Source organism: Symphalangus syndactylus, chromosome 17 (genome assembly GCF_028878055.3).
Source record: "Symphalangus syndactylus isolate Jambi chromosome 17, NHGRI_mSymSyn1-v2.1_pri, whole genome shotgun sequence".
Lineage (NCBI taxonomy): Eukaryota > Metazoa > Chordata > Mammalia > Primates > Hylobatidae > Symphalangus > Symphalangus syndactylus.
In genome coordinates this window covers 95,693,511-95,837,689 of record NC_072439.2, presented here as the reverse complement: position 1 = coordinate 95,837,689, position 144,179 = coordinate 95,693,511, and the positions used below count along the sequence as shown (strand labels likewise).

Below are 144,179 nucleotides of genomic sequence, written 5' to 3'. Positions count from 1 at the left end.
AGTTTATAATTATAAAGGTATTTTATCCAGACACTCGCTAATTTATTCAATAAACTTTGCCGAACAGCTACAACAAGACGGGTTTGGGGTTTACAAAATATATTCTCTCCTTAGAAATAATTTGAAGTATTCTAGTAATCTGATGTTTAAAAGAGCTAAGTATAGTAAAACATGGCAAGTGCTGTCCAATAGCCACGCTTAAAATAGGGGATGATTAGAGAAAAAAACAAGTAACTGTGATTGTGAAGTTCAGGGCTGTGTAGGTTAAGGGAGGCTTCACTGAGGTGGTGGCATTGAGCTTATGTAGGAATGAATGAGGTAGAGAAGGTCCTTCTAGACAGGGAACAACATAAACAAAGGCTCTGAGGTATGGGGTGAAGGGATTGCGGTGGCTGCTATTCCAGGGTCTAACAAGAACAAACAGAGTGACGGTATATTTCCAGGTGGCCTCATAACATGACTAGTAAGTACAGACCAGAGAGGTCTTTGCTGCCCATTTCATTTCTTTGGGGCTGATTGCCTGGGTCATTTTAGGTTTCAGTCCTGTGGTTGGAGCCATCTGTCCAGAAGTCATTGCTGTGCTTACACTGCCAACCACCTAAGACTTTCGTTTGTTTGTTTGTTTTTATTCTTCATGTGCTCTGGTGGGTGAGGTTGATTGCCAGCACCAATGTCCTACTTCCTACAATTTTAACATCACATCGAGTTAAGGAGGGGAAGTCGATTTCCAGGTAGGTCATTTGTTTTTATCAACCAGTTGAGAAGGCGAGCTGGCCCCTATAGGGACGGAGAATTGACATGTCCGCAGGTTTAAGAGATGGCGAGAGCCCTCCTCCAGCACCATCTGAGATCTGTCACTGCCTGCTCCCCTCTGGCTGCCTAAGCATGTCCACAGCAGTGGTGGACACAGGCTTGGGGCATGTGGTGCTCAGCCAATGGGCAGACAACAGCAGTGGAGATGCCACTGAGGGCCCAGAGAACAGACACTTTGGTCCATCTGGGAGAGGCCACTCTCTTCCTGAACCAGCCAGGAGGGTGGAAGCTGTACCTCTTGAAAGCCATCATGATGTGCAGTCTCTGCCTGGTCACAGTGGGTGAGACCAAAAGTGAGGGTGAGTGGCACTCATAGGAGTACATGCAGAAACAAAGTCACTTCCTGGAATGGCTGTCCGAACAGGCAGAGGGTGCAAACACAGCCCTGCACCTTAGGGAACCTTTAGTTGGATGTGAGGACTGTGCTCTCCCATGCTTCTCCAGGCTGCAGAGGTGTCATGCTGCCTTCTTGAGATGCTGTAATGGTGAGGGAAAGGGACCCTGCACCCGGGGGTGTGGGAGGACAGCCTTAGGGTGGATGCTTAGTTCTGAGCTCCCAAACTAAAAGCCACGGACTTTGTCTTGCTTGTATTGGACAGCGCCCTTGGGTGCTGAGTTAATATTTTACCCAGCTTGCAAATAAGGGTTATCTGTTTGTCTCTGGCAAGGGCACAGGGGCAAATGGCTTTCTGCACTGCTGCTCTTGGTATGAGTGCTCATTCTCTTTGGGCAAAGGAAAGCAAAGAGATGGAGCCTTATCACTGCTCCTTTTTAGTTCATTGATGTAGGTGGTCAACTTTCTGAAAAATGACCCCAGGAGACTGTGACCATGGGTGGATCTCTACTCTGAACTTAGGAAGCAGCTTGATGCAGTAGAAATAACCTGAAGTTTGCAGTCAGCTAGGAGTGCATTCAAATTTCTCCACTTCCTAGTTGTGGTACTTAGGGAAGTACCTTCGCCTCTTAAAGCCTCAGTTTCCCCATCAGTACAGCAGGCATGAACTGCTCTCCTTGCTGGGTCATGAGGTGTGAAGGGGAGAGCACAGTGATGGCTCCTGTGCTTGCTGGTTAGCTCTGAGTCAGGATGTGACACAGCCCTCAGTGGTCTAGAGATCGAGAATCGAAAAGCTTTCGGTTCATGAAAAACCATCTCAACGTCAGAGCTGGGGGCAAGCAGAGAAACCCAGGGTCAACCCCTTCATCGGCCAGAAGAGGAAACTACACCCCGCCCTGCAGGGCCCCTGTGGCCACCACACCTGTCCTCAAACCTGCACAAACACCACAGAATAGGGACTCCCAGCGCCCCCAGGCTTTCCGGACCTGTCCTTAGCATCCTCCTCCCCACCACCTGACCTGGCGCTTACTCTCCCGGCTCCATTTCGCCTTTCCTTTTGGACTTGGCCCTTGCTAGTTCCCAGCTCTGGCCTCAAGTCCACTCAGCAGTGACTCTGATCACATGCCCGGTGCCTTGCTGCTGGCTACCTCTGATGCACACACCTCGCATTGCAGTGGGGCCAGGAGCTTAGTCCTTCAGAAGAAGGCTTTTTTCTCTCCCTTCTTCTCCTGGGTGATGTGTTGGTTTCTCTCTTTCCTCCCTCTCTCTCCTTTTTATTGCTTGTGTAGTTATGGGGAGCAGTCTTTAAAGATTGTTAGTGAGCACACCATACCCCTGCTTCATCAAGCAGTAGGTATCTGCCAGAAGAAAAAGGATGTCCTCGATGTGAAAAAATAAGAAAAGGGCTCTCAGCCCCTCCTTCAATGGGCAGAGGGAAGACTCAGGCCAGCTCCTGATAGCAATGACTGAGTCCAGCTCCTCTAGACACTATGGGGTGTCTTGAAGAATTCATCTCCCTATCCCAGCCTTAGTTTCCTTTTTTGTAAAATGGGGCAATCATGATTCCAATCTAGGCAACTTCATTGAGTTGCTGTTGGGACCACAGCAGACACTGGATATGAAAAGAATACATGGTAAAGCTACAAACCCCTGTGCACTCTTCAAGGGTTGCTCGTGACTGTTTTCAGCTCCCTTCTGGGCTGAGGCCTGTCTATTTTCAACTGGATGGGTCTGAGTTGTGTGAAGTAGCTTCCTGTGAAGGCCCCTCAGTTTCCAGGACTGCAGAAGAGCAGCAACTAGTTGCCTCTGATTCCCTCTCCCCAGCCCCTTCTCTCTGGACCGTGCCTTGTGGGTGGTGGGTGGTGGGGAGGCTCAAGGGATCCTCCAGCATCACTTTGCTGGAAGTGTGACTCTCCTGATGACAAACACACCAGAACCGAGAGCCCCAACTCCAGAATTCTCAGTTACAGGTGGCAGGGAGAGGTGGAGTCCAGGGGGAGGTGTGGGGCTTGCGTGGGTGACATTGCATTCCTGGATAGGCAGGGAGAAAAGTCATAAAGGACAGCCATCCCTACTGTTCAGGTGGAAGGTGGCCACCAGTGGCATCTGTATAAGGCATTTACATTCACCTGGAAGGCGCCAGGAGACCTGTCCAGACGTTCTTGAGGGAGCGCAGCTCCAGTTTGGATGTATTTACTAGTCTATTCATTTGTTCACAGATTTGTTTGACTATTTCTTCAGTCACAGCGTATTTATCAAGCACTTACTATGCATCGGAGCCATGCTGAGGGTCCCGCATACATCTTGTCTTGCATTAGAATAGGTTAGGTAATGCTGTGGTAACAAACAAGCTCAGAATCTCCGTGGCTGGAGGCAACAGGCATTTGTCTCGCACTGATGTTACATCCTCTGGACAGCTCTTCAGGAGAGGGATGTGCTGACGGCTGCCAATCTGAAGGGCGCTGTACCATCCGACGATGCCACCTTCTCAACACGGGAGCTGTTGTCTTTCCTGGCTGTTGCTGCGGCCAGGGAAGAGAGCACAGGAACTGTGCACCAACTCTGAAACGCTTCTGACTGGAGGTGACACTCGTGACTTCTGCTCACATGTCATTGGCCAGAGGATGTCATGTGGACATACCTAACTTCAAGCGGGACGGAGAAGTGTAATTCTTCCTCGGGACGGGAAAGGAAATATGGGAATGATGTGAACCCCACTAATCTCTATCACATTGTCATCCGTACAACAAACTTGCCACGTGGTTATTATCCTGATTCGATACACGAAGAAAGTGAGGATAAGCAACTCCTCCACCCTCACACAGCTGGCAAGAGGGAGAGGTGGGATTTAACCTTGGGAAAGTCTGACTGCCAAGCTTTTGCTATTTCCTTGGTATCATCCTTGCCATGTTCACAAAATGACCGTATCATAAGGCAGAACAACTGCAGCCTATCCGTCAAAGAAGGTCGATAACGTGTTGTGTAGTTTTAGAGGAGGAGAGATCACCTCCAGTTAGAGAAATCCAGGAAGACTTCACTGAGGAGGTAGCTCTTGCCTCTGGATCTTGAAGAATTGGACTGATTTGGACATTCAGAGATGCCAGTTCTTTTGATCTGTCAGTTATTCCTTCTGTGTGCAAGGTGGGTGGCTTCTGATGTCTGGAAAACCATTTGTAAAGTCCATTTAGTTCACGCTTTTAGTTTAGTCACACTCTTCCCTCACAAGAGAAGTCCTAGCGTGATGGTGGGAGGGAGGGGAAGTAGTTATGAACTGGGTTTCACCAAAGGAGCTTTCCTGGAAGAGGCCCTGGGGAGAAATCTGATGCAGTGGGTCGAATAAGAATGGAGTTTTACTGCAGATTTATTGCAGCCTTCCTTCCTTTCTCCCTCCCTTCTTCCCCTCTTTCTTCTCCTTTCCCTTCCATTCCTGCCTCCCTCTCTCCGTCATTTCCTTAGTGCCTGCTGTCTGCCTGGGGCAATGCTGAGTGCTGGGGTGGGGGAGGAGGCAGACCCAGCTTTTGGCTCCCTGGGACTCTCACACAGTTTAATGATGGGAGGGATAAGGTTGCAGGGCCCCAGAACCCCAGTGTTTGCCTAGAAACTCAAGAAGAAACCTCCAGTGAGAGGCAGAGTGACCCCACTGAGGGGTGTGGGTCACTGGAGTAAAAAAAAAAAAAAAAATAAGCCAGCCACACAGAGAACAGAGTCCCCACTGCCCTGCGGTCACTGAGCACTGCTCCCTAGCTTGGGTCGGGCAGCTGGTCCCTCTGGGCTCACTCAGGCCGACTGCACCTGGCCTTGCTCACAGCTGTGCTCCACTGAGCTGGCCCACACCAGCCAGCAACCAGTTCTTCTCAATGCAGCTAGAGCAGACCGTGGCTGCCTCCCTGATTCTCCTCCACCTCTTCTCCCCAACCCAGGGAGAACTTGCAGTCTGGGGACAGAATCTGTACATCAGGGATGGTTTTGACAAAGGAAGGAGGGAGAGGAGCTGGAAGACATCCTTGCACCCATGCTGGGGCTTGGCTGTACACGTTTCCCTTCCAGGATTCACAGGCTGCCAGCAAAGGGCTTAAGGTTTCAGCTCTGCGGAAACTATTATCAAGTGCCTTTTTGGGGTCCAGGGATGAATGCACCCCCATTTAACCGTGTCTGCATATCTTCTACCTTTAGATCTCTGTTCCTATTCACAGGACTAGAGTATTTCAGTGCTAGAAGTAATCTCACAGGGTATTTAGGCCAGTGGTTGCTAAACCTGATTGTCCTCCAGGAAGCTTTTAAAAATACACATTCCTAGGCTCTGAGCCCAGAAGTTCTGACTCCGTAGGTCTGGCCCTTGTCCCTTCCAGTTATTGATTCTGCAGGTCCCACGCTCAGAGGGGGTAGTCCCCGGGGCCAAGGAAGCCGGGGGAGTGCGTCAGTTGCTTTTGCTTGGCGGCCACCTTTCCTCTTGTGAATTTATTGTTCTCATTAAGGAGATGGGTCCCAAAACGTGCTGAGAGGACCAACACTCGTTTATTGTGCTCTGTGAGTATTCGTGGGCTCCCTGAATGCAGGTCTGGGTTGCCGTGCTGGCTTTGTTCCATTTCATCAAGGAGAAGGAGCCCTTCCCAGGGGCTGATGAGCATTGTTTTCCAGCCACGGTTGCCCTCCCAAGGCTTCCCTGGAGCCAGCGGAGCTGATCAGCCAGAAAGGTGCTCACCAGAGCTCAAGTGTGCCCTGGCTGCCTGATGGAGAGGAGGGGCTGCAGGGGAACGCTGCTGACCTACACACACACACACACACACACACACAGGCACACCAGGCCTGGCTGAAGAGCACGCTGTCTCCTGGAGGAACTGAGAACCTGGGCATTTCTCTGGGAAAGCACCTTTCATTTCCAAATTCCAAGAAGTGCTTCCAAAAAAGATAATAGTTTTGCTGTGTGTCCAAGACTTTGCTTGTGAAGGACCTCATGTGCTCCTCGCAGCTGCCCTGGCGGGTGGAGAGGACAGGGCTTATCCTTCTTGTGCTCTAACTGAGCACACTGAGCTTGGAAAGGGCATCTGATTCTGAGTATTCAGCACTAAAGGGCTATGCTGTGTGAAATGTACCCTCAAATTCTTCAGAAAATAATTCTGTATGTGTGTGGAGTGGGACAGTGCATGCAGACACACACAGTGGATAAAGCAAATGGGGTAAAATAGGAGCAACAGTGAATCATCTGGGTAAAAAATATACAGGTGTTCTTTGTACTATTTTTATTTTTGTAATTTTTTGAAATTTAAAATGTATTTCCAAATAAAACACTGTTAAGGGGGTGTGGTTTATTCAAGAACATGGAGCAGGTTCCTTGTCTGTGGAAGGCCCACTTGTCATTTCTTACCATCTCTAGATTGATATATTTCTTTCTTTTTTTTTTTTTTTTGAGATGGAGTTTTCCTCTTGTTGCTCAGGCTGGAGTGCAGTGGCGTGATCTCGGTTCACTGCAACCTCCACCTCCTGGGCTCAAGTGATTCTTCTGCCTCAGCCTCCTGAGTAGCTGGGATTACAGGTGCATGCCACCACGCCTGGCTAATTTTCATATTTTTAGTAGGGACAGGGTTTCACCATGTTGGCCAGGCTGGCCTCGAACTCCTGACCTCAAGTGATCCGCCCGCCTGGGCCTCCCAAAGTGCTGAGATTACAGGCGTGAGCCACCGCACTCGGCCGATTGATACGTTTCTTAGTCTCAGTTTAAATGCCAGTTCCTTTGCTCCACCTTCCCTGGCCTCTTACACTAGATCATGTGCCCCAGTTGCATGTATTTTCCTTCCACTTATCCCTACAGGTGGGACTGAATTATTTAAAATTTAATGTCAATTTATCCTGCTGGACTATAAGCTCTATGAGGGCAGGACCTCTACCGTCTTGCTCCTGGCTGTATCCCAAGGGCATAGCACAGTGACTGGAATATAGTAGGTGCTCAATGAACATCCTCGGAAGGAGTGAATGAATGGAGTGAATGCGTGCCAGCGCACGGGCCACAGATGCTCGCAGGGGGACACACACATGCACACGTGCTCGTGCTCTATTTTCTTAGTGAGATTGCTCTGCCACAGGCAGGCTGGGGATGCCAAAATTTGGAGGACAGCTGGCAGGGTGGCATCATGCCTCTGGAAATGACATTCTGGGAACAAATGACATCCTTTGGGAAGCTAGAATGATGCCCCTTCCCAGCCAGTGCTCCCCTCCCCTCCCCACCTCAGGCCCAGAGGCTCTTCCGGGGGAGAAATGATGCTCTTGCAGCAGGTGGCGAAGGGATCCCAGGGCCAGTGGGCTGTCAGTGGGGGCAGGGATGCTAAGTGGAAACTGCTGCCTTTCCGGAAACAAAAGGGCCCTTTAGAGTCACTTGATATTCTGTCTTCCTGCCTGGGTCTCTGCCAAGCCTCCCTCTTCCTACTGTGGCACAGCAGGAACAACAGTGACCTGACCTGTGCCTGCTCCTCCTGGGGCACTGCTGGGGAGTGCTGGGGAGCCAGGGCAAGCACCGAGCAGGAACAGAGGTGCCTGGGCAGGCTACACATGCCAGGGTGTGCCCATTAACTGAAGTTCCGATTTTAATTTTTGAATAAGTGATACATCCACATATTCACAATTCAAAAAGTGTAAACATACATGCTTTGAAAAGTCTTCCTCCCAACCTGCCCTCCATCCATCCAGTTTCCCCGGCCAACGTTCTCAGTTTCTTAAGAATCCTACAGATAGTCGGTGCATGTACCGCCAAATATGTGTCTTTCCTGCAGTGGTAGAATTCCATACTCCCTGTTTGTATCTTGCCTTTTTCACTTTATGATATGTCTTGGAGCTCTTTCTGTGGGTCCATAAAAGAGTGTCCTTGGCTTTTTTTTTTTTTTGAGACGGAGTCTCGCTCTGTCGCCCAGGCTGGAGTGCAGTGGCGCAATCTCGGCTCACTGCAAGCTCCGCCTCCCGGGTTCACGCCATTCTCCTGCCTCAGCCTCTCCAAGTAGCTGGGACTACAGGCGCCCGCCACCTCGCCCGGCTAATTTTTTTTTGTATTTTTAGTAGAGACGGGGTTTCACCGTGGTCTCGATCTCCTGACCTCGTGATCCGCCCGCCTCGGCCTCCCAAAGTGCTGGGATTACAAGCGTGAGCCACCGCGCCCGGCCTGTCCTTGGCTTTTTGGTGTTTGGCTACATAGTATTCCATGGTGTCAATGTTTCATACGTCTAAGGAGCATTTTACGGGAACCTTTTGTTCCTGCAGGAAGTGAAGAGTATCGAGGAGTGATAGTTAGAGATGCCAAAAACCCGAGGCCTGCACTATCCAGTACCGTAACCCCTGTCTCCATATGGTGGCTGAGCACTTAAAATGTGGCTAACCAGGCCGGGTGCGGTGGCTCATGCCTGTATTCCCAGTGCTTTGGGAGGTAAAGGGGGGTGGATCACCTGAGGCCAGGAGTTAAAGATCAGCCTGGGCAACATGGTGAAACCCTGTCTCTACTAAAAATGTAAAAATTAGCTGGGTGTGGTGGCATGCACCTGTAGTCCCAGCTACTCGGGAGGCTGAGGCAGGAATTGCTTGAACCCAGGAGACGGAGGTTGCAGTGAGCCAACATCACACCACTGCACTCCAGCCTGGGGGACAGAGCAAAACTCCGTCTCAAAAAAAAAAAAAAAAAAAAAAAATGGCTAACTGAATAGAGTCATGCCCTAAAGGCAAAATAGGCAGTGGGTTTTGAAGATTTAGTTCAAAAATATAAAATATCTTATTAATTAATAATTGTTGTATTATTACAAGTTGGAATGACAATATTTGGAATATATTGGTTAAATAAAATATCTCATTGAAATGAATTTCACATGTTCCTGTTTCATGTTTTTAAAATGTCGCCAGTAGGAAATGTGAAATGCTCATGTGGCTTGCATCTGTGGCCAGCATGTTTCTTTTCTGAGACGGAGTCTCACTCTGTCACCCAGGCTGGAGTGCAGTGGCTGCGATTTCGGCTCACTGCAACATTTGCCTCCCCGGTTCAAGCAATTTTCCTGCCTCAGCCTCCCGAGTAGCTGAGATTAGAGGTGCACACCACCACGCCTGGCTAATTTTTGTATTTTTAGTAGAGATGGGGTTTCACGATCTTGGCCAGGCTGGTCTTGAACTCCTGACCTTGTGATCCACCTGCCTCAGCCTCCCAAAGTGCTGAGATTACAGGCATGAGCCACCGTGCCTGGCCTGTGGCCAGCATATTTCTATTGGACCATGTTTCCTTAGAGACTTGGAGCCCAGGGATGGAGCTGATGGTGGGAGGGGTTAAACAGAGCAGGAAGGGAGAAGACAGAAAACCAGGAAGGAGGCGGCAGCGGGGGCCTGGCCATGCTCAGCAGGCTGGCTGTTGGGAGGACTAGGTCCCCGCCTGCCTCACACTGCCACGCAGGGGGATCCCAGGACCAGCCCCCTTCCTTCTCAGCCTCGTTTCCTCCAGTGTGCAAGACAATCAATAGGATTAGAGGCTGTGGCCTTCAGAGCTTCTGCCCTGTCCACGCTCTGTGCCTACAATCTGGTGCACAGAGTCGATGCTCGCCGGGTGAATGAAGGAAAGTAGAAAATGAAATGGAAAATTCGAGGTTGTCTTTCCGGGAAAGCGTTAGACTCCATCTAAGTACCAGGACTTAGAGGTTCCTAAAGATCGTAGGCTGCCTCTCACTACGAAGCCAAGACTCCGAATGCAGGAATGACTTGCCCAAGGTCACTTTGGGTGTGGGTGGCAGAACCAGGGCCACCTATAGCTTTTTTCACTCCCGTGATCAAAGAACCACCCAGAAAAAAAAGCTGTTACAGATTAGCATCCACTCTTGGCAATGCCCACTCCAAGGGCCACATCAGCCCTCCTCCCCTCCCACCCCCTCTAAGGGCACATTATGACATTTCCGTGCAGCCCGTCCTGCTCCCGTGGGGCAGAAAGCCTGAGGAAGGGTGGGCCCAACAGCAACCCAGCAACCCAGGGGCTCAGCGTTTTCCAAGGCCCTTGCTCCACCCGAGAGTCCTAGGCAGAGGCCCGAACATCTCCCTCCGCCTCCGGGTTCAAGGGCCCCTCTTCCACCCCAGGACAACGACGGGCCGGCGGGCTGGACTCAGTGGTGGGCAGTCTCTAAATCACTCATGCAGAGGTGGGAGAGGCCGCAGCGGTGGAGGGGATTTTCATAGATGACACTGAAAGAATGGCAATGGTGAGGGAAAGGGGCCGGTGCCCACAGTGTCCGGTCAGTCCTGTGAGGGGCTGCGGGAGCCGGGCCTGGCCGCCTGTTTCTCTCTGGGCAGCAGCACACACAGTTTTTAATAATTAAGTAACTTTAATTGTCCTGGGAAAGCCGAGCTCGCCTTGGGGCACACTGCACAAACTCATAATTAATGTTACCAAGAGAGATTAGCAAAGGAGAACTGAGAAATGATTCACTTTTTAAAAAGCACCTCACTGTTAAGCCTTATTATCATAAGTTTGGAACCTCATTTATCTGCTTTGAGGAAGAAGAAGAAAAAAAAGACCCAAGACCCAGAAACAAACGCATGTGAAATTAAAACTCCATGCCTTTTAATGCAGTTTAAAAACATCAGACAGGAAAATGTTGCTATTTATAGATTCCACCCTGGTGACTGAGGAAAGATTTCAGACAGAGGAATATAATTAATGAATAATAATAATACATTAATAAAAACTCAAGCTTTTTACTGCTATCTTGTTGCTTAGAAGTTATTTCATTTTAGGATTCTATAGAGTAACTTTTCCTCTTTAGTTCTTATGAGGCATATACCAAACTCTGTGTAATTTTCAATGATTATTCATAAGCAGTGACACTAGGAAAGTGTCTTGCATGCAGATGTTCAGTAAACATCTGATTAATTAATAAGCACATCAGTAAGAGGGAAGAACCCCAGAAAGAAAAGAGTGTCCCAGCATAAATATGTGTGGTCAATATGAAGGCAAGCCCAGTCCGTCCTGGGAGATGTTTGCGATGGTGACAAAGGGAGGGTGGACAGAAAAACGGGTAGTAAGGGCCTTGCGCAGTGACTGTAATCCCAGCACTTTGGGAGGCCGAGGTGGGCAGATCACCTGAGGTCAGGCATTCAAGACCAGCCTGGCCAACATGCTGAATGAAACCCTGCCTCTACAAAAAAAAAAAAGAAAAAATAGCCCGGCATGGTGGTGTGTGCTGGTAATTCCTGCTACTCAGGAGGCTGAGGCAGGAGAATCGCTTGAATCTGGGAGGTGGAGGTTGCAGTGAGTCAAGATCGTGCCATTGCACTCCAGCCTGGGTGACAGAGGAAGACTCTGTCTCAAAAAAAGAAAGAAAAGAAAAATGGGGAATTAAAATATGGTGGTGGTGATATGGCTGGGAGGGGAGGTGGGAGGGAGAAGCCTTGAAACTGAGGAGAGGGTGTCGGAGTAACAGAGTGAAACAAAGCAAAGAACTCGGGTGAGTGCGATCCTCGTGTATCATTAATAGTCCATAAATAGTATTACCTGATTGATTACCCTAAATTGGTGAGTGTGTTTCCTTAGGACGTCCTAGCATCCCCACAGCACTGCCCTGTTCTTTCTTCCATTCAGACAGACGACAAATCTTTATATCCTACATCATGAGAGTCCCAATCTTTCCAAGTACCATAGTAGATTTTCTTCCATTTAGTCAACTCACATTGAGTGGATGCTGCTACGAGTAGTTCCAGATGCCAGTTGACATGGACATGGATGGAAACAGCTGGAATGCAGGCAGGACACTTTGGCTCTAAACCGAGGTACATAATTCCCTTCTTCTCTCTGAGCCTGTTTCCTGGTCCGTGAGATGGAAACGTGTGCATAGATGTGAATTCCTTGGGAGGTGAGAAATGATATTAGGAGTTCCTGAAGCAACTTTTCTAGGTGACTCGAGGGTTGGTGGATGGACTCAGTCCTGCCCAGGGGCACTGTTCTCACCACAGGTGGACCAGATACAGCTCAGATGGCCCCTCCTCCCTGGGGTTGGAGTAGGAGCTGGGGAGAAGTTTGTCCCCTGCGGCCGTCTGGAGGGCGGGCGAGCAATCAGGCCCTCCCCTGAGATCTTTGCTGTTCCCTGGGTGTGAGTTAATACCCAAGGAGAGGCTGGTGGGTCAATAATGAGGTGGTGGCTGATTGAGCTCAAGGTGTGATTCCTCTCAGGGGTCTTCACGTGTGAACGGACAACTCACAAAGAATGAAAGCTTTAAGACACAGAGGCATGAAGCATTTTCTTTCTGGGGCTGTCGTTTGTGACCTCAGGCAAGCTTCGAAGCTGGGCCTCTGTTGTCTGACACTAGGGGAAGGAGGAGTAGGGGGTACCAAGGGGCCTCTCCCAGAGCTTTGCCTGCACAGAGGTCCCTGAGCACCTGGACACTCAGGCATGGAGATGCACTGGGGTGGAGGAGGGGTACAGGGAAACAGGGCTGGCCAGGCTCAGTGGCCACGAGTTAGAGGCACTCATGGAAGCTCAACTCAGGGCATGGGTTGGAAAATGCACTCTGATAATAACTCGAGTGGCTAGTGCCAGCCCTTGCACCCCTTCGGAACACTGGGTGTTATGGAGTGCGTGTGTGTGTCCCTCCTTCACACGGTAGTGCACCACACGTACTGTCTCCATCAGTTGCTTTCTTGCTCTTGAAAACCATTTAAGAGCATTTTGGGAGGCTGAGGCAGGTGGATCACCTGAGGTCAGCAGTTCGAGACCAGCCTGGCCAACATGGCGAAACCCTACCTCTACTAAAAATACAAAAATTAGCTGGGCATGGTGGTGCATGCCTGCAATCCCAGCTACTCGGGAGGCGAGAATCGCTTGAACCCAGGAGGCGGAGGTTGCAGTGAGCCGAGATCACGCCATTGCACTCCAGCCTGGGTGACAAGAGCAAAACTCCATCTCAAAAAAAAAAAAAAAGAAAAGAAACAACAACAACAACAGCAACAAAAACATATCCTGGAGATAGCTCCATATCAGAATGTAAAGCGGTAACAATCTTTTTTAGATGGATGGTTACCATTTCATTTGACCACAATTTTCTAAAGTACTTGCTGCTGCTGGACATTGGGTAGTTTTTACTACGTTGCCGTTCACAGTCAAGCCTTTAACATGACCTGCATTACCTATTAATGTAATTTGGTGCGGTGAAAATTGCTGGGGACAAAAAACTGAGATGAAATTCTATCCTAAGTCTGTTTGAATTAGGTTTGACTCCAGGCAAGTGTCACTGCCTTTGTGGGCCTCAGTTTTAGCACCTGTCATATACGGACATAAGACTCCATCTAGTACCGGGTGTCCCTCCCAGGATGTCTGTCTCTGACCCCTTGAGTCTCCCCGAACCCCAGAAGCAGCGGAGCAGCCCACAGAGGGTCAGCCCCAGCTGGGGCTTTGGGTGAGGTCAGCGGAGCTCGGTGGCTGGGTAAGCCTCTCCGTGGCAGATCTCGGTGATGCAATGTTGCACTCAGGCAAGTTTGGCCTTGCCCTCCCCTGGATCCAGCGTGACTCAGGGCCTGTAGCGTGGCTTCCCCCCCAAGCAAATGAGCTGCAAGACACCTTTCTTGGCAATGGGCTTAACGAGGGCTCCTGGAATGTCTGATTACTCATCTGTTTTGCAACGGCAGCAAACTCCCAGTGAGAAGAGGCAGCTAGCGTGGCTTCCTTCCCGAATTAATGACTTAAGCATTATGAATGACTAATCAGTTCAGCCCCGAGCAGAACTGGGTGGTTAAGTTGGGGTTTGGGGTGGCAGCGAGGCAGATGCTGCTGGTGTGGGGTGTGCTTTCACCTCTGCCTGAACGCTTCTGGGCCTTGATGCTCTCCTTTTGGGGGTCAGAATTGGGGCCGGATGTCCCACCCAGACACTGACCTCCCCCTTCTCCTAGGGCCTGTCTACCTGCCACTCCTCACTGTCAGCTGATGGCAAGCTTCCCTTCCAGCCTTAGCTTGGGTCATGCAGAAGTAAATCTAAATGCTTATAGGGAAATCCCAGAGTGAAACCAGGGTGAGAGGGCCAAATGCATTTTGTATGCTATACCCTGCTGTGTACCTAACAGGGATTTTTGAAATTAGTCTTATTTTATTTTGTTTTAATTAATTTACTTATTTTGAGACAGAGTTTCACTCTGTCTCCCAGGCTGGAGTGAAGTGACACAATCTCGGCTCACTGCAACCTCCGCCTCCCAGGTTGAAGCGATTCTCCTGCCTCAGCCTCCCGAGTAGCTGGGACTGCAGGCGTGGGCCACCACGCCCAGCTAATTTTTGTATTTTTATTTATTTATTTATTTATTTATTTATTTATTTATTTATTTGAGACGGAGTCTTGCTCTTTCGCCCAGGCTGGAGTGCAGTGGCGCAATCTCGGCTCACTGCAAGCTCCGCGTCCCGGGTTCACGCCATTCTCCTGCCTCAGCCTCTCCGAGTAGCTGGGACTACAGGCGCCCGCCACCACGCCCGGCTAATTTTTTGTATTTTTTTTTTTTAGTAGAGACGGGGTTTCACCGTGGTCTCGATCTCCTGACCTTGTGATCCGCCCGCCTCGGCCTCCCAAAGTGCTGGGATTACAAGCGTGAGCCACCGCGCCCGGCCAATTTTTGTATTTTTAATAGAGACGGGGTTTCACCATGTTAGCCAGGCTGGTCTCAATCTCCTGACCTCAGGCAATCTGCCCACCTCAGCCTCTCAAAGTGCTGGGATTACAGGCATGAGCCACCCTGCCTGGCTGAAATTAGTCTTTTACTGGGAGAAAGGCATAAAGGTGGTGGGTAGCTTTCTTTTTTTGCCACACGTTTGGGATAAGAACTACAGATCAAGAACTTTAAGGAATTTTGCATCTCTTCCCTGGCTGGCTTCTTCGCTCCTCTTATCTCAGACAGCTTATTGCAGACTCTAGGATTAGTGGGGAGCAGCAGGGAATGTGTCCCCTTTAAGGCAAAGTCTCTGGTTTCACTTCCCAAACATCCGTCTGGCTCTTGGGGATGTCCTCTCTGACCGGCTCTGAGCATATAAAGTTAATTTGTGTGGGGATTCCTGGAGAAAGGCCAACTAGAGTGAATTATTGGTGATTCTGTCTTAAGAGATGATTTCCACAAAGGCCAACTCTATCCCCTCTCTTAGGTTGGGAAGCTGATGACCTTGTAGGCAACAAGGCCCCTCCGATGAGATGAACTTTGCTACCATTGTTCCAAAGAAAGTTTTCCTGCCTCCCTCCGTTTCTTTTCTCCAGGTTCCCCTGTCGCGTCTGCCCCAGCCCGGCCCTCTGCTTTCCAGCAATTAGGCGACAGTTCTTTGTGGTGGCTTGAGGGCATGTCCAGATGGTCACTGTGCAGCAGAAGTCTCACCTGGGCCTCACGCCGCTGGCCTCCCCTGGTCCCTGTCCCAGAGGGCCTGATACAAGCTCCTTTGTTCTGAGCACAGGGTCCCGCCAGGCGTTCCCTCCCTTTGGTCCAGGCTCAGGTGGAGAGCTCCCCCACATCCCAAGCTCCTCAGAGAAGAGGGTCCTTTCCTGTTCTCAGAGAAGGGTCTTTCCTCCTCAGAGAAGAGGTTCCTTTCCCCATGGCTCCGTTTGGAAACTGCTCTCCTGACGGACACGCAGGATGTGCTGCCTCAGCCTGTGCCATCTGGGCTTGGCCCACAGGAAGTTCTCTGAGCATCCAGGCTGTCCTGGACCACCTGCCTTCACCATCACGTGCTGGGCCTTGCCTCTGGGGTTGGTATTGAGATGCTTTCATGGCTCCACCACGGTCAATCCACTCACACTCACCGTGGTCTCTCTGAATTTCCTGAGCTTCCCATCGTGTCTCCTGTCCAGGGCTTTGTGGGCTTACATGCCCTCTCGAGGTTGAAGGGAATCTCCATTTAATACAGGGCTCTGGCCAACATAAACCTTCAGTTGTTGAATGGATGGATGGGTGCATGGCTGTGATCTTGGGCATGCCCACATTGTCTTAAGAACTTTAAAATTGCCTCTTGCTACATGTGCCTGGACCAGCCCCTCCATCCTCAATCGCTTTCTGGGCACAGGTTCGCCTTCTTTGGAACAATGGGAGCAAAGTTCATCTCATCAGAGGGCCCTTACTGCTCACAAGTTCATCAGCTTCCCAACCTGAGAGACGAGAATAGAGTCGGCCTTTGTGGAAATCATCTTTTAAGACAGAAACTTTAATGATTCAGGACAAGTTGCCCTAGTTGGCTTTTCTCCAGGAATTCTTTCATAAATTTACTTTTAATGCTCAGAGCAGATGAGAGAGGACCTCCCCAAGAGTGAGGCAGACCTTTGGGAAGCAGGCCTTCCCAAATATGAGGGAAAATGTAGTTTTTCTCTTCCAAATTCAGAGTCTCTTAGCATCTGGATAAGCCTAAGTCCTAGTATAAAATGCTCCAAAGAGAGAAACCCTGTGTTTCTCTCCTCTGCCGAGTGCCTCTCTGGGCCTTGGGCTTTTGCCCCTTTCCCCATTTACTATCCTCCAATCCACGGCCTAGGGGAGCACAGGCTCTGCTCTCAGTGCAGAAATCATGCCTTTTTAAGTAGAGCACCAACATGTCTATCTCTGGAGACTAGAGACAAAGCTAATGCACTGTCCACTTTAAGATCAACAATCTATTGACAAAAGAGGATTTTTTCTTTTCTGTTCTTTACCCTATCACCTTCCTTTGGGTGCTTTTCACACTAAGTGCCTGAAATCACAGGGCATGGGCAGTATTTTTCTCTTTAGAAATCCTTTTCAGGCAACTATGTCAAGAATGTTTTCCTACTTTGGGCTGGATGGGAGGGGGGCAGAAGAAAGAGGATTAATCCCCCAACATGGGTATTTCTCTGAAAACAGACATGCAAATGTTGGGCTTGTCAGACTCTAAAATGTTTTCTTTATTCTTGAGAATTATGGCATCCTGCCTGCTGAGCCTGGGAGGCCTGACAAACTGAGCACAGGAGCCACAGTAGCAAAGCAGCAGAGTGTGGGAAAGGGAGGCAGAGGCACGCGCTGGGTAATCGGGACAGTGAGGGACAACTGCCTTCCACATCAAGCCACTCCTCCCTGGCACCGTTAGGTTGTAGCTTCCCTTCCAGGAACTGGAGATGGGGAACAGCGAACTGTCAGATACCAGTTCACAGACATCCTCATGATCACTCTGTAGGTTGGGGACCAGCTGGTATCACTTGGATCCTTGGGCCAGCTGGCTGAAGCTTATTCCTTCCAACTTGAATATAACAATAGAGCCTTCGAGAGACTGTCTTGCATGGGATAGCCACCTGAGACTTCTGGCGAGGACTCTGTAGGGTTCTTCTCCACCAAGAGACTGGGATGGGTGAGGGGGTTGGATTTAGCAAGTGCTTCCCAAGGGCTGCTAAATAATTGCAAAGTTCCTCCCTAGGTCTTGCTATGGGGGCCTCCTAAGACCTGCTATCCCTAGGCGATGAGTTCACAGCTTTGTGGGAGAGAGACACAAGAAAACATGCAGATAGCAACCTGGGCTAAATGCAAAAAGAGAAGCGCAAACATTCTCCTCACCCTCCTCCACCCCCAAATATGGTCAAAACATTTATACCAGGTGAGAACATAGTATAAATATGCAGAGAAGAGCCATTTAATTTTTTTTTTTTTTTTTTTTTTTTTTTTTTAGTTTTGCGTTTCTTATCGTTAACCCGAAAGGATGGAAACAGAACAGGAGGTGACCTGCTCTGCATGACTGAGGGTGCTTGCATTGGGCACAGGGTTTCACTGTGGGTGCAAGAAGAACCATGGAAGGGCTGTTCTCTGCCCCATCCCTGGACTATTGTTGTGAAGATCAAGTCGAATAGGGGTTATGCTTAATTTTGTGTGTTATAAATCAATAAATAACTAAAACATAGTATTATTTTCTTGAGAATTGCAGGCTTGAGAGCTTAAAAGACGTTTTCAATTTACTGCATACCTGTGTTCCCGGGGCTATCTAAGGACTTCCCACATGTTAGACCCAACTAAAATCCAAGCTTGATGAGAGCGGGGAGTTAGCCTTGTGCCAGGAGTTAGCCTTGTGCCAGTCACATAGTGAGACTTCAACAATTGTTTTTAATGGTAGAAAAAGTGATTTCTAATCCTGACTTCCCCCTAGGGCATTAGCCTTGCTGTACAGGTGGGAGTATGGAGGCTCAGAATGGTTGACTGACCTGCTCTAGGTCTCACCACTAGCTAGTTGGTGAGTTGGGGTAAGAGCTCAGCCTCTCCGTCTGTGAAGTTCAGGCTCTTCCCATGATGCCCAAGCTGACCTGGAGCTTTGCTGGGCTTAGTTGTCCTTGACAGAGCAGGCTGCTGTGCCAGGAGCATGTGGGATCCTAGGGACAGTTTCAGGGACAAGCAGGTTCTCCCTTCCTGGCTCCAAGGACACTGTAAAAAGTCAGCCCTGATTAACCGTGTAAATCATGAGCTCTTCTTTTCAAAGAAAGGCAGGACAGCATCTGTGGCAGGCAGAATAACGGTAACTCAAAGGCATCCACATCCTAATCCCTACAGACAATGAATATGTTACGTTATGTTATTGGCAAAAAGGAATTAAGGTTGCAGGAAGAATTCAGTTGGCTAATCAGCTGACCTGGAGATGGGGAAACTATCCTGGATTATGAAGGTGGCCCAATGTAATCACAAGGGTCCTTATAATAAAAGAGGGAGGCAGAAGAGGCAGAGTGATGTAATGTGAGAAAGACTCAAGTGGCCATTGCTGGCTTTGAAGGTAGAGAAAGGGGCCGCAAACCAAGAAATGCAGGCAGCTTCTAGAAGCTGGAGAAGGCAAGAAAACAGATTCTCTCCTGGATCCTCCAGAAAGGAAATACAGCCTGGCCAATACCTTGATTTTAGCGCAGTGAGACCTGTATTGGACTTCTGACCCCAGTACTGTAGAATAATATATTAATATTGTTTTAAGCCACTGATTTTCTGGTAATTTCTTAGAGCAGCAATCAGAAACTAATACAGATTTTGGCAAGCAGCAGGCCTCAAGCAGGTTTAGCCTGTGCCCTGGACTCCAGGGAGAGACATGGTAGAAGCAGACACAATACTCCAAAGCTTTCTGGAAAGCTCCTCTTCAGGTTGCCTCTTACTCCAGCCAGAATACAGAACACCGGGGGTCACAGACTTTGAGCAGCTTCACAGATGTGCAGTGGCAGCACCTTAACCTGGGCCCACACCGCATACCTCTCACTTCCTGTCCTGGACCTTTCTGCCACTGTGATATTGACACTTACCACTCTGCATCCTAGAACTGTGCAGGGTTATCCCCCACGGAGCTATCCTTGACCAACAGAGGGCAGGAACCTATGGCTAAATGATTCCCTCTTTCCACTGTCGGGTGGGCAGTTCTCAGATGTGTTCCACATGTTCTTTAGAAGTTCCCAAGGAATTGAGCACTAGTTTCTCCTGTGGAAGCTGCATCAGGAATGCATCTTTTTATTGGCTCTCCCCTCTTCCTGGTTTCACTCCTAAACTGTAACTCACTCCTGCTCCTTGGGGTCACCACCTGAATCAACACCACCTGTATGTGAACCTTTGCCTCCAGCCCTACTTTAGGAGGAAGCTGTGCTTGAATACAACAGCTGCTCATCTAGTATTTGCCTGAAACTATATCCCCCGTCCATTCTCACATTGCTGTCGGGAGCTCACAAGGGGTTCTGGTGGCAGTGAGCCCTGGGGCTTGTGAAGAGCTGAGTGTCCCTGAACGAGCTTCTGTCTGGAGACCTTGGCTGGGGGCTCAGAGGAGACTTGCTGGTCTAGTTGGATAAGATCCCAAGGGGTAGTTTTGAGGCTCATGGGAACATCAAGAGTCCTGGTTGCTTAGTCACCCAAGTCCCCCGGCTCTGATGTGCTTCTCTCAGAGCATACCCATACTTCTCTCAGAGCAGTGTGCCTATCATTCAGAACAGATGCTTTCTGATGAACTTAATTGCATCATTAGCAGCCAGGCTATAAAATGGGTGATTTGAGAGCTGCTGGGAAGCAGGGAGCCTCCTGGCCCCATGGCTGGGCAGCTGTTCCCAGGACTGGCTGAACATGCCTTTGCAGTGGGCTCTTACCCTGCCCCCTCCCTGGGTTGGCCTCCGAATCCTGAGGCTTTCTCACCAGCCGTGCCCAGAACAGATGGAAACAGATCTCTTGGGCATCTCCAGCTGATGTGGATTTCACAGCGGGCGGAAGAGAGTGAGGGGAGCAGACAGCCCAGCCCTTCCCACAGCCACTTGGGAGGCCACACTGGTTGTCCAGCTGTCCACCCTCACTCCTTGTGAAAGGGGTAGGACTGGGGGATCTCTTGCAGGTGGCAGGGAAAAGGACTAGAAATACAAAATGTTCCAATTCCTTACAGTTTTTAAACCTGAGCTCCAAGGAGCTTGGGGTGGGGGGGGTGGGCACGGGACGAGGTAGCAGGGACCCTTAGCATTAGTGCTTTGGCCGGAGCAGAGCTTCTTCCCAGCTTCATTGTACAGCAATGCTGCTGTGTAAAAGGCTGGACTTGTCACTATCCCCAGGCACCTCCTCTCCTTCCCCCCACTTCCTGCCCACCGGCCTCTGCTCTTTGCTCTCATCCCAGTCTCCTTTCTGCACAGGCGCATCCACCCGATCCCTCTAGGCCTGGCTCAGATGCTCCACTTTCTCCAGGAAGCTGTCCTCTCCTGCTTCCTCCCCTACTAATTTTAGCAGTGACCCATCCCTTTTCTCTGAAGTTTCCAAGGGCTCCATCTGCATTGCTCAAATGGAACAGATCACTTTATGTCTGGAGTTATAATTACTTCTGTACTTGGTCATTTCTCACACTGTGTTGGTTCCTCCTTGGAGCAGAGACTGACTCTTTCTTGGTCCCGTAGTTTCCAGGGGAAGTACTTGGTAAAATGTGTTTTTTGGTTTTTAAAAAATCTTTAATGAGTGCATGTGAAAAATGATGTCAAAAGCTGCTGCTTTCGAAGATCCTAGTTTAGTTCAGGCTGTTGTAACCAAATATCCTAGCTTAAACAGCAAACATTTATTTCTGAAGGTTCTGGAGGCAAGAAAGTCCCAGATCAAGTTGCTAATTTGGTGTTCGAGGAGGGGTCTCTCCCTGGTTTGCAGAAAGCCGCCTTCTCACTGTATCCTCACATAGCAGAGAGACGGAGGGTCTGGTCTCTTCCTCTTCTTATAAGAACACTCATCCTATCACGGGAACTCTAGCCTCATGAACTCATTTAAACCTAGCTACCTCCCAAAAGCCCTGCCTGCAAATGCCATCACACTGGGGATTAGGCTTCAACATATGAGGGGGACAGAAACATTCAGTCCATAGGAGACGCCATCTTATGATCATAACAACCTCTGAATTAAAGGTTGGGGATTTGGTTCAAAACAACCCTCTTTTGAGCACCTGCTGTGTGACTGGCATTCAGCTGGGAGTTGGAGGGAGGGAGGTATTCAGTGATAGGTAAAGCCAGTCTCTGTCCCCTGGGAGCTCACAGTCTAGCAAAGCTGCTGTGCACAAGCCTTGTCATCAGTGCTAGGGTGGGGGCTACTCAGGGGCTTGCATGCCAGCGTGCACTGGAGGGGGAGGGGCATCCCTGTGGGGCATGAGCAGCTACCTCAGGGTAGGCTCTGCCACCAACTCTGGGCGGGCGCTAATAGACTTTGAAAATACAGTCCCGGGTGGTCTCCAAGTGACAGTTAAGAGGCCTCTTCCTCCTTTTAGTTGGTTTGTCTATTCTCTTATTTAGATTTTTCAAGGCTTTGTCAAGTCCCCAAACACTTTAAGTTTTATACATTTTTTTAGATGATGAGGATGAGTTTAGAGCTATGCTGTTTAACACAGTGGCAACCAGACACATGCAGCCATTTAAATTTGTTTAAATTAATTAGAGTGTAATAAAATGAATTCAATTCTTCAGCGGCAGTAACCATAGCCATATTCCAAGTGCCCTGTAGCCACCTAGCAACCCTAGGGCTGGTAATACTTGCCCTTTTGTCCCTCAAGCCACTGTGAGAACAAATGAATGGGTTTTAAGCCGGTCAGAAGAAAAAGCGGCCAAGAGGCCAAGGTAATAATGATCTTTTTGTACCTAGGGAAAGCCTGTCCTTACCCAGGATGGGTCACACTAACTGGTGCCTCTTCCTCACGTAGAGGTTGCAAAGGAAGCCCAGGTTTTTGGGAGCCAGCTTCCTGAGTCCAGCCCGATGCTATAAAACACAGCACCTATCCAGTGAGTGAGAGAGAACACCAAGATAAGCTTTGCCTTAGTTATAAACATATATTGTGATAGTAAATTTATATTGTACTTTTCCTCTAGATAAGTGGAATTCCCCTTTCCCATTTACTAGTATCTTTATCCTTCTGATATTCCAAGAGTGAGTGACGGGGGCCTCTTTGCTGTGACAGCCAATGCAACGTACAGGGTGTTCTGCACATGTGCCACGTGCATGTAATACCCCTGCTGTACCATGTGGAGAATGTCACTCATCTCAGGGTATTGGAGTGCCACACTGACAGTCACTATACACACCAGCCCCCATGCTGAGGGCCAGGTGGCAGACCCAGGAGGAAGACCTCAGTGTGTGACATCATCCATTCCTTCCCTCAAACTTTATTGGTCTGTACACCCTGTCACTGTCCTAGTAGTAGGCACAGAGAGATGACAGAACTGTGTTCTTGCCCTCCAGGAGTAACATTTGTTACCTAGGACTCAGGAAAGGGACTGGTTTGCTGAAATAAAACTCTCAGGTTTATGAGAAAGTGATTCACTGAGGCACCCCGTGAGAACAAGCTTCCTTCTCCCTGCTGTATCATTAAAGTCAGATGTTGGCTTAATAAATATTCACTGAGCACCTCTTGTGTGGGGGCCAGGCTTGCTGCTGGCCCTGGGAGGGATGCCGGGATAATCAGTGAGGGCCGTGGGCCAGGGAGGTCCCAGTCCAATGTGGACGTGTGGCTTGCATTCATTTGCAAAGCAGACTGCGCTCAACCCTCTGAGTTGAGCCCCACACACAAGTGCCACAGGGAAAGGATGCAGACTCGCCAAAGAACCATCAGGGTCAGAGCTGAAAAAGCGCCTTTAGAGGTTTCCTCTCTCCAGTGGGTTGGTCCAACCTTCTCTGAGTGGCCTTGGTTGCCGGTATTTCACAGGCATGGGTGGGGAGGCCACTTCTGCTCACCTGGTACTCTATGTTCCTCTGTTTCCTGGGTAGAGTCAGAAGAGGAAACCATTTCTCATGGTCTCAGTGAATGCCAGCCCTGGAAAAGGCTCCAGAGCGGGTTTAGTCCAATTTCCCTCATTTAGGGAAACCGAGGCCTTTGGAAGGAAGGTGGCCCCCTTTAGAGCCCCATGCAGCCAAGCATTGACTCAGCCTGCCATGAAGACCCCAGGCTTTGCATTCATGTTCTTAAGGTATCCGAAGAAGAACAGAGAGGGAGGGGTGCCCTGCTGCCTACACCACGTTCACAGAGATAATCTGTCAAGGGAAGGAAGAAAAAAACTCAACGGCGAACAAGCCATCTATTCTTGTCTGCGCCATTTTCCCATGTCAGGGGCAGACTGTGCTGAAAAATTTAGGTTTCTCCTTTCATGTTTCCTTTCACTGCACTCTGGACAAAATGCCTTTCTTCTCCCGCTTTTCTTTGGCAGGATCCTGACCAAGGCTGTAGAAAAAGAATCTTTTAAGAACATATATATCTATCTATCGATATACATTCAGCCCCTGACAGTGACACGGAACTGTAGTGCCTCTTAATTACCCAGGAAGTGACAGGGTCAAGAGGTGTCTGAAAGCTGCCTTGTGGTTCTGGGGCATTGATTTCTCACCATTGTCGCCGCTTCACAGGCTGGAGTGGGAGCCACGGTCGGCTTGTTTTTGTCCACTGTTTGGATTTCTTCCTTTCTTCCTCCCTCACGCTCTCTCTCTCTTTTTAATTTGAAAAGAAACTTCTGGCGTTTTGGCTATTGATTGGAAATTCATAAAAGCCAGACACATTTTGGGTTGGCTGATCAGTCTTAATTGCTGCTTGGGTACTGGGGGAAGAGGCCCAGTTCTTGCAGAGACACTCTCCCGCATGCCCCCGTTCTCTGGCTTCTTTTCTGCTTTCTTCCTATAATCTGTGAATTTCTGAGGGGAAAGTAACAATCTAAAAATTGTTTTAGTGCCCATGAGTAGTTGCTGGCTGCATTTATGATGCATAAATAAGTTGTGCCCTTTGTTATTCAGAGTTTTGAGACAGATACTAGTTTTTTTTTGCTTTTTCTTTTTGTTTTTTTCAGACGGAGTTTTACTCTTGTTGCCCAGGCTGGAGTGCAATGGCACGATCTTGGCTTACTACAACCTCCACCTCTCAGGTTCAAGTGATTCTCCTGCCTCAGCCTCCTGAGTAGTTGGGATTTCAAGTGCCGGCCACCATGTCTGGCTAATTTTTGTATTTTTGATAGAGACGGGGTTTCACCATGTTGCCAGGCTGGTCTCGAACTCCTGACTTCTGGTGATCCACCCGCCTCGGCCTCCCAAAGTGCTGGGATTACAGGTGTGAGCCACTGTGCCCGGGCCAATAATGTTATCTTTTAAAGGAGTAAGCTAAGGTTTTGAACCATGGTCATCAAAAAATTATAATACATAAACAGAACTGTAGGTATTTCTGGAAACCTTGGATCAAAGAAATTTTAGAAATTTCTGGAAAATGTTGTTGAGTTGTATTTTGGGATAGAGAAGTCAGAGCCAGGGTGTCAGATAAATTAGTCGTGCACAGAGGTTTCGTGGGCATTTTGTTCTTCCATAAAAACTGTGGAAAGTAGTTATATCAGCAGAGCAGAGAAAGGGTTAATTCTCGGTCTGGTCCTAGAGGAGTTTTTCAAGTTGTTGCTACGTCCTAGTGGATGTTTAGAAGTTTTGCTAAGGGAAGTCAGAGCCAACACTACAAAAGTCTTCAACTCTTCTTTTCCCAAATCAGAGCAGAGCTAACTGTGGAAATACAATTCTAGAATGTTCCAGAGGCCCTTGGAAGGAGTCAGGGGCATAGCAGTTTTCTCTTCATTGTATAAATGAGACCTTAGAAAGTGAAGGTCTTACATGTAAGGATGTAAAACAAAGAAAGAATCTATAATGCAGAAATCTTACCTCTCTCCAGAGAAGTCTTAGATTTTCTTCCTAAACTTCCCTGCTTTTCATCAAAGTTTGAAACATATCTGTAATGGATAAGCCAGCTCTTTGACTTTAAGTTTTAAGGTGTCAAGGACCGATCAAGGAGTTGAGAGTCAAAACCCAGAGATTTAATCTCCCTCTACCTCTGACCTTGGGCAAGCCACGTTCCCTCTCCAGACCTTGCTTTCCTCTTCTGAAACATGAGAAGTTGGACTGGTTGACCTTCCACTCAGCTGGGAACCAAAACACAGAAACAAGAAATATATTGATGTCCACTTTTGAATGCTAGTAAAAACTCATCAGGCTTCACCTTGGGAACAATATTAAAATGTATTTAGCTCTTCGTTTTCCATAAACACAGACTGCACACGATTTAGGATCCAGCCTGAATTAAATATCCCCAGGTGCCTGTCTCCCGCATCAGACATAGATTAGGGATGGATAGAAAAGAAACAAAAACTGTTGAATAAACATTGAACAAGTAAATATATTAACACAATGCTGAAACTCCAAGTATGAGTATGTCTTATACACTAGCTCTAGAAAATGTTGCCTGCCTGTTATCTATCTATTCACTCAACAATTCATATACATTTCATACATATGTGGCTAAGTCTATCCATCCATCCATCCCTCCATCCCTCCACTCTTTCATCCATCCCTCCATCCCTCCATTCCTCCAACCATTTACCCATCCCTCCCTCCATCCATCTACCCATCAACTCAACAACTTCCCAGCCTGTTTATGTACAAGGGAGGGAGACAGGGATGGTGCCACAACAAACAGGCTTAGAAAAGTGGCATAGGGCTCAGAGGAGGGGAGAGTGCACTTCTCACAGGAGACATGGTGAAGGCTTCATGGAGGAGCTGGCCTTTGAGCTGAGTTCTGAAGGGTGGATACTGTGTGAAGGTTAAGGGGATATGGGGAAGACAGCAGGAGCAATGCACAGAGACAAGAAAGTACTGTTTCCAGTTCCCCAGTACTGTTGCCTGGGGAACACCAGAGAGTCAAACAAGAAGGTCAGATTGGGTGTGGTGGCTCATGCCTGTAATTCTGGCACTTTGGGAGGCTGAGGCAGGAGGATCCTTTGAGCCAGGAGTTCGAGACCAGCCTGGGCAAAATAATACAACCCTGTCTCTACAAAAAAATAAAAATAAAAAATTAGCCTGGTGTGGTGGCATGCTCCTGTAGTCCTAGCTACTCATGAGGTCTGAGGTGGGAGGGTCACGTGAGCCCAGGAGGTCCAGGCTACAGTGAGCTATGATGGCACCACTGCACTCCAGCCTGGGCAGCAGAGTGAGACCCTGCCTCAAGTAAGAAGACTGAAGGCACATGAACTCTGAGGAGCAAGGCAATTAAGGAGAGTAGCTCGAAATATTTTGGAGGGCCTTGGAAGCAGCCATTTTTCCAGCAGAAAATGTGAAGGAGAATGAAGTTACGGGGGTGGGAGGGGTGGGGAGCAGCTGGAGAATGACTGGCACATGTTGTTACGGGAAAGTGTGTGTGAATAAAATACGGAAAAGCTAAAGGAAACTCTGTGTATTATGTGAAGTTTTATAAGTGCCTCACACTTGGTCTCCAAGAGTTCCACAAGTAATTCTTTATACAACTTTGAAAAGTCAAGGAGATTTTATGTTCATAAGAGACTAATTAAAAGGTGGGAGGTAGAAGGGTGTGAAAGGAATTTTACTGTTTTTGTGTGAGACAACAGCCTTTCGACCTTGCTGCACCTGGCCCTCTGTGCTATTTTTCTAGAATTGCAGAGATGGAAACGTGAGTAGGTGGAGTCCACTGCAGTGCCCTGGACCAGCTGGCTTTCCACCTGGGAAAGCACCAAACTGACCGAAGAGCACAGATCCAGGCTGGGATCCTGGCTTTGCTCCTCATTCCGTGCAGGACTTGGAAGAGCTGCACCCCCTCTTTAGAATGGCCTGAAAATGCTTATAGTAACGATTAATTACAATAAAATACAAAAAGAGAAACTAGCCATAAACTTGAAATCCCTCAAACTGGCTGATATTTCCACAGGTTCTCATTTTATCTCTAAAATAGACTGCTGAGAATTATTTCTCTTATTTTGCAAATTTAAAAAAAGTGAGGCTCAGAGAGTGAGTAAGTGAAAGTCAACACACAGGGTAACCTTTGACAAGTTACTAACCAATTTTTGTGCTTGAGTGACTAGCAGAACTCTTAGAATCAGGGGTTCCTGACTGCCCTGGGCTATTAAATCATTAGCATATAGCTCTCTAAGGGTATTTAGGTAGAAGAGGGATGGAAGGTTGTGGATGAGGGGAGAAGGAGTGGAGGAAAACAGGAGAAACTGAAGGTGACAGGGGTCGGAGTAACTTTGCAAGTTTCTCAAAAATGGCTTCCTCAACAATAGAGGAGGGGATGGAAGAATGATGAGTGGGCTGTGGGCAGGACCAGGCCAGGCTGACCTCAGTGCCCTCTGCCGGCTCAGCCCATACTCTGTCCTGTGGCTGGAGACCTGGTAACCACAGTGGCCAGCAAAGCAAATAATGCTTTGTTGATTTTGCTAAAAGAAAGTAAGAGGAACACAGCTTACTCCCTGAACCCATGTGCTGAGGCGATTGTTTTGCAGCCCCCAAGCTGGTCTGTGATCCTCTGCTTCTAAGCTATCTTGAGTATCCAAGTAACGGGAGATCCAGGCTTTTTAGGTGTGATGCCTTTTTCTTTTACACCCATAATTTATAGACAGTGAAATGCTCCGATCGTAAGGATTCCATTTTGATCAAGGCATATTAGGGTCCAGAACATTTCTGTTCCCCCAGAAAGTCCTTCCTTCCCAGTCAATGCCCACCACCACCCAGCAACCATGATCTGGTTTCTATCACCATTGGTTAGTTTCAGCTATTCCAGATCTCATATAAAGGCAAACGGGATGCGCTTCTCATGTTTGCCTTCTTTCACACAGCTTGGTATTTCTGAGATTCATCTGAGTTGCTGCATGTCTCAGTGGATCATTCATTCCTGTTGCTAAGTAGTATCCCATTGTGCAAATATAGCACAAATATATCTGTTCTCTTGTGATGGTCACCTAGGTTGTTTTCAGTTTGGAGCTATGAGTAAAGCTGCTACAAGCATTCTTGCAGGAGACGTTTTGTGGACATGTGCTTTCATTTCTCTTAGGTACATGCCTATGACTCAGTAGGTTGCTAGGTCGTGGAGTAGATATAGCTGTGCTGGAGTGGACCAGGACAAGTGAGCGAGAGCCACTTGTGGTCATCTCTTCCCAGTGCTGCTTTCAGTGTTGTCATATAGGCAGCATGAAATCGGCCATGGTAGAAGATTTGTACCAGTGAAATCAGAAAATGCTACAAATCAGGCTTTGTAGCATTTGTTTTTCTTCTAGAGAGCCCATTAGTTTTTTATTGTATTTTATTATTTAGTCAGGGTTTCCCTCTGTCACCTGGGCTGGAGTACAGTGGCACAATCACAGCTCACTGCAGCCTCAACTTCCCTGTGGAGAGGTCATTGTTAAAAATTTACCAGTATCCCACTGGGTCAGTATATATTCACCTTTTAAAGAAACTCTCAGTTTTCTAAAGTGGCCGTATCATTTAACATTCTTATTAGTGAGGTATGAGAGTTCCAGTTGCTCCACATTCTCTCCAGCACCTGGCGCTGTCAGTTTTTAATTCTAGCCATTCTAGCAGGTGTGTAGGGGTATCTCGTAGTTTTAATTTGCATTCTCTGGTGACTGATGATGTTGAGTGCTTTCACATGTGCTTATTGTGGTTATTTGTGTATCTTCTGTTGTAAAGTGTCTTTTCAGTCTTTGGCGCTTGAAAAAACTAGATTGTCTTCTATTGTTGAGTGACAGAAGTGCTTTATATGTTCTATATGTATGTCCTTTGTCAGATATATGTTTTGTGAATATTTTCTCCTGGTTTGTGGTTTATCTGTTTGTTTTCTTGATAGTGTATTTTTTGCAAGAAGACATTTTACATTTTGATAACATAAAATTCTCAATTTTTAATTTATGGTTTATATTTTCTGTGTCCTTTCTAAGTTATCATATTGTGTTTCCTCTACCTGCAGTGGCCTTCCCCATTACCTTCATCTGGAGAACTAGTCATTCTCCAAGGGTGCCATAGTTTCAATGTGTTCCCCAGAAAGCACGTGTTGGAAACTAAATCCCAAAGCCAACAGTGTTGGGAAGTGGGGCCTAATGAGAGGTAATTAGGCCATGAAGGTGGAGTGAATGGATTAATGCTATTATCACTGTAGTAGGTTTGGTGTAAATGGTGAAGTTCAGCCCCCTTTTATCCTCTCTCTCTCTCTCTCTCCTCCTCCTCTCTTTGCCCTTCTGCCATGGGATGATGCAGCAAGAGGGCCCTCGGCAGATGTCAGCTCCTGGATCTTGGATTTCCCAGCCCCTAGAACTATGAGCCAATAAATTCCTACTTATTAAATTATCCAAAGCAGGCAGGGTGTAGTGGCTCACTCTTGTAATCCCAGCACTTTGGGAGGCCGAGGTGGGTGCATCACCTGAGGTCAGGAGTTCCAGACAAGCCTGGCCAACATGGTGAAACCCCTCTCTACTAAAAATACAAATATTAGCTAGGTGTGGTGGTGTGTGCCTGTAATCCCAGCTACTTGGGAGGCTGAGGCAGGAGAATCGCTTGAACCCAGGAGGTGGATACTGCAGTGAGCCAAGATCGCACCATTGCACTCCACTCCAGCCTGAGCAACAGAATGAGACTCTATCTCGAAAAAAAAAAAAAATTATCCAAAGCAGGGCATGGTGTTGCATGCCTGTGGTTCTAGGCTCAGGAGTTTGAGGCTGTGGTGAGCTATGATTGTGCTTGTGAATGGCCACTCCACTCCAGCCTGGGCAACGCAGTTAGAATCTGTCATTAAAAATAAGTAAATTTTTTTTCTGAAAGATTTTATGTATAAATAAATAAAATAGATAGATAGATGCCCAGTCTGTGGTATTCTGTTATAAGAGCACAAAATGAACTAAGATAGAGACTGAACATAAATGTCACCTGTTTAGAGAACCCTTCCTCAAGGTGCATTCTCACCTGTATACTGCCACTTAGTTTATACATCTCTTAGCAGGCTGCGATCTAATTGTCTCCTTATGAATCTTTCCAATCTGAGTGATTGGGAGCCCCAAGCGGGGCATGAGGGTCTTCTGGATTGTTTTCTCCTTTTTACCTCCTCTGGGTCCTTCTTTTTTCCTAGTCTCCTCTCTCATCTGCATCAGCACCCATGTTAAGTGTCTGCAATAGTAGGTTCACAGTGAATGCTAATCGACTGAGTTACCTTGAATGTGGCCAGCTGGTCATGAATCTCCAGGGCTAACATCTTTATCTTTTGATTATGTTGTAATGATTGGAGAACAGATTGATTATGGAGTCAGAGGGTGGAGGTAGTTTACTTCACAGACCAAAAGTGAGTTTGAAAAGTTCTACCAGGTTCTACCAAAGTCAGAGCCATTGAGGATCAAGTGAGATTCTCTTAATACTTGGAGAAGGTAAAGGTCGGGCAGGTCTGCGTGTGTGCATGTGCTATAAGCGGGTGAGAGGAAAGGGTGTGTATGCGGAATGTAATCTGAATTACATCTAAACTTTGAGACCTGCTTGACAAAGCACTGGCTGGTGGTTAGGCAAACATGGGGTCAAGTACATTTACAGCTCTGTGACCTTAGGCAAGTGATTTCACCTCTTTAAATCTCAGTACTTTTAGCTATAAGCCAGGGCAATAATACCACTCATCTCATTAGGCTGTTGTGAGAATGAAAGGCAATGTATGTAAGGCAGTTCCGGAAACATCACAGTGTTTCCAGAGTCCTTCCTGTGTCCTGGGGTCTGGGCAGCTTCTTTGTGGGATGATTTGCCGGTTCCTTGGTTTGTGGGATTTGGGGTGAAGGGTCCCTGTTTCAGTGTAGTCTCTGCCCTGGACAGTTAGATGCAGTAACGGAGCTGGAGGTCCAGAGGAGTCACACAGAGGCCCAGGGGAAGCAAGATACAGGAATGGTGCCATCTCACAGGAACAGATCTCCATCCCAGAATCGGAAGGTCTATTTTTTTTTTTAAGCAGTTTTCAAATTGTTTTTGTTTCTGTCAAATGGTTGCCAGAATGGGCTTTAATCAAGATTTCCATTGCCCATCAGTAAACGGAGAGTTGTGGGAAGGAGTCCTGCCAGAGACTGGCAAACGCCCTCATCACAGACTCAGACGTGAATGGCTGATCTCTGACTACAGGGGATGCTCAGTCACACCAGGCTCTGGGCTGCAGTCGAGGCATAAGCACTGCCTTGACTCCCGCCGGGCCTGCCATGTCTAATGGTGGGAGAGGAGATGATGGGGAATGTCCCCCCTTCCCCATCTCTTTGGCGGTTCCTATCTGAATCTAGAAGGGCAAAGCCACCCCTAGCAAGCTACTTCTCCTAGTCGTTTTCCTCGTTGTAAACTGGGGGTGCCAACATCCCCCTCACTTCAGGGGCCTTTCAAGAATGTACAGAGTGGCCGGGCGCGGTGACTCACGCCTGTAATCCCAGCACTTTGGGAGGTTTAGGTAGGCGAACCACCTGACAGGGTCAGGAGTTCTAGCCCAGCTTGGCCAACATGGCGAAACCCCGTCTCTACTAAAAATACAAAAATTAGCTGGGTGTGGTGGTGGGAGCCTGGCACGAGAATCGCTTGAACCCGGGAGGCAGAGGTTGCAGTGATCTTGCCACTGCACTCCAGCCTGGGCGACAGAGAGGCTCTGTCTCAAAAAAAGCAACAACAAAGAATGTACAGAGTGGGAGTCAGGAGCTTTGGAAAGTGTATTGGCCGGTTGTTGCATAGGTGCATTGTGTGAGCGTGCCAGGAAGGGCTCCCTATAGCATGTGTGTGAGCGTCCATTCATTTGTTCGTTCCTTCGTTCATTCATTCCTTCATTCATTCATGCATTCGACATTTATTCAGCACCTGGGTGAGACACACACTGAGATTCAATAAACTGCTGATCAAAGTTGTGTCCAGGCGTCCAAGGGTTAAGCCGCCGGCGCGGGCCCCTCTGCGTCCTCCTCCGCCCCCGCCGGGCGTGGAGAAGGCGGGAAGGCTGCGCGGCGGGTGCCAAAGTCGGAACCTGCTCGTCGGCAGCTCCCGGCGCTGCCTTGACTCGCGGCCAGGCCTGGCGCGGCCGCCGGCTGTGGAATGTGTGAGCGCCATGTGTCACCGCCCCAGACTGTGGGAAAACGCTGCTCCGCTCACCTCCCAGCAGCTGCCCCGCGCCCGCCCGGGCGGGAGCCGGGAAACAGGAGCCGCCTGCCGCGGAGGCTGCCCGGGGGCACTTCCGAGCGCGCGCCGCCTGCCCGGCCGCCCCCGCGCCCGCCGCGTCTCCCCGCCCACACCCCGCTGCCACCCGGCCCCGGGCGCCACCCGCGGAGCAGGCGGCGGGAGGGACAGCCCGGCACGGCCCCTTTCCTGCCCTTCACACCCCTGGAGCGCCGCCTCCCTCCCGAAACCGGCCGGGGCGAGTGGCTGCAAGGAGCTGCGGTTTGGCCCGCAGGAGAGGGGGGCTTCCCTACTGGGGTTGTCTGACGCGAACGCCTTCCTGGCCTCAGCCAGGCGCCCTGAGGTCAGGCCCAGTGGTGAGAGAGCTCTGAACAGGAGGCCCCACGCTGCCTGCTCCCCTAAATCAGAAACAGTCTCCCCCGGGGCGAGGCAAGGAGGGATCTGCACCACCCCACGCGCTCCCGCCTGCACGACAGCCTAGAGCCTGAGTGAGCGGGAATCACATGTGCTCACACATCACCCAGGCAAGGTCTTTGAAGCCCAGCCATGCGGGCAGACGTACAAGGTCACCCTGCTGGGTGGCTGCAGAGCTCCTGTTGGAATCCACGCTCAGAGGACCTTCTGCCGAGCCCGAGCCCCCCCCAAAGGCATGGCGCCCTTTCTCTGCAGCAGCGTGCCCCTCGTTGAGTTCCTGCCTCATAGAGAAGTTGGGAATGGGGCAGACAGGGGTGGGAGCAAATCGTGGGTCCTGGGACCCCGAAAGCTTTGCCTAAACTCAGCCTCATGCTGCGAGAGGTCCCTGTCCGTCACCTCAGCCTTATTTTCTTGGGGTGCCCCACCTGAGAGGTCTGGTTAGTGAAGCCCCCATTGTATCCAGCCCTCTACCAGCACCTGTCATCTGTGCGCCTTGTTCCGGTTTGCCACCTCCTCTGTGGAAGTCTTCCCAGATTTGCCCAGTCATTGCTTCCCGGTTCTCCGGCAGCCTTTGACTCTGGCTCCTGTTTATGGCGTTTGTGGCCCCCTGTAACTCATGGCCTACCTGTCCTCTCCTCCCTCTCGGAGTTTCCTGAGGGCAGAGACTGTGTGGCCCTCCTTTTTGATTTCTACACAAATAATAATTTGAGGACTCTGCTTATGACAGCTGCTCTGTTTGTTGGCTGAATATTATGCAATTTACCACTGGCTAGGAATCTCACCAGATGTGTGACCTTGGGCAAGTTACTTAATCTAAGCTTCGGTTTTCTCATCTGTAAAATGGAGATCAACTGATATTGCATCTAAAGCGACTTGTGTAGTGGCTGGCACAAAGCAGATGCTGTGTGTGTGTATGAATGATTGCTAAAATACCATAGACTGGCGGCTTAAACAATCGTCATTTATTTTCTCCTGGCTCTGAAGGCTGGGAAATCCAAGATCAAGATGACGGCGGATTAGGTTACTAGTGAGGGTGCTCTTCCTGGCTTGCAGAAGGCTGTCTGCTCACTGTGTTGTCATGTGACCACAGAGAGAGAGCAAGTCTGTTCTTATGAAGACACCAATCCTATCAGATTAGGGCCCCACCCTTATGATCTCAGTTAACCTTAATTACTTCTATAAAGGCCATGTCTCCAAATACAGTCACACAGGGAGCTAGGGCTTCAACCTATGGCTTTTGGGGGACACAGTTCAGTCCATAGCAGTGAGGAACGGATGTGACTCAGTCTAGAGAGACTCAAGGAGAGAATGCTTAGATAGGAGCGTGGAGGGCGTGCTTGGTGAAGGGAACAGCATGGCACAGCTTCAGAGGCAGGGGCGAGCCAGCAGCAAGGGGCTGGGTATGGCCGGTACAAAAAGCATGTGCTGGGTGGGGAATAGGTAAGAGAAGCTTGCGGGTATGGCCAGAGTATGGAGGACTCTGAATGCTGGGTGGGTTTGAAGGGTTTTGGATGCTGAGTTTTTACTTGATGTGCCTGGAAGTAGTTGCTGAAGGTGGTTTGGGAGTGGAGGAACACACCGTTTAAAAAAATTTTAATTTATTTTAATTTTTAATTTTTGGGGGTATGTAGTAGGTGGTACATATTTATGGGGTACATGAGGTATTTTGATACAGGCATGCAATGCATGATAATCACATCAGGGTAAATGGAGTATGCATCACATCAAGCATTTAGCCTTTGTGTTACAAACAATCCAATTATACTCTTTTAGTTATTTTTAAATGTATGATTAAATTATTTTTACGAGGCCGGGCTCGGTGGCTCAGGCGTGTAATCCCAGCACTTTAGGAGGCCAAGGTGGGCAAATAACCTGAGGTTGGGGGTTCGAGACCGGCTTGACCAACATGGAGAAACCCTGTCTCTACTAAAAATACAAAATTAGCCGGGCGTGTTGGTGCATGCCTGTAATCCCAGCCACTCCAGAGGCTGAGGCAGGAGAATTTCTTGAACCCGGGAGGCGGAGGCTGCAGTGAGCCGAGATCACGCCATTGAACTCCAGCCTGGGCAACAAGAGCAAAACTCCATCTCAAAAAAATATATATATATATATATATGTATATATATATATATACTATAGTCATCCTGTTATGCTCACATATACTAGGTATTATTCATTCTTCCTATTTTTTGTACCCATGAACCATCCCCACTCTTCTATCAACCCCCTCATTACCCTTCCCATCCTTTAATAACCATCCTTCTATTTGCTATCTCCATGAGTTCAATTATTTTAAATTTTAGCTCCCACAAATACGTGAGAACATGAAGTTTGTCTTTCTGTGCCTGGCTTATTTCACTTAACATAATGTCCTCCAGTTCCATTCACGTTGTTGGAAATGACAGGATCTCATTCTTTTTCATGGCTGAATAGTATTCGGTTGCATATGTGTCCCATATTTTGTTTATCCATATAGCCATGATGGACTCTTAGGTTGCTTCCAAAGCTTGGCTATTGTAACCAGTGCTGCAATAAACATGGGCATGCAGATGTCTCTTTGATAGACTCATTTCCTTTCTTTTGGGTATATACCTAAGAGTGAGATTGCTGAATCATATAATGGCTCTATTTTTAGCTTTTTGAGGAACCTCCAAACTGTTCTCCACAGTGGTTGTACTAATTTACATTCCCACAGTGTACTAAGGTCCCCTTTTCTCCACATCCTCTCCAGCATTTGTTATTGCCTGACTTTTGGAAAAAAGCCAATTTAACTGGGGTGAGATGATATCTCATTGCAGTCTTGATTTGCTCCTTTGCTGTGCAGAAGCTTTTTAACTTGATGTGATTCCATTTGTCCATTTTTGCTATGGTTGCCTAGCTTGTGACGTATGACTCAAGAAATCTTTGCCCAGTCCAGTGTTCTGGAGAGCTTCCCCAATGTTTCCTTTTGGTAGTTTCATAGTTTGAGGCCTTAGATTTAAGTCTTTAATCCATTTTGGCTTGATATTTGTATATGATAAGAGACAAGGGTCTAGTTTAACTCTTTTGCATATAGATATCCAGTTTTCCCAGCACCATTTATTGAAGAGAATGTCCTTTCTCTAATGTATGTTCTTAGCACCTTTGTCAAAAATGAGTTCACTGTGTATGTATGGATTTGTTTCTGGGTTCTCTGTTCTGTTCCATTGGTCTATGTGTGTCTGTTTTTAGGCCAGTACCATGCTGTTTTGGTTAATATAGCTCCGTAATATAATTTAAAGTCAGGTAATATTACTTCTCCAGTTTAGTTCTTTTTGCTTAGGATACCTTTGGCTATTCTGGGTCTTTTGTGCTTCCATATAAATTTTAGAGTTTTTCTTTCTATTTCTGTGAAGAATGTCATTGGTATGCTGATAGGGATTGCCTTAAGTCTGTAGATTGCTTTGGATAGTATGGACATTTTAACAATATAGATTCTTCCCATCAATGAACACAGAATATCTTTCCATTTTTTGTGTGTCTTCTTCAATTTCTTGCATCAATGTTTTACAGTTTTCATTATAGAGATCTTTAACTACTTTAGTTAATTCCTAGGTATTTTATTTTATTTGTAGCTGTTGTAAATGGGATTACTTTCTTGATTTTTTTTTCAGATTGTTCCCTGTTGGCATATAGAAATGTTACTGATTTTTGTATGTTGATTTTGTATCCTACAACTTTACTGAATTTGTTGATCAGTTCTAAAAGTTTTTTGAGGGAGTCTTCAGTTTTTCCAAATATAAGACCATATCATCTGCAAACAAGGATGGTTTGACACCATCCCTTCCAATTTGGAAACTCTATATCTCTTCCTCCTGTCTGATTGATCTAGCTAACACTTCCAGGACTATGTTGAATAACAGTAGTGAAAGTGGGCATCCTTGTCATCTTTCCAATCTTAGAGGGAAGGGTCTCAGTTTCTCACCATTCAGTGTGATACTAGCTATGGGTCTGTTTTGTAGGGTTTTTATTATGTTGAAGTATGTTCCTTCTACACCCAGTTTTTTTTTTTTTGAGGGTTTTTATCATGAAGAAATGTTGAATTTTATCAAATGATTTTTTAGCACCAATTAAAATGATTGTATGGCTTTTGTCCTTCATTCTGGTGATACATGATGTATCACATTAATGGATTTGTGTATATTGAACCATCCTTGCATCCCAGGGATAAATCCCACTTGGTCATCATGAATGATATTTTTAATTTGTTGTTGAATTTGCTTTTCTAGTATTTTGTTAAGGATTTTTACACCATTATTCATCAGAAATATTGGTCTGCAGTTTTCTTTTTTCAATGTATTGTTGTCTAGCTTTTGGTATCAGGATTATACTGGCCTCATAGAATGAGTTTGGAAGTATTCCCCCCTCCTCTATTTTTTGGAATAGTTGGAGCAGGAATGATATTAGTTCTTTAAATGTTTGGTAGAATTCAGCTGTAAATCCATCAGATCCTGGGCTTTTCTTTGCTGGGAGACTTTTTATACAGCTTCGATCTCGTTGTTTGTTGTTGGTCTCTTCAGGTTGTTTCATGATTCAGTCTTGATGGGTTGTATGTGTCTAGGAATTTATCCCTTTCTTCTAGATTTTCCAATTTATTGGCATATAGTTGCTCATAGTAGCCACTAATGATCCTTTCAATTTCTGAGGTATCAGTTGTAAGTAAATCCTTTACAATGACATGGTAATAGTAAGGCTTTGAAAATGCTTCTCACGGGTTCAAGATATAGGAAATTCAACTCTAGTTTTCACATGAGGGTACTGAGGTTGGGAAAATCAAGTGACCAGCCCAAAGTCACACAGCAGGTTGGTGGGGACCGGGATCAGATAGAGCACTTTCTGTCTCCACAGTGGACCCCCCCAACCCTACCTTCTATTGCCCACCTTGGCCCTTGAGTACTAGGTGGGGAAAGGAGCTCACGGAAGGTCCACTTGTTGGAGCTGTGGCCAGTGGATTGCAGGGCATGAGAACAGAAGCAAAAGCCACCTGGAGCCTACAGCAACATCCAGATGAGAACCCTGACCCCTCTGGGACAGGATCAGTCCACATGAAACTGTTAGGGAACAGTGGGTAGTGGATATGAATGGAGTCCTGAGGAATGGGGGATTTAGAATAAATGGGCAGGAAGAAATAAGAATATTTTATGTCTGTTTGGGTATTTTGGTTACCATTATTATGGCTGTTTAAGATGGTCCCTGAACCATACATTTAAGTTAATGTTTTAAATAGTAATGCGTCAAATTTGACCAAAATCTGAAGTACTAAAACAATATGACAGCACAGACAGAATGGCTGGAAGGTATTAAGTGTCTAGGAGCACTGGTTTTGTTGATAAGGCAAACTCTATGGGGCTGACTTATTAGTTAACTAGACATTGTCTAGATGAAGAAACTGCGGCTTGGAAAGAATAAAAATTGCCTGAAGCCACACAGATGGTAAGTGGCAGAGCTGGTTGACTGCAGCTCCATCTGGCTTCAATATCTGTACACTTCTCACCCCTGACGCTGACACTGGGTCCGTGTGACACTTGGATATCAGGTATCCGTGTGGTGACTATATTTTCCAAGCCCCAAATAGGGACACATGGTCTGACAAGTGTGAAGGTACTTATGGGGCAAGAGACTAGAAGGTTTTAAATTAGGCCCGTCCCAGCAAATCCAGGACATCTGGTCATCATAGATATCTAGGGGCTGCCCACACCCCTGGCACGAGGCAGACTTTTGCCATTTAATACTCTTTCCCATCTGGAATGCCCGAGGTCTATTTTTTGGTTTAAGCACATGCCACAGACAAGTGAGGGACATTTAAAAAGATCAAACAGCTGGAGAGAGATTGCAAGGGACATTCTTTTTAGGGAAGCCATAGCAGGGGAGAGGGCAGGAGAATTCAAGGAAGTGGCAGAGGGTCAGAAGAATAACTCACGGGTTCTAAATCCCAGGAGGTGTAGGGTATTGTGAGTTGAGGTCAGGTTAAGGCTGGGGACTTTTCATCAGTATCAGGCCCGTAGCTACCCACTTCTCCTCTCCCTTCCTCTTTCCCCATCTCTTCTCGTCTCCCTTCCTCTTTCCCCATCTCTTCTTGTTCTTCTCTCATTGTGAACTGTAACTACTCCCTCCTGACTCTGGCTTAGAGCAGAAGGAGCTGCAGCTGGCCTGAGGCACCTCAAGGAGGGGGGCGGCTGGTTTCTGTGCAGTGGAGACAACTTACTGAAGAACTATGTGACTGCGCTGAACCCGCTTCTGTCAAATGGGTCCACCAATAACAGGTTACTGTAGAATTATGGAGGATAGGTTGTAAAACTGTCCTATAAACGGTAAAGAATTGGACACATGTGGTGCTCAGTTTTGTATTCAGTGGGAGTTGGGGTCAATGTTATGTTGATATTGTTAGAATAACTGCCAGTCTTAGGAGCATTTATCAGGAGAGGCCTAACAGCAGTAATGTGAGGTTGTGTGTTTGCTTCATTTGAAATGGTTCAGTTGCTACTTCACAAATACAGGGAGAAGAAAGGAGAAGTGAGGTGCAAGGTGGGTACGTGTGGGTGTTTCAGTGTGTGTGTGTTTGTGTGTGTGGAGAGAGAGAGAGAGAAAGGGAGGTACAGTCTGGCATTTGTTAGAAATCGCACAATCATAGAATATTAGGGATGGGCCTTAAAGAATCTATCCTCTTCACTCTATGGATAGGGACACTAAAGTTCAGAGAGAAAAAAGCTAATTTTCCAAGGTCAATCACTAGTCAGTCGGGGGCCACACGGGGCATGGTCTCCAGGTCTTCTGGTCCAAGTCCAAGGCTTCCACTGTCAGCCTATGCTCAGCCCTATCATACAAACCACGATATGCAAGGAGTAGTGGGGGTTCAGAGGGACAGATGTGACCTTTCGTGTCAGGGTGTCCCAGATTATTTGGGAAGGCCACACCTACAACCATGACCCAATCAAAGATGAGCCTGAAACAGTACTGACTGGGATGTGAGATCCAGGGATACACCTCAGGGACCTGTGAGAACATAGGTGCAGGAACAGCCATCCAGGCCTGGGTGGTTAGGGAAGACTTGAGGAAATAACTGAAGGAGTGGACATGGACAGTTAGAATAATAAAAAGCAAGCAATTAAGTCACATTTCCTTCAAATGATGCTTTTTGCTCCAATTCTTGCCTAGAGGTGGTGGTTTGGGATTTTACCAGCATCTCTCTTTGGAATTCAAATGTACCACCAGCACTTCGCTTTTCCTGAAAAGCCTAAGTTACAAATTGATAGCTTCTAAAACCTCTCTGCAAAGGGTTAAATGTCTGTGTTGGAAAAGGGAAGCTCATCAGTTAATATCTACTTCTTAATCAGCCCAAGGTGCTGGAAAAAAAGGCCATTCACCAAGTGGTTAGCAAAGCTACTTTGTCATTCTGGCATTTTGACCTACTGTGTTTTTAAGCCATTATTCTTCCACACGTTTCAAAACCATTATTCTTCCACACCGTAGTTTCTGTTGGAGAGAACCAATTACATCTTTCCCTACCATATGCAATGGGATATCCTCGACATTACTTATGGGGTTTTCCTTCTTATCTGGGAACTTGATTGGAAACCTCTGGAGGAGCAGGGGACCCTCATGCAAGTATTTGTGCATCTTTTTTGTGATTGTCATCTTTAGTTTATTAGAATAAGTCCCCCTGCCTTCTTTGGATTTAATTTTATTTAAGAACATGATCTGGGGCTGCATATTCATTCATGTGAATATTAACTAATCCAGATGAACTTTACTGGAATGTAAATACTGTGGCTGGAAGGCAAGATCAAAACCATTCCCCAAACAGAAATGTTAATCTTTCTATGGCCAAGGGGAAACGCGGCAGTTTAACATGCAAGCAATTTCATGCATTTTTACATTAAGTCATTAAGTAGAATCTTTTGTCTGTTTTGTGTGGTTGAGATTATTTATAAGTAACAGGTAAAGGCCAAAGGTCCCCAGCATTGCTTGACCTGTTTGAATATCAGTCCATACCAAAGATGTTTGGAGAAATCACTGTTCTGACCACAGTGTCAACTAACACCAAAGGTTAGTTTGGTTTCTCAGGTTTCATCCACCTTAAACATGCCACCAGAGGTTGAGTGAAACTACATGCTTGCTTCCATTTATATACATGGTCATTCGCCACTTAAGGATGGGGATCCATTCTGGGAAACGCGTTGTTAGGTGATTTCATCACTGTGTGAACACACCATAGAGGGCACTTACACACACCTGGATGGTATGGCCTACTACACACCTAGGCTATATTGTACAGCCTATTGCTACCAAGCCACAAACTTGTACAGCATGTCATCCACTGAATGCTGTAGACACTTATAACTCAATGGTAAGTATTTGTGTATCTTAACATATGTAAACATAGAAAAGGTACACTAAAAATATGGTGTTATAATCTTATGAGACTGCCATCATATATGAACTTCATCGTTGACTGAAACGTTGTTATGCACCACATGACACTGTGTGTGGGGGGGTGTGTATGAGTACCTGTATGTGCATATATAAAACCCAAAACTTCAGTGAAGTGTGTACGTGAGGTTTGTGTGTGTGCATGACGTGGTAGTGGGGAGATGGGTCTCGTAGGGTCATGCAAACTAGCAAAGCAGAAGCTTAAGTTTAATGAACATTTAAAATATTATAGACATTTACTTACAAAACAAACTCTAGATTTCTTCTGTATGTCAAGAAATCAGTAGATCCTTCTATATAGGAAAACTAAATCTTTTTTTTGATTGATAAGAGTGTTTGGGCTTTCCCTGGGCGCTTATGTCATTGGATCACATTTAGATGGAGTGCCTTGGAAAGTTTGACATCTCTCATAGATGCCAACATGAGAGACTAATCGTACATAAAATAGCCTAGAGCCACTGGGGATTCAAATGGCTCCAGCCTGACCTCTTATCCTGACTTTCATACTTCTACCACCACCAGCTCAGATCAGTCTCTTAGGCTAGGTCTAACACAAGCCAGTTCCGAAGAACGGGTATTATCCCTGGGTTAAATAAATATTTTATGTGATTTCTTTCACTTGGCCAATCAATTATTGGATCAGATTGACCTAGAACCTTCTGGTTCTTATAGTACTATTCCGTCTCTGTCCCTTAGGAAAGGATCAGCGACAACACACACACACACACACACACGCACACATACACACACACTTTCTTAACAGCATTTTGAAGCTTTGATGAGACACCTTAACTTATTTAAGCAAAATACACAATTAAATAGAGTGAAAGCTCACATCTGTTTTGAGATTGACTCTGGTAGCACTAGTCTTATTGGATTTTATAAAAAGGCATTCCAGTTGTGGTAACTACATTTATAAAAGCACAACTGGGGTGGATGAAACTGGAGTCATTCCCTAGGTTAGATCAATATTCAACCCTGGCTACACATTCACCTGGGGAGCTTTTGAAAAATACTGAGGCCTGGGCCACACTTCAAGCCAGTTAAAGCAGAATCTCTGGCTGTGAGGCCTGAGCATCTGTATTTTTAAAAGCTCCTCCAGGAGATTTTAATGTTGAGAACCACAGAGTTAGACGAATGGAACCAGGGAGTCAGGAAAGGGGTGATTAATACTATGCCATGCCAGTGACGGACCAAAGAGCCTAAGCTTTTTTTTTTTTTTTTCTTAGATGGAGGTTCGTTCTTGTCACCCAGGCTGGAGTGCAATGGCGCGATCTTGGCTCACTGCAATCCCTGCCTCCCTGGCTCAAGCGATTCTCCCACCTCAGCCTCTTGAATAGCTGGGATTACAGGCACCCACCATCATGCCCAGCTAATTTTTGTATTTTTAGTAGAAACGGGGTTTCACCATGTTGGCCAGGCTGGTCTCAAACTCCTGACCTCAGGTGATCCACCTGCCTTGGCTTCCCAAAGTGCTGGGATTACAGGCGTGAGCCATCACGCCCGGCCTGAGCCTAAGCTTTTCATTTACAATAAGTCTCTGGATGTCAGAGCTGGATATATACCTTAAATATATGTCTCATTTTGGAGAAGGGAAACTGAGGCTCAGAGGCTTAGTAATGCTATGTAGTATTACCCTGGCCAGAAAGTGTCTTCCACTGTATGCCTGTCACCTAAAGAGCAACCTTGGGAATTAAAAGAACAAACTCCTGTCTATGAATCTGTCTATTTATTTAGTAATATTTAAACACTGGAAATGGTTTATGGTGGTGGAATCAGCACAGCTTTGTAGCTCTCAGATGTAAAGGCTGTGTCCCTTATTAGATACTGCTTATTCTTTCTGAGCCTGTCTTCTCATCTGGCAAATAAGAATTAAGAATAACTACTCTCCAAGCGTTGTCACAAATGAGATGACAGCAGGTAAAGCATGTAGTATGTGCTCAGAAAACTAAACGGAAGTACAATGATTAACTGCGTTAAAAAAATCTTGGGATTTATGTAGAAATAGCTGCAGAGGGGATAAAAAGAGCTTCTTGGAGCTTCTTTGCATGAAATATCATAACGCTGCAGAAGTTGTTTTTGTTTTCCATTGATTGAAAACACAAATAAACCCCAACTGAAGCACATCTTATGAAGGAATGAATGGATTTCCAATCTGTTTTCTTGTTTACTGTGGAAAATATGCGATCCAAGGAAAACACAGGTGGTTAAACTGCTCAGTGCCTCTATTTTTATCATAAGCAGAGGGCTCTAAGCATTCAAACCCAAATATTTTACTTAATAGAAAATGAAGACTTAACTTCTCAAGGTTAACTGGCTCCAGGTTTCCTGTGTCCAAATTTAGATTTTCTCTTTCAGCCATCAGTTGAAATTCCAAAACAATAATAAAAAGCTCACAATTAGCATTTTTACAGAAGCATTTTCTTTTCATTTAGGAACTTTTTCTTTTTTGGCATACCTTTTGTTTTGCAGAAATAAAATCTTCGTAGGGAGAGGAAAGCCACCTCCCCGGGTTGGATGCTTGCGAGATGCAGATGGGAGCCCACTCCGCAGGGCCCTGGAGAAGGTGGCGCCCCTCCCCCCTGCCCCCTCCCCCTCCCCCTCCCCCTGCCCCCTCCCCTCTTCTCTCCCCGCTGCCCCCCCCCCCCCCCGCCACCCGAGCTTGTGCGGACGTGTCTCGGGCGTGACCTTTGAGCAGCTGCGCCACCGGCTCAGCCTCGCGGTGGGGGAAACCCGAGTTCCCAACAAAACAGTTCCATCTTTGGCTAGGCCTTTGGTATTTCAAGGCGCTGCCAGTGGGGAGAGATGCCGCGTGCCTGAGAGGCTCTGGGAGGTCGCCGCAGCTTTCGCTTCCCGGGTTTTACATTTCCGAAGGGGCTGAACGTCTGCAGAGGAACCCGAGCTGGGGCTGGGGCTGGGGCTGAGGCCGGGGCGGGAATCTAACCAATGCACCTCTGGGGAGCCTAGAGAGAGCGTGGCTCATCCTCCTCCCCCGGTGGGTCCTTCAGCGCTCTTTCCTTCTGGTTTTCTTTTCTGCAGATGTTACGTGGTCAACAGACACTGAGGCTCTTTAAGCCCTTAAATCTCTAAGGGCTGAATCTCCTTCCTGATATTCGCCCCTCCTCCTAACCGGTAACAGTTTTCACAGGATTAAGTTACCTCTACCTGCCTGAAGGACTGGAGTGCAAAGTTGAACTTGACTCAGATAAATGAATTGAGCCTTCCCTGGGGAAAAAAGTTTAGACATCACTAATAGTAGTTAACTTTCGAGTGCTTCCTCTGTGCTAAGCGCGGTTCTAACCACTTAAATTAATAACTCATTTAATCATCACAACAATTCTATGACGTAGGAATTCTTCTTTCTGCTTTACAGGCACCAAAGAAGGCCCAGAGAGGTTTAAGAACTTCCTCAGAACCACACAGCTTCCAAATGGTTGGGCTGGGTTTACATTCAGGCGGTCTTGCTCCAGAGCCAGTGCTCCCAACCATTGCAAGCCACGAACCTCAACAAAGTGGAGAAGGAAACGCTGGGAAATTTGGAAGTCAGACATGGCAAGTGAGGACTTTCTTTTTTCTTTTTTCTTTTCTTTTTTTTTTTTTTTTTTTGAGAAGGAGTTTTGCTTTTATTGCCCAAGCTGGAGTCGGCTCACTGCAACCTTTGCCTCCCAGGTTTAAGCGACTGTCCTGCCTCAGCCTCCCAAGTAGCTGGGACTATGGGATTACAGGCATGCACCACCACGCCTGGCTAATTTTTTGTGTGTTTTTAGTAGAGACGGGGTTTCTCCATGTTGGACAGGCTGGTCTCGAACTCCCGACCTCAGGTGATCCGCCCACCTCGGCCTCCCAAAGTGCTAGGATACAGGCGTGAGCCATCACGCCTGGCCAGGACCTTCTTAAATGCTCTGTTTTGGTCAGAAAGTGCTGGGACCCCGGGGTGGCACACCCAGCACTCACCAGGAACTAAGTACCTGCTGTCCGTTTTGGGCACGTGCTGGCAGCTTGTTAACTCTCATGCCGCCATTCTCAAGAGGGGCTCCCCGGCAACCTGATCTATTGCCTGTTGGAAAGGGACAGGGCAGGCACTGGGACAGGAGAGGCTGACGGCAGGCAGGTGGCTCCCAGGGTCGGTCTGAAGAGAGAGGAGAGAGGTGTGAGAAAGAGAGGGACCCACAGCATGAGGGTCGAGGCAAGGGCCAGGTCTTGCTTTCGATGCCCCAGGAAGTATGCCAGGCACTTGGGGGAACTCCTGCCCTGAAATGGTGAAGTCTGTATCCAGCAGGCCAATTTGTTGATGAACAAGTTTGGCTAGACTGTCAAGGAGTCAGAATTTGCCCCTGTCTAGTTTGTTTCTTCGTATGGAGGTGTGGGCACAGAACAAGTCCTTAGGGGATGCTTCTGGGGAGAGAGCAGTGAAGGCCAAAGTTCTAGGATGGTTTGAGAGCTCCCTTCTCTGGCATGCGGAAGAGCAAGATGTGTGCCCTCCCCCAAACACGCGCCACACCAGCTTGGCTTCCCACTGGTCTGAATGTCTCTCTTGGCGAATTCTTCCTCTTGGATTCCATTACCTTTGTACTAACAGCTCCTACAGCGCCATTTTATATCAGCAAAAAGTACTCAGCACAGTTGCCTGAGTCAGGCAGGAAGAGCTTTGTGCCCCTCCCGCCTCCCACTCAGTACCCACCCACACAGCACACAGCAGGAGTACTGAAAGTGCATCCAGGCCGGGCGCGGTGGCTCACACCTATAATCCCAGCACTTTGGGAGGCTGAGGTGGGCGGATCACGAGGTCAAGAGATTGAGACCATCCTGGCCAACATGGTGAAACCCTGTCTCTACTAAAAATACAAAAATTAGCCTGGCGGGGTGGCACACGCCTGTAGTCCCAGCTACTTGGGAGGCTGAGGCAGGAGAATTGTTTGAACCGGAAAGGCAGAGGTTGCAGTGAGCTGAGATTGTACCACTGCACTCCAGCCTGGTGACAGAGTGAGACTCCATCTCAAAAAAAAAAAAGTGCACCTACAGGGTGTCCATGGGGTACCCTTGCATCACCCTGACTGTCTGAGTATCCCCAGGCCAATCTTCAGAGTACAATGTTCCTTCAGGTGGGTAAACTGGCATGGTGAGACCCTTTGTGGGTTCCTGTATGGGTCTGCCACTTACTTGCTGTGTGACCTTGGGTAGGTTACTTAACTTTTCTGTGCTTCAGTCTTGTCAGCAAAATGGTGATAATACTAATACCTACTTCAGAGGGTGTTGTAAGAACTTAAATGAGTTAGTAAGTCTAAAATGCCTGGTCCATGGCAAGTGCTCAATAAATATTAGTTTCTGCTTTTACTATTGTCACAACTATTATTAGTTTGGTGCAAAAGTAATCATGGTTTTTGCCATTGAAAGTAATGCCAAAACGCGATTACTTTTGCACTAACCTAATATTATGCAACTCTAAGCAAGTAACTTTACGTCTCTGAATCTCATTGTCCTCATGATAAGATGAGTGTAAGAGTGTCTGTTTTATAGGATTGTTGTGAGAATTAAACAGTGTTAATTACTATTGTAAAGTTTGCAATAAATAACCATTATTTATGTGTTGCTTTAGCCTAGTTTACCTCCCAGGAGATGACCTTATTTCTAAACGTATAGGGGTTTCTTAGAGGAGCTTCGGAATACTAATCATTGCTAGTGAGGGCACTTGGACACTTTGCTTAACCTCAGCCAGTACCTCTTTTCCCAGCTGTAAAATGGTATGATAATAAGCACCCCTAGGAATCTCAAGGATGTTACGAGGGAAAAATATGCAATAATATACAAAGCACTTTGAGCTTCTCTGAAGACAGATGCATATAAATGGAAGGTGGTATTATAAGGTGGGGTAATCACTGGTTCCCTCCCCCCCTTTTTTATTTAATTAGGAGAAAACTAGTAATTAGGAAGCATGGCCTTGTTAAAGCTGTGGCCTGGGAAATAGTTCTCTTGGCACCTAATCAGAACTGTGACATGGCGCAAGTTTTTGCAAAATGTGGGCAGCGGGGGACCTTCCCCTAGGCTCAGATTGTGAGAAATTTGCTGTCTAGGGGCCAGATCCTGAGGTGGCTGAGCTGGCTGGGGAACCTCCTAAGGAGATCTTCACTCAGGTCTGCAGAGGGACTCTGCCCTGCCTCAGTAGCCCGCATCTCTGGGGACCTCAAAGTCATTCTCATCTGCAGGTTACAGCTTGCTGCAGGCCCAGAACCAAGCTTTTCCACCACATGGCCTTCTTGGACCCACTGGGGCGACTTCAGGGTTCTGAAAAGCACCTCAGATCTAGTCTGGTCTCTGATTCAGTAGCAGAGACAAAGAAATCCCTGCCTGTTCCCCTTAACATGGGCCATTGTGGAGTAGGTGCTGGGGCCCTAGCTTGCCCACACTGTCTCTCTCCTTGCGAGTCCCAGTTTGCCCATTCTCCTGGATCCTGCTTAAAGGCCGCCTCTGCCAGGAGGCCTTCCCAGGTCTTCCCAGTTACCATCACTCTCTTCCTCCTCTAGACTCTGTGTTTGGTACAATGTGGTTTTTGTGTGTGTCCTGTCTTCTCTCACATTTGACTCTGAGCCACTGGAAGAAAGGGAAGGAAAGTAAGAGAAATGAAGTATTCCCATCCCCAGGCACCTGGCCAGATGTTGCAGACAGACTGACCAGCACAATTGTATTGATTCCCCCTCAATGCGTTGAAAAAGCAAACGGGAGGCATCTGGAAAATCTTGAGATAAGCAGCTCCATTTTCAATGATGAATCTTTTAAAATACACAGAAATGGTATATTGGTGATTGTTATATTCACCTTAAATGTCTTTTTCTTATGTATTTAAAAGAAGTGAAACTTGTAGATACAGCTAGGGCTCCCCATGTCCACTCACTGAAGTCCCTTCGCTCTCCCTTCTAGGGTCCACCACTTTCCTTGTCATTTGATAAAGGACCCTGCATCCATGGATGGAGAGAGGGGATTGCTAAAGTGCCGAATTGCGTGTGAAATTCTATGTGTGCCCCTTTCTCACCCATGCCACATCCATTGTGGAGCTGCTCTTGACTCAACCTTCCAGCAGTCTCCACTGCAACCACTCTGGCCGAGGCCACCATTTTCTTTTTTTTTTTTTTTCTCTCGCCATGGTTGGAGTGCAGTGGTGCGATCTAGGCTCACTGCAACCTCTGTCTCCAGGGTTCCAGCGATTCTCCTGCCTCAGTCTTCCGAGCAGCTGAGATTACAAGCGCGTGCCACCATGCCCAGCTAATTTTTGTATTTCTTAGTAGAGATGGGGTTTCACCATGTCGGCCATGCTGGTCTTGAACTCCTGACCTGGTGATCCACCCGCCTCGGCCTCCCAAAGTGCTGAGATTACAGGTGTGAGCCACTGCGCCCGGCCCAGGCTACCATTTTCTGACATTTAAATCTTTTGCTCCCCGTAGCAGCCTCAGACAGACATTCTAAAGTCTTAGATCATATTGCCCCTTTGCTCAAAGTCCACTCATGGCTTTAGATTTAACTCGGTAAAATTCCTACGTGATATGTGTCTCCCGACTTCTGCCCCTCTGACCACATCTCTCACTGAGGCAGCCTTCCTCCCTCTTCCCGAGGTCCAGCCATGCTGCTCCTTTTGCTTGTCCTCATTCACGCTGGGCATGGCCTCAGGCTGTTCACGTGAGCGCTTGTTGCTGCGCTCTTCCCCAGATAACCACATGGCGAACCTCTTATATTCTTTGGTTCTTTGCTCACGTTCACTTCTCAATGAAGACTCCCTGACAAGTCCTGTTTAAAAATGTGACATCATTCCCACCTATCTCTCTCTTGTCCTGCTCTAATTTTCCTTTTTCCATAGCGCTCTTGACCAGGACAGGGTCTCACTCTGTCGCCCAGCCCAGAGTATAGTGGAGTGATCATGGCTCACTGAGGTCTCAACCTCCTGGGCTCAAGTGGTCCTCCTACCTCAGCCTCCTGGGTAGCTGGGACTATAGGCACATTCTACCATGCCTGGCTAATTCTTCGTATTTTTTTTCTTTGTAGAGATGGGGTTTTGCCATGTTGTCCAGGCTAGTCTCGAACTCCTGGGCTTAAGTGATCTGCCCACCCTGGCCTCCCGAAGTGCTGGGATTACAGGTGTGCACCACCTTGCCTGGCCCATAGCCCTTGTTTTCTTGCAAATTATGTATTTTACTTATTTATTACATTCATTGTTTATTGCCTGTTTTTCTGTCTTATAAGCTCCATGACAGCAGGAAATTCTCTCTGTTTGTCCACTGATGTTTCTGAGTCCCTGCAATAGTGCCTGGCACATAGGTGCTCCATAAATATTTGCTGAATGATTAAATAAATAAATGGATGAATGGATATGGGCATTTCTCACTGCAGAGGGTCCAGAACTTTCATTAGATTTTCCAAGGTGTCTGTGACACAAAAAAGGGTAGGAACCATTGACATAGTAACCCATCAAAAAGTTTGCTGGAAATTCTTTGCTTGCCAGGAAGTCTGCCTAATGAAGCAGGAGATCCTGGGGGATTTTTCTCCTTTTTTGATTTGTGTCTCTCCAGAGAGCTAATGCTGGCAGCTATCGGGATGTCCTCTTCCAGGACTGGTGATGAGTTTCCCTGGATCCAGCCCTGGCCTGACTGAGGTAGGGAACCAGGGAGGCATTGATGGAGGCCATGGGCAGGAGCCCCGGCAGTGGGCCGGCTCCACAGAAGCTGTAATTTTCCTTGCTCCTTTTGTGGAGTCTGTCTGGGAGCAGAGGCTGAATGCGGCCACAGCCTCCTGAGCTTCCTTGAGGAGCTAGGCAAGATGCCCAGACCAACAGGAGCTGCTTCCTGTCTTACAGGCTCCAAGCGTAGGAAAGGAGTAAGATCAGGACTTCTTGTAGGAGCCCTAGCCTGGGTGACCAGACAGTGGCCTGTGATGCAAAGAGAGATAATAGTCAAGTGGAGGGAGCTTGGAAACAAAAAGACACCAAAGGCCATCTGGAGGGGATAGTGGGAGTGAATTGGAAGTGAGTCAGCCAGCTCACAGGGCAGTTAAAAAGACAACTGGGTAATTGTGGGTGCAGTCGGCAGGTCATACACAGAAAATGAGGAACAAGTGGTTAATTGGGCCCACAAGCCCAGGATCCCGCCTATAATTAGCAAATTGCAGGGCTTTGATATTTGCTTTGGTAACAACTTGTGTAGTAAATTGCAGGGAGGAAAACTGTACCCCCAGCCTGGGAGGTGACTCTGTGTCACCATTCTCTCGCAAACACTTGTAGGCAGCACACACATGAATATACTCCCAGCATTGGGGGTAGGACTTGCACCTTTCTGCAGGCTGACAGCCTCCTGTGATGCTTTCTGTTTCCATTTACTCCTTGCTTAAGTTTTTGCCAATCAGGGCTGAAGCTGCGGGCTGGTTTCCTGGTGCATGCTGCCATTGTTCACACACTGATTTTCATGTTCCCTTAAGCTGTAGCCCTTGGGGAGGAGAGACCTCCTGGCCAGAGATGTGACCAGGAGTGGCCATGTGGTAATGGCCATGGGTAATTCCCATGCAAGTTCCATAGTTGGGGAGGGGGAAGAGACACAAGTGACTTCTGTTTCAGCATGGTTAAAATTTTGTCTATGAGGATGGTCAGTGCTTGTTCCTGATCAGAGACTGGCCTTTGTAGGTTTCATATCTGTGGCTACCTCTGCAGGCTTCTCAGCCATTGTGACCAAAGTGCAGACCAGAAGCATAGGAAAATGGCACTGGGCTTGTCATGGTAAAACCCTATAAATGTCCACACATGCAGAGAGACTGGTGAGCATAGGCAATGAAAAGAGCACTAAATGAGAGTGTCAGGAGACCTGGGTTTGAATTTGCACTCCCTACTGGTGGGTCTTGTCAAGTCACTTAAATACTTGTACATCATCTCTGTCATTTATAGGTCTGTTTCTATTGACTGATTTTTCTCTTGATTATGGGTCACCGTTTTTCTGCATCTTTATATGTCTGGTAATTTTTTCATTAGATGGTAGACATTGTAATATTCTATCATTAAGTATTTGGATTTTGTTGTCTTCTTTTTTTAAAAAAAATCTTGGTTTTGGCTTTGTTTGGGCTTTATTTTGGCAGACAGTTAAGTTGCACATGGATCAGTTTGACATCTTTGAATCCTGGCTTTACACTTTGCTATGGAGAGTCTAGAGTAAACTTCACTCCAGGGATAATTCGGCCGTTTTATTCAAGTGTGATTTCTCTGGGCTCTTCACTGAATGTCCGAAGGGATCACCAAGGACTCTCCACTTTGGCTGGTTGATGCACAGTTAATGGCCTTACCTTTTGAGAGCTTTGGATTGTTCAGCTTACAAGTCTCCTGTCATTTCTCTTCCCTGGTCATGTAGAGTTTCACTTTATACACATATAGTTGAATACTCAGCAAAGACTCAGGAAAATATCTCAGCAGACTTATGGTGTTACTTTTCTGTGTATCTCCCTCCTTTCAAAAATTGTGATCCTCAACTCCTAGCTGCCTCAGGTCCATAGACTGATCTCTGTCTCCTCAACTTAGTGAAGCTACTGGACTGTGCTCTTGGGCTGGAAATTGCCTCCAAGCATAAAGCTGGGGTTATTTCAGGTCTCACCTCATTGATGCATTCTCTCACAGATTACAGTTTTGCACTACCTATTTCCCAATGTCTGAGAACAGTAGTAATTCTATCGAGACTGGAAGTTGAAGTCTTCTCAAGTTAATAAAACTTGTTTTCCCAAATGTAGAGGCAGAATATAACCGTATTTTCCTCAAAAGTTAGTCATGATAACTCAACTATGTAATGGATCTGAAAACACCTATAATGATGCATGAAAGAAGCAATGGAGCATAAAATTAGAATAGGTAATAAATTATAGTATTATTTTTCTTTTCCTTTGACACAATAGTATAAATGGATTTATCATTTTCACAAAATTGTAGAATTTTAGAGCTGCAAGGGACTTACCTCAGGAAGATAAAATTGGGTTGCTCCAAATACCTCATTTTACAGATGAGTAGACTGAAGCTTAGTGAGGGAAAGCAGTTTTCCCAAGCCCCCATGGCCTATTAGTAGAAGAATGAGACTGGCACTCAGGTGTCTTGGCTCCCAGCCTATGGGGCATCCATCCATTCAGCTCACATTTATTGAGTATCTACTAAGTTCAGAACATTGAACTAATTGCTATATTGCCTCTCTATAATATCTTAGTTTGCAGAAACGTTAAAAAATCAATTTTGGAACATTATAGTAAGTTCAATAAATCAGCATATAATTTTGGACTTCTCTGGAGTGAGTAAGTCTGATTGACATTAATTGAAGCAGCCTCCATTGTCCAATGCAAAAATGCAAAGTGCTTCCAGCATTCAGATCTCATGGGATATTCTATTATAGTGTTTCAGACATATGAACATGTCAGGTAATTACTGTGGTTTTATGGCCCTGTCAGTTATGGTTATAGGGAAGCTAAGGATTTACTCTGCATGCAGCCCTTCCAGCCACTCAGTGTAAAAATGGATGATAAAACTTTTAAGAAAAGTGTGCAGCATGTTGCGAGATGTGAGCAGAACACCATATAAGATGTCAGGGGTCCTGGATTCTAGACTTGGTTTGTTACTTCCATTTTCTGTGCCTAGGTTTTTCTAACTGTAAGAAGAGGACAATAGCCTATGATCTACAGTGCCCATTCCAACTCAGAGAATCTTTACATCTGGAGATCTACAGCAGGGCTATCTCTAGTGACATGCATGAAGAAGCTTGGAAATGGTGCTGGGTAGGAGCTGAGTGTGCAGAATGTGGAAAGGCATTCTAAACCAAAGGAAGAACACGAGTAAAGATGATGAAGCAGGGATAAGGCTAAAATGAAATTTGTGATCTGATCCACATACAAGCACAATGTAGTACACCTGGAATATAGGGAAGAGCTTGAGGACCCATGAGCAACTATCCCGGTACTCTTGGAGGCTCTGCAACCACAGTTTGAGAAACTGCGCATTAAAAGTTAAAAAGTGTCACCTGAATAGTTAATAACATCAAAGATTGTGAAAGCAAGTATAAATAACACAGAGATTAAAATAATGAGGCAGGATCAGAACGTGTCATATTTATCTATTTTTTCCTGTATCACTGAAACAAAAACATAACATTTCAAAATTATTATGTAGAACTCCTCTCCTCTTCCAGAACAATGCCCAGAGCTTTGCAGACTCTGGTTTGCAAAAAAAAAAAAAAAAAGTCTTGAAAGGGGATAGTGGTAGATGAGATGAGAAATGTTGATCAGGAGGAGATCACGGAAAGCCTTGAACACCAGTTTTCAGGGCTAGTCACCTTATCCTGCAGGCTGTAGGGTTGCAGGGAGTGAGTGATACTTTATGAGCAAAAGGCTTAGTATGCTGAGGTCTGTGTTTCAGCTTTCTCTGGTTACAGTGTGAGGGATGGACTACAGGGGTAGCACAGAGGACTTGTCAGGAGGCTGGCTCAATAGCCCGGGTGGCAAGGAATGAAGGATGAAAGTCTGAGGACCCTGACACAGGGCGAGTGTTGGAGGAAGGCTGAGGATGAAAAATGAATGAGACCTGTTTGTTGACTGCCATGGAGGTCAGGATGAAGCCCACATTACTAGGTTTCTAGGCCATGTGATGGGGTGAGTGGTGATTGTAGAATCACCCCAGAAGCAGAGCAGCAATTCAAAACAGGATTTGAGACAGAGAGAGAGCGACAAATCTGGGCTTTTATTTGATTCATTCTGTTTTTTCCATGTTTGAAAAATAAAAAGGATAAATGCGTCTATTCCTTGGAGTTTTGTAAGGACTGATGAATTAGCAATATGAAAGCACCTAGGACATGTCAGCCACATAGAACCTTCCCAATACATGTTAATTCCATCCATCCATCTATTTATTATTTATATAAGTTTGCAAGTTTGGAGGGAAATAATTAGTTTAATTAGGACCGTATCAAACATTTCAAACTCATTTTGAGTAAAGAGCTCATTAGCCAAGGGGCTGTCTGTAGGGTCAGATCACTTCCAACCACTAGATTGGGCCACAGTTCAAGGCCAGAAGCTTGTTTCCACAAGCATCAGGACCTTTCTCTCTCTTCCTTTCACTACCAACTCCCTACCCCCACTGCCATCCTTTTCTAGATCTCTTATGTAGTAAATGCAAAAAAAAAAGAAACAAACAAAAAAAGTGCACAAACATTATATGAAAAGCATATTCAATTGAACCAATGAGTGTATTCAGTTGACTCTTCTGAGGACATACCTGTGCCAGACCGTGGTACGTAGATGTGTGAGAGACTGTGGCATTCTCCTCTCCTCCGTGACTGGACAGTACCATCAGCCTTGAGGCTCACAGCGTTGCCTTGCCTTGGGAGACGCAGGCTTCGGTGAGAGTGCCCCATGGAGCCTGACCTTAGTTGCAGGCCTTCAATGTGATGAGCAACACCAGGCACTCTTTCTCAGGCTCCTGATCCCCATGTGGTTTGCATATTGGTCAAATCAGCTGAACTCTCCCACATTGGCCTCCTCCCTTTTTCTCAGCTCCAGGAGACCAGCGTCCCCGAGCAAGGGAAACACTTCGCTCAGCTGCTTTCATCACGACAGCCAGTGCTGAGTGCAGAGCTGTCAGGAAGCCACGCCACGCTCGCAGCCGGTAGCACAGGCCAGAGAGCAGGGTGGCACTGCAGCAGGTGCCTGGGTGTCCCTGTGAGCTCAGTGGGACAAGATATCTTCTGTAGAATCCAGTGTGGCCTTGGTTTGGCTTTCCAACAATTTTAGCCCAACCAGATCCCTCCCTTTAGAATTCCTTCCCTTGGACAAAGCAACTGCAACTATAATTTCAGATTCAAAGGAAGCCTGCAAGCTCTGGCTTCCCTTCTTTGCTTCCTTTTTTTTTTTTTTTTTTTTTTTTTTTTTTTTGAGATGGAGTTTCACTCTTGTTGCCCAGGCTGGAGTTCAGTGGTGCAATCTCGGTTCACTTCAACCTCTGCCTCCTGGGTTCAAGTGATTCTCCTGCCTCAGCCTCCAGAATAGCTGGGGTTACAGGTGTCTGCCACTATGCCTGGCTAATTTTTTGTATTTTTAGTAGAGACGGGGTTTCGCCATGTTGGCCAGGCTGGTCTTGAACTCCTGACCTCAGGTGATCCACATACCTCAGCCTCCCAAGTGCTGGGATGACAGGTGTGAGCCACCATGCTCGGCCCCTTCCTTCTAACCCAATCTGGATGTTGTACTTTTACATACTCCTACCATTGAGGGGTTGGATCTAAGTCTCTTCCCCTTGAATCTGGTTGGGTTTGTGACCGCTTTGACAAGCAGTACAGCAGAAGTGACTCTATGTGATTTCAAAGCTAGGTCATAAAAAACCATGTGGCTTCCAGCTTGTTCACTGTGTACTTGTTTTTGGAGCACTGACCTGCTGTGTAAGAAGTCCAACTGCCCTGAGGCTACCAGGCTGGAGAGGCCATGTATGGATAGGTTCTCTGATCAACAGTCCCTATCAAGCCCAGCCTTCTAGCCATGTCCACCAATGTGCCTGACATGTGAGTGAAGCCGTTAGAGACCCTTCAGACCAGCCCATCTGCCAGCTGAATACTTGTGAGTAACCTTGGTTGATACTATGTGGAACAGAATTCTCAGGCAAGCCCTGCCTGAATTCCTGACCCACACATTCAGGAGATACAACGGAATGGCCAGGGTCTAATCCACTGAGTTTTGGGGTGGTTTATTATGCAGCAATAGATAACTAGAACACTGGACGTAAATGGAAGAAGCTTTGCAGTCGGCTTTTGATAAGTTTAGGCTGGTTTCATGTGATCTACCCCATCCGTCTGCTCATTTCTTGTGATCTATCCCATCCACCTGCTCATTTCATGTGATCTACCCCATCCGCCTGCTCATTTCGTGTGATCTACCCCATCCATCTGCTGCTGCTCGTGATAATTCCATCTTGTTCAAAACTTGGATCAAGTTACCTCTTCACTGAGCCAAAACTTTACCTGGGGTTTACCGACAGCTCCCTGAGCCTTGGCAACACTTTCAAGTTTCCCAACTATGGTTTGGTTGTCAGTAAAATTTCACATCCAGCCACACACTCACACTTACCCCAACACAATACCTGCATGCTACCTTAATCCAAATGATTTGCAAAAATTGCCAAAAGTTGGGACTGTGCTTGTGAAAGCTGTTCTCTGTGGATCTGGATAAACAATGTACAGATAACACTTTCTCTGCAACTCTACATACCAGAAAGGGTAGCTTCTTATTTCTTGGCTTGCGCTTCAGGCCCACATGGAGTATAGGTTTCTACTTGGGGCTGGGCATGGTGGCTCACGCCTCTAATCCCAGCACTTTGGGAGGCCGAGGCGGGCAGGTCACCTGAGGTCAGGAGTTGGAGTCCAGCCTGACCAACATGGAGAAATCCCGTCTCTACTAAAAATGCAAAATTAGCCGGGCATGGTGGCGCAGGCCTGTAATCCCAGTTACTCGGGAGGCTGAGGCAGGAGAAAATTCCCAGTTTCCTGAGTGGGGTGGAGGTGGGAGTCAGGGTGAGCAGTGTCCCTGGGATGCAGCAACACACTTATGTGTGCAATTCTCTCAGTATGCTACAAGGACAGATGTGGTGGTACAGAGGGATGTGAGGTCAAGCCTGAGGACAATCACATGCTTGCTATGTAACCTCAGACCAGATAGATAGTCTGAGTCCTAGTTTTCTTATTAGTCAAATGGTTACAATATTAATCCATTCACAGGAAATAGGGGAATGTCTTAGCTTGAGTTTTGTCAGAAGCAGCCCCTGAGACAAGGATGTGCAAGTTTACTGGGGAGAAGGTAAACCAGGGAGAGCCCGGGAGAGGTGTGGGCAGTGATAAGGGGAAGGGAGGCAACCGGTAAAGGGGCCATGGTCAGCCAGTCAACACAATGGGCAGCCGCAGCTTCATCCCAATGGGGAAGCTGTTGCAAGAGTGTAAAGCACACACCTCAAAAAACGATCCTCCTGGGGGGCTGGGTGTGCACACACCAACTCCCCTCAGTCCCTGAAGGCTGCTCTGTAGAGGATGTGAATTTCCCAGCGAGTGTTAATTTTGTAGCTCATCTGGAAAGCGCCAGCACTGGAGAAAGCCCTCGGGCCCAGAGAAGCCAGTCTTCCTGTTGGAAGTTCTCTGGAGCACACTGAGAGGCTGAGGCTGGAGGGTCAGCAGCGCTCATCACATCTCTTCTAGAAGACTGAGTGAGGTTGGTGTAAAAGGCTGGGCTACCGGGGGCTTCTCCTCTTCCTGTGGACCCCTTCTGCCAACAGTGCCGTGCCTTTGCCTGTCCTTTCTGAATCCCAAGGTCATTTGACACCCGATGTGTCCTGTTTTACACACCTGGAAACCTGGAGAGCTCTTCCCCTAGATACATGTAAATGGTCCAGGGTCAGCTCCGTCCACTTTTTACACTTTGTTGCATCCTCCATCTCCCACAGCATCCAGCTTAGCAAGAGACACATGGTAGATAGAAGCTCAGTGGTCAATGCTAGGCAGACCACATGGGTCAGAGAAGTTTGGTTTGTAGTGGAAGTGGTTTTGTACAGATGTGGCAGCAGAGTGACATGCGTACAAGTGACACGTGTACAAGTGAGTGCTATACTAATGTGAGGGACATTCCTGATGACTGTTCCTGGCTTGTTTTGGGCATCCCAGATCACAAGGATAGAATCAGCAACAGTGCTTGAGGATACAATGACTCTCGAAGGGAAGAAGAAAGAATAGATTCGGTCTAAAACAGTTTTCCAGTCTCCCTTTTCCTTTCCCCAGTTATTGGGAAACAAATGACTCCCCTCTTATCCTCTGCTTGGTTTGTGATATTTAGATACTGGCATTGGCCTTGCCGTGTGTAGGTTATGGGGCAGTGAACAATAGCTAACATCGTTTACTGCAGGCACTCTCTAGTGAGTTATATGTATTAATTCTCATCATAACGCTGTAAAGTAGATTCTATCATCATTTCCGTTTTACACATGAGGAAACTGAGGTACAGAGAGACATTAGGCAACTTACCTAAGGCCACACACCTGTTAAGCGGCAGAGCCAGAATTTAACCAGATTGTCTGCTTCACTGGACATAATGAATGCAAATAACACTCACTTTTTTCTAGTTTGAATGTAGTTTCTGGGTCTCAAATTATATTTTCATTTCCGGCACCATTGTTCAGTAAAGCAAATTTTTGATATACGGCCATTTGGACATTGGTGCTAATAAATCTGATATTTCTGTGCACATTCTCTTACATTGCTAAGATGTCCATGTGATCAGAAGCTCACCGAAAGTGCTTAGCTGAGTGGAGAATGATTTCTCAGTGTTGTATTTGCTCTGAAGGGTCTGAATTCTTGGGGAGGCGGAAGCTGGAGGTGAGTGAGTCAGAGCTCAGATGGGAAGTCAGAGGCCTGCAGCTGGGGACTCCCTGAGAGGGTGAGATAGTCTGATGACCTAGTAAGGTGACCAATGGTCTAGTTGCCTGGGATGGAGGGGTTTCCTGGGAGGCAGGACTTTCATGCTAAAACCAGGACAATCCTGGGGAAATCAGGAGGTTGGTCACCCTAACCGTATGCCAAAGTATTAAATAAGAACGCTGTTTTTAACTAGAAAACAAGAAGGAAGATCTCCTATAGATTTTCAAGGGGCTGAGAAAACAGCTTCTAGACGTATCTCGAAAGCCAAGTTTCTGAGACGTAATAAGAAAGTTGTGGCGGAAAGAAATTTGAACTAGAAGACTGCAGTCCTGTCTGTGAACATTCAACCTGTGTGGCTTAGGAAACGAGTCTAACCTCTCCGAGCCTCAGTTTGTTCACCTAAAAGATGGAGATGAGAGCTCATTTGTCTCACTCTCAGGGGTTATGGTGGCCATCCAGACATAAAAAATTAGAACGTTCATTCATCTGCAGATGCTCACACATTCCTACAGGATGACTGAAACCCACAGTGAACAATCCTCATGGAATACAGCTCAGCTCATCCTGAAGGATAAGTGGGAGGTCAGCCTCATGGGAAATTCGATATCTCCACATGCAGCTGTCGTGCCACGTGGAAACAGTCATGCATAGGGTCCTGTCACCTGGTAGATTGACCCCAGGTCTGCTGACCCCTGACAATGATCAACTGCTTCTGAGGGCTCCACGATTGAGATTTGCCCCCAGGAACTCAGAGGAAACTATATATTGATTAAAATGAACTATCAAAGTCATTTAGAGAACTCATATTCCTAGAATCTGTGATGGCCTGTGTGTCCCCTCCCTCTGCCTCCCTTTCTTGTTGCTACTGTGACCTGGACTCTGATGTCCCCTGAGGTCCACTGCCCTCCCTCGGAACACAGTCTCCCTATTTATTAATTCAGTATCATGTACCAGCTCCGTTTTCTTGTGCTAACTTCTGCTGTGGTCTGGACTCAAACCTACACAGGCTGCCTAGGGGGCTGGACCCAGCCTCTTCCATCTGCCTTTGCCAGAATCAGAGCTGTGGACCTTGGGGCCTTGGAGGCTGGGATCGTATATGACTTGGGCTCCAGTGGATACTCTGTACACAAATCTTCTCTTTGCAGGGTTCAGGGATTGGCTGCTAAAGGGCATAAAGAGAGAAGGTTTCTGTGACTTCTGCAGCACGATGTGGGGCTTCTAAATTTGTGGCTGTCATTTTAGTGTGCAAAACAGTCCCCGAAATAGCTTGTTAAAATGCAGTGTCCTTTGTCCTGTGTCCCAGGGTTTCTGATTCAGTACAGTGCAAGAATCTGGATTTTCAAAGAAACCGCTGAGTTGCTTCGGATACACATTTCTGAGAGTCATTTTCTGGAACTTTTAGATAGTGAGAATGTGATTTTAAAAAGGAATTCAGTGGCTGGGTGTGGTGCCTCCCGCCTGTAATCCCAGCACTTTGGGAGGCTGAGGCAGGCTGATTACTTGAGGTCAGGACCAGCCTAGCCAATGTGGCAAAATGCTGTCCCTACTAAAATACAAAAATTAGCCAGGCATCATGGCGCATTTCTATAATCTCAGCTACTTGGGAGGCTGAGGCAGGAGAATCAACTGACCCCAGGAGGCGCAGGTTGCAGTGAGCAGAGATGGCGCCACTGCACTCCAGCCTGGGCAGCAGGGTGAAACTCTTGTCTCCAAAAAAAAAAAAAAGAAGTTAATTAGTCTTTGGTGCTTTGCTTCAGGGTATTATTGATGGCTGAGGTGGTCATCGTTTAGAAATGAAACAAGTTCTGGGGTGTGTTTTATTTTCTGATTGTTTGGATGTTGGTGAAATGGAAAACCGACTCACGATCTTGGACACTTTTGCAAATATTATCTCTTCTGTCTTTCTGACATTCAGGAAAAAGGGAGGCAGGTATTCTTATAGTCTGCTCATCTTATAGATGGCGTACTTGGCCAACTTCCTTGGCTTAAATAAAACAAGCACCTGCATGTTATTTTACTATTTCAAAGTATTTGTCCATGCGTTCTGTTACGTGGCCCTCCCAGGAAACTGCCGCAGTTGGTATTGCTGCCTCTGTTTCACAGGCAAGAAAGTCTTGGCTCTGAGTAGTTCTCAGACCTGCTGGAGGTTAGAGTGAGCGAGAGCTGACGCTGAACTGGCTGCGGTGGCCCTGATATCACAGCCTTCAATACTTCCACTGCCTCTCTTTTTTTTTTTTTTTTGAGGCAGAATTTCACTCTTGTTGCCCAGGCAACGGCGTGATCTTGGCTCACTGCAACCTCGTCTCCCGGGTTCAAATGATTCTCCTGCCTCAGCCTCCCAAGTAGCTGGGATTACAGGCATGTGCCACCACGCCCAGCTAGTCTTTTGTATTTAGTAGAGACGGGGTTCCACCATGTTGATCAGGCTGGTCTCGAACTCCTGACCTCAGGTGATCCACCTGCCTTGCTCTCCCAAAGTGCTTGGATTACAGGGGTGAGCCACTGTGCTTGGCCAACTGCCTCTCTAGAGAAGACGGCAGTGCAACTGAAAGTGGAACCAAGAGGCCCGATTGCTGGGAGACAAATGGTGTTTCCAGGGCCACAGACACCTCTGCTCCCACGATTGAAGATCCAGCCACTGCATTGGCTTCCCGTCCTTGTCCAGTAAGGGAGGAAAAAACAAAAAGGCCAGTGGGTCCTTTAGGACTTCCTGGATAAAACAAGGACAATCAGCAACTTAATTTAAATGGACGAGAAAGAAAACAGGAGATGAAAGTGACAAGTAGGATGTCTACAGACATGCCCTCTTGGCTGCTTCTCCACATCCGGGCACAGGCTTTTCGGTGTCTGATGCCTTCGTCTCGCACCTTCAGGGGCACCCAGGGAGGTGAGGTGGTGAGCTCAGACAGTGGCTGGAATTTATGGGGCCAATGCAGCCCCTCTTCCCACCGTCGTGGTAGGAAGGGGAAGCATGATGAATTTCCTCCTGGGTAAACATCTTCTCAGGAAGCATTTATCAAATGTCAACAGGGCCGGCAGAGGAGTCTGGGATCAGCCAGGCAGGGATCGGCTTCCCCCTCCTCTCGCAGGCACAGGCTGTGGGTTTTCTCCTGCGCATTCTCACCTTTCTGCTGTCTTGGGTCCCATCTCCTCTCAAGCAGCTGAGCGGAGGGACAGGAGGACATATCCTAAAACAACCCAGATTGTTTTTTGTCTTTGAATTATTGATTCATTTTATTTTTAAAAGTTATAGTATTATGTATAACAATCAAAACCAAAAACAACCTCAACATCTAACAACGGGGAAAGTTAAGTAAATTATAATATATGGTAGGATTCTTATGCAGCCATTAAAATATCTGTATTCAAAGTTGTTAGAACATGACAAATACTTGTGTTATGAAGTGAAAATGGCAAGACAGAAAACTTCATCCACATGATGAGATCAAGTAGATATTTTTCAATACATAAAAACAGGGCCAGGAAAGATGGGTTAAAAAATTATTAGTAGGGCGACCAGGTGCGGTGGCTCGTGACTGTAATTTCAGCACTTTGGCTGGCCAAGGCAGGCAGATCACCTGAGGCCAGGAGTTCGAGACCATCTTGGCCAACATGGTGAAACCCCGTCTCTACAAAAGTATAAAAATTAGCCAGGCTTGGTGGTGGGTGCCTGTAATCCCAGCTACTTGGGAGACTGAGGCAAGAAAATTGCTTGAACCCGGAAGGCGGAGGTTACAGTGAGCCAAGATCATGCCACTGCACTCCAGCCTGGGTGATAGAGCAAGATTCTGTCTCAAAAAAAAAAACCAAAAAAAACATATATATATATATATATATATATATATATATTCGTAGGGGTTCTCTTTGTGTGTAGGGTAGAATTACGGATAAGTTTTTCTCTTTATCTTTTATAATTTCTAAACTGCCTGTATTTGTACAGTAGACGTTATATTTTTCATAAGTTCATTCTCAGAGGAAGGGAGGGATCTTTTACTTTTGTTTCAAGATCCACATCTCTAAAGAATTAATTAAAACAGCTTGTTTAGATAGTTACTACTCTGGGTGAAGAAAAAGCCACTGGTGGCCCAACCAGAAAGGAGAAGTAGTTGGCAGATCCTGGAGAGTTTCCAATGATGTGTAGGGGTCATTTTGGATCTCTGCTTCTGCATCCCACCAAGGTTTGAATTGTCCCATTAACTGCCCACATGGGCTCAGTCCTCCTGCCCTGGGAGCAGGCCCCAGGTTCAATAACAGGTCATCTTGTAGGCCTCCATTTCCAAAGCCAAGTTCCCTGGGGTAACTGCCTCTACACCCCACCCTTTTTTAATAAACAGGGTTTCTATGAAGCTGGGCGCCTGTAACATAGTTGATAGCCCAGATTCTTGCAGGAGAAAGCTGATAAGGAAATGCCTGGAGGAGCCACAAGCTGGCAAAGCCACTGTTCCTCCTGCACTGGGCACTGCTGGTTGTGGATGCCGTGGCGATCCGCCCTACTCTCAGGGGACCCATCACTCATACTTCACTCTCTAGGCTGGGGAAGCCTGGACAAGCAGGACCACTGATTCCAGGGTCTCTTGTGGGTTTTCAGACTCCAGTCCCTACAATGCAGAGGAAAGAAGCCCTCCCTCACCATCCCTGCTGTTTCCTTACACCTCCAACAACCAGTCATCCTCTCATTCATGAGACACAGTATGAAGTTGTCCTTAAGCCAGAAGTATTTGAATTTCAACTCTGCCCCAGCACTTAGCAAATGGTCACAGAAGAAGTACTTAATTATGGTTAGTGAAGACAGTTACTTTATTACTATTTCTATGCTTGTCTTTAGAGGAGAGTGGACTTTGGAAGGATGCAGAAAGCTGTCAAGCCTCTGGCCCTTCCATGCCATCCTGCAGAAACCCTCTTGTCCTTTTCACCGGCTGAGGGCTGCTGTCTCCCCAGACTTCTCTGTGGGTCCAAAGCCCACTCACTCAGTTGCTCTGTATTTCAAATCTTGCCACCAAAAGGCATTGAGTATCCTTTGTGCTGGCACATAGGATAAGTGGAAGATGGAAAGAGGAATAAGAAAGGCAGCAGCTGGTGGGGTGCAGTGGCTCACGCCTCTAATCCCAGCACTTTGGGAGGCCGAGGCGGGCGGATCACCTGAGGTCAGGAGTTTGTGACCAGCCCAACCAATATGACGAAACCCCTTCTGTACTAAAAATACAAAAAATCAGCCAGATGTGGTGGTGGGCACCTGTAATCCCAGCTACTCGGGAGATGGAGGCAAGATAATTGCTTGAACCCAGGAGGCGGAGGTTGCAGTGAGCTGAGAACGAAACACTGCACTCCAGCCTGGGCGACAAGAGTGTAACTCCGTCTCAAAAAAAAAAAAAAGAAAAGAAAAAGAAAAGAAAGGCAGCAGCCTGTGGCAGCTCATGGGGAGGGAAGGAGGGAATGCAGAAGCAACTGCAGCTAGATGGAACATAGAAAGAGTAGAGCAGAAAGCAGCATTCTTCAGGAGAAGGACAGGTCATTTCCAGCTGGGGGCTTGAAGAATGGCTCTGGAAAGGCTTCCTGGAGGAGGCAGAATTTGGGCTGTGCTTTGAAGAAAGGGAAGGACTTCAGTGGGTCATGTGGAGGTGGGAAGGACCTGCCTCAGCTGTGAGCTCATTGCCAAGGCAAAGGATACCACTTGAACCCAAGTACAGAAGACTCTTGGCCTCCAGGCTATCAGTTAACTGTGCAGACATTTCAAGCTTCCATTGCATTGTCAATAACAGTCATGGGCCATTTTTTGCATACATGATTTTGTTTGAATTTCACAAAAATTGAATGAGTCAGACACAGCACAAATTATTATGCTCACTTTCCAGATAAGCAAATTGTGGCCCAGGGAGGTGAAGGGGTTTGACTTCGTCCACGAAGGTGGCCAGTGGGAAGGAGGGCACCACACTCAGGTCTCTGGGCTCTAAGTCCAAAACACATCATGTGGCATAAGATTGATCCTCTTCTGTCTACTCCACCCACAGGCTGTTAAAGGTGGTCTTTGGAACCAGAGGAACTTCAGGCTGGTGCCTTGGCCTCAATTGATGTTCCATTCACAATTGCCAGGACTCTGCAATAGCATATTTAGAGATCCCCTGCTCCCATCTGATGGCTTCTAATCCATCCTTTCTAACCACATCTTCTACACAGAGTAAACTTTTTTTTTTTTTTAGATAGATTCTCACTCTATCGCCCAGGCTGGAGTGCAGTGGTGTGATCTCGGCTCACTGCAACCTCCGCCTCCTGGATTCAAGTGATTTCCCTGCCTCAGCCTCCCGAATAGTTGGGATTATAGGTGCCTGCCACCATGCCCGGCTATTTTCTATTTTTAGTAGAGAAGGGGTTTCACCATGTTGGCCAGGCTGGTCTCGAACTCATGACCTCAAGACATCCGCCTGCCTCAGCCTCCCAAAGTGCTGGGATTACAGTTGTGGGCCACTGCACCCGGCACACAGTAACCTTTCTAAAGCCTAGATCTGATCACCCATGCTCTTGCTTAAAAACCTTCAGTAGCTGCCCTGCCTCTTTTGGGTAGCGTTCCTTACCCAAACCTCTTTACCTGTTCTTCTAGGCCCTCCAGGATCCTTCCTGCCCTCTTGGCCCCCTTCCTCACATGCCTTCCTTGTGCTTCCTGTGTGTGGGACACTGAGTATATTTGCAGTTCTCAAAGTGTTCCAAGATGTCTCGTCATAGCTTTGTGCACGCATGGATTCTAGAGCCAGACTACCTGGGTTTAAAATTCATACCCACCACTTAAGTAGCTGTGAGACTGAGAATAAGATCCTTAGCATCACTGTGTCTCAGCTTTCTTATCTGTAAAATAGGGACAATACTAGGACCCAATTTGTGGTGTTATTGAACAGACTCATTGACTTCATATAATAGATCTAAGTCTGGTACATAGTAGGTGCTTAATAAATATTTTTGTGGCTGTTCCCTCTGCAAGACCAGCTCTCCCTGATCCTGTGAACTTAGGCAGGTTCTCTCAGGCTCCCTTCTCTGGTTGCAGCCTCCAGGAAGCCCACCCTAACTGCCTGAGGCAATTACCTCCCTCTCTCTTCCCTGCCTTCACAGAGACCTGCATGCCTCCTAGGCTGAAAACTTGTCATTTGTGAGAGCTGGGCCCTGTCTGAGTCCTTGTGATGCTTTTCACTCCTAGCCTGGCCCTGACACATCACAGATCCTAAAGTGAAGCTGTGGAGGGAGTGAATGGCCTGCAGCGCTGCACGGAGGACCTCTTTGTGACACCTCTGTGTTGGGTGACTGATCACAGAGACTCCTTTACTCCTTCGTTTCCCAGAAATAAAATGGACAACTGGCCTCCTAGTCTGATGGTGTGTCCCAGACAAGGCAAGACCCTGGAAAGTGGGGCACGGTTTAGCAATGAGTCTTAGCCCAGATTATTAGCCTGTTGGCCAGAGCAGGTTCACACCAGGACCCCTCACTTCAGGCTCCTTCCCAGGCCCAGGACCTCAAGTTGTATTTGACATGTCATGTTCTTTTGCTTAAAGACAGCCCTCCCAACTGTGCAAGCTTCGGGCCCCCTTCAGTCCTGATGTGCCCCTGGAGTGAATGCCCCCATCCCCTGCCCTCATCAGCTTCCTTGTGCTGTTGGTTTCCCAGCCCTTTTCTCTCTTTGCCCTTCGTATCTGCCCCTGGGACTCTGAGTCGGGGAGGAGGACCAGGAGAGGCGGCCCCCCAGGGCACTCTATCCTCTCCTGGCTTCCCCACGCTCCTGGGATGCCTGAAGAACAGCCGTGAGGAATTGCCTGGTGTCGCCAAATCTCATGCAGATCACCTCCCATCACCCACATCCCTGTTCCTCTCACAGGGTCTCTCTGGTCCTTAAAACCTCCCTCTTGCTTTTGGCTCTGAATAAAGCCCCATCTCTCCCCATACACTCTCTACCCCCTCTGGCTCTATTTGGTCCAGTCTCCTTGAATGAAGTTCCTTGGACTTTGGGCTTTCAAGTCTCCTCCTTCCAGGAAGTGGCCTCAGCTTCCATAAACTCTGACTATGGGCAACAGCTCCTGCCAGCCTGCAAGGCAGGCCTGTGGCCCAGAAGGCCAGGCTTGTCCCTTGATCAGGTCACTTGTGTGGGAGGAGGGCAGTGGGGTGGGGTAGGGCGGTGTTAGACACATTCAAACCATTTCCTTAGGGAGGAAATGTAATTTTCATAAATCTGCTATTTGAGGGCTACCTATATACACCCTTCGGGGTGCAATTCTCAACCCTGGCTGCACTTGGGAATCGCTTGTGGAGGTTTATAATATACAGATGCCTTGGTCCTATCCCAGAAATGCTGTTTTAATTGGTGTGGGGTACAGCCCAGGTAGTAGGCATTTTTGAAGCTCCCCAGGCGATTCTAACGTGCAGCCAAGACTGGGAACTACTGCTTCAGGGAGCACAGCCTGTAAACTGAAGGCAGATAGAGGTCTTGGAGCAAAGTGGGTTCCAGTGTGAGTGCACGGCAGTGCTTGATTCCTTTGCCTCCCTGACTGGACTTGAAGAGACAGAGCTCTGCTGGACTCCTGTGCCTGTCCACTGGAGGGGACGCAGACCCAAAGCACCTCACGATGGGTCACCACCCTGGCTCAGCTCTCCCCCCGCCTGCCACCCAACACGCCTGGGAGGAGAGTTTTAGGGCAGAAACAGCAACCGTTAGGGAGCAGGGCCAAATCTTCCTTCTGGCACACTCTAGGCCCAAGTCCGAGGTCTCGTTCTTGCCAGGCACCTGAGAACAGGGTTGGGGTTCATGTTCCAGCCAAGCCCCTGGCACTGCTCCCACACCTGCCCCTCCTCTGGCCTGTTTGGCTCAGTGAATTGCACCCCCTTGGCTGTTCTGCTTCCAAAAGTCACTCCCCCTGGACTCTGCCCTACTTCCTTCCAAACCCAGTCAGTCACCATGTTCTGTGCACCCGTCCACTGAACATGCTCTAAACCCGCCTTCCTCCCCAGTCCCACTGCCCAGGCCCTCTTTGGGCCTCCTTTCTTCTTCCATAGTGCAGTGGCCGCGCCTGCGTGCGCTTCCGGGCTGCTCTGCTCTGTGATAATCTCTCTATGCCACATCAATGTTCCTGTCCTACTGAAGTTCCTCCCCGTTCTCTCTCTCTCTCTCTCTCTGTGTGTATATGTTTCTCCAAGTGATTCAAATCTGAAACTTCCTGGGATTTCCCTCTGCCTGGCACAGGGGTTCTTAAAGTGTCTTGGGAAGGCCAGAAGTATCCGGATTACTTGGGAGCTTGTTAGAAATGCAAATTCCCAGGCCCCACGCAGACCCACTGAATCTGGGACTCTAAGGGTGCGCCCAGCAGCCTGTGTTCAAGCCCTCTAGGTGAGTCTGATGTGTGCGAGAGTTTGGAAGTCACTGGGCTGGACAGTTCATGCCACACTCCCATGTGAATTGAAAGCTTCCCACACGCTGGTCCCAATTTGCCTGTTCTGTCCAATTCCTAACTGTCCCATCTCCCATATCCCTTCCTATGGGACGCTGCTGACATGGTTCCCTCTCCCGGAAAGCTGTTTGCCACTTCCACGTATTGAAACCTTCAAGATCCAGCTCAAGTATCATTTGTTTTGATGGATCCCAAGATTCCTCCTACAAGGACAATTTTCCTTCCTCCAGCCTGCACAGTATTATTTTTCTGTCTCTCTCTCTCTCTCACTCACTCTTTCCGTCTCTCTGAAGGGGTTTAGCCTTTAATAAGCAGGGCTTTGTTCAACTGTGACTACACATGAGAGTCACTCAAGGAACTTTGAATACTTATACCCAGGCTACACTCCGGAGCAATCAGACCAGAATTTCAGGAAGCCTGTCATTGTATATTTCAAAAGTTCCCTTAGACAAGTTTAATGTGCCTCTGAGATTAAGACTCTGTCTTCTAAAGTGACCAGAGGGAAAATCATGATGGGAAGAGATAGGAATTTAAAGTTAGGAGACACAGGTTCTGCTCAGGGCTGTGTCCCAAATGACCATCTAATCTGGGGCAAATCACTTCCCTTCTCTTGGCCTCTCTTTCCCAAACTGCAAAATGGGGCATTGTTTTAGATCAGTGGCTCTCAAAGCCAGCCAATGCCTGGATGTCAGTCCTGCAGATTCCCATGTAATCTGTCTGGGAGCAGCCTGGATTCTAACTTGCAGCCAGGGGTGAGAACCACCCTCTCAGATCTTATCTAAGGGCCATGCAATTGTGTACAATGGTTTACTTTGGAGAGCAAGGGTGTCTGTCTCTTCAAATACTTGGACTTCTTTGCCCCAGCATCTATTAATCTTTCCTCCTCCTAAATAAAACCTCAGACCTGGTGTCAGTGATGCTGGGGCATGTGAAGTTTCTTATCTGATAGCATAAGAGCCAGGGATATTGTGAGCCTACCACAGGCAGCCTGGTTGGGTGTGTTTGGCCAGGGTGGCAGGAGGCGGATTAAGAATCAGATGAAAATGCTCAACAGAGGCCTGGCAGGGGGTCACTGGGAGGGCTACTTCTGAGCTCCGAACACCAGCACGGGTGGGGGATGGGTTTTCCTTCGAGGCTGGGTCAGGCAGGGTCTTATGTAAAGGGCAGATGTAAAAAGAGACCTTGTAAAGTAGAAGAAGATGGAATGCATCCAGGGAAGTTAAGTTCTGAAACTAGGTAAGTCAGTCTGCAGGCCGGGGTGGGCAGGATGACCCAGCAGCGGCGAGGGGCCAGGGACAGGGGCAGAGGAAACAGCTGCTTATTTAAGGGGTGGGGGTGGGGAAGGGAAGTAGAATGCTTACAGAAGCATTCTCTCTGATGAAGGTGTTACTGATCCCTGGAGACACCCAACAGCCGTCTACAACAGGCTTCTCTGTTTATCTGCACATCACACCATCCCGTTTCCCTAGAAATCAGAGCCCAGAGCAGAGACCTTCCACCTCAGATCCAGGAGAGTGGAAAAGACCCTCCCCCAAACCATCATCCTCCCTCAACCCCCCAACGCCCCCAGCCCCCAGCGCGCGAGTAACTCTTTTCTTCCTCTGTGCTATGCCCTGCTGCCGCCTGCCCCGTAAAGGATTTCTTCCCCTAAAGATGGGCTGGTTTCTAAGGCCAACTGCCCCTGGAGGAGGGAGGGGGCTGTGTTTTGCAGTGAGAGGTGATGTTGGCTTAGAGAGGCCCGAGTTGTTTTGCAGATGGGAAAACAGTCCTGGGGGTGCGGTGTCTGGCCCAGGCCAGCTCAGGGCGCCAGGACAGAGGTCAAGCCGTCTGTCTGGAGCTTGGAGCACTAGACCATGCTTCCTGATGACTTTCCAGTCTAAGCCATTGAGGAAGAAAAAGCAGATGGAAAGGAGCTTTGTTTTGACTTCTTGACACTGGCAGGGACCGGTTCTCCCTGCTGGGAAGATGAGAAGGTCACAGGGCCGTGGGTGTGATGTGTTTTCACCCCACACTCCCATCCTGTGAGGTGTCTGGTGAAGCCTGGGAGAAGGTAGTTTTCCAAGGGTAAGTCTCCTGGGTTTGCTCCAGGCAAATAAAGTTTTTGAACTTGAATGTTGGTCAAATAAAGCTTTGTGGTCCCAAGGAGGGAGAGAAGTTTCAAAAGCCACCCACCTGGAAGGCTCGTCACGGCTTTGGAGGCATCAGATCCCCTTTGCAAGGCCATTTTTTTTGGTTGCCTTTGAGGTCAATGAATCAGAACAGTCTGAATTCCATTTGCCCTGGCACAGGCTAGGCGGGGGCAAAGGGTCATGTGAGGAAGAACAGGCACGAACGAGGCGGGACCTGGCGCTGAACCTGAGGTTGGGTTTGATGTGGCCCCAGCACACCGTGCAAATGGAAAGAGGAAGGGGGGTGTTTTCAGACCCTCAAATTGTAAAGTAGTCAGAGAATCCCAACGTTGGAAGGGACCTTAGATTAATTTAGTATCTATTCCACTCAGATGACCCAACCTGCTGGCTTTACAGACAAGGAGACCAAGGCCCCGGGATGTGTGGTGATGGGTTCACCGTCCTCCAGGGAGTGGAGACAGGCCTAGGATGAACTCGCCGATGCTCAGCCCCGGGCACTTTCTTTGGGTCCCTGGCTGCTTCCAGTCTTGCAACAGGACTCTGTGCCCTTTGGCTTTGCTCTTAATATCCCTGACCTCTGGAGAGCCAGCCCCAGCTCTGTGATTTTTGGCAAATCTGTTAACCACGATGTCCCTCAATCCAACCCAGCTGGGAAGCCAGGCAGGACGCATGGCTCCTGGGAAGCCAGCTAATGGCACCCTCTGGCCCTTCTCTGCTAAAAGCCCCACAGCTGGGAAAGAACTGGCTGGGGAGAGTTTGAGGCGGCTTGGCAACACCCCAACAGAGGCTTGGCCAGTGCATACCCCACTCCCCCTACCCAAGAAAGCCCCCAAATAGGAGGACTCTAAAGAAGAAACATCCTAAATGATGAGCCTGCACAGGAGATTTTCACTGGTTCCTTCCCACACCAATTCATAGGATTGGTTTTCAGGAAAAAAAAAAAAAAAAAAGTAGGAAAAGGATTGTTATGAGGCCAGACCTGGTGATTGCAACAGGAGAGAATGAACCAAAAACAATTGCCAATTGCATCAAGTAAGGCTGCCCATAGAAACTCACTGAAGAACCCATAGTCTAACATGTTATGACTTTCTTTATTTCCCCCAGAGAATTTTGGAGTGGCGCACCCCTAGGGACTATTCTTTCCCTTAATAAAAGAGGGAAAATGTAGATTCGGAGTAGGGAGGCTGTTGTCTTGGGTCAAGCAGCAGGGAGGTGTGGGTGGGGTCAAGAGAAACTCTGGCCAGGTGCGGCGGCTCACACCTGTAATCCGAGCACTTTGAGAGGCCGAGGCAGGTGGATCACTTGAGGTCAGGAGTTTGAGACTAGCCTGGCAAACATGGCAAAACCCTGTCTCTACTAAAAATACAAAATTAGCTGGGCATGGTGGCGGGTGCCTGTATTCCCGGCTACTCAGGAGGCTGAGGCAGGAGAATCGTTTGAACCAGGGAGGTGGAAGTTGCAGTGAGCCAAGATTGTGCCACTGCATTCCAGCTTGGGTGACAAAATGAGACTCTGTCTCAAAAAAAACAAAAAAAAGACAAAAAAGAGAAACTCCAAGTCCATCCCTCCTGTCTGGGGCTCAGCTGTGCCACGTAGGCTGTTTGCATAGGTGAAGATCAAGGCTGCATGTCTGTGTTGCCCAAGCAGCCTCTGATGGCAGCCTGCCAGGTGAAAGCATTGGCCAGACCCTTGGCTTGATACTGGGCTAGTAATGATCCTCTGTGGTTGATGGAGCATATTACCTTTTGAGCTCCAGTGGGGAGGTGAGCAGAAGGCACCAGTCCTGAGATGTGGTACAATTCCAAGTCTCTCCAAGAGTCACCTGAAGTGAAGTGCACAAGGAGGAGAGAGCTCTGCCACCCGAGGCTCCCTTTGACATCCTGGAGACACCTCTTTTCAATGATGGAGCTCAGGCAGCTGGTGGGCAGGCTCAGGCAGAGCACCTGGGACTTATCAGGTGCACTGGGATGAGACTCATGCCCAAGAGAGGCTTGGAAGCTGACTGGACAGAAAAGGTTCAGAAAGAGTGTGGTGAATACGTAGAGGTGATGGGTCACTCTGGCAGGTTGTCAGCCTGAAACAGGTCCCAGCTGTGGAGGGGAAGGGCTGCAGGTACAAGAAGGTATAGGCAGCTAGGGCTTCCTCTGCCCCACCCAGCAAGGGACCAATGTTGTCAGGGTCACAGAGCTCAGAGGTTAAGAATACAGGCTTTGCAGTCAGACAGGAGGTACTGACTCAACCTCTTTCTGGCAGTGTGAACATGGACAAGGTTATTTAACTCCTCTGAGCCTTGGTTTCCTCATTAACTGGGTGGAGATTAAAGTACCTAACTCACAGGTCATGGTGAGAATTCAATACAACAACATATATCACATATTAATCATAGTGCCTGGCATTCAACATAATATTGTTATTATTATTACTTTTTTTTCTTTCAGGGATTATTTTCAGACCTCATGAAGCTGCTGGCTTATAGAACAGGAGTCTTTCTGTTAGCAGCCAGGAGAGATACAAGAGGGGAGGACAGATTCTGCAGCTCCATTTCATGGGCCATCACCTGTCTTTGTCTGTTTTATTTCAGTACGGTACGTGGGAGCAATAAGGCAAGGAAACCTCAAGGGTGGCCCTTCGTTACACAAAGTCTTATAAATGCTTCCAAAGCACAGAGGCTTCCTCCTTCTCAGGATGTGGGCTGGAGATGAGGTCCCCCGTTCCCTGCTCTTGCTCAGGCCATTTTTACCAAGGTTCCCTCTCACACAGGCCCCTCCGAGCTGGCCTCATGGTGTGGGAAGGGGCCCAGACAGCTAAAGTCAGATCTGGCCAGGCAAAGCCTTGAGGTCCCAGAAGGCCCTGCCCAGAGCCAGGTGTCCTCACAGTGAGGCCTTGGGCTTACAGACCTGAGTACTTCCCATGGGAGATACCTGGTCCCAGAGGTAACTCTTGATAGGGGCCTATGGATTCTCCCTCTGGCTTTGAGCTGTGTTGCACGCATAGGTGCTGATTTACATAGGGCTTAGGAAAATGCTACACTTTGAGGTAGCCGTAGGGAGGGGCTAGACATCTTCATCACCTCTGAAGGTGGCTCAAGAATCAGAGTAAGGCTTTGAACAGTATTTCCACAGGTCAAGGGGCAACTCTCTTCCTTCCAATCCCCCCCCAATCCAGATCTTGGTTTCACCTCAAAATAAATGCTGAACAAAGATTTCAAGAAGAATTGAAGGGAAGGGAGCAAATTATGGATCTTCCTGGGGCAATTGTAGGTCTCAGTCTGAACCTGACTCAATATGAGTCCTTAAAACAAACTATGGCAGAGACTACTAGCAGCCAAGGCCATCTTGTTCTCATCTTCCTTGTCATCCATACAAAGTATATTTCCCATACTCCCTTGCAGCTAGGCATGGTCATGTGACTGAGTGATAGCCAATGGAACATGAGTAGGGGTGATAGGCACCACCTCCAGGCCCGGTTCATCAAAACATCTCAGGTTCACTCCTATGTGTTCTTTACTGTCTTAGGCAAATAAGGATAATGCACAGGGTACCCTTGAAAGCCATGCGTTATAATGACAGTGTTCATCCAGCCTTGATTCCTGTGGAGCTGAGTGGAGGACAGCGCCTGGGCTGGCTCATTCACCAGCTCAAAAATGATACAAGACTAAGAAGTAAACATCCATTGGATTGTTATGAATTTTGGGGTCTGTTTGCTACAGCAGTGCACTTATACTAACTCATATAGCATCACATATTTGTTTGAGCTAGAGAGACTGCCCCTAGTCCTGTCCTGTATAAGTCTATAGAGTCTCTTCTATTTTTTTTTTTTTTTTTGAGATGGAGTCTCACACTGTTGCCCAGGTTGGAGTGCAGTGGCGTGATCTTGGCTCACTGCGACATCCGCCTCCCAGGTTTAAGTGATTCTCTTGCCTCAGCCTCCCAAGTAGCTGGGATTATAGGCACCTGCCACCAAGCCTAACTAATTTTTGTATTTTTAGTAGAGATGGGGTTTCACCATTTTGGCCAGGCTAGTCTCGAACTCCTGACCTCAAGTGATCCACCCACCTCAGCCTTCCAAAGTGCTGGGATTACAGGCATGAGCCACTGCACCCGACTCTATTCTAATTATTTGCAGTAATTACATTCTATTTATAAAGTGGCTATGAGCATTGAATTAGCAAAACTCTAGGCTCCCCTAGAGCCATTGCTTCTAGGGGAAATACAGGCTTCAGTTTCTGTGAGCCACTAGTCACAACATTTTTGTGAATGATCAATATACAAACTTGTTTTGTGGGTGTTTCTGCTTAAATACACCATATTTAAATACACTGTTGGTTCACAATGAACTCATAGCCAACAGCATTATAACTCTGCCTGAATAGAAACTTATCTAACACACAAATGATTTGCTCCCTAAGGCACATCACAGCCTTCTTGCACTTAAAACGCTAGATAACACATCAGCAATCTGCTTGGGGACAATTTTAAACAGTTGAATCACCAAGAAAAGCATAAAAATGCAAAAAACATGGCATTAAATGGACTGCAAAAAGGACATTTGTTTACAGCATGATAGACAAAACCAGAAGGCAGGGCATCACCTTGCTTGACCTCAGCTGGGAATGCATGCATCGTGGGCCTCAAATATTTCACCTGTTTGTGCATGTCCAGGAATTACCTTGAAAGAACCATTGAGGTAGGAGACGGAACTTGACTCCGGAGGTGGGGCTTGGACACTGGAGCAAATTGAGGACTAGCTAAAACAGGTTACGGGCAGAAGCATCTCCTCATGAGATACACCGGCCAGTGCTCCCTGTCAGTTTACCATTGCCATGGCGACACCCAAAAGTTACTGCCGCTTAGCATGGCAACCCAGGATTGGCCACTCTCATTCTAGAATTGTCTACATAAACTGCCCCTTAATTTGCATGTAGTTAAAGGTGGGTATAAATATAAGTGCAGAACTGCCTCTGAGCTGATACTCTGGGCACACAGCATATAGAGTATTCTTGTTCCACAAAAAGCAGTACCTCTGCTGCTGCTGTACACTCTGCTACTTCAGAGTCGCTGCTTAACACTGCGGGTTCACCCTTGAATTCTTCCTGGATGAAGCCAAGAACCCTCCTGGGCTAAGCCTCAATTTTGGGGCTTGCCTGTCCTGCATCTCCATGAGTACGGACTTTGGGGTTACAAATAGGTGCATTTGCACATATGGAATCCACGAATGATGAAGATAGATAGACTATCACTGGGTACCACTGGAATCCTCTGACCTGATAACTTCATATGCAAATCCTGGCTGGTAAGGAGGATTGGGAGCAGGTGGATTGCCGGAAGTCTTAGGCTAGTACTAGGAGTATGGGGAGGGGTGTAGATACCTGTGTGTGGCTCCCAGTAGGTCAGTACCTGCTGTCTCTACTAGTACTGCTCATTCAAGAACACCTTTGGCTGAAGATGGCACCAGGGTCTGGCCATCAGGCTGCAATTAATTTAATGGAGACTGGCAGGATCCAGGATAAGCAAGCTCTTAGAGGCTGCTTTTTAAGACAGGACCAACTCATGAGATGATTTTTAGTCACATGAATGCACCATGTTCTCTCTTACTTCCGGGCTTTGCACATATTGTTCTCTCTGTGTTGAACTCCATACCCTTTCTCTTATTTTTCTTCTTCCCATCATATTGCCTGCTTTCCACCCATCACATCTTGGTCAGTTCTTCCACATTTAGATTCCGAGTTTGGATTAAGTGGTCCAGCTCTATGCCGTTTAGTATCCAATATTTCCTCCAGTTCCTGGTAGTATGTACTTTTCTCTCTCCCTAACTGAACTTTAAACTCTATATGGGCAGGAAATGTATCTATTACTGTATCCCAAATAAAACTGCCTTAAATAAGGATGATGGGTGCTGACTCTTGGAAATAAATGTTTTAGAGAGTAAGTCTTAACATTGTTTTAATTCAGTAGCTTGGGGATGTAACCAATGACCCAGTCTCCTTTGCTGTCTCTGCTCTGCCTTCTGTGTGTCAGCTTTACCCTAAGACAGGCTCCTACTTTGGTTACACGTTGTCTGCTAAGAGTCTCCAGGATACTTGCTTTGCTGTTCCATGTGCTGAGAAAGAAAGAGAGCTGATTGTTCCTCCTCTAACCATCAAACAAAAGTCCTGGGCTTTTGTCTGACTGCATGATCTGAAGTCATGTGCCTACCTTTGAACTGTAGAAAGAGGAAATGGATTACGCATTAATCTAAATGATTAATTTAAATCCTGGAGCTAGGATGGGATCAATTGTATGAGACTGGCATAGCTGCTCTGAAGGAGGGGAAAGAGGGGATGGGTCTTGGGGAGGGCAACCTTAGTATCTTGTAGAGTGAGAGTGGCAGGAGGAAGGACTGGTGGCAAGGAAGGCCCCCTGAGAGAACAAGTCCTAGACAGGGATCCTAAGCAGGTTATTAGAGAAGGGTCTCAGATTCACATGGACCAAGAGTGGAACCGTTTACTTCTTACTGAAGTAGAAGAATTTGCAGCAAAGCAGGCACTACTTTTAGGATGGGGGTCGAAGCAGAGCTAGAACACAACTATCAAGGGGACGATAGCGATGCGAGATGAGGCTGCAGAGTTGGGGAGGGGCCAGATGATGCAGAATTTTGGAGGCCATTTTAAAATTGGGGGAATTAAACATGAGCATTGAAGAAGCTTCAACTTTTGCACTGAGTTATAGGAATGTTGCTCATCTGTCAAAAACTATTGTTAACAACAACACACACGTGCACACACGCACATACACACACATGCATACACACACATACACATACACACATACACACACACACAAATAGGGCAGCTGCTCATATGTGTCTACAGACTGATTGCCAGATCTTTGCTTCTTCAAGAGAAGTGATTGTTTAAGACCAGCCTCTTCAAACTGGGGTACATGGTCCCCTTTTGGAGTGATGGCCCAAGGAAGTACATCAAACCACAGGATAAACTTGGCATATCTTCATGGGATATGTTTACTTAGTGGTAAGTAATTTGAAATATTTGGATAGTAAAACAAAGATACAAAGATTCATTATGAAGTTGTAGGATGTAAATTCTGCATGCTTTTTTTTTTTTTTGACAGTGTCTCGTGTCTCACTTTGTCACCCAGGCTGGAGTGCAGTGGCAAAATCTCGGCTCACTGCAACCTCCGCCTCCCTGGTTCAAGTGATTCTCATGTCTCAGCCTCTTGAGTAGCTGGGACTACAGGCGTGTACCACCACATCCGGCTAATTTTTTGTATTTTTAGTAGAAATGGGGTTTCACCATGTTGGTCAGGCTGGTCTCAAACTCCTGACCTCAGGTGATCCACCCACCTTGGCCTCCCAAAGTGCCTGGATTACAGGCGTGAGCCGCTGTGCCCGGCCTCTGCATGCATTTTTAAGCTCAACGTTAGGCTTTAGGTAATATTTGAGTTTGGGGGTAGGTGAGAGGGAGGCTGGGGTGAGTGTATAGAATATGCAGGACTCTTTCTGGCATGTATCTGGGGGGTCTGATTTCATTTTTCTCTGCTACTTGGGGTTCGTTAGGGGAAAACAAAAACCACTGGCTCCCATGGGCAGAGCTGCAGAGGACTGAGCTTCAGGGCTGGGCACTAACACCACTCTTTTATGACACTACGATGCCACAGCTCCAGGTTAGGGGGCGAGGTCCCTCCTCCTTTCACCACGTAATAATAAGATCCTCAGGGACTTTGGGCAGGTACTAATGGCCCTTGGATCTATCCAAGACAGAAGCATCTGCATTCGGTGAAAACTGTGCTTCAGCTAGTTCTCTTACAGTGAGGTAGGTGCTACAGCCTGCCCAGTGTCAAACACATGCCATCTGAAATCCTGGCGATGACCCAAAAGAAGGGTGGGGATGGGGCCTGGGTACCTCCTCCACATCCTGCCTGTCACTAGCTTCTGTGCAGTAAAGGTTATGTTTGTTTGAGGTCATTGCCTTTTCTTTTCTTTCTCTCCCTTTTCTTTTTTATAAATCTCCGTTCTTGGCATCCTTCTCCCCCTTACCAGTACACTTTCTGTTCTCTGCGTTTCTTCTGGACAATGAGTGCCAAGCTTTTAATTGTTGTGCTTTTTCTCCAAGTGGCCACTCAAATCAGAAGGGACCTGTCTACTTGGTTATTCAATGAGTTTTTGTCCCTGAGGGCTATAAGGAGGTGAAAAGATTTGGAATTCTTTTTCTTTTTTTATGAAGAACTTTCTCTGTTCTTCGATGGCTAGTTCTTCAATGATCAAGCCCTGGGGGCGATTAACCTCTTGATATCTGTGAGTGTTTGAAACTTCCCGCATGTGCCTCAGCAACGGCCTCCCCTGGTGTGTGTTTTGAAATTCTGCAGGGTGGCCTCTCTCCTACAAAGTGGGACCTGTTCTATATGGACCTGAGAGAGGAAGGAAATGTCAGACAGGTGGAGTTATGAGAATTACACAGAGGAAACAGTCAAAATGTCACTCTATAACTAATTCAAGTGTAATAGAAATGTAATAATGTACGGTGAGCCATTCTGCATTTATGTACCGTCTTTCATCTGACCATGGAAAATATTCATCTTTTCAGGTCCCTGGTCTGCTTTATGCTCACAGTCTTGCCTATGTTTTGTTGTGTTTTGTTTTTCCTAGTCCCTAAGGCAAAGAAAGAGTAACTGACTTATTCAAGTTTGTACAATAGCTCCTCAGATTTGAGAGAAGCTGGTGTTGGTGTTATTTTCAGGCCCTTGGGACAGGAGAAAGGGTTGGAAAACAAAGATCACTTTTCTCTGGCCAAATGGAGTCACCCAATGAAGTACCTTCCTGATGGGCCAGCTACTTCAGGTGAGCACATCGATTTAGTTCAACAATATGAGGACAAAACAAAAAAACACCAATGTGAGCTGTGCTTTTCACGTGTTTCTGGTGAGAGGCAGGGTGTGGCATGGCCTTTCGCCCCCTGGATCTCTGACTGTCAGCTTAGGAATTTTTCTGGTTTATTTTGTGAATGCTGCTGGACACTTGCAGGACCTGTTTCAGGGGTCTAAGGCAGGTCCTTGAAGGTAATGGTGTCAGAGTTTGGGGATAACATGAAAATGCCAGCAACACTCAGGAAGACGGGTCGGGGTGTATTCCATTTGGTGATCCGTGTTCTTCCCAATCCCAATTCAACTTTGTTCATGGAATAAATGAAATGCTTCCGGAAGCTAAATTTCTATCACTTATGGATCTCACTTGATAAGGCTTATGGAGATCACTTGATCTCTCTGTGAATGCCTATTTATTTATAATTTACATCTAATCTATTTCCACAAGAGATGTTAGGAATCTTATAACAAATGTTGTAAGTGAAAACCAAAGATCAAAAACAACAGAAAAAGAGAAGGGAAAATGTACTTCAACTGGTAACGAATATAGCCACTCTGATTGAGTAGGGGCTTTAACCCTAAACCTACAGCAAAAGACCCATATGGAGGGAAAGCAAACCCACCAAGTTACGTCATGCATTTTTTCTGGTAGAAAGAAAGAGATGAGAAAACTTGTCTAGTACTGTATTGATTTCTGAAATAAATTTATATTAAAGACCTAAATACAAAGCACATGGAAAAAAACACAATGTATTTTTCGCAGCACTTTTGCAACAGATGTCACTGTGTGTGTGTGTGCGTGCGTGCGTGTGTGTGTGTGTGTGTAGGATGTGGGTGGGGGGCAATTGTGACATTTCATCACTCTCAGGAAGTCTCTTCTATCCTCCCTCTGCCTTTGAGGATAAGGGGGTTTAGGGTGGGTTGGGTGCAGGCAGGCAGGTGTCTTCATTACAGTGTTTGGTTGCAGGCAATAAAAACTGTGTCTGGCTAACTCAAGCAGAAGGGGAAGCCTTTCAGAGGATGGAGTAGGAGAACCATTGTTCTCCTACATGGTGTTAACCATGTTCACCTTGGTTAACACCCAGCATCCAGGCAGCAGGTCTTGGTGGACAGTCCCCTGCAGCTCTTCCTTCTGGTCTCACTCAGTCGAAGACAAAATCCCAGAAGAAGTCGAGGCAGCAAAGCTTAGGTCACATGGCAGCTCCTTGGATAGGGGATATTGAGGAACTGGGACTGCACACAATAAGGAGAGAGAAGTCCCCTAAAAGAGACTGGAATGGTGTTACGAAAAGAAGGACTTAGTTCCAGCAGGGTGCTCTAACTCCAGCCCAAGATGGTTTTGCTTAAAGAAATTCTGTGATTCAAAAGTAAAGCTGCTTTTCACAGTATTCTATTATCTGAGCTATCCTAGTGATATTTTCATGCTTAACTGACCTGATGATTGTCCAGTGATCGACCTGAGAGCTTGCAGAATATGCACGTTTTGTCATCAGGGAAGGGGCCCATTGGGCTGCTTTGTTCTTGGGCCTGCTGTGACAAATGACCACAAACAAGGTGGCTTAAAATAGCAGACATGCAGCTGGGGATGGTGGCTCATGTCTGTAATCCCAGCACTTTGGGAGGCTGAGGCAGGCGGATCAAGAGGTCAAGAGATCGAGGTCATCTGGCCAACACGGTGAAACCCTGTCTCTACTAAAAATACAAAAATTAGCTGGGTGTGGTGGTACACACCTGTGGTCGCAGCTACTTGGGAGGCTGAGGCAGGAGAATCGCTTGAACCAAGGAGTCGGAGGTTGCAGTGAGCTGAGATCACGCCACTGCACTCCAGCCTGGTGACACAGTGAAACTCCGTCTCAAAAAACAACAACAACAACAACAACAAACAAACAAACAAAAAAACACAGCAGACATGCACTCTTACGGTTCCAGAAGCCAGAAACCCAGATGTCCACAGCCCATACTCCCTCAGAAGGCTCGAGGGCAGAATCCTTCCCTCCCTCTTCCTAGCTGCCCCTGGAAACCAGCAATCCTTGGCTTGCCCCTGTACCTTTCCGGTTTCTGCCTCCCTTGTAAACACAGCTTCTTCCTTGTGTGTCTGTGACTTCACACAGCACTTCCTTCTCTGTGTGTTTTTCTTCTTTTCTAAGGACATTAGATTTAGGGCCCACTTCAATCCAGTATGACTTCATCTTAAAGTATATTTTAATTACATTTACAAATACCCTATTTCCAAATAAGTTCACATTGTAAGATTTTGGGTGGACATGCTGGTTGAATGATGCTATTCAACATACAGGCAGAGAATGGAGTTTGCTCTTCTAGTGGTTGAGGAAGTCAGGTTTAGATACAAAAAAAATGGGTCTGATCTGAAATCCATCAAGAAGGAAGGTTTCTTCACTGAAAGTTAACAGGGACTTCTTTTGGTCTGACTCAAAAAATTTTAAATGTGCTTGGATTTTAAAATTGGAAAAAAAGGATATTGTAAGATTCTTAGAGGCCAGGCATGGTGGCTCATGCCTGCAATCCCAGCCCTTTGGGAGGCTGAGGCAGGTGGAGCATTTGAGGTCAGGAGGTCAAGATGAGCCTGATCAACATGGTGAAACCCTGTCTCTACTAAAAATACAAAAATTAGCTGGGTGTGGTGGCACACACCTGGAATCCAGCTACTTGGGAGGCTGAGGCAGGAGAATTGCTTGAACCCGGGAGACGGAGGTTGCAGTGAGCCAAGATTGTGCCATTGCACTCCAGCCTGGGTGACCAGGGAAGACTCTGTCTCAAAAACAAACAAACAAACAAACAAACAATTCTTAGACTAGATCCCAAGTCATCAAGACAGTTTTTAGGGAGTCCAACATGGAGTCAGTTTAAGTTGCTTTGTCATGAGAGAAGGAACGATGTTTCTCTTTGCACGAGTTAATGCGTTGGAGCAGGATTGTCCTAGACCTTAAGTGCCCGATTTGTCTTAGTTGGTCGGCTGTCCCCTTGGCCTCAGGCCTATTTTTGTTTTTGTTCTGCCCCTTCTCACCTTCCTTTGCTCAAATTTAGAGCTGACCATCCCTTGAGTTACTTTAAGAGAAGAAAGGAAGGGGTCTGGTCTCTGTGATTCAGAAAAAGAACAGAAACTCAGAAACAAGGTGTGCGTGTCCCTCTCAGCTTTTCCTCTCACTCTGGGGTAAGTCACAGAGATGTGGTTCCCATGGCAACCCTGAGGCATGACCATGGAGACTTCGCTGGGTGTCAACTCAGCTCTTTTTTCTACTCTCATGTACCACAGCAGTCATATGGAGAAATGCAACTTGGCTTTTTATTTTTCTTGATGCAGGTCTGGCCTGTGGGATTAGGGCATGGGATTTTGAGCAGTGAGGGTGGGATGGTGGGACAAGGGCCAGATGATCAGCGTCAGTGAATGCCATGCTAAAGGTGGGCTTTACCTAGGAGGCCTCTTTCTCAAACTGTGGTGTCAGACCACCTACATGCGAATCCCTTGTGGATACATGTTGATAACGTAGATTTCTGAGCTCCACCCCAGACCTCCTAAACCGGAATTCAGGGAGTGGCTCATACATTTGCATTTTTTCAAGCACCCCAGGAAATTCTTGTGCGAACTAACATTTGAGAACTACTACTACAGGCAATGTGAGCTTGGCAGGTGGTAGCAGCCTTGTGTCTCAGCAAGAATGTTTAATATTGGAGGAGGTGAACAAAGCTAGGAGGCTGTTTAATAATCCAGCATTTTAACAAAACACTGAATATTATGCTCACTCTGTACCAAACACTATTTTAGTTGCCTTAGAAATACTAACTTATTTAATTCCCAAATGTACCCCAGGAATAAGTTCTATTATCTCCACCCTCTGGATGAGGAAACTGAAGCATAAACACTTGCTAAGATGAAAGGGGTAGTGACCCACTGGAGGAGGGACTTGAGGAAGAGGACACCAAGTGTGACCAAGAGAGTGTTGGAACCATGAACCAGAACCTGAAGTGGAAGGCATCCTGGTGCTTCTGTACCTGTGTTACCAGTATCTTCCCTTGTCTGCTGTGAGCTTTCTCAACGTAGGGATGCTGGAATCACTCACTCATACCTTCCAAAATGCAGCACATGGCAGACTGCACAAGCACCAGACTCAAAACTGGGGGGTCAAAGGTCCTAGAATCAGCTCTGTCAATAACTTGCTGTGTGGTAAGTTCTTGAGTATCACTTTCTCCATCAGTAATGTGAGGGTGTTGGATACGTGATGTTTCTCCCACTGTAAAATGGGCAAAAGGCCACAGGGTTGCACAACTCCAGGATGGGGGTGGATGAGCATCCACTTGGCTCTCCCAAAGATGATGTGAACAGCAGAACTTGGGCTTGTACAAGATGGGGTTATGGAAGAGGAGGACGGGCCGCAGGGGTACCTGCCAGAGACTGAATGAGTTAATATAGGTGAAGTGTTTAGACTATGCCTGGGACTTGCACGTGTTGGTTATTCTTGTTATTAGTATCTCTAGATTTCTTTCAGTTTGAACACCCAGTGTCAGAGATCCTTTGATTCCCTCCTCCCCCGAGACAGGAATAGTGGATTAGAACCTGAAGGATAAAAATAGTCTATAGGGAGACAATTTTCTCTCTTCGGCAGTTTGTTCTTCCTACTCAGTTACCTCTACTCAATTCCTTTGGCCCTGTTTCTTGCATCTTCTTCACTGGAAATTCCTACCTCCAGGTAAGTGAGGAAAGCACAGGCCTTGGTAGAGGCTGACATGCCCAGCACCGTTTCTGCTGGGCTGGCCCTGCCTCTGTGGATGGTTAAAGTCAAACGTGGACAATATGTTTTCTCCATGGAGGCTGCTTTGCCTAATGGTAAACACCATGGCTGGGGTATCTATGCAGTGTTGCGAGAAGCCTGGAGAAATGGAGATGGGTGTTCTCAAGCCACCTCTGTATAATGATTTTCTTTTTAAAAATCTAGACTAAAGAAAATATCTTCTGCTGTTCCTAAACAATATTAATCAGGCAAAGACACTTTGATCCATTTTTCTGAGCACACTTAAACCTGGAAATGTTGTCTTCTGAGAAATTTCAAGGAAATCAGTTTCTTATTTTGTATTCATTCAACCAATTTTAATTAAGTGTTTATTTACTACACATGGAGATATGTTAACATGTCAATGACCCTGTATACTATTTATATAGACCTGAGGTAAGACTGGTTTTGCAATCCTCTACAACACACTCACTTGGCTGCCTCAGTGAGCCTCGGTTTTCCAGTCTACCTAACAGGGATGTTCTGGGGATCAAACGTTTTATTAGACATCATGGAAATCACATGTAAGTGGGAGATGTCAGTACTAGGAACGTGCTGTTAGGGCAAAAGCCTTAGCTCTGTGGATAATCTCACAATTCTTCCTAGTTAATGACACGTTTAGGTGACTTCTCTCAGGACAGGCAACAAGAGAGAGCCTGTGTCATTGCAGTGAGAAAGCTGCCTTGGTCTGTCTTTTAGGCCCCTTGCTTTGCCACTAGACTTGCCTTAAAACCCTTTGGGGAGTGGGGACCCCTCCAACTTCCCATACAATTTTCCCAAGTCAATAATCCTCCAAGGCCATTGACTTCCAAAGTTTTTCACCAACTATGAATGCTCCCCCAATCATGTAAGAAAATATTCACTTCTGTATCAATGCATATTTTCTTATATGACACCATCATAAGACACCTGCTGGTCTGCAGGAAAACATCCTTCTTCCCACTCCCTCAGTGATGGACTCCTGCAAAGCTGGCCTGAAAGGAAAGAGCTGTGAGGGGAGGTAACCTAATATAACATTTCTCAGTAAACCTATTTGATTCCTGCTGGGCGTGGGCTTAAATAATTGGACCAGTCAGTGGAAGAATGGAGGGCTGAGGTAAGAAATCTTTCTTGGGCTATTTGCCAAGTCAGAGCTGAGAGGCATGAGGATGGTCAATGTCCTTCTTGGGTTGCTCTGCTCCTGAGCCACGTCCTTGGTTAGCCCATAAGGTCTTGAGTTTTGAAAGGCACCAGTGTGACAGGGCCCCATTCACAAGTCTCTAGGCCACTCTACGAGTTCCATAATGATCCCCAAAGGCACTGACTACTCTTGAGGACCTCATGGTATCTCTTTCCTTGCAGGCCCATCCTACTCATTCAGTAAGCCCTCAGACTTCAGACTGGAGCAGAACACAGGTAAATTTCCTGGGCCACTGTAGACCTGGCCACTCCCTACATCTGCACAGCCACACGTGGCTGCTGAGCACCAGGAATGTGGCTGTAAGCATGATATATTGGGATGTATTGAGATGTGCCATAAGCATGAAATAGTCACCAGTGCCTGAAGACATGGTGTGGCAATGGGAATGTAGAATAGCTCATTCACAGTTCTTAAATGCTGATTACATATTGAAATGATGATATTTTGAATATATTGAGTTAAAATATATTTTAAACTTAAGTCTACTTGTTTTTCAAACTTGTTTTTAACATGGTTATTAGAAAATTAAAAACTACTCAAGTGCCTCATATTATATTTCTATTGGTGAGTGCCAGTCTTGGTTCCAAGCTCACATTGGAAGAGTCTAAGAACCCAGGTGAAGAGGTTTGGTCAGAAGAGACAGACTTAGGCTTTCTTACTTCAACGGGACCATCGTTCACTTGCTGTGAGCTCAGGGCCTGTGATGATATCATGGACTCAATCATACTTCTCATTCGACTTGTTTTAAAAAACTCTGAAATCCTATGAATTGTTTGGATTTTAGCACCTTATTTTGAAAAGAATTCTTTCTGTTATGGGCTGAACTGTGTCTACCGAAAATTCATGTAAGGAAGCCTTAACCCACAGTGCCCCAAATATGATTATATTCGGAGATAAGGCCTTGAAAGCAGTGAAAAAGTGAAAAATGAGGCCATTTAAATGGGCCCTCATCCAATCTGACTGGTGTCCTTCCTTATCTTTTTTTTTTTTTTTTTTTCTGAGACAGAGTCTGGCTCTGTTGCCAGGCTGGAGTGCAGTGGCACGATCTTGGCTCACTGCCACCTCTGCCTCCCAGGTTCAAGCGACTCTCCTGCCTCAGCCTCCCCAGTAGCTGGGACTACAGGTGTGTCCTTCCTTATAAGAAGAAAATGGGCGCAAAAGGAGATACCACGAATGTCATAGGGGAGAACGATCATGTGAGGACACAGAAGAAGGCAGCTGGCCATCGCAAGTCAGGAGACGTCAGAGGAAATCAAACCTGCTGACACCTGGATCTTGGACTTCCAGCCTCCAGGACTGAGAGAAAATTAATTTTTGTTGTTTAAGCCACCCAGTCTGTGGCTTTTTGTTATGGCAATGCTAACAAACTAAACAACTATTTCATGGTAGAACTGGAGAAGCCTGGTGACAAAAGAATAATTTCTCCACGGCCAGAAATCTGGCTTCCTGGGTCCATCTGTCAGGACCAGAAAGACAGCTATGAACGTTTCTCGTGTTGCCTCTGCCTCAGATCAGTGTCTGTTTTCCAGTCCCATGTCCATATTTTATGCTCCTCTGTCTCCTCTTCTAGTAACAGTCTTTTTTGTTCTCTGACAAATGACGAAGTTTTAAGAAATGGCATCATCAGAGAACTGTGTTTTGAAGATTTGAGGGAAGGGCTGACCTCAGGATTTTATACTAGGTTTGTGTAAACACACAAGATTCTTTTTCTCTCTGTCCCAAATTTAATCATCGCACTCATTCAAATGAAATATGGAGTCATAAGTATTAAAATATACATGAGATTTTGAACATGTGTATTGAGAGAAAGAATTTTGTTTTCTAGAAAACTCATTTCTGCTGGACAGTGAGGGTCACCAATAGGTTGGAAGGGAGAGTGCTAAGCTAAATGTCCTCTAGGGTCTTTTTCTAGTTATAAGATGAACAAATCTATAATTCCTGGTTCGGAGTTTCACTCACCATCCATGGGAGCTATCTCAGCAATGGAGAGAGAGGATTCAGATCAGGTGCATCCCTGAGTGGTGAGCCTCAGCCACGGCTTCACCTCGACAGACATTTGCCCTCAAGAAACAGACTTAAGGTCAATCCCTTTGCCAAGAAGTCAAGAAACTGCCTTCTCAACGAGGCCAGTAAAATCGGCATAAAAGACCTCCAGAGACATCAAGTCTCCCTAGAGAGACTTTCGAAACTTTCTGAACATGGCATCTATGTGCTGGCCTGAACCCAGAATGTACTGAAGGGAGAAAAAACACAAAAGACGATGATAGACCCAAGGATTATCTTCCTGGCCTTCCCTAGAACAGCTGTCTGGCAAATGTTACACCACGTCTGAGATTATTTTAGAAACTTTGTCTTGAAGAAGAACAAGGAGAGAGAATACCAGACAGATTTGCCCTCATTTTTTGTCACAGAATAAGAATTTCAAGGACATTTTTACTTTCAGTGAGATCATCCCGGCAATGCTCTTTTCATTTTTTGAAACTTAAATCGTGTCACATCTAATAAATTTATAGCTGTGTGTGGTTACAGCAATGAGTTGGTACCAATGGCTATTTAGGTCTTCTCCTCCCTCTTCTTGTTTCTTTTCCTCATCGTCATAAGAATTAGACTATTCTAAAGATGTTTTAAACAAGAGAATTTCACCAAGTTTCACTAGAAACCTGTCCTAAATGAGATGCCTATCTAGTGGTAAAATGTCAAATGATATTTGCTTTCCTAAATTTCTTTTTAGGCCTCATTTTCTGCCCACATGTCATATCTTCTGTGTTCAATGAAACACATCATGCTAGAAATAGAGAAAACAAAATTACAGCAAGACAATGATCACAGGACAGTATCATAAAACTGAGTATAGGCCTGGGGTCTCTATCTGGGGGAATGAATGAAAGCTTGGCTTAGCGTGACCCCTCACCATGTTCTTGTTCATATCAGAATTCCAAGCGAAGGGGCCGCTTGTGAACATGCATCACTAATGTTAATGTAGCCTCTGAACTAGATGCTTGTCTCATAGCCGTCACCAGAAAATGCCACCTTAGTCATTCTATGTTTGTGTGTGTGTATGTGTCTGTGTGTGTGTGTGTGTGTGTGTGTGTGTGTGTTAGAGTGAAGGCCTCTGTGGAATGAGATGTCCTTTTCAAGAGGTAGCTCTGGCCTGAGAAGCTGAGAAGAGTATTCCATACTAGTCAGGGATGAGGTGGCGTGGGGTTGCAGGGTGAGATGTGAAGGGAGAAGGAACTATGGGATAGGGAAGGAATGTATCCAAAGACCTGAGTTCTAAATTGGATTCGATTTTCTTTTTCCTAGTGAATCAATGTAAAAATGTTGGGTTAGAATCCCGGGCTAGCCCATAGAAGCTTGTTGAAGCGTGATGTAGGGGATATATTCTGCATTTTTTTCTATTATTGTTTTCATTTTGTGTATGTGGAAGGCTGTGTGTGTGTGTGTGTGTTTGTGTGTGTGTGTGTGCACATGCATGCACATCCATGCTTGGTTACATTAGCTGGTGTATGTATTGGTTACATTATACAGTAATTATGAGGAGCTTTTGTGGCTAATTGGGAAATCTAATTATAATTTGTAACATTATTTCCAATCTCTAAATGATACTTTAAAAAAGAACTTTTGGGGACAGACGCAGTGGCTCACATATAATCCAGCACTTTGGGAGGCTGAGGAGGGCGGATCACGAGGTCAGGAGATCGAGACCATCCTGGCTGACACAGTGAAACCCCATCTCTACTAAAAATACAAAAAATTAGCCAGGCGTGGTGGCACACACCTGTGGTCCCAGTTACTCAGGAAGCTGACGCAGGAGAATCGCTTGAACCAGGGAGGCGGAGGTTACAGTGAGCCGAGATTGCGCCACTGCACTCCAGCCTGGGTGACAGAGCGAGACTCCATCTCAAAAAAACAAAAAAAGAAAAAAGAACTTTTGGAACACAGTGAGATTGTGTGTTGGAGACAGCCTGTTCTACTTGGAGAGGATGCAGGGTCCTTGCAGCTTCCTGTGGAATGCTGCGGAAATGCTCCAAGCATCCCTAGGACATGGCATTTCTTTGAGAAAGGAGAGTTGAAATACAGATCCAAGTTAGGCACAGCACACAGAGAGAACTTGATGTCTGCAGACTTTACTCGCCTTTCACAAAGGAAGTGGAGATGTGCTAACTGCCTGTCTCATCTGATTCACAATCTTCATTTTCTTTCTCTTCTGCCTTTCCCAGGTTATATTAAGTTTAATTATAAGTTCACTAGGTGTTACAGTTTTCCTAAGGTTTGTAAGAAAAACACACTTTCTGATCTCCCTGGGTGCATGAAGACAATGAAGAAGGGAGGGAAGGAGAGAGGCAGTGAGGGAGAGCGAGCCAGCTATTGGTAGACAGAAGAGTCATACGCTGTGTAACATTTCATTGGAAATTCATAATTTAGCAGAAAAGCAGTAGACAGCAAGGAGAATATAACAGGAAGGTATATTGCTCTGTGTGGTGGTAAGCTGGTGCTGATTTTGTTTATCTTACATTCTGGGTGATAGCACATTCATTTCTGGTTGTTCTCCCTTTTAAGGAAACCAGCATTGACATTACAGTCTTAGGTTTTGTATTTTTTTTTTTTTTTAAAAAAAGCACATTTATTAAAAGGTTCTTATGGATGGAAGCTATTTCAGAACACTTCAGTGATTTGTTTTTCAGAAAATTTTTTTCATTGAATGAGTCAGATGTAAAGGTAAAATGAAAGAGCTGCTGTTAACTAAAGGTTGACTGTAAACGACAATGAAGTCTCATAAATTTAAGCTGCTGGGGATGTAGGACTGATTTGCAGACATTCACTGCAAACAGGGCTTTCTAGAAGCACACCAAGCTGTCTCAATTGACAGCTTGTCCTTGGTTACTACCCTGTCCTTGAGGAAGGCAGCCTATTTCCTGGAAGAAGTGACAAAAATATATTTAATATCCCCCGCTTTCACTCGCGTCTGGGAATTTTCTTTAAGTTGTTTATTTTGAAATAATTACATGCTTACAGGAGAACTGCAGAAATAGGCAAAGAACTTTTTAACCTGAACCTAAACACTTGAGTGTGTAACTCCTGCAAACAAGGACATTCTCCTACATAATTATAGTGCAATCATCAAAATAAAGAAATTCACATCAAAACATTCTACCACCTAATCCTTAGATGCCATTTAAGTTTTGACAATTATTCAAATAATATTTCTTCTAGCAAAAGGACCCAAATCCTGGAACACCTATTGCATGTAATTGTCATGTCTCTTTAGCTTCCTTCAGTCAGAAGAGTTCCTCGATCTTTCCTTAACTTTCATAACTGTTGATTGGATGTGCCAATTATTTTGTAGAATGTCTCTCAGCTTGGGTTTGTCAAATGTTTTCTCCTGATGAGATCGAGAGGTGCATTTTTGACAAGATATTGACATCTGATCAGGTGGTGCATGATTTCTACTTGACCCATTATTGGTGATGTTCACTGTGGGTTTTCTTTGGTTTTGCTTTTTTTTTTTTTTTTTGAGACTGGGTCTCACTCTGTCACCTAGGCTACAGTGCAGTGGCGTGATCTCGGCTCCCTACAGCCTCGACCTCCCAGGCTCAGGTGATCCTCCCACCTCAGCCTCCCAAGTAGCTGGGGCTGCAGGTACATGCCACCGCACCTGGGTAACTTTTTGTATTTCTGTGGAGATGGGGCTTTGCCATATCACTCAGCCTGGTCTCAAACTCTTGGGCTCAAGTGCCCCACAAGTCTTGGCCTCCTAAAGTGCTGAAATTGCAGGTATGAGCCACCGCACCCAGCCAATGTTCACTTTGATTATTCAATTGAGGTGGTATTTGTCAGGACTATTCATTGTAAAATTACTCTTTTTCCCTTCATCGTTAATAAGAATTTGGCTGGAGGTACTCTGAAGGTATGAAATTTTCCCATTTCTTATTAAACATTCACCCACTAGTTCTAACAGCTACTGATGTTTCTTGGCTGAATGTCACTATGATGGTTGCTAAATGGTGATTCTGATTCCATTATGTCTACTTTTCCCAGTTGTCATGTTACTATAAAGAAAGCTTTCTCTTCTTTCTTTGTATTTGCTTGTATCAGTGTGGACTTACAGATTTCTATTTTACTCTAACGTTACAACTATTATCATTCTTATTTATTTTGATAAATAAATTGTCCCAGGTTTGACCAGCAGGTGCCCTTTCAAGCCAGTTTCTATGTCTTTTTGACATGCTCCCCGCATTCTTTGAGAGGCTGTGTGTCTTTGGAGTGGTAGTTCTGCCAAGCTCAACGAAAAGAGATCTCAGAGTCTAAAGACCTGGGTTGTGGTCTTCTTGGCTTCTTCCATTCCTAGTTGGGTATCACTGGGGGAGTAGTCCTTCTGTTCTAAGGTTTAAAATGGGGATAATCAGTCCCTACTACCATCTAAAGCAGTTGCTGTGGAATTCATCCCAAAGGGAGAGATTTTAAGACAGCCAGTTTCCCTTCCTAGAATCTTTCCAGAATTATTCTGTGCAGTGATATTGCATGATGGCCCAATCAGCTGATGAAGTGCCGCTTGAAACATCTGTCTGCCTGTCTCATTTGTGGCCTGTGAGAGTTATTTGTTTCAGTCAAATAAACATATGCTTAGCTTAAATGGCTTTTCCCTCTCCTAGGTATTTGATGCAATGCAGACTGGAATCCTCCCTCCAAGGGTGCCCTGGCCTGAGTGGCACAGAGATCAATGCAGCAGTCATTTCCTGGGCGGGGAAAGCCCATCCACTGTGGCCCTGGAATGATGCTGGTCTTATCTTCTATTCCTAGGAAGGCCCTATCTCAAGTGGCTCTGGTCCATGCAAACAGATGGAAACGGGTGTGGGGAAGCACAGGCCTCCTACCCATGTTAAGAGAGCTGCTCAGAGGCAGGAATCCAGAACCAGGAATGTCCCCAGTGGCTGCCCAAGGTACAAGTGGCAGGCAGTGGGGAGAATGGCATGTGAAGTCATTTGTAACCTGGCCCCAGCTTGGTTTCCAAGTCTCAGAGGAGATTATGGATATGGTAGTGCCTGGCTCGGTGCTTAAAATCCAGTCTCTTGCCATTTCCCTCACCTACACTCAGGCCCACAAGCCGAGATGTTTGCTGGACATTTCAGGCACTGCCACCCAGTTCTGTCTACCTTACCTGCTAACACCTGTTGACCATACTTCATGTGAAGGCTTCCCCAAATACTTCCCAATCAAAACACTAAAAGGCAAACCTGAAATTAATAAAAATGTTAATTAAATCTGTAAAACAGAAAGCATAATGCCAATCTTATTAATTATGAAATGCAGCATTCATATAAATTTCACTGCTTTTGAAAACAATCTATGGCTAGATTCTCCTGGGTTTGCATGATGATTACTGAAAACTGTAGAAAATATAAAATCAAGCAAGTTGTTTATAGGCAATTTCTTTCAGAAGCAAAAATTACAAAAGAACCATAAGATTTTTAAAGAGAAAAAATTACATTTGATATGAGATAAGCATGCATTTTAAGATGTTTAAAATGACATGGAGTGGGGTACCCAGACCAGGAGAGCTGAGGGCTTATGAAGGACCTAAGGGAGTGAGACCTGTTACGTAATAAGCCCCCATTCTGGTGACAGCACCACAGAGGTGGAAGAAGAGCCCTCCTGCACTGGGTGGTGACGTTGGTATCAGCCCCTAGTTTGTGACCCTGGACACATTTCTCTGCTCTCTAGGCCTCAGAGTCCTCAATAAAACAAAAACATATGCAAATACACAAAATTCCTTGCTCTCTTGTACCTCTAAAAACTCTCCCTGAAGAAGTTGAACTACCTGCTCTCTCTCTGTCCCGAAGACTCTAAAATTCTATACGTCGTCCCCTGAGCTTTGACTCCAGGAGCTGTTTATTTTGAGACTCACTTTCTGCACAGTCCATAATCATGGATTCAGCCTCTCTCGCTGCTGCTGTCTCCCCTGGAGAGGAAGTGGAGCAGTCAGGTTTTGTGAGCTGGCATTCTCCCTCCCTTTCACTGTAATTGCGGCCCTGCCCTGGGGACTGGATAGACAGAAAGGCAGGCTTTTTCCCCAGTCCATTAGTATACTGGTTTGTAGCTCTTGCCTTTAAGAAGTATATCAAAGAGAGGAACAAATGAAGATAACTTATTTTGCGAAAGTGAAATTATTAGTTTTATATGGTCACTGTAACAAATTACCACAAATTGGGTGGCTTAAAACAGCAGAATTTATTCTCTCACAGGTCTGGAGACCAGAAGTCTAAAATCAAGGTGTTAGCAAGGCTGCAGGCTCTCTTTCTCTCTCTTTTTTTTTGTTTTTTTTTTTTAAGACAGAGTTTCACCCTTGTTGCCCAGGCTGCAGTGCAATGGCACGATCTCGGTTCACTGGAACCTCAGCCTCCCGGGTTCAAGTGATTCTCCTGCCTCAGCCTCCCAAGCAGCTGGGATTACAGGCTTCCGCCACCACACCCGGCTAATTTTTGTATTTTAGTAGAGACAGGGTTTCTCCATGTTGGTTAGGCTGGTCTCAAACTCCCAACCTCAGGTGATCCACCTGCCTGGGCCTCCCACAGTGTTGGGATTACAGGCGTGAGCCATGGTGCCCGGCCTGCAGGCTGTCTTTAAAGGCTCTAGGGAAGATGCCTCCCTTGAGTCTGTAAGCTCCTGGTGGTCCTAGGGGTTCTTTGGTTTGTAGCTGCATCGCTTCCATCTCCTCTGTCTTCTCTTCATCTCTAGAAAGACACTTGTCCTTGGATCCAGGGCACATCCTGGTAATCCAAGATGATTTCATATGGAGAAACGTAATGATATCTGCAAGGTTCCTTTTCCAAATTAAGTCACATTCGTGATTTGAGGGGTTAAGATGTGGACATCTCTTTTCGGGGGGCATCATTCAACCTGCTACAGGGGGCATGACTGATGGGCTACTGGCTCTTAGCTGAGCTCTACAGTTCCTTGGGTCATTGTGGATGAGGAGGTGTATTAGGGTTCTCTAAAGGGTCAGGACTAATAGGATGGATGTGTAGATGACGGAGAATTGACTCACATAGTCGCAAGGTGAAGTCCCACGATAGGCCCTCTGCCAGCTGAGAAGCAAGAGAGCCAGTCTGAGTCCCAAAACCTCAGAAGTCAGGAAGCCGACAGTGTAGCCTTCAGTCTGTGGCTGAAGGCCAGAGAGAGAGAGAGCCACTGGTGTAAGTTCAAGTGTCCAAAAGCCGAAGAACTTGGAGTCTGATGTTCAAGGGCAGGGAGCACCCAGCACAAGAGAAAGATGAAGGCCAGAAGACTCAGCAAGTCAGCTTCTCCCACCTTCTTGTGCCTGCTTTATTCTAGCCATGCTGGCAGCTGATGAGATGGTGCCCGCCCACTTTGAGGATGGGTCTGCCTCCCCCAGTCCACTGACTCAAATGTTAATCTCCTTTGGAACACCCTCACAGACACATCCAGGAACAATACTTTGCATCCTTCAACCCAATCAAATTGACACTTAGTACTAACCATGACAGGAGGGTGCTGTTAACAGTGTCAGGAGTCGGGAGGATGGAAAGAGGAGGGTGCACATAGTTCCTTCAGACACTGGCTGGTGCTGCAATCCATCTCTCTTCCTTCCCAAAGGAGGATGGTATATCAGGAAGTTAGGCCTGGCTCTGCGGCAGTAAAAAGCAACTCCAAAATCTCACAGGCTTACAATATCAAAAATATTTTCTTGCAGTCACCTGATGCCTGAGAGGCTGGCTGCAGCGCTGCCCCACGTTCCCCTCACTGAGGGTGCAGTAGGCCTAGAACCCTGCCAGCCTCATGCATGGGGAGAAGAGCACACGGTAAACCTTGAGCTGGCTCTTAGACCTTCTGCCTGGAAGTGAGAGATATCATTTCTGCGCATTTCACTGGCCAGGGCAAATAGCATGGCCAAGTGGTATGTCAATGAGGGAGAGAAATGTCATCCTCTTTCAGGGAGGGGCAGTCAATATTTATGACCAACAGCGAGGCCTGCTACAGGTACCGTCAAAAGAACCCCTCTGTGTTTTGAGAAGCTGCGTAGCTTCCCCTACCACTTCCCACAGAGGCAAGATTGCTGCTCGCCCACGCTTTCTTGAGACCCTTAACACTGACTTCTTCAAGGACTGTGCCATCTGCGTGTTCTGACCAGACCCCATTCTTTATCTTGCACTATCCGGGCCTTCTATCCTTCTCAGTCCCTGTCTTCCAGGAAAAAAAACCTCAAGTTGTAGTTTTATGCCATTGTCCTGAAGAGCTGCTTATTTGGACCACGCTTTCTAAACATAACCTAAGTTGAGTGTTTAAAGCATGGTTATTTTCACAGCAGTTGCAGGAAGAACACTTTGCTCCTTCCTCTCCTTGCAGAGACTCTGCAAAATGGTGATGGAATTGAAGCCTCTGAAGCCTATTAAGGCAGAAGAGGCCTCAGAGAGTGGGTAGTTTAGCTTTCATGAACCTGGTGGTCCACAACGGAATGCCAGGATTTTGTAAAGTCCCTAAATTGCAAGTAAAATTATGTGAGAGTTACATGTGCAGTAAATGTGTATTTTCTGGGGCCAGAAACTGTATCTTATATCTAATTCTGAAAGGATTTGCAAACCCAGGAAGATTAAAGGACAACAAAGTCTAATCCAATCCCTTTATTTTACTGGTGATATTTGGAGAAATTGCAGTTAGGTTCCTTGCACCAAATGGATGATTCTATTTAATATGTTGCTGATACATTAAAAGCTTTTAGTTTTTAACTGATCTATCAGGAGCTTTTTCCCCAAACTCAATGTTTTGTTTCAGTGGGTTTATTTCCCAAATACTGCAACCTACTCTGGGAGAAAGGAGGACTCTTTGGAAAGTTACATTGACTTTTAAAACCACAAGGGTATCATTTGGTGCATTCCTGCCCCAGCAATTATTACCCTTTGAGAGCCTGCAGAGCTACCTCCAGCCTTCCCTTTGGTCTCCGTGGGGACTCATTACATTTCTAACAGTCAAGTATGAAAACTTACAGTGCTGGCTTACCAGAAGGGTTTGCTTTGGGAATTTCACAGACAGGGCTACTTCTGTCTTGTAAAGAAATTTACATCCCTTGAAGCAGAATAGGGAACGACTGTGGCAGATGATGATAATAGAACTGCATCAATATTACGTGTCTGCCAGGCAGAGAACCAATGTTTTAATAGCACAGGTCTATGTAGCCTCTTCCTTCTCTTCCACGAAGCTGGTTGGGAGTGAGTGCTATATCCTCTTCACAGATTAGGAAACAGAGGCTCAACATTTTATTATTCTCCAGAGCAGAGATTCTTAACAGGGTCCTTAGGTGGGGCTTCAGGGGTCTGTGAACGCCTGAAATGACCTGCAAAGAAAAGTATATATTTGTGTGTGTATGGGAGCGTGGGGGATGTGATTTTTGTCAGATTCTACAAAGTTCTGTGACTCTAAAAGTTTCAGAACCACTACACTAGGGCTTCTATTCTTTGTAAAATAATTGGCAGGTTAGTCCAATTATTTTTACATTCGGGCTTATCTTTTTTTTTTTTTTTATGTGTTTTCTCCTTTTTTCCCTTGGTTACTGACCTCCATAACAGCAGACAAAATTGGAAGCAAGAACGATTTTGGAGGAGTCACACTTAGATGTTTCCTTTACCTATTTCTGTGCTGGAAATTTAAATATCTTACTTCTCATGACAATCCTACATGAAAAATTAAAAGTCACAAGGATTCACGGATGGAAAACTGAGACTCAGAGCAATGATCACATTCACATCGTAATAAATCAGCAATTGTATGAGTGATTGTTCCTTGCTAAGAAATCAACCTAAACTCAGTTGGAAACCTTTTGCCAATATTACTTAACACATGACAATCTGGTGTGACTCATTTTTCTTGACATTATGCAAATAAAGGAAACAAGACTGAGTGGCCTTGTGTCCGGAGAGCAGGAAATGAAGGCCGTCTGGGGCCACGTGTTTCCTGGGACATGTGGTGTCAGAAATGGGTACAGAAGAACCAGGCCTTTGTTCATGTCTTTTATTTTTTATTTTTATTTTTTTCTAGATGGAGTCTCACTCTGTCACCCAGGCTGTAGTGCAGTGGCACTGTCTCGGCTCATTGTGACCTCCGTCTCACCGGTTCAAGCAATTCTCCTGCCTCAGCTTCCCGAGTAGCTGGGATTATAGGCGCCCGCCATCACTCCCAGCTAATTTTTGTATTTTTAGTAGAGACACGGTTTCACCATGTTAGCCAGGCTGGTCTAGAACTCCTGACTTCGTGATCCTCCCGCCTCGGCCTCCCAAAGTGCTGGGATTACAGGCGTGAGCCACTGAGCCTGGCCACCTTTGTTCATTTCTATTTCATGAGTGATCTGCTCTTGTTGTCCATGGCTGGAGGAGTCAGCTCCCAAAATCCACACTCTCTAGGAGTGCTGAACCATAAATAATCTATCAGGACTCCTAGTTCCTCTCTCTCTAGAGCTGCACAGAAGCTCCTTCCTTCCCAGCCCTGCTTCCCACTAAAGGAAACATTTGACTTTTGGAGATGAGATGTTTCGAGCCAGCCAATCCTTCTCACAGGAAGCAGAACCCCATCCGCCATGGAGCTTATCCTTGGGGCGCAAAGAAACACTGACCTAATGCTGTAATCAAGTACTGGATTTTATTTTAAATCTTTTTACCTCACAAGCTGACTTTATTCTGGCTGGAGGGCTCCTGAACCTCTGTAACCTCCCCAGGAGGTAATTTCCGGTGCTAATCTCGCTAACGAGGTGTCAGTTACGGAAATGGCCCGTGCCCCGGTTTCTTCTAAGTGGACATTACAGTGTTTCTTCAGAGGGGCCCATGCTGGGACACCTCGGAAATGGAAGAATTTATAGCAAGGATGTTATTTCTCACTAACTGAGCAGAAGAGCCGGAAGATCTCTTTAAAGATCTTTAGAAGGATGGGGAAACTGAGGCTCAGAGAAGGGCAGTGGCTGCCCGAGGCCACAGCGCTGGGTGGCAGCAGGGTTGGGTTAGAGACTGGACCTTGTGGCGGAGCTGGCCTGCTTTGGGCTGTTCCACACACCCCTGACTTTCTAGATTGTTTCATATTCATGGAATCATCCTCAAACTCTACTCCCCAAAATTGTACCATAGATTAACTTCGGGCCCCCCCCGCAAGTCAAAACTTCAACAGCTAAGGGACACGGATCATGCGGCCTGCTGAACACGCCATCAAGTGGGGCAAAGTCCTCTTTCTTTGTGATCAGGGTATGCACTCTCCCTTGACCTCTGAATAAGCTGTGCCCAGGGTTCCTCGATGACTCAGCTGCAGCAGGCTATCCACCACACATGTCCGTGGCCACCACGGCGGGAACCGGGCTCACCGTCACTTACCACTAGAGATGTCAAACCACCCCCCTCCTAACCCAGCCCCACTGCGGCCTCCCTGCCCTGCTCCAGCCTCGGTCTGTTGTGCAAGAGCCAGAGGGGACTTATGATCACGGAGCCACACGCCCAGGCCCAACCCAGGCCCAAGAGCTCCACCCGAGGGAAACGCCTAACTCAGAACATAGCACTCCTAACTCCCGGGGCAAGGAGGGGAGGCCAGGCAGCCGGAAGGAAACTCCTGGGCTTTTTACGGAATGCATAAAACAAAAGGTGAGGGTCTCCACGTAGGGAAAGAACGCAGGATTATTTACGGCCTTGGTCTGGAGAGGAGAACATGCTGCTCTTTGCAGCCAGGCGTGTGATTCATTTCCCCCGGGAGCTGCAGGGCCGAGGCAGGGCGTGCGCTCCGGCAGCCTCCGGACGGCCGCGCACTCCCGCCCGCTCGTTTATTTATGGTGCTTTATCAGCGGCTGTGCACCGCGGCGATAAAGTTTATGAAAAGAGGCGGCGTCTCTGGCCGGCGGGCTGGGCCCGGCGCTCCTTTCCCACACTGATTAGGATCAGCCAGGGCTTTGGAAGCTGCAGTTAAGGATCTCGGGTGCCCGGAGCCGCGGCTCCCCCTTCCTGCCCCGCCCGCGGGCTGGCCGGCTGCTGGCCCGCGTGGGAGGCGAGGTCAGGGCTGCGGCTGCGTCCCTTCCCTGGGGAGCAGGAGGGAGGAGGGAGGAGTAGGAGAGAAGCCGCCCTGCGGGGGAGGGAGCTCCAAGGCCCCGGGAAGTGGGAAAGCCAGAGAAAAACACCGTCCAAATATAAATGGGCAGTCCCCACGTTAAGAGATGAACGAGAATTTTTTATTTTTTGAGACAGAGTCTCGCTCTGTTGCCCGGGTTGGAGTGCAGTGGTGAGATCTTGGTTCACTGCAACCTCCGCCTCCGGGGTTCAAGCGATTCTCCAGCGTCAGCCTCCCGGATAGCTGGGATTACAGGCGCCCACCACCACGCCTGGCTAATTTTTGTATTTTTAGTAGAGATGGGGTTTCAACCATGTTGGTCAGGCTGGTCTTGAACTCCTGACCTCAGGTGATCCACCCGCCTCGGCCTCCCAAAGTGCTGAGATTACAGGCGGAACAGGAATTTAATAGGAATTTTTCTCCTCTGAAGGCGTGGTACCCTCTCCTCTCCCCCATTTACTTTCCTACATTCCTTTCTCCTTTCCCGTCATTTCACCTGCATTTACTGTGTCTTTGCATTAAGGCTTGATTCATTGTGTCCCTTTTCATAGCCATGTTTTGTTCAGTCCTTCAGAAGACAGAAATTGAACACCTGCCCTGTGGACAACACCTCTAAACACTGCAGAGAGAGATTCAGAGATGAATAGCCCTGGCCCTCAGGGTTCTTATGGTCACAAGCGCCGTCCAGTAAGAGCAGCCCAGGGTTATGAGTAACAAGAGCAGACACTACGGCAGGAGCTTGCTTTAGGGACATTGCCTTGTTTCATCCTCACGGTGACCTCAGGAGGACAGTGCCATCGTTAACGCCGTTTAACAGATGGTAAAACTGAGGCCCAGAGAGGGGAGTGCCTTGCTTCAGATGACTCAGCAAGGCAGTGGCTGAGCCAGGATTTGAACTCAGGCAGAATGGTGGCAGAGCCTGTTTGCCTAACTTCTAAATTTCCCTAACTCTCTAGAACAGAGGGTAGTAGGAGTGCAGCAGACAGGACAACTAGCCCTGCCTGGAAAAGTCATGGTAGGCTTCCCAGAGGGGGCGTCCTTAGGCTGGGGCTTGAAGATGAAGTATTTACCAGACAAATAGGGGAGAAGAAGGCTGTCTTAAACAGAAAAAACTCCTTATGTGGTCCTGGGTTCTGAGGGCCCAGATCTTCTCACCCTCCTTCTCCAAGGAGTGGGGAACAGAAGTGCAGAGGCTTTATGTTTTACCCTCCTTCTCCGAGGAGTGGGGGAACGGAAGTGCAGAGCCTTTATGTTTTGTGACAGTGGGATCCCCTTCGCGGGCCACCTCCTCGATCTGAAAGGCTCTATCTGCAGCTACTGAATTCCCTTCAGCTCACAAGTCTTAATAGCAATGTCATCCCCTTCTGAAAGCTTTCCTGGACTGCTCCGTATCTTGCTGCCGGTGATTGAAAGCAATCCTTCTTTCTCTCCTCCCTCATACCTGCCTGTTTGCATTAAAGTTCTTGAGTTGGACTCCATCAGTCTTTATTTTTTATTTATTTAACTTATTTTTTAGAGACAAGGTCTCACAATGTCACCCGGGCTGGAGTGCAGTGGCGTGATAATGGCTGACTGTAGTCTCAGCAATCCTCCTGCCTCAGCCTCCCCAGTAACTAGGACTACAAGTGTGTGCCACCATGCCTGGCTAATTTTATTTTATTTTTTTGAGACAGAGTCTCGCTCTGTAGCCCAGTCTGGAGTACAATGGCGCAATCTCAGCTTACTGCAAGCTCCACCTCCTGGGTTCAAGTGATTTTCCTGTCTCAGCCTCCAGAGTAGCTGGGATTACAGGCGTGTGCCACCATGCCCAGCTAATTTTTGTATTTGTAGTAGAGAGGAGGTTTCACCATGGTTGGCCAGGCTGGTCTCGAACTCCTGGCCTCAGGTGATCTGCCTGCCTCGGCCTCCCAAAGTGTTGGGATTACAGGCGTGAGCCACTGCGCCTGGCCTCTGGTTAATTTAAAAAAATTTTTTGGCCAGACACGGTGGCTTCCATCTTTAATACCAGCACTTCAGGAGGCCAAGGCAGGAGAATTGCTTGAGCCCGGTAGTTTGAGACCAGTCTGGGCAACATAAGGAGACCCCCGTCTCTACAAAAAATTAAAAAAAAAAAAAATTAGCCAGGCATGGTCGCACTCTTCTGTGGTCCCAGCTACTAGGAGGTTAAGGTGCAAGGATTGCCTGAGCCTGGGAGGTCAAGGCTGCAGTGAACTCTAATCACACTCCAGCCTGAGTGACAGAGCAAGACCCTGTCTAAAAATAAATAAATAAATAAATAAATAAGTTTAATTTAAAAATAAATTTATTTTTGTAGCGATAGATCTCACTGTTTTGCACAGTCTGGTCTTGAACTCCTGGCCTCAAGTGATTCTCCCAAGTTGACCTCCCAAAGTGCTGGAATTATAGGCATAAGCCACCGCAGCCAGCTCATTAGTCTTTGTTACTAGACTATGAGCTCCTGGAGGGCACCGGTATACTCGTTTGCTTCTTACTTGCTTCTGCCCAGGCTGGTTTAGTATCCTACTCATAGAAGGTTCTCAGTAACTGCATTTGGTGAATAAATGGAGGAGAGTGGGAAAGCTGTGATCAAATAGGTATCTCTTGTCTCCTCTTTACCCCTTGATAAATTTCATAATCAAGCAAGCTAAAAATGGAGATGTGTGTCTCCACCAGACAAGGTCTGGACCACTCTCTGCCAAGATAGCACAAAGAGCAGGACACTGCCAGCAACCAGGCGGGTTGAGACAGAGTAACCCAAGCTGCTAGCCCGTAAAATCTCTCCAGCCTGGGAACAGGATTAGTGCTGGGGCTGGGACCTAGCACTGAGTCAACAAGCGGAAGTCATGTTGCCCTAGTTATCGGGGAGAGGGCTGTGAGGGCCAGCAACCAGGCAGGTCACTGCATAGTCCATCTTGAATTCAGTGAGGCATTCCATAGGGCCAATGACACAGGAGACATTTGACACCATAGGGTATAATATCAACTCTAGGCAGCCGTCAGGGCCACTGCCCAGGGGATCAGGGCTCTGTCTTGCTCTTTGTTATTTTTTGTTTGTTTGTTTAGAGCTAGTTTTTAAAAAGTTTAATTGAAAAAGTAATACATGCACATGATCTAAAATTACAATGATTCAAAAACGTATACAATGAACATTCTGCCTCCAACCATCAACTTCCCAACTCATCTCCTTCCGCAGGTACAGCCATCATTAAAACTTCTTTTCCCAGAGAGGCTACATGCATGCATATGCAATATTTCTATATTTTCTTATGATGACTTAATGAGGCCATTGTGAACTGAATACATTTGCAGGTGTTGATGACATTGTTATAGTTGTTGGCGCTCTGGAAAAGGGATATAAGGCCCATTGAACTTCAGAACTAGAAGACCACTCTTGCACATTCTCAATGACATTCAGTAATTAAAAGTGTGGAGTAATAAAATTTGGATATCTCAAATATTACCTGGAAAAAGGCTAGTCTGACTCAAGGGTGGTGGAAAAATGATGTAAGGATGCATGGTTAGTCACAAATGGTATAGGAAATGTTAGGCCATTGTAGCAAGTGCCAGTACATTGTCAGGATGGATTGTAAGAAGCATAACCGATAGAGATCAGGAAATTATTTGTTGGGTGAATTCTTGTTAAAGTATTTATAAATGTCCAACTTATTGGTTACTCTGCTATACACTGGTAGAGACAAATAAGGTAACTTCTAGTTGAACAGAGGACCAAAATGCACTCATATAATGGCAAAATAAAGGGTGCACTTAACAAACCAGTTGATGGAACGAGCATCATTCAGTCTAGGGAAGAAAAGGCTAAGAGATGACTCACTTACTGAAGTACATGGCAAAGTCACTTGAGTTTCCCCAGGCCTCACCACCTGAGTAGGGATGACCTTCTGAGCGGCATTGTACCCAGAGCCTGCCCATAGCAAAGGACTCCCAGCTGTCTGGACTGCCTCTGGGTTATCCTGGGAGTTCCCAGGGGCCTGCTGCTGCTGGGCACCCTCTGGCACCCTGGAGTGAAAGCTCTGGGGAATCTGGGGGTGGTGGGGGAGAAGATTATTCAACCCTCTTCCCTCTGTGTGAGCTTTCAGTCCCAAAGCTCTACCATCTGTGCTCTGACTTCCCGAACGACTTCAACAAGGTGGTCTTTCCCAATTTCCTTTTTGGTCCTGCTGCTCTTCACAGAACCTGGATATGCATGGCCGAGGGACGCTCAGAAAGAACTGCTCTTCCCCTCCAACGAGCAGGACTGTTTGACTCAGGGTAGGGCCTGGCGGGTCTCCTTTCCTACAGAGCAAGTCCCTCCCCACCCCCGGAGGCTCCCTGGCCTTAGTTCACACTGGGACCTAGGTTCCCTCTAATCATAACTAGCAAGTATTCAGTTGTTTTGAAAAAAGATTCTAATCGATTGTTCTATAAGGAAGGTCAACCAAGAGGCCGTGGATATAAACAATAACAGGGAAGATTTAGTGAGTGGAAAGGAGGGATGATGTTAAGGAAAGTTACTTCTGTGCCCTAAGGAAAAGGGCACGGTCTTTCTTGAATAGTTTGGAAACAGGTCCTGGAGCTTTTCAAGCTCAGCCCTTGGTATTCCTGAGGTGGACTGAGGCGTTCCACCTTGAAAATCGAATGTAGTGGTCTTTTCCCTAACTCAGGTAATGTAATTTTTCCATGTAAATTTTTTCCATGCGTTTTCTTCCATTTTAAACCTTTAGCACCTGCAGGCAACAAAACTAATGAAGAAGTAGTAAACAGATATGAATGGGAAAGCTTGAAAACCACCAATCATGCTGAGTTTGTGGCTTTTTTAAAAAAAAAGAACATGTGTGCTTGTGGTTTTATACTGCCTGCTCATAATGCAGCCATATTTTCTGCTATTAAAATTGTTCTTAGTTCATGGGATGGAATGAAACAGACCATTATTCCAGGGTGTTCCCGGAAGAGCCTCATGTTTCAGGAAGCACACTTCGACTTTTAGTTCTCCACCACCTGAGTACACTTGAGTGCTGCTGCTGTAGACTCTGGAGTATTCGTTTCCTTTCCTTTCCCTCCTCCCTCTGCTGTTCACATCGTGGCGCAGATTGACTCCCAATGTCTGCCAGGCTAAAGATAACCTCTCCAACTGGGCGATCACCCACAGGCTAAATATATTCTCAGGGGTGAGTTGGGGCTACCCTGACAGTGACTCCAGGCAGGCATTTAACCACTCGTGGCATTAAGTCATCTTAGGAGTTGGAAGGAGCTTGGGAGGGGGGAGGGATTACCACAGAAGGATGGCGAGGGGTAGGAATGAAAGAGGCAGAGAGTGATGGATAGGAAGCTGGCAAAGGCGCTTCCGATAAAGGAGGACATGCCGTGCCACATGGTGACGCCCGCAGAAGCTCAGTCAGTCTGCGGATTTGGCTGCTCCCAGCAAAGACTCATTTCTGTCCGTTATAATGTTACTTTCATGGAACTCCCAGAGGGAAAAGCCCAGTGCTAATCAGGGCTCAAGAAGTCAGTGGACTTGATGTACAGAATGGGGTGTTTAATTTTATGATGCAGCTATGGGTTACATGAGAGACTAATAAAAGAACTCCATAAAATGTGGCTTGCAGGAATGGGGCTGCAGCCTCTGCCAGAAGGTCAGCCTGCTCAGAAGTGGTTGGAGAGCCGGGCTGATTTCTAGCTGGTATGGCCACTCTGGTTCTTCAACTGTTCAAAGCCTTCTGAACCAGTTGGTAACTGGCTGCTGCTCTTAGCTTCTCAAGCACAGCCCTGCTGCACTGGCTGCCCGGCCCCCACCCTGGAACCTCCCCACAATCCAATAAGCAGATGCAGACGACCTGCAGATCCTGCTCTGTGTCATGTCCCTGGTGTCACAACATTTCTGAATGGCTAGTGCTTCTGTATCTCTGGTTAATACTTTAAATATCACCTGTCCTCCAATATGTCTTCCTTGGGATTTGTTCTTTCAAATACCTGTGGAACAGACCAGGGACACAGTTCTGTAAAACTCTCCTTAACTGATCCCAGGCCAGTCCAGGGTGCTCCAAGGAGGCTTTCTTGGGTGGAGGAGGCCAGCTGCTCTCATGGTTGCTACAAGGACACACTCAACCTTTCCCTTGAATCATAATTGGCTGCCTCAAAGGAGAGTTTTAACAGGCACAGGAATGACATCAGGGTTAAAGAATATTTTTGGAAGGAAGAGGCAAATTTGCATAAGATTTCTGAACCAGGAATTGCATTTGTCACAGAGTTTGAATTAGAGGGATGCTTAGAGCACATCTGGTCTCTCTTCATAGCCAGCACGGAACCCCTCCATATCGCCTCTGACAGGAGATAGCTAGCCCCTTCTAGGTCATGTCCACTGATAGGGAATTCAGCTCTTTGAAAGGAAGCCTCTTGGGTGAACCAGCAGGAGCTGAAATCTTCCTAAACAAATCAAAAAGTGTGAATCCTTTTGTTGAGCTGAAATCTTCCTATACAACTCAAATTTTGCCCCATCACCTAGATGGAATTGCAAATCCAAAGATGGCCCAAGAGTAAGCAATGACAGCTACTAATATGTCTGATTTTATCAAGTGAACCGAGAGGCTGTGAGATCATTCATTCAGCCAGTTTCCCGAGTGGCTGCTAAGTGCTGGTGCCTGGTGCTGGAGACTCAGCGGGCACCTGGAAATGGTTCTGCTCTGAGAGACCGTCCAGCCTCTTTGAGCCAGCACTAGACAGCTGGGGACCCCTGGGAAATCAGAGGGGTCTAACCTTTGCTTCTGGAGCCAATTCCAGGCTGGGGTCCATCCTTGGGCGGGGGCCATCCTGGGTGACTCTAGGCAGGAAGCTTCTGTCTGTGCTCCTCCTTTTCTCTACTGGTTACTAACAGCCTGGTGAGCCTTCTGAGAGCGTGGGGCTCTCAAAGTGGGCTCTCATTGACAGACACTGAGACGGAGAGGCAGATGGTCGTTTGCCATCTCCCTCCTCACACCCTCTGAAAATACCTGTAAGAGTCAAATGACATTTTGTAATGCATTTTGCTGAATTAACAATTGAACAGGCTCTTGTATCTTTCATAAACAAGAAATATTACACAATTTAGATAAGAAAAAGGCGGACAATAAAAGTATTTATAACCTCATCATCTTCAGGTAACAATTTGGTGTTCGTCCATGCCAACATTTTTCTGAGTATATGTGATATATCCGTGTATGTGGGAGATACACACACACACACACACACACACACACGTGCTTTGTAATCTGCCCTTTTCACCCAGTTGTTTTCCCAATGAACACAATTTTAAAGTGAATCTAATTATTCAAGGATCTGTCATTAATGCACATAACTTTGAAGGATTCATCCAAAGAAATCAGATGTGGAGAACAAAGAGTTAAATCATCTCAGAAGTTAAGGAGGCATTTCCCAGGGACAGTAGATCAAGGGTGTCCTGGATTTCTATGAAAAGGCTGGGGCGAGATAGAGATTTTCATTAGATGGTGCCCTGTCTGCCCTCTACTCAAATCTTGGCCCCGTGAAGAGAGCCGGGGAGGGGATTTCTCCCCTATAAATCAGTGGGTGGAAAGCTTGGGGATGAAGCTGCAACTGTGGCAGGCCCTGCTCTTGGTTCCTTTAGACTCATGGACCCATGGAAAAGGCTACCTTGGCATTCATGGATGGGCTTTCCTAATCTCAGGTTGCTGAAGAGAAGCTGAATGTGGGGACGTGGTGGGACTGAGAGGCCTCCTTCCTTCCCATGCCTTAATTGGGACTGACCCCTTATATCCAGCTACACTGATGGCCCACAGGGGCCATCCCTCCCACCACTCACAGGACTGTGATCACTGAAAGAACCCCCAGAAGCTGGCCTTGAACTTCAAAGAACAGATATAAAAAAACAACTCCGCACCTACAGGGCCTCAGTGGGCGGCGAGAGGGAGAGGAAGCATCTGCCCAACAGCCCTTCATGGAAATCACTGCTGGAGTAGACAGCCAGGGCAGAAGCGCAAGAAGGACATTCAACCACAGTATCCCAAACAAACAAACAAAAACAAAGAAACACAGACTTCCTGGAGCTTTGACTAAAATACTCATTGGATACATTAAAGCAGGCTGAGAAGGCCAAGTGCAAGAATATCCCAAATATAGAACAAAAACACAGAGGTGGACATCATGAGGGCAAAAGAGGAGACTAGGAGGCTAGACCCAGGAGACCTAATAGGAGTTGCAAGAGAAAGAGAAAAATGAACACACGAAAGAGAGAACCATGAAACAAATGATAGAAGGTGATTTCTTTGAGTGAAAAAGACTTGGGTCTGAGGTTTAAAAAGAACTCATGGGGTTCCTGAAATTCACATACCTAAACCCATCCAAATTAAATTCTTGAACAGCAGGTAAAAAGAGAAACTTTTGCACCCTTTAATACAAAGAGAAAAACATTAATTACCAAGAAACAGAAAAGAGACAGTGTCACACTTCTCACCTATAATAATGGGAAGCTGGGCCAGGAGCGGTGGCTCACACTTGTAATCCCAGCACTTTGGGAGGCTGAGGCGGGCGGATCACGAGGTCAGGAGATCGAGACCACGGTGAAACCCCGTCTCTACTAAAAAAAATACAAAAAATTAGCTGGGCGTGGTGGCGGGCGCCTGTAGTCCCAGCTACTCGGAAAGGCTGAGGCAGGAGAATGGCGTGAACCCGGGAGGCGGAGCTTGCAGTGAGCCGAGATTGCGCCACTGCACTCCAGCCTGGGCGACAGAGCGAGACTCCGTCTCAAAAAAAAAAAAAAAATAATAATAATAATGGGAAGCTGGAGAGAGGGGAATGAGGTCTATAAAATACTTGAGCCAGCTAAAATACCTTTCGCTGGCCAGGGGAAAAAAAAAGTTACACCCTTCCGAGTAGGTGGTATTACAGGCACGCGCCACAATGCCTGTCTAATTTTTATATTTTTTTGGTAGAGGCAGGGGTCTTGCCATGTTTCCCAGGCTGATCTTGAACTCCTGGACTCAAGCAATCCACCTGCCTGGGCCTCCCAAAGGGCTGTGTTTACAGGCATGAGCCATCGCGCCCGGCCTAATTTTTAAAAATCGTATCACCGAGTGGACAAGACAGGGGTGTTGCTGAAAACGTCAGACTCAAATTTGGATAGCAGCAAGAAGAATTTCTTTGGGGGAGAAGTAGCTGATGAGGGAAGTGTGATTTTGACATTGGTGCCAGTTAAAGATGACTCAAATATGGAACACATGGAACCAAGTGTTTCTTCAACTTCTGATGTCAAACTGGAGAAGCCTAAGAAATACAATCAAGGTCATCACTTCAAACACATTAACAATTTACAGCTCCACAAAAAGCTGGATGCAAAATACCAACCCTTCCCTTGCCGACCACTTTGCCTCCCATTAATAAGGTGTATCGGGACACTTAGCGGGACTGGTGTCAACAACTTGGTTTGAGTGCTAATGGCAAGAAAGTAGAAGTTTATCTGAGGCTCTGTAGGCATGCTTACCCTGAACAACAGCAAGATACGCCTGAAATGTCACAAGAGACCAGATTACAGCGATGTTCGAGGAAACACAAGGCAGTGACCGAGAGAGCAAGAGGCTTCAGAAAAGTTATGAGATGAATGAAAGAACAGAAGAGACTAATACAGTTGAAGTGATAACTTCAGTGCAGGGAGCCATGTTGGCATCATGGGCAAGAATTGCTGCAAGAGCTGTTCAGCCAAAGGCTGTGAATTCATGTTCCATTCCTGTTTCTGTTGAGGGCTTTTGGATGCAAACCTCTGATGTCAGGTGGTGTGTGGTCCATGGCAGACGTCTCTCAGCAGACACAAAGGGCTGGGTATGCCTGCAGTTTCTTGCAGATCAGGCCTGGGTGCCTACCACTCACAGGAGGATGATTTCTCTCTTCTTGTTACCTGCCTGCATTTTCCCATCCCCAGGCATAGAAGATAACATGTTATGCCCCGACTATGCTAAGAGGAATAAGAAGATGATGAAAAGATTAATGACAATGGAGAAACAGCAGCAACCTCTTTGAATACAATGTACTAGAGGAGGAGGGATGTACTTTCAGACCATGTAACCTATTATGAAGGAAAGGAAGAGGAGACAATTTGAATGAATCTTCGTGGTCTGCAAAACAAAATCGTAGTGACTAGGACTCCACAGTGAAGATGGTTGACCAGTGACACAGCCCCATCTGAAGAGCCCCTTTCTGTAAGTCTGAAAACCCATTAAAATAAAGTCACCGAAAGGAAAAAAGTATATCATCCAGGCATCCCATCTGAGAAAAATACTCCAGAAAGAACCTTAAGCAAATCAAAAATGAACTGAAATAGGTAAGTCAAGATAGGAGATGAAGAGAGAAGTTGGTTGTGGACAAATGGGTCTCTCCTCTCTCTGTCTCTCTCTGTCTCTGTCTCTGTCTCTGTCTCTCTCCTCTCCCCTCTCCCCTCTCCCCCTCTCCTCCCTCCTCTCTTGTCTCTCTCTGTCTTTCTCTCTCTCTCCCTCCCTCTCTCCCTCCCTCTCTCTCTCCCTCTCTCTCTGATGCAATTGCAACAGAAGTCCCAGCTGAACCCAGGGGTAGCTTTGGAGCTGAAGTTTTTCGGCATTGAGATGGGTCTGGCCTTTTCACTTTTTATCTTGGCCTTGAGGAGTAGTTGCAAGGAGGTTGCCCCACGGAGGGAAGCAGACCTGGGGTGTGGGAGTTCCCTTCAGCTTAGGGCAATTCCTAGACAGGGACTCAGCTGTGAGCTGTCTGCAGCCAACATTCAGCAGCTGAAGGGGAAAATGCCATGTATGATATAGTGCCTTTTATGTGAAATTATGTATGTATGTATGTATGTATGTACGTATCTGTTGTGGTGTGATAGGAGATGTTTAACAGTCAGCCCTGGGGGCAGGGGGCGGGGGAAAGCCCTGATTTGTAGCTTTTGCTGATTTTTGTGGTGTAAATACTTTTATCATGGCTGATGTCAAACTACCAATGTGATGTCACTGAACGTGGAGCCTGAACAGGATGCACACAGTTGCCTCTCATGAGCACACAAGCTGGCTTCAACACACCGCTGTATAAGCATAAGGAAATTTAGGGGGAACGTGGGCAAGGGGAGAGGCGTGTGGAACAACAGTCCTGGCCTTTGGGCATCCTGTTCAGTAGGAGAGCATTGAGTTTTTTCTCTGTTTTCTCTCCATATGACTAATTTTCTTTATTGGGGTCAAATTTCTAATCCTCCTCTCTACCGTCCCCTGCCCCTTTCCCCCCTACACCCCTAAGTTGGTATTCTTCGCAGGTAGTGTTTGAGAAGTCATCTCGAATACTTGTTCATATTGAAGTCCATGTGGCTATCAAAACAAGAATCGGCTTCTAGGTAGGTGCTTACGAGGATCGATGTGATAGTGAATGTCAGGGCATGGCAAACTTTATGTAAGGGGCCAACCAGTAAATATTTTTGGCTTTGTGGGGCATATGGTCTCTGTTGCAACTGCGAATCTCTTGCAGGACATAGTTTGCTGACTCCTGTTTTAGATGATACCATTGTATCATAAGCCTCTACATAAGTGTTAATTACGGTTATTTCAAAGGACCCAGAGAAAGAAATCTTTTAACTCTAGAAATTTAGACTCAACCACTCAGAGGAGGGATATAGGCTGTGGGGAAGGTTTTTGGATTCAGCCGGCTTTGTGACAGTAGCTGTATGCAGGATTTTTTTTTAAACTTCTATTTATCCAGGGTTAAATAAGTTGAGAAAAAGAGAACCCCTGGATTCAACAACAACAACAACAACAACAAAAACCCTGCAAACCTTAAAAAACCAAAAACCGAATTCTCTGATAAATCCCTTTATGTGTTAGGATCTTGTTAATTCAGAATTTAGAAAAATATATTAATACCTGGGAAGGAGGCAGGCACTCACCATTACATTATCTGTAAAGAAAGACATAGTGGATTGATTAACACAGTAAATCAGGTCAGGTGGGCAGAAACCTTCATACAGCTAAGAAATTAAACTCTTTGTCATCTTTCTAGCAAGTGAAATATTTGAATGTTAATGTGAAACCCACAAGTTTTTTATTCATAAAAATGGATCATGGTTGGGTACATGGTGTGTGCCTGTAGTCCCAGCTACTTGGGAGCCTGAGGCCAGAGGATCACTTGAACCTAGGAGTTGGAGGCTGCAGTGTGCTAGGATCATGCCTGTGAATAGCCACTGCACTTCACCCTGGGCAACACCGTGAGACTCTATCTCTTTTTCAAAACAATGGATCATGTAGAACCTTTTTTGTCAATACTTGATGAGTTCCTCCAGGATGTTGGTAAAGATACTAAAGCTACAGTTACCCAAATATATTTGGGTCAAGTCTCTTCTCCTAGCTTCAGCTTTTCCATCTTTAAATGAGTATTTTAGATTTCTTAGACAGTGCTATGGTTTGAATGTGCTCCCTAAATTTCATGTGTTGGAAACATAACCCCCAAATTCTTATGTTGACTAGAAGTAGGGCCTTTGGGCCAGGCTTGGTGGCTCACGCCTGTAATTCCAGCACTTTGGGAGGCCAAGGTGGGCGGATCACGAGGTCGGGAGATTGAGACCAACCTGGCTAACATGGTGAAACCCCATCTCTACTAAAAATACAAAAAATTAGTCAGGCGTGGTGGCTGGTGCCTATAGTCCCAGTTACTTGGGAGGCTGAGGCAGGAGAATGGTGTGAACCCGGGAGGTGGAGCTTGCAGTGAGCTGAGATTGCACCACTGCACTGCAGCCTGGGTGATAGAGCCAGACTCCATCTCAAAAAAAAAAAAAAAGAAAGGAATAGGGCCTTTGGGAGGTTGTTAGGGTTAGATAAAGTCATCAGAGTGGGGCCCCCATGATGTGACTGGTGGCTTTATAAGAAGAAGAAGAGAGGCCTGAGCTGACACAGATAGTCTTGGCCACTCTCCATGTGATGCCTTCTACATAGCACGAAGGCCCTACCAGAGGCCAGCACCATGCTTTTGGACTTCCCAGCCTCCAGAATTGTAAGAAATAAATTTCTTTTATTTATAAGCGACCTAGTCTCAGGTATTCAATGATAGCAACAGAAAATAAATGAATACAACCTTATGTATTTTTGTAAAATTCTCTAAAAATATTAAGCCCACTTACTAGAATATGCCCTGTCTTCTGACCACCTCTTGCCTTGTTGTTGCACAGTGTTGACTATATAAGAGGCCAATTCCATTTTGGCTTCCAATTGTCTTAGGATATATATATGTCTGTGTGTGTGTATATTTATATTTTGGCAATGAGAGAGTTGTTTTCTAATAGAAAGTTCTTGTTTCATCATTATCTACAATGGTTTGCTTATAAAAATCCTTGCAGATTACATGGAAATCTCCACTAATCACTGAGTATCATATTTTTTTTTGTAGCTTTCAATAAATACTTGTTGATTTTCCCCTAGAGACCCGGAAGCTCAGAGGAGACTTTAGTGTCCAGAAAAACCCACTCAGGTTGTGTTGCAGTTCTCTGTCAATAACTCTTAATCTTTTCTGTTTCACAGATTTCTATGGAAATTTGGTGGAAGTAAAGGGGAATTGACTAAGGACCATTAATATATGTATGGAGTGAATTCTGGTCACTCCTTTTGAAAATCCTTAACTACCACGTTTTATATTTTACTTGTGTTATTATCTGACACCCCAAAATGCTGAAGTACACAGTGACCTCAAAACAAGAGAGATGTGCACAGGATTGGACGGGTTCATTTGTTTATGTTAATGCAAAAAGGAGGAGATAGGCAACATTTTTTGAGAAGAGTATTTTTCTAGGATGGTATTACAGCTTAATCTTGCATTAGGGGAAAAGCACTAAACTAAACTGAAGCTTTGGTTTTTATCACTAGACAGTTCTGAGTTTAAACACACCCTTTCACTCCAGTCAGCCTCCATTTTCTTTACTGTAAACTGAGAAGACTACATGGGATGGTAGGAGATTAAGCAAGAGGCTGTATCTGGAAGTGCTGGCTACACGTAAAGTGTGGTATTGATGAGAGGGATTCAGTAAGACTGGCTCCTCAGAATCCACCTCAGTCAGCACTCAGATGAAATCATGACCAAGGGATGGACATGCAGAGGCCATCGTTCTTGCCTTGAACAGCAAATGCTACTTGCTGTGTGGCCCAACAGTCCTGTGCCTCCATTTGTTTCTTGCTTCTCCGACAAAAAGATAAACATTTAGGGAGGCTCTAACGTGGCTTGAAATGAGCACATAGAAGCTACCACGCCAGTGAAGTCACAGTAAGTATCTCTGGTCTGCCCATGAGAAATACCTATGTCTACCATAGATCCTCTCCTCCCCTCTCCTCCACACATGCACACAGTTAGCCTCTCCTTTAAGCTCCAATTAAGGTACCAGCCGCTCTATGGACCCTTCCCTGAACTGTGTTCTTTTCTCTCTTCCAGGCCATAGGATTCTTGTCCGTCATATTGTAGTAGCATTTACTGCTTATTTTGTTCATCTGTTACTGAAGTTAGTTTATTGTGTACCTACTATGTGCAAGGCTCTGTGCAGATCATAATTATATATAGCCTTGGAGTTATATATTACCTGGAGAGGGACTCAGCTGTGAGCTGTCTGCAGCCAACATTCAGCAGCTGAATGGGGAAATAAGGTAGGTCAGGTCAGTCCCCCCAGCATCCTCCACAATAGACTCTGACAAGTCCCTTAAGACGAGTATTAGCATCGTTTATCTCTGTGTGTGTTACACTCCTTGAGGCCTGGGATCGCTTGTGGCACACGCATTCTTCACATTGTCCAGCATGCAGAGTGGACAGCTAAGGGTCCAGCCATGAGTCACCCTACCACCTGCTAGAACACTGGGATAACATGGTAGGAGTAGAGCACATAGTGATAAAAGTTCTATGTGCCCAATTTCAAAAGTTTGGAAATACAGACAAGTACAAATTTACCTATAATTTCACCCTCCAGAGATGACATCTGTTGATTTTTTAGTATATTTCATTTTAACCTTCTTTTATCTACGCCTTTATTTACCTGATTTGGAATAGTCTGCTTGCAAAGTTTTATACCCCATTTTCCCATACCGTTACAAATTTTGAAAACTTAATTTAAATGTCTATATAATATTCTATCATATTGATGAACCATCCTTTATTTGCCAATTTCCTTATTAGACATTTAGGTTGTGGTCAATTTTTTCACTATTATAAACATTACTGTAATGAGGATTTTTTATAGCTATGTCTACATGTCACCATGCTTATGCATCTGATTATTTTTCTCTGATGTATTCAAAGAATTTACATTACTATCCAAAGGGTATAAAATGTCTAAAATTATTGCCAAAATGCTGTCAGAAAGGTTTATAGTTTCTAGTCTTGTCAGCAGAGAATGCTAGATTTGTCATATCTACACTAACATTAATTGTATTTTTCAATATTTACAAATTCAACTAAAGTGTATGGAGCTCTGGTTTTACTTTTACAGATGTCTTTGATCATTAGTGAACTTAAACATTTTAATATATTTACTGGCAAATTTTTATTCCTTTTTCTCTGAATTATCTGTTTATGTTTTTAACCACTTAAAAATGGAAGTGTTGGTATTTTTTCTATTGTGTGCTACAGAGAAACTGCTAAAGGTTTTAAAAACCATTCTAAGTCACCTGCATGTCTTTTGATGCCACACCATCCATGGCCACCTTAGAAGAAAGATTAGTCCCAGATGTAAAAGGCAGTTTCTTCAACTACAGCCTTGGTTATGTTGGGTTATTGTGCCATTTGTTCCTTTGATAAAGAGTGCGCAAGGAAATGTGAGTACCATTTTTTTTCTTTTTTTTTCTGCAGCATGCTTGCTTTCCCTTAAGCGGATCCTTTGTGCTGAAACAGATTTGCAGGCCTGCCAAACCAGATGATGCTGCTGGCAGGAAGATGCACATGGGCTGATGTTAATGCAAGAGTGAGAAAACCTCTGTGGCATAGTCACAGGAGGTCAGCCCAAATGTAGAATTTCTTTCCTTCCTTCCTTCTTTCCTTCTTTCCTTCCTTCCTTCCTTCCTTCCTTCCTTCCTTCCTTCCTTCCTTCCTTCCTTCCTTCTTTCCTCCCTCCCTCCCTCCCTCCCTCCCTTTTTTTACTTTCTGTAATTCTAAGGTGGCAGGAACGACTTGACTCATTAGACCATATATTTTTTCAGAAATGTATTTCTGAAAATATATTCTCTGTTTTGTATGTTTTCTCTGTTTTGTCTCTGTTTTGTATGTTTTTCCTGGGTAATACAGATTTCTAAAAACATTGAAAGAGTAAAGCCTTTTTCGGAAGTCCATTCATAAGATGTCCAAGAAGAATTCATCACAGAAACTTCAACCAATCTTTTTAAAAAGTAGACTCCAACAGCTCCCTTCAGATGGGTATTATTATCTTGATTTTACAGATGAAACTTAGAAAAGTTAAGCAATTTGCTCAGGGTCAATAGCCAGCAAAGCAACAGCATCAAAACTTAAATCCAGTTTTGCTGATGCCAAAATGCATGCTCCAGTCTATACCATTCAATAACCTAGCTGTAGCCTCTAATTATGTGAGATCAGAAAGCTCTATTTAGTCTTTTATTTTTATTTATTTATTTTTTTGAGATGAAGTTTCACTCTGTCGCTCAGGCTAGAGTGCAATGGTGCGATCTCTGCTCACTGCAACCTCCACCTCTTGGGTTCAAGCTGTTCTCCCTGCCTCAGCCTCCTGAGTAGCTGGGATTATAGGCACCGCCACCACACCCAGCTAATTTTTGTATTTTTAGTAGAGACAGGGTTTCACTATGTTGGCCAGGCTGGTCTCGGACTCCTGACCTCAGGTGATCTGCCTGCCTTGGCCTCCCAAAGTGCAGGGATTACAGGTGTAAGCCACCGTGCCCGGCCTCTAGTTATAGTCTTTAACTATGTGTGATTGGAAAGCCCATAATGGATCCATGAGGCAGGCCCTGCAGGGAACAGGACACCACTGTGGAACATTTGCTGCAGTATTAGACCATAAGGCTTGGAGAGTCTGCAAACTGCCGCGTGAAAGAGAATTCTTAATGGCGGCCAGGGCAACCATCTTCCTGGAAAAATGGCAAAGGAGAAATTGGACACATTGGAGTAAAAAAATACAAAGAAGATGGTTAATGACTTCCTCAAAGACTTTAGGAACTCCCCCTGTGGTGAGTCAGTTTCAGAGTCATTGCAAAAGGCTATGGAGTTTCTAGGGCTACAGTGGAGGAAGAGTAGGTCCCAGCAAGATGGAAGCGAACTGCGAGAGGCGCTACTATGCTATAGAAATAGGATCTCAAGTCCGGGCACGGTGGCGCAGGCCTGTAATCCCAGCACTTTGGGAGGCTGAGATGGGCGGATCACGAGGTCAGGAGATCGAGACCATCCTGTCCTGGCTAACACGGTGAAACCCCGTCTCTACTAAAAAATGCAAAAAAATTAGCCGGGCGTAGTGTTGGGCATCTGTAGTCCCAGCTACTCCAGAGGCTGAGGCAGGAAAATGGCGTGAACCCAGGAGGCGGGGCTTGCAGTGAGCCGAGATCGCGCCACTGCACTCCAGCCTGGGTGACAGAGCCAGACTCCGTCTCAAAAAAAAAAAAAGAAATAGGATCTCAGGAACCAAGAGGATGAGCCTCAGGCATGGAGGGGCTTGAGCAGGAGAAAGACATGCCAGTGGATTGCCAGGGAATGGGCATGCCTTGGTTTCAGATGCCAACCCCTCTCCCGTGCATGGTGAATTGTCCCTGTTAACTGAGTGCCCTATTGTAACTGCAAACAGTGCTCTCAGGATCGTGGGCTTGGCTGAGGGGACGGAGTGCTTTCTGGTTTGGTGGAATCGATTCTTTAAGTCAGTGGCTTTCTTACTGTTTTGGATCATGACTCACAGGGAGGAGTATCTTTTCTATTACAAACCAGTGACCCAAACACATATAGATAGTCCCCAACTCACAATGGTTCCATATATGATGTTTCAACTTTAAAATGGTGCAAAAGTGCTATGCATTCAGTGTGGTCCTCGTGTTATGTCTGGATGAACCCATTGTTAAGTTGAGGAGCATCTGTATAAGACTGAAGGAGAATTTCATGGCACAATATTTACCCTTTTACTATGCAAGATGCACTCAGATATTTCCTATCCTCTTCTATTCATTTAAGCAAAATCACTGGCACCTCTTGCTAAGTTGATTTCTCAATCCATTAATGGGTCATGGCTTACTGAGTGAAAAATCACCGTTTTGAGTTGCACCATGTATCTACAAGTGGAAGTAGTCACTTGGGCCCCTTGGAGCCACAATCAACAGCATAGAAGTTGCATATAGAATATTTTTTCTTTTTAGGGAGAAGAGACTAAAAGGTAGACATGTTAATTCTAGTTAACGTCTGCCACTTTAGCCGGCAAATAACTTCCCCTGTAGTGGATTTGGTGTTGTCCAGAATGTGGTTCTGTAAGGCCAGGATTGGAAGCCCATTTAGAATACGTGCAGAAGTTTCTTGAATACCGCTCTAAGCTCAGTCTTGCCGAAACAGGGCGTCATCCCTCACGAGCTTCCCAGGACCCCTTGGCTGTGCACACAAAGAGAACCAGGCTTTTCTTGTTTGGGCCTTTGCTCCTTCCTATTTGATTGAATTTGAAGAGGAACTGCTTGCCTTCGGCCACACATCCTGAATCATAATCAGGATGCTGCTGGCACAGAAAACCTGCTCCCACCCTTGCCTGAAATAACTGAACAGGGAAGTAGAGTTCCTCCCCTCTCCAACCTTAAAGAAAGAGGCTCATAATTTATTGTGTGCTGGCAATACATCAAAAGTCAGTTCAGTCACTTACAGTAAAATCAAGGAGGGCAGAACAATGAATACAGACTGGGGTTAAAACACCTCATTAAAAGGAACAAATTGTTCAGTTGACACCTATTCTGGTGTCATATTTGTTAGCCAGAGTCCAGTGGCCTTTGGAGGTGCTTCCCTGGCTGTGGGATATGAAAAAGGCATAAAGCCACACTCTCAGCTTTTCCAGTTTTTCAATTCAGCACACACGCTTTGCTCCAACGATGTATCAGAGACCCTGTGACTAGGGTTTATTAGTTCTCTAGGACTGTGCTGCTGCAACAAATTACTATAAACTTGATGACTTAAAACAACAAAAATGTATCTGCTTTCAGTTCTGGTGACCAGAAATCTGAACTCAAGGTGTTGGCAGGGCCACATTCCCTCTGAAGCCTCTGGAGGAGAAGCCTTCTGTTGGTTCCAGCTTCTAGCGGTCCCAGGCATCCCTTGGCTTATGACTGCATCACCTCAATAGCTGCCTCCTTCTTCACAGGGCATTTTCCTTCTCTTTGACTGTCTCTTCTCTGTGTGTCTCTTAGCAGATATTTAGCACTGGATTAAGGGCCCACCTGGATAATGAAGGCTGGTCTTACCTGGAGATCCTTAACCTTATTATCATGTGCCCCTAAGAATAAAGATCTGTGTCATAATAGCAAGCAAATTACACCCAAGAATATTAACAGTAATTCGATAGAATCTATTACCAAGACTCGTTTTACTCTAACAAACAATCACAGAGAAGGGTGATGCTATGATTGATGTTATGGTGTCTACAATTTTCAAATGTTTTAGCAGAAATATAGAGAAACCTATGATCACAAAAGTGTGAAGAATTGTTAAGTCTAGGTGGAAGTTATATGGATGTTCATTGTTCTATTCTTTTGACTTTGTTTAATGCTTGAAATTATTCATAATTAAAAACTTGGGGGAGAGTGGGGGAAGAAAATTCTTGAAGCAAACTTTCTTGACCTATCTCTCATAGGCTCTATGGGGAGTGGGGTGGAGGGGTTTCAGGGACCAGGAAGCTTCCAAATTTATATTTGAGCTTTTGTGGTGGCCGCAGTCAAGCGTGTGTGTGTGTGTGTGTGTGTGTGTTTCTTTCATTTTCTGGGGGAAAAGTTGATTGTAGCATTGTTCAGTACGGTGAATAAGAGCATGGAATTTAGGCAAACCTTGTTTAGGGTCTTGAGTTTGCCTCTTACTAGCATTATGACATTGACAAACTTGTTTAATGCCTTGAACCAATTTTCTCATCTGTGAAGTGGGGATAGTAACAGTTCCCATTTCATTGGGATATTGAAAGGAATAAGTAAAAATATACCTTTAATAATAGCTAACATTTTTCAAGGGCTTTCTGCATTTAGAGCACTGTTTAAAGCATTTTTAGATGTGACTATCTTATTGAATTCTCGTAACTCTGTGAGCTAGGCCCTAGTATCACCATTTTGCATATACGAGAACTGAGGCACAGAGAAGTTGAGTAACTTGCCCAAGGTCATACCGCTATTAAATACAAGAACTGGGATTTGAACTGAGCAAGCCAAATCCTCTCCCTAGTATCTTTACATCCCCCTTTGCACAGTGTCTCGCCCATCGTGAGCCCGTTGGTAAATGTTTGTGTGACGGCACGTAGGAAATCCCTGATAAACACTGAACGACATCAGGAATTTCTTTCCAGGTTGTTAGTTAGAAGGGTGCTAAATGTGTTTCTGTTGTGGATGACAAAGTGTGCTCGTCTAGAAAAGAAGCATATTTTATGAGGCTGATGTCCAGTCCTTTGAAATAATAGCTTTAAAGCTCACGTTTGAATAAGCTAGTGGAAAAAGGGTTAGTCTAGTGAAGACTTCTGCTCCCGTTCCAATCAGCTGCTGAGGTTGGGCTGCCGCCAGATTGATGACTCTTCTCCCATATGCAAGAGGGCGAAGCACTAGGGTGTTACCAGGAATTGAGACCTGGACGGGTTGCAGGACTGGGCACGCAGCCAAGTCACACCCAAGTGGTGGGCGCTTGCCAGCTTTGGGCCTAGGCTGTTGCCCCTGAGAGACTGGGCAGGGCCGACAGCTCTTTGCTTGCTGATTCTCTCATCTCCCAGAGCAACAGCCTGGTGCAGACTGTGGTCACCCGTGGGAATGTTCCTCCCCCATCGGCGGGGCCTGCAGTGTCCCAGGGTGTGGCCACATGCTCCTTTGGGCTCATACAGATGTCTGTACTCAGAGGACGCCACTGTGCCATCGTGGGTTCAGGGCTGAAGTGCAGGACAGGCGCTGCTTGCTTTGAGACTCAACTTTTGGGGCCCTTCACTGGGCTTCTGCTGAATGCATAAAGTATTTAAGGTGGGGCTTTTTAAGGCTATTAGTATGTCAATACTGATAGAAAAGAGATTAGAGACTTCGGTTCTAAAATAAACTCTTTCTCTGATTTGTTATACAAATTTGTGGAATTCACGTTTTCTCCTCTCCAGGCCTCAACTTCCTCATCTGGAAAATTAAAATTCCTCCAGTCCTATCCATATCGCCAGATTATGCTGAGAACCAAATGAGATGATCAGTAAACTTCAAGACAATACACAGAAGCAAGCAGCCATTTTTTTCATGCAGCTGGGTGTTACAGCCGTGGCTCCTTCCAGCTGCTCCCCTGTGGGAAGACTCTGTCCATGGCCAGCCTTGAAGGGCTGGGGTTGGATTTGCTTCAAAGAGGTGGCTGGATTCCTGACCTGAGGAAGGAGGAGCCCAGGAGCAGGTGTTGGAGGCTCAGAGATTCAGCCCCTTTGACCAGGCTGAGAGCCTCCCTCCGTTTCCAGCCTGGGTGGGTTGGGATCTCATTTTGTTAGGTGGGAACTAAACGTTTCCTGACTCAGCGCCTGTCGGTGCTCCGTGCTGTGCTTTGTGAACTGTCTTTCTTTGGCTGTGCTTACTAGGGGTGAGGGGCACCCTTGGGAGGTGAACAGTACAACTGTATACAGAACTGAAGATGGGATAGAGGCTCTGATAAGGCTCCATCTCAGCACAGGAAGGACCAAAGTGGAGAGAAAGGAAGGAGGGAAGGGTGACACTGGCCGAGTGGCAGCCACAAGGAACTTTGATATCGTCACCATGGATTTTTGTCAGGAACAAAACAAACTTTTCAGACGAATTTTTTGGTGGGGATCAGATAAGGGGTAACTCAGGAGTTGCTTTCCATGTGACTAAACATTGTAGCAAGGGCCTAGCACTCCTTTTTTTTTTTTTTTTTTTTTTTTTGTGCATGGAGACACAGCTGCTGTTGCACCAGAACAGTCTTCTGATGGCTACAGAGTGGTGGAGGGAGGGAGGCCTGGCCCGGGGGTTCCCCACTCTGTTCCAACCTGAGCATGTCCCCAGGACACTGGCCAGGAGAGTGGCAGACCGGAACTCATGTCACGGGAAGTAAAGGGACTGAGGGGTGTTTAGCTTGGAACATTAGACTTCATGTACCCAAGGGAGTCTCATGGCGAAAGGTACACTTCCCACCCCTAAGTCCTCCTGCTCTTCTGCTATTCTCCAGGGAAGAGTTTGGCTCAACATGGGAGAGAACTTTCTATAAGCCCACACACCTGAGAGTGCTGAGGCAGAAACTGGCTAACCACGGGAAGGAGCCCGTGAGGAGCGGATTCCGGGACAGACGGGGGTTGGCCTGGATGATCTCCCTCCACGTCCAGAGGCTGCCATGTCAAAGGAAGATTCTGCAGGGTCATGCTGAATTCATTCCTGATGTTCCCGCAGCCGCGCCGCCAGAGCATCCTCCACCATGGAAACACTCTTTAGGACTGTTGTGCTGGATCTTTCCCCACAGCGATAAGCCTTCGAGGTGCTGTAAGGATCCCCTGCCCTCTGGTTTTGCTGGGAGGGGAGGATGGCCCACACCTGTCATTCTGGTTTCTGACTGGCCCTTTTTTCCTGTTTCCTATTCCTTCGTTATCCTCAATTTGTTGCTTTTGGCACAAGAGTTTGTGTGGATTTGTTCATAACAATTACCCTCTGCCTTGAGACGCATGTGGAATGTTTTAGGGATATTTTTATAAATCTTGGGCCGTATTTTTTATGGCTGGAAATTAACCAGGGAACTGCAAACATACGGGGTTGCTTATTCAGCTTTACATCCTGAAGGCGAGCTGCCTCCCTGCCTCCTACTTTCGTACCCTAGCTCTTTGGACCATATGTACTTCCTTGGACTGGGTCCTTCCTTCCTGACATGGACTTCATGGTTACTTGCAGCTCTGAGTAAGTAACCAAGACTATTGCTAAGTTCTTCTGGTCCTCTTCTTACTTCCTAGATGCAGTCATTCTCCTTGATTTTCTTTTTCGTGCTTCAATCCTTGCCTCTTCCCGTTCCACATATTTACTCCTTCTTAGAAATCCCTGCTCTTGGAGCTGAAGGTAGCTGCCCATCCCAGTGTTTACGCCTTCTCCCTGACGGACTCATGTGGATTATGGATATTGAGGGGAGTGGGCTTTAGGTCCCTTTGAAGTGTCTTAGTTCTTTTAATTTCCCAAGATCTTTTGGGAAATGAGTTGACAGGATGATACATTCCAACAAGCATTGTTTTTCTCAAACATGATTGTAAAGCCCTGGTCCATTTCCACATTTTACTCATTTTGATCATTCTTTTTTTTTTCCCTTTAGATGGAGTTTTGCTCTTGTTTCCCAGGCTGGAGTGCAATGGCACGATCTTGGCTCACTGCAACCTCTGCCTCCCGGGTTCAAGCCATTCTCCTGCCTTAGCCTCCTGAGTAACTGAGATTACAGGCACCCGCCATCACACCCAGATGATTTTTGTATTTTTAGTAGAGACGGGGTTTCACCATGTTGGCCAGGCTGGTCTCAAACTCCTGACCTCAGGTGACCCACCCGCCTTGGCCTCCCAAAGTGCTGGGATTACAGGCGTGAGCCGCTGCGCCCAGCCTGATCATTCTTTTCAGACTCCAACATAAAGTCATTTTTCTGGTTCCTCTTATTTCAAACTTGAAATGCTAATGCCTGAGGAAAACTGAATCTTGCATGTGATCCTACAAGGTTCTGTGTACCAGTTCACGCCTCCACATTAACTGAGCAGTGACTACCCAAAAGGCACTGGGGTGGACACCGAGGACAAAGAAGTCAATCTGACAGCTTCTTGCACTCAGGTGCTCAGAGTCAAGGAAGGTGACGTCGGCCCAACGAGGCTTGGATTCGGCTTATGTGGAGGAGGGGCGGGGGTGGTGGTGATGTCTTCTTAGCTAAGACAGTGAAATCTCAGGTGGGTCTTAAAGTACAGGAGTTAGACTTTGATAGGGAGACAAGCCTATTATGGGCAAAGGAGCACTGTTGGGAACAGCAAGGGTTTATAAGAATTTTATAAAAATAATGCTATGTTTAGAGATCAAAGAGCAGCTGGGGGTAAGTGAATATAGTACAGGGGGTGTGAGCAGAGAGAGGAGGAGCGATTGGGAAGTCGTCTCTCTCATAAGGAGCCTTGGGCATCATGTGCAGAAGTGTGGACTTCGTTGATGAAAATCATTTATCCTACAAACCCCTCACTTCACCATGACCTTTCTGTAGGGCTTCCCTGCCCACTGATGGATTCATCATCTCATTGTGCGATGCTCTGAAAGACATGCATGAGTTTGTGTTTTAGAAAAATCCTTCAGGCTGCAACTTGGAGAACAAACAGAAAAATCCTTCAGGCTGCAACTTGGAGAACAAACAGAAAAATCCTTCAGGCTGCAACTTGGAGAACAAACAGAAAAATCCTTCAGGCTGCAACTTGGAGAACAAACAGAAACAGCAACAGGCCAGTCACAAGGAAACGCACTCGACAATTTTGCAATAATCCGGTTGAGAACTGTGTCTATGAAACCAGCTGCATCTGTCTCACGGAGTGCATGTCGGTACTGCCCTGTCACAGCCTGTGACGTGGGCTTCACCTGGAGCCCAGACAACCTCTACCTTGACTCTTGGTCTTTGTGGTCACTCATCACCACCCTTATCAGAACTCATGTTGTTTAGAGAGGCCTTGACTGCAATTTTATCACCCAGATGGTCTGGAGAATTCCCCTCGGGACACGCATGCCAGAGAAATGGCAGGATATATGAAGTATGGCCTCAGGTCACCGGTGGACCAAATGCTTAGAGGGAAACAGGTTCTCTGCGTCTCAGCCGAGTTCAGGTCAGGCTTACCATTTCTGGATGTCAAACGCAGTCCTTTTTGCCATCCTTGTGTGATGGGATGCATCAGTGGGGCTAGGGAGGCCTGCCTGTGTTAATGTGAACACAAAGACTTCCTGTTCGTGGCTTCGGACATGTTTCTGCAGGTTTTTTGGCTGTACCTTGATAGGTTCCTATATTACCTCACCCAGCCGAACATGTGCTGGTGCCATCCTGAGGGGTGCTAGAAGCTCCCGTGTACTCTGCAGGCTTCTACCTCCGAGAGACCAAGACCTGCCTCTGGACTTTGCCTCCAAAGGTTTAAAGCAGTTTTTGCCTGCATGTCCTAGACGTTCAGCAGAAAAAGATCTCCTCATGCTCCAGCACCTTTGGGGAAACCAGAGGCTCCACAATGCTCAGCAGTTTAATTTACTGCAGGTCTTCTCAACATCTTTAATTCACAGTATGTATTATGAATCTGCAAGAAGGGGTAAAAGTGTGAATAGTCCATTTCCCACACCCATTTGACCGCGGAACTTCCTCCACTTCTGGCCTTGGTAGAGGCTCCTCCCCTGGGGAAGAGGAAGCACAGCTAAGGGCCCAGTCTGGTCTGGAGGAGATGCTGAGGGCAGCCCAGCTTGGTCTCCTAGACTTTAGGGGTAGGCGGGTGGTTTGGGATAAGGATCAGCAATGTCTGGATTTGCCTAGGGCAGTCCGAGCTCACACAGGTTGCCCCAGTATAATTATAATAAACTCCCTCTTTTTTCTCCCCAAAGGGTCCTGGTTTGGGGCATCAATTCTATGACCCTGGCCATATCACCGCAGACCTAGGGTCCCGCCACTTGGCATTTTGAAGCCCAAAGGGCAGCTCATTGTTAGACTCTGCCCCTGCCCATAACATAGTCTGATGTCATCCTTTGACTCACCACTTGCTCCCTGACAACCTCTGATATTTGCCACTGGGTCCCAGATTCTTTCCCCTTTATTCAGCCACCATATTCAGCCTGGCAAAATGCCTCACCTTTTCAAAAATAATTCTGCAAGGGGTTGGCAGGAAATCGGTGCCCCTAAGACCCACAAACCTTTTGTGGTAGGTGTCTCTTCACAATGCCTCAGTCATGGCTTTTCTGGGCCTCCTCAGTGCGTGAACTCTTGGAGGCCTGTTGCCGAACTGTTTGCCTGCATCACTCTTTCTCCGTGTTCTCTTGTCTCTTTTTATTCCTGCTACTGAAACCGCCATCTTCCTGCTGTCAGTTGCTCTGAAGGAGTTTGTGTTGGAAAATATCAGGAAACCATCCTCATTTAGGGGATGAGAGAAATAAAAGAGGAAAAAGGCCAGCAGTGGCTCACACCTGTAATCCCAGAACTTTGGGAGGCCGAGGCAGGTGGATCACCTGAGGTCAGGAGTTTGAGACCAGCCAGCCTGACCAACATGGTGAAACCCTGTCTCTACTAAAAATACAAAAATTAACTGGGCATGGTGGTGGGTGTCTGTAATCCCAGCTACTCGGGAGGCTGAGGCAGGAGAATTACTTGAACCCCGGAGGCAGAGGTTGCAGTGAGCCGAGATCATGCCATTGCACTCCAGCCTGGGCAACAAGAGTTAAACTCCGTCTCAAAAAAAAAAAAAAGAAAAAAAGAAAGAAAAGAAAAGAAAATGGCCAAGCAGGCAAGAAACCAAGTAGATGGTAAATTAGGGAGATCACAGAACCCACTGAGAAAAATAAGAGAATTACAAATTAAAAAACAATTTCAAAGGGGTAAGTAATAGCCTATTGAATTTGACTTCAACTATTTTTCATTTTTTAAAAGTACTTCTGTTGGTAAATCAACTTTCAAAATGTCTATGGTTGGCTTTCCAAAATTCTTCAGTCGGAAACTCAAAGTGGAAAGAAGATTCATTGAAGAAATGCTTTTCTTTTTATTTGACACGAGTAAATGGTAAGAATTATCTTTAATATTTGCAAAAGCCTCAAAAAATCACCAGTGAAAAACACAAAAGGAAACTAGTATCAAGTATTTAGGATCTCTTTTTTATTATAGACTGTTTTGGATGTAAATCCTACACACCCAAGTCTTATCTGGTTTTAAATGTCCCCGGCAATGGAGTTGCCACATTTTCTTCACGGATATTTTGTTTAATGTTCTTAAGTATGTCCGGGACAGACTCCTAACTCCCTGTCTCTCTCTCTCCAAACAAACAAAAAAGAAACTATTTTGTCTTTTAAATTTAATCTACTAAAAAATTACTCAAGCTCTAAATCTTAAAAAGTAACTGTTCCTTTTAATAACCATTTTGTACTTTTTTCCACCCCTCCTCGGCTGTATAGCTTTGCTTTGCCTTCTTTAGAGGATGTAGAAGTATTTTTTCCTCTTGATTCTTTTGAAAGTGTGGGTTTATTTGGCTTTAATGCTGTCATTTAGGCATTTCTTATATATATGTGTTTATGGTAGTTTCAAATTGTCCTTCATACCATAATTTTCAGCTCATTCCCCTGTTGTAGAGTCTTCATGATGATTTTTCTCTGACCAAACTAAACAAGAATCAGACCAGAACCCAATCTCAACAAATCCAAGACAACTGAGCACACTGGCTAGTTTCATTGTCTATGTGTCCCTCTGGTTCTCAGAAGATAACTGACTAAAGTTTCTTTCCTACTGTTTCTTTTTTTAAAAACTATACCTATGCACATCAACCTATATCAGTATTTCAAGTTTTGTTTCAAAAGATGCTTCAACTCCATTATGTAAATCATGACTTAAAAATGTAAAAGAAATATTTGTACATAGACATTCAAATCAAACCTTGATTCCACAAGCTCCTCCTTATTTTGTTGACTTTATTTTTAAGAGGGAAGGCCATTTAATTAAAAAAATTCTCCTTTTCTTTCCTTTTTCCCCTGCTCCCTTCCCCCACCCCTCCGATTGTCTCCTAGGACCAGGAAGTTTATATGTAAACAGAAGCTGTAATCAGACCCCTGACCTCCTTCGGCTTTCAACCCAGTGTTTCCACAGAGGGATTAACCCCAAATACCAACTTGCTCTCAGAGGCAAAATTGTTCCCCAGGCGGGTATCTCCAAAGGTTTTTCTACTCTCTAGGCTTTCTCATTCACCCTGCAAATAAGTCTCCTCAAAGGGAGGCTTAAAGGCAGCCGCTGGAAAGCAAATTGCCGGGCAGGCTGGAGCCAGAGCAAGGCTAAGAATTCTCTGGACCCTCAAGGCCCTTACTCCGTCCTCCCCGAGTTGGCCGAGTGGTTGTGTTGCCTTCCAGATGCATGGGTGCTATGGGAAAGAGCCAGGTTGCTGGGTGTGTGTGTGTGTGTGCACGCATGTGCACACCTGCTCTTGGGTTTACACGCTGGAGTCTCATGGACGGCTGGGCCTCATCTGGGCTGCCCGGGCATCTCAGGGATACTGGCAGGGAGGGGCTTTGGGAGTGGATAGGTATTCGTGTTCCCCTCTCAGGGGAGACAGGAGCAATAGCACTGGCCTGTTGTACAAAACCACAGCTGTGCGCCTACAAGCAGAATGTTTGCAAGTCTTTCTGTTTTATTCTTCACTGCAGGTCTTATAACGTCCACTCAGGAGGGAATGCTTTGAACCGGGCATCAAGCTCTGGGCTGGATTCCAAGTCAGTCTAAAAACAGTCTGAGCTCCCTGCTCCCCCCACACCCCGGCAACTCCGGTCCCCTACTTGCTGGGCAGAATGGGTAAAAGAGTGGGTTCTCCCTTCTGCCTGCCCCTCCCTCCTGTCGGGTCCTCACACTGCCTGCTCAGCCCTGTGCTAAGCCCAGGCACGGACCAGACCAGGAGATTTTCTTATGGCAAAACATCTTCTCCCCATCTGGACCCCAATGCTTTCTCAACAGAGAGACAGAGTATCCGTATTTTAAAGGCTCCACGTAGCATGTCCAGAAATTTCCCATGTTCTTCAGCAGGGTAGGGGTGGGGAAAGGTCCCGATGAGGCTACGGACTGAATAGCTCCGAACAGCTGTGGAAAGTTTGATGCAGCAGGAGCACCCAGACAGAAGATTAAAAACCTAATAAAGTCCTCAGTGTGGGGGCGCTGGCATCAGGACAGCTTCACTTCTCCAGACACCTAATAAAGAGACATTCCGGGACACTAACTCATAAGGGAAATCTGCAGGGGTCACCGAGAACAGTGGAGAGCAAACCATGGAAACACAGCAGTCACTCACATTGCTGCAGGAAAGGTTCGTTTGCTTCTCCTCTTTTTTCCTCCTTTTCTTCAGTTTAGAAAAATGGCAGGGTGCTCAGGACCCAAAGAAATACCACAAAAAGGGGTGATTCCAGAAGTCCCAGATGTAGAAACCTCACGTTCGTGGGCAGAATAAGCGTGAGGCTGATGTTTGACACTTCTGGTGATGGTGGGTGCAGAGGGCATTGAGATGGGAAGGTGGTTTGGCTTCAGGAGGTAGCAGAAAAAGAGGGGTTTGAGAATTGAGGTTTATCCACCTGGATTTTGTGAAGTACCATCCTTACAGTGGGTTTTCTTTTGTGGATTTTCCCACTGGGGATACTTGGTCATTTTGGATCTGAGTTTCTTGTGGTCTGCTAGGTGATGGGTTGCTGGTTGAGACTTTTGGTTTTGAGGGGCATTTATGTTATGTTGACTTGGTTCTCAAGTTTGACTGTCTATTTGAAGAAAAAATAAATGGTGCCTTTGGGCATTCAGCCAAACCATTCATAGTCAGTTGTGGAGAGACTCCGTTGAGTTGGTGGTACTTGTCTTCTCACACAGATAATGTATAGGTATAAAAGATGGAAGGAACGAAGCAGCCAGTTAAGAAAAGAGAATAAAAAGTGGGGAATAAAACAGATAAAACATCTGCAGTGTTGAGTTCAGTTCAAGTTCTTGAGAGAACCTCAGGTTATTTATCACTTTCTGCCCATTATTCCAGCTAATTTGTAGTCTGGAGACCAGCAGTCAAACCTGTTCATTGACATTACCTGTCCACAGCAGTGTTTGCAACTGAGTAATGTCACATTTGCTCTGGAAGAATATAGTTTCATATTGTGCAAATTTGTGAAACGGCTTTTGCATATTGATCTTAAGAGAATCCTTGTACAGATTCTCTGAGGTCTCGTGGTGTGAGGGCAAGAGAACGGGAGACATGAGACCTGGGCCCAATCCCAGCCAGCACCGCCACTAATGGGCCTGGGTTGCTTGGACAAGTCACTTGCTCTGCAGGACTCAGTTTCTTGTTCTGTAGGATGAAGGGAGTGAGACATAACTTCTAAGGCCTCTGGCTGTTCCCACACACTGTGGGTCCCTGAGGTTGGAAGGTTGGTCTCTGCATTGGAGTTCCTGGCTCTCCTATGTTAGAAAGAGTGTTTTCCCCTGGCTTTCCGTTTAGTTGCGGCTTGGCAGAGGCAAAGCTGCAGTCTTTGGGTGTGATGCAGGAGAGGTCTGTGGTTATGTGAGCAAAATGAAATATGGGCTTTTGAACTCCTCTAGTTCAGCAACCCTTTTTTGGCCTTTACTGTTTCTCTCTGGGTTTCTTTCTGCCTCTCTGTTTTCATTAAAAAAGTTTTTTTTCCTCCATGAGAATAGTCCCATATTTAAAAAAAGAGCAATGTTTCTGTGGGGTGGGAATAGGCTACCTTCTAGTAGGGAACGCTCCCTGAGGGAGGCCTGGGAGGTTGTGGCTCAATCTGGAAGGATCTAGACCAGTGCTTCTTAAAATTCGCAGTGCATGAGAATCACTTGAGCATCTTGTTAAATCTGGATTCTGGCTCAGTAGGTTTGGGTGGGACACGAGTTCTGCATTTCCAGCGAGCCCCCACGTGATGCTCGCCCGTGGACCACACTTTTACTAACAAGGCTAGATGATCCCAAGTCAGGCCTCCCCTGGGCTCCTGTAGAGAGGAGAACTCACAGGATAGGGACACCGTAACCAGGTTCTTCAGCCTGGGGCTCTTCAGGCCTCTAGGTTCAGCTTCAGCCTAGAATGAACCTGCAAAGTCAGCTCTTAACATAGGGAATCTTATCCCCTGGAAGGCTGGGCTGTCATAAACTAGCTGGGAATCAGACTTTATGGAGGTTCTTACTTTTGCTGTCTGACCCTCGAATGGTTTTCTTTTTTCTTTTTTTCCTTTCTTTTTCTTCCCTTGGCATTGGGAGAAGAAAAATTGGACTGTGGGGTAAAGAAGAACAATGCCTCAATTAGCTAGAAAGCTACAGTATTGAATTAAATGAGCCCCATGCTATGGCTCATTAACAACATCCTATTACTTAGCAAGTCTATAACTAGTGTTTCAGCTAAATAAAGAAATGTAAATCATTTAATACACCTTTCTTAATTGAGCTGCACACCAGGGGCACCCTCCTAATGGTATTATGGCACCAATTACCTCATTAGAAGAGAAGAGCTGCTTTTATGACAGGTTTTGGAAATTAAAATGGCAGAGAGATGTCTTTTAGGAGGAGTAATTCTGGGCTGGGCTGTGCTGAGCAATGAGCAGGGGCTGAAAGGGCACGTGGGGCCTGGGGACTAAAGGCAGGACGGTGACCCCTGTCTGGTCTGACCCCCATCTTGGGGATGAGATCTGAACTTACTCTGCATACTGTCTGGTCAAGAATGTAAGCCACGGTGGCTCTTGCACTTCAGTGTGTATAAAATCCACTGGGGAGGCTTGTTAGAAATTTAGATTCCAGGGCCCCACCCTGAGATTCTGACCCAGGAAGTCTGGGCTGGGCTCCAGCCAAACCATACTTGTAGTAAGACCTCTGGGAAACTCCCTTGCAGAAAGCTCAAAGACACTGTTTCAAGAAACATAGTAGAGAAGGTCCCGATGATTTCCACCAAAACCCAACTACGTGTCTGCAGGTTCCTCTATTACTAGGGATTTTACTCGTCCCAAAGACTGGATTGAATGAGACTTATTTTGGTTTGCTTCTTCAGACACAGCACGGCTACCTTCCTCCTTTTCTCTCTGCTTAGCCTGCCTTGGTTGGTCCATGGGGTAGAGCAGCGGGGCAAATGGGGATGACTGCTTGGATGTTCACTCGCTGTGTGGTGTCGGGCAGGGCATTGTACGCTTGGGGCTGCAGTTTCCTCACCTCAAAATGTGCACGGTCAGGTAAAGGGTATGAACACGTTATTGATCAAGACACTTTGTCTTTTTTGCGACTCAGTTTTCCTTATCTATAAGATGAGAATGTTGCACTTTATGAATTTGGCGAGTGTAAATAGGAACTGAGATTCTGTTTCTGGCAGCTTTTCTTGGTTTCCTTTCTGTGGCAAGGAAAGGAAGAACTTCAACCTCCAGATTTTGTGTAAATATTGAATCTATAGCAATGGTTTTGTGGAGTGTTCCAGTTTCCTAGGCGGATGATTAATGTGGTTTTCTCTGTGAGTGTTGAGGCTTCTCAAAAGGCTTTTCCTGCTATTCCTGTGAAATGCACAACGGCTAAGTGTTAGTCCTGCTTTTTTCTCTATTGTCGTGTGGAAGGGGGAGCAGATGCATTCTGCATTCCTCACAGGGCAGAAGGCGTGTCAGCCGACAGACATGTGGGGAGGCAAAACTGGCCTTAATCTGATATGAATTTCCTGATAATTACAATGACCTTGCTGATCCCAGACCTTTGCTGGCTTTATATTGCCTATCACATCACACACAGACTTCCCTGTTTGGCCTGCCGTGTCCCCATCATCTGGCTTGAGCAGGCTTTGTTAATCCTATATCCTCGAAGTAACTTGAATTGTGGGGCTTTAACTCGCTTTTAAAAATTTATTTATTTATTTATTTTTATTATACTTTAAGTTCTAGGGTACATGTGCACATCGTGCAGGTGTGTTACATATGTACACATGTGCCATGTTGGTGTGCTGCACTCATTAACTCGTCATTTACATTAGGTATATCTCCCAATGCTGTCCCTCCCCCCACCTCCCTTAACTCACTTTTTTGATGCTCGCTCTCCAATCCACATTTCCAACTACATCCCATTCTACATGTTCAACAGCCCACACAGCTCCCCCAATGGACTATGTTGTCATTACTACAAACCCAAAACGTCCTCAAGCACATCCATCAACTTTCCCTTACCCTTGTTGCCCTTCCCATTGATCTCTAGTTCAGGTTGCAGAAGCATGATCTAGGCTTAGGAAATGAAACATAGCTTGGAAGATCCCGAACCTCCTCATTTTATTAACTACTCTATAGCTAGAATCTATTGCTTTGAAATAGCTCAGAGTTTAATAGTCAGAAGAAATCTTTTCCAGTTCTTACAGCCCATACTGCTTCTTCTCCTTCCAAATCAACAGTGAAACATCTCTAGGTTTTATAGCTTTTGGGTCTGGTTAAATCTCATGTGTAGGAGAGAATGGTTTCTTGGCAGCACACGTGCAAATGGGGTGTGCAGGCTGCATAAGCTGAGTGTAAATCCATGGTAGGTGCATGCCAAAGGTCACATATGTCCGTTTTCATTAAGAAAAAGTGCAGCCTCTTAAGTGAGCAAAGGTATTGTCCTGATTAACTTGCACTGATTGAAACATGTCTGGGATGCGCCTTAACTTATTGTTATATTATCGTATGTGTATTACCTTTCCGAGCTGTCAAAGACAGTGACTTAAAGTCTGCCATTACTAAGTCATTTCTATCAATTTCTTTCTGAATTTCCATGAATTCTTGCTTTATTTGTTTTTATTCTATATTATGTGGCAATTAAAGCGTCATGACAGTTATTTACGTGCTATTCACTTTGTCAATATTTATCTAAATTTCATGTAAGTTTTCTGTTTTAAATTCTACTTTGATACAAAATATTGTGATCCTGATTTCTTTACAAATTGAGTCTTTGTGCATGTGATGTATTTGCTAGCTTATCCTTTCTTATTCTAATGCTTTTCTTTCTTTGAGGTATATATCTTGGGATAGCACATTGATTAGTTTTTCAAATATGGGAGTTAAAGCCACTTACATTTGTTATCGTAGTTACCATTTTCATTTTAACTTTGGTCCAGTTGCTTATGCTTTCTGGATTTTAAAAATATTTTCTTGCTCTTTGCTTAAAATTGTCTGTGTTATGTTGTTTGTATTTTCTTTTTCTATTTTTCCACTAGTGATATGGAAGGTATAGGTCCTATTTTAAAATTTGAGATTGCCCTGAAGATTTTAAAAATACACGAATCTATATTTTCCCACCTTTTGATTTTTAAAAATGCTACCTATTGATTGTTTCTTATGCAAGGTTAAGAAATAACCTTTTATTTTCCCCTCTTTCCTAAGTTCACTCAGTTTCTTATTTTATGTATGTAATTTTGGACTTTAGACTCAGGGGTTATCTTTTTTTCCAACATACTGTTTTATAAACATTTTCAAACATACAGAAAAGTTGAAAGAATTCTACAGCAAACACCCACGTGTCTACCATCGCCATTTTCCTATACTTGCTGCTGTATCATGTTTTGTCCATCTATCAACCCGTGTTTAAAACAAATGCATTTCAAAGTAAATTGAAAATACCAATTGCTATAGTTTGATGTTTGATTCTTTCAAATCGCATGTTGAAATTTGATCCTCAATGTTGGAGGTTGGGCCTAGTGGGAGGTGAGGTGGGGCCTAGCGGGAGAGGTTCGGGTTGTTGGGGTGGATCCCTAAGGAATAGATGAATGCTGTCCCTGGTGTGGGGAGGAATGAGTGAGTTCCTGCTCTCTTACTTCCTTAGAGAGCTGGTTGTTAAATAGAGCCTGGAAGCTCCCCTCCTCCTCTCTCTTGCTCCATCCTTCACCATGAGGTCTCTGAGCATGCGGGATTCCCTTTGCCTCCACTATGAATGGAAGCAACCTGAGGCTTTCACCAGATGCCCAGTCCCTCAGCCAGCTGAACTCTGAGCTAAATAAACCTTTTTTCTTTATAAACTACTCAGTCTCAGCTATTCATCTATAGCAATGTAAAACAAAGACATCAATATACTTCTTGAATACTTCTGCATAAATATCACTAGAGTTTAATAATTGCTTGCAGTATTTTTCTTTGAGGCGAAATTTACAAACAATGAAATACACAAATTTTAAGTGTACATTCATTGAAGTTTGACAAATGTATGCCAGTTGTTATTTTAAAAATTATTTTCTCTTTCAAGAATTATTGTTTTGTATTTAAAATATCTTTTACAACCATACTTTAGATGATGTTTAATTGATTTTTAGTAACCACTATGACAGCTGGGCATGGTAGCTCATGCCTGTAATCTCAGCACTTTGGGAGGCCAAGGCAAGAGAATCACTTGAACCCGGGAGCTCAAGGCCCACCCCATCTCTACAATTTTTTTTTTTTTGACTGAGCATGGTGGCATGTGCCTGTGGTCCCAGGTACTCAGGAGGCTGAGGTGGGAGGATCCCTTGAGCCCAGGACACAGAGGCTGCAGTGAGCCAAGACTGCACCACTGCACTCCAGCCTGAGCAACAGAGTGAGACCCTGTCTCAAAAAAAAAATGAAAATAAAAATAAAAATAAAGTAACAACCGTGAGTTCCATTTCATTAGAACTTCTCTATTTTTTGTTTTGAATAATTTCTGAGTTGGCTGGAGTATGATTTAAGTAGTTTTTTCAAAAATAATGTCAGTGATATGGCTTAGGAATCTGAATAATTGAAATATTTTGTAAGAAAATGTAAAGAAATATAAGAAAGTTTTTTCAGACATGAATGACAACTTAAATGAGTTTAGAATTCTTGACTAGCAGGCAATGTTTTGCACTCAAAACTATAAACATTTCTCCATTTTCATCTGATGTTTAATGTTATAGGGCTATCTGATGCTAGTCTATATTTCTATCTTTGTAGGTAACCTAACTTATTTCCTGTCTAGGTAATTGTAAAATGCTCTTAATGTTCTTGAACTTGAGTTCATCTGCTAGTTGAAGTCTTTAAGGTAATTTTGCCAGGTACTTAGTGAGATCTTTTGATCTGTAAATGTACATTTTCATTCAGTTATGGCAGAAGTTGGTAGTGGTTCCTCCAAATCCATAGTTTTCTTCTTAAAAACATAATTCCTGATATGCCTATGGACACATAGCTGCATGGAATAAAAACTATTTTGCCTTCCTTACGGTTTAGTTTCGCAGCTGTCACAGATAGCTGACCCTGGTCCTAATGGAAACATCAGCTCAGGGAAGTTTTCTTCTTCTATATTTATTTTTTTGTTTTATTTATTCTGCTCTTCCCCACGCCCCAGGAACCTCTCTTCCTTGTGATTTCTATATTACCTCTTCTTCAAACCCTTTTCTCTCAGTTTTTAAATCACTTTGTCTTTTTCCTCCTTACTCCACAGCAGTTTTTCAGGTTTCTCTCCTGCATTGCCAATTTTGTCTTGTCTCAGTATCTGTTCAACTCTTCCTCGCTTTGAGTGAAAATTGTAATTTACTATTTCTGTTTTAGTTTCCTTAACTTTTGTGATTTTTTGCCTCTGCTGAGCCAGTGCCCTGTTCATTGCTGCTTTTATCTCTCATTTTTCATCATTTGATTGATCTTTTATTGGAATTTTTATGGAAACCTAAATCTGAGTTTCCTAATTGTTTTCTAAATTTTGTAATTCATGTTTGCTTTTTAGAAAGATACTTTCTTTTTCTTTTCTTTTTTTTTTTTTTTTAGATGGAGTCTTGCTCTGTTCCCCAGGCTGGAGTGCGTTGGTGCCATCTTGGCTCACTGCAACCTCCGCCTCCTGGGTTCAAGCGATTCTCCTGACTCAGCCTCCCAAGTAGCTGGGATTACAGGTGTGTGCCACCACGCCCAGCTAATATTTGTACTTTTGGTAGAGATGGTATTTCACCATGTTGGCCAGGCTGGTCTCAAACTTCTGACTTCAACTGATCCTCCCACCTCAGCCTCCCAAAGTGCTGAGATTACAGGTGTAAGCCACCGCACCCAGCCAGATACTGTGTTTTTCTGTATTTTGAGCCTAGGTTTTCTGTCTTATATAATCCCCATGTTGGTTCTCTTTTACTTATAAGAAATAAGAAAAAGGTATGTCTAGTTCTGCTGTTTGTTCATAAACAGTGTGAGTACATTTTTTTTGATGGAAGTAAATCTATGTGACTGCTTAAGACGTGCAACAGATGGAGGGGAGTAGAGAAGAAGCTGAGATCAAGCGCAGACAATAGGGGACAGTGGCAGAAGGAGGGAGCTGGAATTACCACAGGCTCAGGGAGAGGACAGGGGCTCCTTGTCTGCACCCTTCTCTACCAGTGGTGCAGCTGCTGGGTCCTGTGCTGACTTTCTGCATTTCATTTTCTTTCTGCCTGACTTAACACTAGGATGAAGCTGTGTTTTCTTCTGTTTCCTTCCTTGAGTTGTTGTCCACAATGTGAAGTTGGCTGCCTTGTATAATATTCATGTAATGGAGTCATTGTGCTTAGGCCGGGGTCTCCTACTGCTACTGCTTTCAAATGCTCATCTACAGCTGAAGCAAGTCCTGGTCTTCTTACTTAACCTGCACACAACACTCCCTCAGCCCTTCAAAACTGAAGTGGGGCAGTCATGTTTGGTGGGGATCTCAAGGTCCTTCTGCCCTTTTCTTCCTATAACCACTGCTATTTTCCAGGAAGAAGAGCTGCAAGACTGTCCACAGTTTCTCCCTTCCTCTGGTCTCATCTAAGCCATATTGAAAAGGATGGTGCCAATTTCTACCATGTGGAAGGTGCGCTTGCCTTTTTCCCAACACTGCTTTAGTACTTTTTCTTCCCTGAAAGAAATATATGTAGATATGAAAGCATATCTACATCCTTAAAAGGTAAAAACACATAAGAGATGGCAGCCATCCTTTCTTTCTCTTTTTGCCTCTCAGGCTGAGCCCTATGGTATGGAAAGTAATTGATAAATCCTTATTGGTTAGTTATTGAAAATGAAAGTCCAGGAAATACTGAAGAATAACTAAGGAGACAAAAGGAGTGAAAGAGTAATTGAACACATTATTACTACCTTCTTTGATATTTATGTTTATAAACTTTCTTTGAACCTGTGGTGTTATCTGCCTAGAAAGTCCCAGATTTTATTAACCATTTTCATATTTTCTCTCCAATCCTTCCTTCTAACCCTGTCATTCCCCTAACACTCAAAATTTATTGTAGAAAGCTATTCTTTTAAAGATCTTTATAAAGAAATATCATTATCTATGGTTCAGTGTCACTTTTAAAGTTGTCCCTTGATACTTTTTGGAGGCTACTGGATATGTTTAATTTCCAAACACTCTGAAAGTCATCCAACAAGTTCAAGCAGGGAGTGAATGGTCAGGGTACAGGGTGTGTGAAGAGATTATGCTGTGAGTTGGCTGGTATCATTTATTACGGGTAATTCAACAGGTGCCTCAATAATTCCTACTGGGAGGTTTTCCGTTCAGCTTCCCCAAATGGCTCCATTTCAACATCCAACGGTGACACTGTATTCTCAGAATTAGATTAGCTAAGCACAAGGCAATGCAAAATCCACTGGAACGATCCAAAAGAAAGGCTTGCTCCTTCATCAACAGTGTTAGCATGAAATATGCTTCTGTTTATTTAAAATGGTAGAATTCATCAGCTACTTGAAACTCCTATTCTTTGAAATGGAGGTGTGTACATTTCATGTGATACAGTTCAATCCTGTCTATGTAATTATATGCATAACTTTGAGCACTTACTCAATGTGAAACCCTATGCTGGCTGCTGTGGAGTTTAGAGAGATGAGTAAGACCTAGCCTTGGCTTTGCGAATTTACACATTTGTTGGGAGATGGCAGCCTATGTATCATCCCATCATAGGACAGATGTAGAAATTAGAAATGCAAGCAAAATGCCATTGGGTTAGAAAGGAAAACTTGAAGGTGCTTCTTGGTAGAGGAAGACTTCAAGCTAAGCAATCTTGCCTTTATTTATTACATAGACAATTGTTGAGTGGCAAATTGGTTCACGCACTATACTATAAATAGTCAGGGAGAGCCAATTTTAGTTGTGTAATTATTTATAGAAGAATAAAGTTCAACAGGCAGAATAGACCAAGGAGGGCATTCCAGGGAGGAGGGACTGAGTGCAGACCTTCAGGTGACACGACGTGTGTGTGGGAGTGAGTGTGGGCTATGGGCTATGGTGAAGGTAATGATGGGATATAGAGCTGAGCAAAACTGCAAAGGGCTTTAATGCTCAGTAAAAAAACAATACATTTTCTTCTAAATTGCATTTTTATAAATTGAGCAAATCTAAGTTTACTAGGATTGTTCCCTATTAGGTATAACAGTTGGAGTTGCACTAGCTTGGAATCAGACCAAACGTAGAATTTGAGCTGTGTCATTTACCAGACCCAGTCACTTAACCCTTCTGATACTCAGCTTTCTCATCTGGGAAAATGTGGTTTATGACGATTAGTTTCAAGGAGATAGGGGAAGGCACCAAGGACATCACCCACCCTTTGGTAGGCATTCAACAAAGGTCAGCTTCTCTTTTTCTCTCCCTTCCGCATCCTCTCCTCTCTTTCTCGTAAGAGGGCTTTGATGAAGCATATGCTCCATAATGTCACTAGGTCATCTGGCATGATTGCTAAGCATGTGCTCCATAATGTCACTAGGTCATCCGGCATGATTGCTAAGCATGTGCTCCATAATGTCACCAGGTCATCCGGCATGATTGCTAAGCATGTGCTCCATAATGTCACCAGGTCATCCGGCATGATTGCTAAGCATGTGCTCCATAATGTCACCAGGTCATCCGGCATGATTGCTAAGCATGTGCTCCATAATGTCACCAGGTCATCCGGCATGATTGCTAAGCATGTGCTCCATAATGTCACCAGGTCATCCGGCATGATTGCTAAGCATGTGCTCCATAATGTCACCAGGTCATCCGGCATGATTGCTAAGCATGTGCCCCATAATGTCACCAGGTCATCCGGCATGATTGCTAAGCATGTGCCCCATAATGTCACCAGGTCATCCGGCATGATTGCTAAGCATGTGCTCCATAATGTCACCAGGTCATCCGGCATGATTGCTAAGCATGTGCTCCATAATGTCACCAGGTCATCCGGCATGATTGCTAAGCATGTGCTCCATAATGTCACCAGGTCATCCGGCATGATTGCTAAGCATGTGCTCCATAATGTCACCAGGTCATCCGGCATGATTGCTAAGCATGTGCTCCATAATGTCACCAGGTCATCCGGCATGATTGCTAAGCATGTGCTCCATAATGTCACCAGGTCATCCGGCATGATTGCTAAGCATGTGCTCCATAATGTCACCAGGTCATCCGGCATGATTGCTAAGCATGTGCTCCATAATGTCACCAGGTCATCCGGCATGATTGCTAAGCATGTGCTCCATAATGTCACCAGGTCATCCGGCATGATTGCTAAGCATGTGCCCCATAATGTCACCAGGTCATCCGGCATGATTGCTAAGCATGTGCCCCATAATGTCACCAGGTCATCCGGCATGATTGCTAAGCATGTGCTCCATAATGTCACCAGGTCATCCGGCATGATTGCTAAGCATGTGCTCCATAATGTCACCAGGTCATCCGGCATGATTGCTAAGCATGTGCTCCATAATGTCACCAGGTCATCCGGCATGATTGCTAAGCATGTGCTCCATAATGTCACCAGGTCATCTGGCATGATTGCTAAGCATGTGCTCCATAATGTCACCAGGTCATCCGGCATGATTGCTAAGCATGTTCTTAGACTTTATCCCAGTGGTTCTGAAACCTGAGCAAGTATCAGAAGCACCTGGATGCTGATCAAAACACAGTTTGTGTGCCCCCAGCCCTAGAGTTTCTGATTCAGTGGGTCTGGGTGTTGGGGGGGCGGCAAGGGGCAAGAATTTGCATTTTTAAGAAGTTCCCAGATGCTGCTGATATGGGAACCACATTTTGAGAGCGTCTAGTTTTTCTTATCTTGCCCTGGGGCAGACCCTGTCGGATGCTTCCCTAACAACCATCCCCTTTTCCCTGCTAACAGAGTCCTGAGTTGTTCTGGCAGTACAGAGAGATGCTTTGATTTCAGGGTTAGGCTTTTTTTTTTTCTATCTCAGTGCCAGAAGATGAATGATAATGGGTCTAAATTGTCATAGTAATGTCAGTTCTCTTGGCCATTGATTGATCTGAGGGTGGGCAGTTAAGTTAGTTCAGTGTCCTAACTTAGAGACATGAGCTTCAGCTATACTCCTTAATTTTTGAAGAAATTGACATTCCAATTAAACAGAAATTACAGAGCAATATTAGAAATCTTCCAGAAAATGCAATTCATCCCAGGCTCCTTTGTAAAACCAATCCCAGCCTCTGACTTTGATCATCTTTTTTCACCTACCCTTTCATCATACTTGGACCCTCCCAGCTCTGCTACCTTCCACTGTCCAGATCAGTGCAAATTTGTTGGAGAGACCAGTTTCCAATCACACAAACATGTATGTCCATTGTCCTATTGACTGTGACATTTGGCCACCATCTTCTGAACCCCTAAGGAAGACTGAAATCCTATCATTACTAACTTTTGGATCAGAGCTGGGTATTTATGATGGAACTTAAATTAGTTACCATCACTAACAATATTTTCTTCAGCATTTGAAGAAGTATTATTTCAGTTAAATGACCATAGTAGTTCACCCATTTGTTCATTCATTCATTAGGCAAATTTTTATTGGATATTCTGTGTGCTACAGTGCTACAACGTCATCCCTCTCTATGTATACAGTTACTTATTCATAGTTTATAAAGCACTTTCAAAGCATGAGGGGCTGGGGACTAAGTTATAATGGAGAGGAAAATCAGTGCATGCAATAAAATATGCTGCTGTCATTGTACCTATAGGTATTTGCTAATAGAGTTGTGTGTAAAGGTACACATGTTTTTATTTGCTTTTTATAACTGTTACATTACCATAGTTATGAGCATATGAACATACATGTTATTGTTGCATCGTGTACTGAATTCTGGTTGGGGATCTTGATTCCCTCCCCTGATTTTATCATTTTTTTAATGTTACTATCAGTAGCAAGGTAGGAAATTAATTCGATATGCTATTTTCTATTAAGAAAGAAGGAATTGATAAGTCCCTGTCTGTTCAACATTTACTTTTACTTCTGCTGTCTGCCACCTGGCTTCTGATTGTCATTCATTAATTACTTAGTAATTAATTCCACCTACATTTCCTGAGCAGAGTCCACCTAAATTTGGCACGTTGGAGAAAGTAGAGACTAATAAGCTCAGGACTCTGTCATAAGGGGCTCACCATACGGTAAAATACATAAGTCATGCAAAAATCACTGAAATATAACACAGCAGTCAAAGGATACGTGTAATAGGAAGAGAGTAGATAGGAGAGCAGAGGAGAGAGAGAGGAATTCTGACAGGAACATCAAAGAAGCTTCCATGCTCTACGTGGAAGGACCTGTGCGCTGGACTGTCAGAGATCCTGCAGGATTCAGGAACTTGGACTGAATTGGAGATTCTGGGCTAAATTATAGAGAAAGAGCTGTCTTCACTCTGTGCCTGAGAGGCCAACAAACCCATCCGATGAGATTTGGATAACACTGATCAACCAGGCCAAATCCTGTTACGCCAATGCAAAAGGACTGTCCCAAATACTGGGATCCGTCTGGAATAGCTCTTACTATGTATCATCCCATCATAGGACAGATTGAGCACCAAACAGCTCATCTGCAGAAGCTTGTTAATTTTTTGCGTAGAGGTTTGGGTGAGATGGTTTGCACATTTGCTGGAAAGAGGCTGACCTGTATACTTTCTTAGGAATGGGGAAAAGCTGAGTTGGCTGGCACTTGGAAAGTGTCTGTACATTCTTGGCTTGGGAAGTGTTTGGGATGCATTTATATAATGCGGTTCCTTTTCCTATAGCACAAAGAAATGACAGTAGGAGGAGGAGGGCTGATCACACAGCAAAATAGTGCCCCATACTTCAAACCAGCCCCTTTCAGTTATCCAAGTGTACCATGTCCTCCCCTACCCCAAGTTACAAGCAGCTGAATTGAATTAAAAAAACAGTCCCTCCGTTGCTGCTGTGACCTGGCCTGCCAAGTTCTCAGCTGGCGTGAGTTTTTATAGCTCCGTTATAAACCCCTGAAAAGTGAGGCATATAATGGAAACATTGACATAACCTGAACGCCTAGGAGCGGCTTGTGCCACTCTAATTATCCTTATGTCTTACTGGCCCGTTTCTCTCCTTCCCCTGGCAGGACCTGCTGCCGCGGTTAGGCATGACTGTCCCTGGGGCTGGGGGTTCGAAGCTGGCGTTTGCTGGGGAATAATGAGATAGTGTCTGCTGGTGGGAAGCCCCCTGCTCCATACATACTGGCTCCTCCCCTTTGCCTTTCTTCCCTTGTTCTCCTCCTGCACCACCTCCCCCTGCCCCCTCCCCCGCAAAAAAAGGCAGAACAGTTCAGTTGGTTGTAAAAATTAATGAGTTCAGATACAGACTTGCCTTATTCCGGTCCAGCTGCGTAACCAGGGTGATTCCAACCAGCATTCTAGACGCTGACATCAGCTCCACACCCTGGCACAATGCTGCTCTGTTTGATCTCAGAAACAGATCGGGCTCCTGGGCTTTATACATCCTGCTTCCTCCCTACGTAAACTCATTTTATTACCCACCGGGAGAATGCATCTCAACTGTGCTCTCCCTGGGCAGCCAACGCCAGAGGATCAGGCCCTACAGCTGACTCTTCTTCTACCAGCTGGACGCTTTGATCCAGTTTTCCTGGTCCTCTTTGAGGTTTCTCCCCACCCAGGCATTGACAACTGGTGGAAGATGATGGTGATAATGATTTCACCACTTTTCATTTTCAGTGCTCTTCTACATTCCTGTCTGACCTGTGGGCCACAACCTCCCCGCCAGGTGGAGGTGATAGACCCATTTTATAGATGAAGAAAATCTGGTAGAGCTGGTGAGTGGCAGAATTAGGAATGGATCACAGGGTTCTTGACTCATAATCCAGTGCTCATTCCAGGGACTCAGGGGGTTGACCTCTTAGTGCAGGCACCAAGCAAGGTAGATTTAGTCTGTGTTGTGACCTGAGCAGGAAGAAGGCTCTGTGGACCCACTTTCTGGGAGGCAAAAGGAGAGAGGAAGTGACAAGTCCACGGCAGGCCCTTCAAAGTACATCATGGTGTCCTTCATCTGTCACAGCTCCTGCCCCTTCTACACCCTTTCTACAGAGTGCTGCTTGCTCTGCAGCTGGCCCAAGAAACTTCACCTCCCAGGAGCACCAGACAGACGATCTCCTGCTTATAATGGTTCCAGGAGCACCAACCCCAAAGAGGAGTTATAAGCAGGTCCCTAAAGAGATTTTAGGAGAAGCCGCTAAAATGGTGGCGAAGCTCTTTAGAAACATAGAAGTATAAACCTTTTTATGGGGAGAACTTCATTCTAAGAGTTTGGAGAGGTCTTCCAGGGTAAGTGCTATTGCACGTATCTACTGAACAGGGAAGAGGAGATTAGGGGGTCTGTGTTAGTTTCCTGGGGCTGCCATAACAAAACACCACAGACTGGGTGGCTTCAACAGCAGACATTTATTCTGTCTCGGTTCTGGAGGCTGGAAGTCTGAAATGAAGGTGTCAGCAGGACCGCGCTCCCTCTGAGGTTGAGCAGAATCCTTCCTTGCCTCTTCCTAGCTTCTGGAGGTGGCCGTCAGTCCTCGGCCTTCCTTGGTTTGCAGCCGCATCACTCTGATCTCTGTCTCTGTCCTCACCTGGCATTCTCCCTGTGTGTCTGTGTCTTCTTATGCCCTTTTTCTTTTTTCTTTTTTTGACAGAATCTCACTTTGTCACCCAGGCTGGAGCGCAGTGGCATGATCTTGGCTCACTGCAACCTCTGCCTCCCCGGTTCAAGCAATTCTCATGCCTCAGCCTCCTGAGTAGCTGGGATTATGGGCACCCGCCACCACACCTGGCTAATTTTTGTATTTTTAATAGAGATGGGGTTTCACCACGTTGGCCAGGC

At 46.1% G+C, this 144,179-nt stretch overlaps 1 long non-coding RNA gene and 1 pseudogene across 1 annotated transcript; both read left to right on the top strand.

Moving 5' to 3' along the window:
- Nucleotides 1-44,689: 44,689 nt before the first annotated feature.
- LOC134733192 (uncharacterized) lies at nt 44,690-85,428 on the top strand. Its single transcript, XR_010116718.1, has 3 exons — nt 44,690-44,928; nt 83,043-83,269; nt 85,342-85,428. It is a non-coding gene; the product is annotated as an uncharacterized lncRNA (long non-coding RNA).
- A 19,445-nt stretch (nt 85,429-104,873) lies between these two features.
- On the top strand, nt 104,874-109,288 carry LOC134732856 (developmental pluripotency-associated protein 2-like; annotated as a pseudogene).
- Nucleotides 109,289-144,179: the final 34,891 nt, after the last annotated feature.